This window comes from Coregonus clupeaformis, unplaced genomic scaffold (assembly GCF_020615455.1).
Source record: "Coregonus clupeaformis isolate EN_2021a unplaced genomic scaffold, ASM2061545v1 scaf0002, whole genome shotgun sequence".
NCBI lineage: Eukaryota > Metazoa > Chordata > Actinopteri > Salmoniformes > Salmonidae > Coregonus > Coregonus clupeaformis.
This window is the reverse complement of record NW_025533457.1, coordinates 675879-820057: the sequence shown is the minus strand read 5'-3', so window position 1 is coordinate 820057 and position 144179 is coordinate 675879. Positions and strand designations below refer to the sequence as shown.

General features: G+C 44.3%; 1 protein-coding gene across 2 annotated transcripts; it reads left to right on the top strand.

Moving 5' to 3' along the window:
- The first annotated feature begins 25142 nt into the window (after positions 1-25142).
- LOC121587288 (atrial natriuretic peptide receptor 3-like) lies at positions 25143-99322 on the top strand. 2 transcript variants are annotated; one of them, XM_041904201.2, is made up of 8 exons: positions 25143-26113; positions 55134-55256; positions 61380-61555; positions 89808-89943; positions 94653-94747; positions 95224-95344; positions 96329-96413; positions 98969-99322. In XM_041904201.2, the coding sequence occupies exons 1-8, from the start codon at positions 25444-25446 to the stop codon at positions 99078-99080; spliced, it is 1518 nt and encodes a 505-aa protein (XP_041760135.1). In that variant the 5' UTR covers positions 25143-25443; the 3' UTR covers positions 99081-99322. The 2 variants fall into 2 exon arrangements, with proteins under 2 accessions (XP_041760135.1, XP_041760134.1); XM_041904200.2 differs by having other exon boundaries at positions 96326-96413.
- Positions 99323-144179: the final 44857 nt, after the last annotated feature.

The following is a 144179-nucleotide window of genomic DNA, read 5'->3' as shown; positions in this document are numbered from 1 at the left end:
GTGTCTAGAAGATCCGAAAAAGGGGTGCATTGCTGAGAGCCTCGATTAGAGGAGAAGAGAAAATAGCTAACAGTTGAAACAACCGGCCATTAGAAGTGATAGTGAATAGGGGAAAAACTTATTTGGGTTTAGGCCTAAAGAGGTTAAACATCTCACTATGTAAAATTAATTAGGGTAGGATAGGGGGTTTGATGTAGTAAAACAGTTTAATTACTCTTAGGGAATCAATTGAGCTCTGCTATAAAAGTCAAAGAGGAAGTAAAAGAGACATACTAATATTAGGACAATATACCTATGGCATTGTTGGGAAAGAGATGCATGGTGTAAATTGAAGCGTACAATAAGATGTACACTAGACGACTGACTGTCTGGTAGAATATTTTAAAAGTAGGGTTTTTGGGAATCATTTGCTTAAAAAGATAATATCATAGGAAGGATGATAATCTATTAGATTGCCTATTAGACAATCTGTCTGGGAAAATAAACTTAATAGGGTGACTGTTATTCTGGGTTACATTCTTACATTAAGGGATTTCAGGCTAGGCTAAAAGGTGGTTAGTCGTTTTGCCAAGTCTGTGTGTAATGAGTCAGAAGCAGGTGGGGAACTTTCCCAATCACATATTCCAAAAAATTTGGTGGTAAGAGATTTTGTCAATAAATCAGGGGAAAAGGTTTTAAATGTTATGAGAGAAAAGATTAGATTAAAATAAGTTAGGGGTAGGTTAGGTTGAAGGGACTCTAAGACAGTAAGCTAAGTTTCAAAGTTAGTAGTAAGACAGAGAGAGAACAGTGAGGAAGGACATTTTAAAGTTTAGTGGGAAGATAGGGTAGGAGTTTAGATCGGTTAGGAGCAGATGCATTGAGAAAGTATGTGTTGCTGAATGATTTGAGGGTGATGGAGTATCTATATTTACAGTTTCCAGCAGGGAGATCAAGGTCATTATAGGTGTATTTTGTGTAATCAAAAGGTTTAAAGTTTAGAGGTAGAACTGAAAGGGGGAAAAAGTGACACTAGTGGTGATGGATGGAAGTACAAGTAAAGAGTTCAGAGCTTTGGGAAAACTAGGTTGTTTATAGGAGTCCAGCATCAATTATAGGGGGAAAATACTGTTATTAGGGTTAGGAGAATAATAATTATAATATGCCATTTAGGATGATGACGTTTCTTTCACAGAGAGAGAGAGAGAGATAATTAGGGAGAATATGTGTACTTATCTAGTGAAAGCATAGAAATTTGTTCCGGTTAAGAATTATTGGTTAAAGGGCTATGTAATTCGTAAAGTGACGCTTATAATGGAAGATTTGAAGTCTGTAGAACTTTCCACAGTCACAGAGGGAGTTAAAGATAAGTTTATTACAATAGTCACTCAAACAGTAAATAATACACAGAGTATATTGGTAGCTTTTCCACTAGAAGGAATTAAGGGTTTTAATTCATCAACTAAGTCAACAACGTTAATGGTAACTTTGGGAAGGGATTAATGATACGATGGTAATAGCAAATGTAGGAAGGATGACAACAACTTTTCTGAAATTAGAGGTAGCAAGAGGGATTCAGGAGGTTATGGTACGAATGGGGTTAAAATAAGAGAACAGATAGAAACAATATAGATTAATCTGAAATGGAGAATATAGATTCATCATGGAAGCTGCAGGATGGGGTCTTTTGATTTTGATGACAGAGGGGGGGTATCTGATCAGTACTGCTCGTTCCTCTGTTGTGAAAATTAGAGATAGATTAACTCATTCTGTAAGAATCAGTGAGGAATCTTGAGGGTTGATGTCTGTTGGGGATGCCAGCCCAAGACGTGTTAGACGGTCGCGCGGCCTCTGTCAGGTATGGGTTAGAGTTATGCTTTGTCATGACTGTGGTATCGGCAACAGTCATTGACCGATAAAATAATGTCGTTGTCAGAACAGTGGTTTAAGCCTAGGGTTTAAGTGTTCTTGGGTAAATGGATTACCCTATGGGAATTGTTAGATGGAAAGTAAAGTCAGGTAACAGTGGAAACCTGAAGTATTCAGGTGAACCAGTGAGGATAAAAGTTGTTGTTGTTCTAATAAAACATATGAGGTAAGGGGTATGTTTATGGGAATATCAGAGGGTGATGAGTATAGGATAACCTTGGATAAGTATGACCTTAAGGGTAGTAATGACAAATAATAGGTTACTTTTTATATATCAGGTAGTAAGAAGAGCAGGACTTTGATGGTTAAAAGATTAGCTTTTGACTGACAATGTGACTATGGGAATTTTAGAGATATTTGGTGGGTTTGTGATGATAGAGTATATTCTTACCCTATGGGGGATAGGATGTTGTTACAGGTCAACGTTGAAGCTTCCATATGAGGTTTTACCATTAAAAGAGGAGTGGTACCAACACAGAAATCTGAAGCTAGGGTTGAAAATGGGGTGAAAAGAGACATGGCTACATGTCATAGTCTTCAAGCCTATCATTGAAGGGGTAAGTCTAAGGGAGAAGGGGGGACTACATTCATGGTATGGTGTAACATTTGGGAAGATAATATTGATAAATATTAGTTATACTTTGAGTCCAGATAGTTCAGATAATATCACTGGGGTTATAGATGCATTATAAGGGATGTGTTTGGGAGATCTGAGAGGATGCAAGATCAATTAGGCCAGTAGGGGCAGTGATGGGTCAGATTTTAGTTTCAGCTTTGATAACACTGTGATGTTTGTAATTTGTTACTGACCTTGGAGAGAGCTATGAGATTGAGATAGGTTGGAGAGTGATGCCTGGAGACAACACTCAGATGCCGGTGTTGACTGTTCCTGATCTGGATAAAGATGGACAAGTGGAACTGATGGATAAATATCATTTTGGATTATTTGATGATTTTTCAAAGTGTTTTTCAATATTAGTATGATTTTAGTATGATTTATGAATCAAAGGGGGAATGGATAATGTGATTCATGCATCATTTATGTATCATTTTTAAATTCTTAGGTGAAATTGAGGTTTAATTTGAAAGTGGTTGTTTTGCAAAGGATACTGTTTGGTCGTTTCTTTTCTTTTCATTCCAGAAGCATTTGGGGAACATGTGACTCAAAGACAATATGAAGGGACAATATGACTGGAGGAGATGAAACAAGGAGGGTGTGGCTGATTCCATCATTAACAAGTCCATTGGAAGTCGAGACTACGGAGGAGATGAAGTGTAGTGGACTACATTCCAGTGTCTGCAATGAAATATAGACATATTTGATGTGTAATACATAATGGTGTCATATTCTTAGGTATTGATTTTAGTAGAATGATGTTTGATGTTATTGAATGCAGATGAGGATCTTAGATGCTTTTGTTTATTTCGATGGGGTTTAGGGAAAGGACGTTTAGGCAGGGAGAGATTCCCTTTCAGGTCCTATGGGTTGACCAGCCGTACAATGGATGTTTATGGATAGGATTTTGTTTGCAGGGCCTTACATGTGTATTTAGTTGCATCATAGTTTCAAATGTATTTACATGGTTTGTGAGTTTATCTGGAGTACCGCGGTGGTTGCCTGGGGCAGAGGGACCGTGAGAGAATTTTACTGTCTTGATTGATGGATGGATGGATTTGGAACAAAGGTTGCCGGACAGGTTTTTCGCTCTCACACTCCATAAAGATTTATTCATAATTCATAGTAATGTGTTCACACTTCATAAACAGTTATTCATATGTCATAGAAAGGTATGTACATTCTAGAGGAGAATGTTTTTGGGTTTAAGGTTAAGGATACTCAATAAGATAAATTGTTACTGGTCATAATCCTATTCTGTTTGTTTTCGAGACTTAGTTTAGTCTCGAAAGGGGGGAATATCGTATCTGAAGATTATGCCTTTGTTAAATGTTTTGGAGGAACAAAGAATGTTGTTTTATGATCTTAGTTCAAATGTAGCGTTGGGAGGGTGATGCCCCAGGGGAGACTGGTGATTGGCCAGAAGAGGGGAGTCACTCCTCTTTTTGCATTGTTTATAAATAGGGGGTAAACGATGAGACGGCAGAACGGCCATGGCAATCGGGAGCCGTTCCTCCGGACACCGCGGGTCTGTACCTATGCTGTAAATCTCGTGGTATGAATAAAAACTTCTGACACGATGCAGCATAGATGGACTCTTTTGTTGACAGCAATGATGACCACCATTCATCATATACTACACTACCCTGGGATATGTGTCAACAGCAACCTTGGGAAAATCCTCTGCATTATCATTAACAGCAGACTCGTACATTTCCTCAGTGACAAAAATACACTGAGCAAATGTCAAATTGGCATTTTACCAAATTACCGAATGACAGACCACGTATTCACCCTGCACATCATAATTGACAAACAAACAAACCAAAACAAAGGCAAAGTCTTCTCATGCTTTGTTGATTTCAAAAAAGCTTTTGACTCAATTTGGCATGAGGGTCTGCTATACAAATTGATGCAAAGTGGTGTTGGGGGAAAAACATCCGACATTATAAAATCCATGTACACAAACAACAAGTGTGCGGTTAAAATTGGCAACAAAAACACACACATTTCTTTCCACAGGGCTGTGGGGTGAGACAGGGATGCAGCTTATGCCCCACCCTCTTCAACATATATATCAACGAATTGGCGAGGGCACTAGAACAATCTGCAGCACCCGGCCTCACCATACTGAAGTCAAATGTCTACTGTTTGCTGATGATCTGGTGCTTCTGTCCCCAACCAAGGAGGGCCTACAGCAGCACCTAGATCTTCTGTACAGATTCTATCAGACCTGGGCCCTGACAGTACATCTCAGTAAGACAACAATAACGGTGTTACAAAAAACGTCCAGTTGCCAGGAACACAAATACAAATTCCATCAAGTCATTGTTGCCCTAGAGCACACAAAAAATTGTACATACCTCGGCCTAAACATCAGCGCAACAGGTAACTTCCACAAAGCTGTGAACAATCTGAGAGACAAGGCAAGAAGGGCCTTCTATGCCATCAAAAGGAACATCAAATTTGACATACCAATTAGGATCTGGCAAAAAAATACTTCAATCAGTTATAGAACCCTTTGCCCTATATGGTTGTGAGGTCTGGGGTCCGCTAACCAACCAAGAATTCACAAAATGGGACAAACACCAAACTGAGACTCTGCATGCAGAATTCTGCAAAAATATCCTCAGTGTACAACGTAAAACACCAAATAATACATGCAGAGCAGAATTAAGCCGATACCCGCTAATTATCAAAATCCAGAAAAGAACCGTTAAATTCTACAACCACCTAAAAGGAAGCGATTCCCAAACCTTCCATAACAAAGCCATCACCTACAAAGAGATGAACATGGAGAAGAGTCCCATTAGCAAGCTGGTCCTGGGGCTCTGTTCACAAACACAAACAGACCCCACAGAGCCCCAGGACAGCAACACAATTTGACCCAACCAAATCATGAGAAAACAAAAAGATAATTACTTGACACATTGGCAGAATTCCTGACCACTGTGACTGACCCAAAATTAAGGAAATCTTTGACTATGTACAGACTCAGTGAGCATAGCCTTGCTATTGAGAAAGGCTGCCGTAGGCAGACCTGGCTCTCAAGAGAAGAAAGGCAATGTGCACACTGCCCACAAAATTTACATTTTTACATTTTAGTCATTTAGCAGACACTCTTATCCAGAGTGACTTACAGTTAGTGAGTGCATACATTTTCATACTGGCCCCCCGTGGGAAACAAACCCACAACGCTGGTGTTGCAAGTGCCATGCTCTACCAACTGAGCTACAGGGGACTATGAGGTGGAAACTGAGCTGCACTTCCTAACCTCCTGCCAAATGAATGACCATTAGAGACACACATTTCCCTCAGATTACATAGACATAATGACATTTGAAATGTCTTTATTCTTTTGGAACTTTTGTGAGTGTAATGTTTACTGTTAATTTTATATTGTTTATTTCACTTTTGTTTATTTTCTATTTCACTTGCTTTGGCAATGTTAACATATGTTTCCCATGCAAATAAAGCCCTTAAATTGAAATTGAATTGAGAGCGAGTGAGAGAGAGAGAGTGTCACGATCGTTGGAGGAAGTGGACCAATGCGCAGCGTGATGAGTGAACATACTTTTATTTGATTCACCACACGAAACAAAACAACAAAACGATACGTGAAGTCCTAGGTAACAGACACAAACCATACACGGAACAAGATCCCACAAAACACTGTGGAAAACAGGCTGCCTAAGTATGGTTTCCAATCAGAGACAACAAGCAACAGCTGATACTCGTTGCCTCTGATTGAGAACCACCCCGGCCAACACAGAAACACATGAGCTAGAATATGAACCTAGAACACAAAACACATAGAAACGACACACCCTGGCTCAACATAACAGAGTCCCAGAGCCAGGGCGTGACAGTACCCCCCCCCCCCAAAGGCGTGGACTGCGACCGCGCCAAACATAACCCGAACAGGGGAGGGCCGGGTGGGCATTCCGCCTCGGAGGCGGTTCTGGCTCCGGGCTTGACCACCACTCTCCAACAATCCCCCCGTAGCGCCCCTGGTCCGGTCTGGCCCCGCTAGCTGGAGCTGGACTGGACATCGGTGGAGCGGATTGCTTAGGCTCCGGTGTGGAGCAGCTGACCGGTACCTGACTAGGCACCGGTGACCCAGGCACGGACTGTGCCGGACTGACGACGCGCACCACAGGCTTGGTGCGGGGAGCAGGAACGGGCCGGACCGGGCTGACGAAGCACACCACAGGCTTGGTGCGGGGAGCAGGGACGGGCCGAACCGGGCTGACGAAGCGCAGCACAGGCTTGGTGCGGGGAGCAGGAACGGGCCGGACCAGGCTGACGTCATGCGTGCATACAGTCATGCGTGCATACATTTATTTTGTGTATGGGTGGTCCCGGGGATCGAACCCACTACCTTGGCGTTATAAGCGCCGTGCTCTACCAGCTGAGCTACAGAGGACCAGAGGACCTACTGTTACTTTACAAACACAAAACACTTTCGGAAAAGCCTTGTGCTTTATACTACTCACCTAGGCTGCTCCCACTTTAGGCTACTCACCTGGGCTCCTCCCACTTTAGGCTACTGACCTGGGCTCCTCCCACTTTAGGCTACTCACCTGGGCTCCTCCCACTTTAGGCTACTGACCTGGGCTCCTCCCACTTTAGGCTACTCACCTAGGCTCCTCCCACTTTAGGCTACTCAGCTAGGCTCCTCCCACTTTAGGCTACTCAGCTAGGCTCTTCCCACTTTAGGCTACTCACCTTTTTAAAACCTTAGTCTACATTTCGGAACAACTGAAATAAAAAACCTGTGGTGATTTAAACTAACAATACAATAAATATATTTGACATGTCTGCTTTTGGATATTTCCTGCATGTATTTTACAAACTCACTGGTGTGGAATCAGTGTACCGGTAGCCTGTGTGGAATCTATATAAGACATCATTTGTGTAAATCTTTCTTGGTTTTATGCTGTCTGTAACTCAAGACTGCTAATGTTTTTAATACTGCAATATCCTTATAGAAAAATAAGGGAGAATTAATGTGAAGGGAGGGGAGAGAGATCTGAGGTAAGGGAGAATTCATGTGAAGGGAGGGGGAGAGAGATCTGAGGTAAGGGAGAATTAATGTGAAGGGAGGGGGAGAGAGATCTGAGGTAAGGGAGAATTAATGTGAAGGGAGGGGGAGAGAGATCTGAGGTAAGGGAGAATTAATGTGAAGGGAGGGGAGAGAGATCTGAGGTAAGCAATAATTAATGTGAAGGGAGGAGAGAGATCTGAGGTAAGGGATAATTAATATGAAGGGAGGGGGAGAGAGATCTGAGGTAAGGGAGAATTAATATGAAGGGAGGGGGAGAGAGATCTGAGGAGCAGCAGCTGAGTTTTTTTTTTTCTTGTAAAATATCACGTGCAGAACGCAAGGTTGTTTAGTGCATGGGAAAAGGTGCAATTCATCCAATTATGACAGGGCTTGTAACCCGAACAGGAGAGGAGCTAGGATGCTGAGTGCTAATATCGAAGACCTACTACAAAAAATCCCCATCAAAAATCTGTCAATCCACCACATCAGCCGAAAGGTGGCTGAGCTACAGCTGTGTTTGTCAGACCGTGAGACATCCCGAAAATCGGTCTTCTCATGAAAACGTCTGTAGCATCCGAACGGTTTGACCTATAAAACTATTATGACCACTCGATGGGAGACTCTCACGAACACGATAGTGGTCTCTGCTTTGCTCACAAGTGTCAGGGGACTCGTCTGAAGTCGGTACCGTCGATGTGCCAACTTCTGTTTGTAGCGTCCGAACCGTTTGGGCTACACACTGATGTGACCCCCACTGTGGAAAGGGGAGATTCGCACAAATTCTCAGTTTACAACCCCCACAGGACTGGTCTGGAGGTAACCGGTACCGGTTTAAAAGATGAAAGGAAGTATGAATGTAGTTTTGTGCCTACCCTTAAAAGGGGTTAAATATGTGTTTTAAAAAATGTAGAAAAATACTTATATCTCTTAGATATAGGACAAACACTTGAAAACCTTGTTTCTTATGATTTATTTTTTTGACTGTCTTTTTTGCCATTTATGAATGTGTTATTCAATGCGTCTTTCTGGGTTATAGTAGTAAAGGCCAAATTCTATATGAAATATCTAAATGATCCATAGTATAACCATCTTAAAACAATTCCATATGTCCGTTTAGCCCCCCCCCATATATATATAAAGATCAACTTACTGTAAATGTTTCTGTATCCATTACCACCTCTGTCCCTAAGCAATTTGAATGTCTAGTCCTAAATGCGGGACTTGTATATCTGACACTAATATCTCGCCCTCCCTCTGCCTCCATATGTGCTTTTAGCAAATCCAAATTATTAATAGAGGGGGATCTATAATCTACATTGGTTGATGCCTGTATATGGGCTGAAAGATATTTGTACTGAGCTAAATCTAACTCAGCTGATAACTAAACCAACTCGCCCCAACTTTAAAAATCCTGAAAAATCTACCCTTTTAGATATTATTCTAACAAATACCCTTCATAAGTTTACAAGCAATGGGATATTTGCTAATGAGTTCAGTGATAATTGTCCCGTTGCTCAGAGCACATAAGAGATGTTAAACTACCTAAATCTCACTCTTGCATTATTTCGAAAAATACATTTTGCTTGGGTTTAAGACTGACTGGCGGTAATCCAGCCAACTTCCAGAAAGTGATCAAATATTTTAAACAAAACTTCACCCCCTTCGTTTCCCCAGAAGGTTTTGACAGCCTCTGGTCCCATACTAGACTAAATGGAAATTGATGATGCTTTTAACAACCATTTTGCTTCAGCTGGCCACCTGTTTAAAAGGATAGTCTCTGAAAACTCATCTAGTCCCACTAGAGGGAGTCCTTTAATCACCTCAGAACAGATCGTAGAGAATGATGCACTAACAGACTCACATACTTTATTTTCATTTATAACCCCTTGATATCTATGATGTACTAAGTGCTGATTCACTTGATCCCTTCTCACTGCAGCTCTCTGCACCACTGACCCTTATCTTTAACTTGAAAATTGTTTCTGGTGTTATCCCTAAGATCTTGAAAGCGGCACACGTCCTCCCCCCTACATTAAGGAGGAGATCCTTCTGACTTAGATAACTAACGTCCAATTGCCCCAACTGTAGACCGGGCTATGTTAGAGCTGCAATCTGACCTTGTTACCTTACAGAAAGTACTTCATGTGGGCAAGACTAAATACATTCTAATTCTGACTAAATACATTCTAATTCTGACTAAATAGATTCTAATTCTGACTAAATAGATTCTAATTCTGACTAAATAGATTCTAATTCTGACTAAATACATTCTAATTCTGACTAAATACATTCTAATTCTGACTAAATACATTCTAATTCTGACTAAATACATTCTAATTCTGACTAAATACATTCTAATTCTGAATAAATACATTCTAATTCTGACTAAATACATTCTAATTCTGACTAAATACATTCTAATTCTGACTAAATACATTCTAATTCTGACTAAATACATTCTAATTCTGGCAAAAATGTTTCAGATGGACTAACATATTTATTCATTATTTATTCGTATCTCAGAATGACCTCTAGAATCTACAAATGAATCATTTGACAGCAGCAGTCTCAGAATAACCTCTAGAATCTACAAATGAATCATTTGTGGTCCTCTGTAGCTCAATTGGTAGAGCATGGCGCTTGTAACGCCAGGGTAGTGGGTTTGATCCCCGGGACCACCCATACGTAAAAATGTATGCGCACATGACTGTAAGTCGCTTTGGATAAAAGCGCCGTGCTCTACCAATTCTCAGAATGGGTGTTTTGTCATGCAGATTAATGTATAGTGTGTGTGTGTACAGTTAAATAGTGAAGTTGATTAAAAGTAACATTTCAGAATCATTGTATCCACTACCCTGTCACACCATCCATCAACACAGTGAGTCATAAGGCTTTATCCTCCACTGTTCCAGTCTCTAATGAAAACTCCGCTCTTAATTCATGCTGTGTGTGAGTGGACATGTGAACGTGTGCGTGTGTGTGTGTGTGTGCGTGTGTGTGTGTGTGTGCGTGTGTGTGTGTGTGTGTGTGTGTATGTGCGTGTGTGTGCGTGTGTGTGTGTGTACGTGTGTGTGTGTGTGTGTGCGTGTGCGTGTGTGTGTGTGTACGTGTGTGTGTGCGTGTGTGTGTGTGTACGTGTGTGTGTGTGTGTGTGTGTGTACGTGTGTGCGTGTGTGTGTGTGTACGTGTGTGCGTGTGTGTGTGTGTGTGTGTCTATGAACTCAGCTCTCATACTCTGTCATTCACTCCTTCTAATGAACTCAGCAGTGTTACTCACACTGTCCCTGATACGACATCCATCATGACCTCAGTACTGTTATTCACACTGTCCCTGATACGACATTCATCATGACCTCAGTAGTGTTATTCACACTGTCCCTGATACGACATCCATCATGAACTCAGTAGTGTTATTCACACTGTCCCTGATACGACATCCATCATGAACTCAGTAGTGTTATTCACACTGTCCCTGATACGACATTCATCATGAACTCAGTAGTGTTATTCACACTGTCCCGGATACGACATCCGTCATGACCTCAGTAGTGTTATTCACACTGTCCCGGATACGACATCCGTCATGACCTCAGTAGTGTTATTCATACTGTCCCTGATACGACATCCATCATGAACTTCAACAAATGCTGTATGTATCCGTCCTTGTTGATTCAATGAAAGGTGGGGAAGTGTTTGTTTTTTATTGATGTTTGTTGAGGGTTAATGAGCGTCAGGCTCTCTTTGTCTAGGGGGGGGCTGACATATGGCCTTGATTATGTCGTTGATTACTATGGCCTTGATTACATGACCACTTTAATAGATTTAAAAGAGCTGCTGTCATAAACCAGACCCCTTAAAGAGCTGCTGTCATAAATCAGACCCCTTAAAGAGCTGCTGTCATAAACCAGACCCCTTAAAGAGCTGCTGTCATAAACCAGACCCCTTAAAGAGCTGTTGTCATAAACCAGACCCCTTAAAGAGCTGTTGTCATAAACCAGACCCCTTAAAGAGCTGCTGTCATAAACCAGACCCCTTAAAGAGCTGCTGTCATAAACCAGACCCCTTAAAGAGCTGCTGTCATAAACCAGACCCCTTAAAGAGCTGCGGTCATAAACCAGACCCCTTAAAGAGCTGCTGTCATAAACCAGACCCCTTAAAGAGCTGCTGTCATAAACCAGACCCCTTAAAGAGCTGCTGTCATAAACCAGACCCCTTAAAGAGCTGCTGTCATAAACCAGACCCCTTAAAGAGCTGCTGTCATAAACCAGACCCCTTAAAGAGCTGCTGTCATAAACCAGACCCCTTAAAGAGCTGCTGTCATAAACCCCTTATTACATTAACTAACACACAACCAACAACTTCGCCCCGCCTGTACAGGTCGTCTTCCTGGACAATTATACAACACACACACACACACACACCACAACCCAACACAACACAACACACACACACATCTAAAACTATCTGCAGTGGGCACCAACCAGACCCGAGCCAAGCAGGTAGAATATAATGTGTCTGCAGGATGAAGTGACCTCTGTCTCCAAGTATCTGTGAAAGTTACCTAAGAAGGGGTCAGTTGTTCAGTGACTGTCCCCATAGAGACCTACACCTAACTACACAACCCTAGCTACAGCACAGGATTCCGTATAATTAAACAACAAGGTGTCTAGTTAAGCAGAATGACTCTTAATTGCCAAGTGCCTCCAAATAGCAGCTCCAAATTGCACCCCATTGGTGTAATCAGGATAGAGGGTAGTACAAACTAGAGAACATTACATTACCTCAAAAACCGCTGTCATTATTATAATGAGAGTTCTGGAGAATGTAGGCTCTATACGTCAACAAGCCACAAACCAAGTGGTCCATAATGGCCGCACATTTAAAGGTGATGTGAATGTGTGGGTTGTTACACGTACGTCAAGGGAACTTGTTATGTGACTCATTTGCAAGCTGACGTCTTAATGGGGCATGAAAAAATAAAACCAGGTCCTCCTCCCCTGCTAGTTCTACATCTAACATTCGGTACTCAGCTGTTTGAATATCCATCCAATACAACACTGGAGTTAGGATTGATTACATCCATGGTTTCCCAATAGACCAACGCAGGTGCACTCTATTCTAACTAAAAAATACACTGCTTTGGTTCAAATGGTCTGGACAGTAAAGGCATATCAATATACAGTAGCAGTCGAAAGTTTGGACACACCTACTCATTCAAGGGATTTTCTTTATTGTTACTATTTTCTACATTGTAGAAGAATAGTGAAGACATCAAAACTATGAAATAACACATATGGAATCATGTAGCAACCAAAAAAAGTGTTAAACAAATCAAAATATATTTTATATTTGAGATTCTTCAAAGTAGCCACCCTTTTGCCTTGATGACAGCTTTGCACACTCTTGGCATTCTCTCAACCAGCTTCATGAGGTAGTCACCTGGAATGCTTTTCCAACCGTCTTGAAGGAGTTCCTGTAAGGGTTGTTGTGAAGTGTGACCCAGGTGCGGTGCAGGATTACAGTAGTGTCACGGATTCTGCCGAGGCTGCCCCTCCTCCTTGCTCGGGCAGGCTTCGGCGTTCGTCGTCGCCGTAATACTAGCTGCTGCCGATCTATGTTCTATGTTTCTATGTTGCACCTGTTGTCTAATGTCACACACCTGTTTCCCATTATTATAATCACGCCTTCCCTATTTAACCCAGTGGCTCCCAATGTGTTTTGTGCGTGGTTGTTTTCATTTCGTGTGTTGTTGGTGAGCGGGTTAGTTCCTCCCTGTGTGGAGATATTTTCTGTATTGTATTATTTACTCATTTTCAGTAAAGTACGTTTCTTCGAGTTCTGTGTCCTGCGCCTGACTTCGATCCACCGCATTACACTGACACTCGTGACAGAACCACACACCATTTATGGAGTCAGCAGGTACAGCCAGTCAATCCGAATCGATGGAGGAACGATTTCAACGACAGGAGAGTATCATCCAGGCTCTCGGCACCGCCATGGAGAGGGTGATGAATACTATGGACCGATGGGAGAGAGGTGGCCTTCCTACACGTCCTCCAACCACTCAACCACCCACACCACTGTCCACCCCTTCGCCACCTGGATCCAGTGGGATTCGGCTCTCGCTCCCGAGGGCATTTGACGGTACACCAGCCGGGTGTCAGGTTTTCCTTCTCCAGGTAGAGCTCTACCTGGCAACCATTCACCCGGCGCCCTCGGGATACGAGAGCGTGTCCGCCCTCATCTCCTGTCTGTCGGGGAAGGCGCTCGAGTGGGCCAACGCCGAGTGGGGAGGAATTGACGCGGCATCGGTCCGCTACGAGGATTTCACCCACTGCTTCCGGGCGGTATTTGATCATCCACCGGAGGGGAGAGCGGCGGGCGAGCGTCTGTTCCACCTACGACAGGAGAGGAGGAGCGCCCAGGATTTTGCACTGGAGTTCAGGACGTTGGCAGCCAGCGCCGGATGGAATGAGAGGGCCCTGATCGACCACTATCGGTGCTGTAACGATCCCGGCAGTCTGAGTCGGGTCCTGTCTGGTGACTAGTTTTTCCTGTTCGTGATCTCCAGTTTCCCGAGGGTTCGGGAACGCTCCGGGGAGCTCTCTTGTTTTCCGCACCTGCATCCCATCAGCAATCTGCACACCTGGTCCTGATCATCACCCTTCTTAGGCTCTGGCCAAACATCCAGTTCCTGCCGGATCGTTAGCCATGAACAGTAGGTTTATCAGAGTATCAGTCCTAGAGCTTCTAGCGTTAGTTTTGTTGTTTTGTACCTTGTTGGTTTATTGTTGACTTACCTCCGTTTTTGTTCCATCTCCAGTCACTCGTCCGGAACCCTCACCCTACCTCTGCCTGATGGTCGGCGGCTGCCGAGCCATCATTGGACCAACAACTGCACCCTCAACAACTCATCCACGCCGCCCGCTCTGTTCCCTGGATTATCCTGCACCTTTGTTGAATCTGTAATAAACCCTCACCTTCGTTCAACTCTCCTTGTCCTGGTCTGCTTCTGGGTTCTGTCTGAGGGAACCGTGACAGAACGATCCGGCCAGTAATGAACCCAGCGGACCTGGACTCTGTTCGCCATGCCATTACCCATCAGGAGAAGATGTTGGGCCATCATAGCACGGTACTACAGGAGATCGCGTTGTCAGTTCGGAACCTTTCTACCGGTCTGACGGAGGTCCAGAACCAACGCAAGTTTCCGGTGGAGGATCCACTACCGGTTTCACCCATCTCGCCTGCCGCTTCTGGAGCTGTGTCCTTCCGTGAGCCCGAGGTTCCGACGCCGGATAGATATGAGGGGGAGCTGGGAAGATGCCGTTCCTTCCTTATGCAGTGTGGATTAGTGTTCGATCTACAGCCCTACTCTTATGCCACAGACAAGGCTAGAATAGCCTTTGTGATTGCGTTGCTGCGTGGTCGAGCGCTGGAGTGGGCTTCAGCCGTTTGGGAACGACAAGACCCCTGCATGGCTTCATACCAGGGGTTCACGGCCGAGATGAGGAAGCTCTTCGACCATTCCGTCCGAGGAAGGGACGCAGCTAGGCGCCTGTTTTCGCTTCACCAAGGAACTCGCAGCGTGGCCGACTTCGTGATCGAGTTCAAGACGTTGGCGGTGGAGAGTGGGTGGAACGAGGAGTCTCTGCAAGCGGCCTTTTACCAGGGTCTGTCGGAGCAGCTCAAGGATGAGTTGATCTCCTATCCGGAGCCTAGTGACCTGGACAGCTTGGTAGCCTTGTCTATTCGGGTGGATAATCGAGTCCGAGAGCCGAAGGAGGGAGAAGCAATGGGGTCCGTCCAATCGATCAGCTTCTCAGTTCCCAGTCGGGTCGGGTGGTGGACCAGAACACGTCGATCATTCTCCACCACAATGGATTAGTGGAGAGGTCCTCTCTCCCGATTCTGAACCCATGCAAGTGGGGCGGCACGGGTTAACCAAGGAGGAGCGTCAACATAGACGTAAGACCAACTGCTGCCTCTACTGTGGTAGCTCGGGACATTACATCTCCACTTGTTCCCGGCGGTCGTCAAACTGCCCGGCTCGCTAAAGTTGGGAGGACTTTTAGCGAGCCAGTTTCAACCTCTCAGTACCTCTGTCAGACCCGTTTCCGGCTACCCTTGTGAACAGGAATCAGAGCTTAGCGCTTAACGCTTTTATCGATTCAGGTGCCGGTGGAAGCTTTCTTGATGCCGAGTTGGTGGAACAGCTGGGGCTTTCCAAGGAGCAATTGCCGGAAGCCATTGAAGCGACCACTCTGAACGGCAGTAGTCTGGCACGTATCACGATGAGGACTGAACCGGTTAAGATGCGGTTGTCGGGGAATCATTCTGAGATGATTTCATTCTTCATTCTGCCGTCTTCCCATGTTCCTCTGGTCCTTGGATACCCCTGGCTGAAGGAACACAATCCCACGTTCGATTGGGTGACGGGCAAGGTAACGAAGTTGGAGCCTTGATTGTCATGCTAACTGTCTCAAGACTGCCTGCCCCCCATTCGGTTCCCAGTCAGGTGATTGAGGCTAAACCCCCCAGATTTGTCCCTGGTTCCCGAGACATATCACGATTTGGGGAAGTTTTCAGTAAGCAGAAGGCTCTGTCACTCCCCTCCCCACCGACCATATGATTGTGCCATCAACCTGGTTCCTGGAGCTGTCTACCCCAAGGGAAGGTTATACAGTATCTCCCGACCTGAACGTGAGGCGTTGGAGACCTACATCAAGGAGTCCCTAGCTGCTGGTCTCGTTCGTCCCTCGTCATCACCCCTGGGGGCAGGATTCTTCTTTGTGGGTAAGAAGGATGGCTCTCTTCGACCGTGTATTGATTATCGGGGGTTGAATGACATCACGGTCAAGAACAAGTATCCCCTGCCCTTGATGAGTTCTGCCTTCGACTCCTTACAGGGTGCTACGGTGTTCACCAAGCTAGACCTCACGCAATGCGTATCACCTGGTCCGGATCAGAGAGGGGGACGAGTGGTTGACGGGTTTCAATACACCGATGGGTCACTTCGAGTATCAGGTGATGCCGTTTGGACTGACCAATGCTCCAGCGGTATTCCAGAGTATGGTGAACGACGTCCTGAGAGATATGATCGGTCTCTTTGTGTTTGTTTACCTGGATGACATTCTGATCTTCTCGAAGGAACCTTCCGACCACGTCCAGCATGTCCGGCAGGTTCTGCAGCGATTGTTGGAGAATCGCCTGTTCGTGAAGGCCGAGAAGTGCGAGTTTCACGCCCACACGACATCCTTTCTCGGGTACATCATCTCCAGGGGAGAGATTAGGATGGACCAGGAGAAGGTTAGAGCGGTTCTGGAATGGGCCCAGCCCGGTACGAGATTGCAGCTCCAGAGATTTTTGGGGTTTGCGAATTTCTACCGCAGATTCATCCGGGATTACAGCCGTGTGGCCGCTCCATTAACTGCCTTGACTTCCAGTATCAGGACCTTCAAGTGGAATCCCGGAGGCGGATCGAGCGTTTCTGGATTTGAAGAGGCGATTCACCAACGCACCGATTCTCTCTCAACCGGACACGGCCCGTCAGTTCGTCGTTGAAGTGGGACGCGTCTGATGTGGGAGTTGGCGCCATCCTGTCGCAGCGATGCTCCACGGACAGTAAACTCCATCCCTGCGCCTACTACTCTCGTCGCCTTTCGCCTGCGGAGAGGAATTACGATGTGGGTAACCGGGAGCTTCTCGCGGTGAAACTTGCCTTGGAGGAGTGGCGCCACTGGTTGGAGGGGGCGGAGCAACCGTTTATTGTCTGGACTGACCACAAGAATCTTGCTTACGTGCAATCGGCTAAACGTCTCAACTCCCGTCAGGCCAGGTGGGCGTTGTTTTTCGGACGATTCAAGTTTGTCCTGACGTTCCGACCTGGATCTAAGAACGGCAAGGCGGACGCCTTGTCCCGGATGTTCTCCAAGACGGAGGAGAGTGGGTCCAAGACCGAGACAATTCTCCCCCGGAACTGCGTCGTGGGAGCAGTTATGTGGAAGATTGAGGAGGAGGTGCTGGCGGCCCTTCGGACTCAGCCCGGTCCCGGTAACGGTCCACCCGGTCGGTTGTTTGTGCCTGAGTCGGTTCGTCCTGCTGTCCTCAAATGGTCCCACGCCAGTAAGATGGCTTGTCACCCTGGCGTGGCTCGGACAATGGCGTTTCTTCGCAGACGTTTTTGGTGGCCTGCCATGGCCGAGGATACTCGGGGTTTTGTTGCTGCCTGTCCAGTGTGTGCGCAGAATAAGAGTACCAATCGGCCCAGCTCTGGACTACTTCACCCCCTTCCTATTCCCCGCGACCATGGTCGCATCTGGCCCTGGACTTCGTCACTGGGTTGCCCGCTTCTGAGGGGAACACGGTCGTTCTGACTATCGTGGACAGATTCAGCAAGTTCGCCCACTTTGTGCCTATTGCCAAGCTTCCCTCTGCCTCGGAGACGTCCGAGATCCTGGTGAGGGAGGTTTTCAGGGTCCACGGTTTGCCCAGTGATATCGTTTCCGACCGTGGCCCTCAGTTTACCTCTGCTGTCTGGAAGTCCTTCTGTTTGGCCATTGGAGCTACAGTCAGTCTCACATCTGGTTTTCACCCCCAATCCAATGGTCAGGCGGAGAGAGCCAACCAGAAGATGGAATCCACGCTACGCTGTCTGGTCTCTTCCAACCCCACCTCCTGGGTCTCTCAGTTGCCTTGGGTTGAGTATGCCCACAATACTCTCCCTACATCTGCCACTGGGATGTCTCCCTTCCAGTGCCTGTATGGCTACCAACCTCCCTTGTTCCCTTCTCAGGAGAAGGAGCTCTCAGTGCCTTCTGTTCAGGCCCATATTCGCTGCTGCCACCGGACCTGGCATCGGGCCAGAAAGGCACTCCTTAGAGTTTCGGACCGGTATCAGCTCCAGGCGAATCGTCGCCGGATCCCCGCTCCCACCTACACCATCGGAGATAGGGTCTGGTTGGCCACACGGGATCTTCCTTTACGGACTGAGTCTAGGAAGTTGTTACCGAAGTTCATTGGTCCGTTTGTGGTGGAGAAGGTGATCAATCCAGTGGCAGTTCGACTCAAACTACCGAGGACGCTCAGAGTCCATCCCACCTTTCATGTCTCCTGCCTCAAGCCTGTCTTCCTCAGTCCTCTGTTGCCTCCTCCGCCTCCTCCTCCTCCTCCTCGGATGATCGGAGGTGGTCCTGCCTACACGGTGCGTCGCATCATGGATTCCAGACGGCGGGGCCGGGGTTTCCAGTATCTCGTGGACTGGGAGGGGTATGGTCCTGAAGAGAGGAGTTGGATTCCGCGGCGACAGGTCCTAGATGCTGACCTCATCAGTGATTTCTACCGCCTCCATCCTGGCGCTCCGGGAGGTCCGCCCGGTGGCGTTCTGGCCGGAGGGGGGGTACTGTAACGATCCCGGCAGTCTGAGTCGGGTCCTGTCTGGTGACTAGTTTTTCCTGTTCGTGATCTCCAGTTTCCCGAGGGTTCGGGAACGCTCCGGGGAGCTCTCTTGTTTTCCGCACCTGCATCCCATCAGCAATCTGCACACCTGGTCCTGATCATCACCCTTCTTAGGCTCTGGCCAAACATCCAGTTCCTGCCGGATCGTTAGCCATGAACAGTAGGTTTATCAGAGTATCAGTCCTAGAGCTTCTAGCGTTAGTTTTGTTGTTTTGTACCTTGTTGGTTTATTGTTGACTTACCTCCGTTTTTGTTCCATCTCCAGTCACTCGTCCGAACCCTCACCCTACCTCTGCCTGATGGTCGGCGGCTGCCGAGCCATCATTGGACCAACAACTGCACCCTCAACAACTCATCCACGCCGCCCGCTCTGTTCCCTGGATTATCCTGCACCTTTGTTGAATCTGTAATAAACCCTCACCTTCGTTCAACTCTCCTTGTCCTGGTCTGCTTCTGGGTTCTGTCTGAGGGAACCGTGACAGGTGCAGCCTAAGGGAGGACGTTTGGCAGGAACTGGCCTGCAGGGATACCAATCTCAACCTGGACCAACTGGTGGAGATGTCCATCAGGCTGGATAACCTGTTGGAGACCCGCGGACGTTCTGATCGGGGCCCATTCATTCCATCCCCCAGCACCTCCGACTCTACCCCCATGGAGCACGGAGGTGCTGCACTTAGGGAGACCAGGAGAGGGGCCGTCCCCTGCACCAACTGTGGCCGCAGATGACACACTGCGGGCTGGTGCTGGGGAGGGTCCCCAGGGAGTCGAGGCAGTAGGCAGAGCACTGGTCGACCATCTCAGGTGAGTAGGCACCCGACTCAACCAGAGCTCCCTGTTGGTCAATTGTGTATAGAGGTTGTGTTTCCGGAGATTTCTCCTCATTCCCAGCATAAGGCGCTAGTAGATTCAGGCGCAGCTGGGAATTTTATTGATCAACAATATTCTCATAGGTTAGGGATTCCTACTGTTCGTGTTAAGGTGCCCTTCCCTGTCCACACATTAGATAGTCGCCCGCTAGGGTCAGGTCTACTCAGGGAGGTTACCGCACCACTCTCTATGAGGACGCAGGAGGGTCATGAGGAGAGGATTAGTCTCTATCTGATTGATTCTCCTGCGTTTTCTGTGGTGTTGGGACATCCCTGGTTATCCACTCATGATCCCACTATTTCCTGGCAACAGAGGGCTCTCAATGGATGGTCCAGTCAGTGCTCAGGGAGGTGTGTAGGGGTTTCCTTGGGGGCTACTACGGTGGAGAGTCCAAACCAGGTCTCCACTATGCACATTCCTTCTGAGTATGCTGATTTGGCTCTCGCCTTCAGTAAGAAGAGGGCGACTAAATTACCACCCCATCGTCCGTGGGATTGTGCGATAAATCTCCAGGTAGGTGCTGCACTTCCCCGGAGTCACGTGTATCCTCTGTCACAGGAGGAGAAGGCGGCTATGGAAACATATGTCTCCGAATCTCTGAGACAGGGATACATTCGGCCTTCCACTTCACCTGTTTCCTCAAGTTTATTTTTCGTGAAGAAGAAGGATGGTGGGTTACGCCCGTGCATTGATTACCGTGGGCTAAATCAGATCACTGTCAAGTACAGCTATCCCTTACCTCGAACGCCACCGGGGTCGAACGCCACTGAACTTTCACCCTGCCGACAGGCCGTGAGCCGCCTCGCGGCCTCGTGCCCGACACCACCCAAGAGGTGTCGAACACCTTGCGTAGCTCCCAGGTTAATTGGTAGGAGTCTGAGGAGAGTTGTAGGCTGAATACTGGGTGAGGAATTCCCTGCAGCCCTCTGGACATCCGTCATACCTCTCCGGAGGTGGTAGGCGGGGTTCCCGCGATGTCGCAGGCGAGACTGGAGACGCCGCTGCTGTGGCTTCTGCTCCGCCGGCTGCCGAGGGCTGGTCGGGTGTCCACCCGTCTCTGCACGGTGATTGTCAGCTGGCAGAGATTCTCGGTGATCTGCTGCAGGCTGCGATCGTGCTGGTTCAGCATGGCTCCCTGCGTTGCCAATGAGCTCTGATACTGTGCTGCCTCCGCTGGGTCCATATTGGCTCTGTTTTCTGTAAGGGTTGGTGTGAGGTGTGACCCAGGTGCAGTGAAACAAGGATCTTTACTGGTGGTCCCAAAACCAGGATACAAAACAACGGACTTAACACGATAAAAGAAAGGTGGAGCAAATAAGTCTCCAAAAACAGGCTGACAGCCAAAATACAAAATAGTAACTACGACTGAAATAATAAAGAAACAGGGAGAACACTTCTCAAGTACCTGTACATAGATCTCCGATCAGACACTGAGTAGTACTGCTGGACATAGAGAAACTAGCAGAGAAAACTGAGCAAGGGAACACAGGGACGTGAGGGTATAAATACACAGGTGAACAGGTAGACACAGGTGACACCAATAGGATACTGATTAGTCCAGACTGTGAGTGAGGAGGTGCCTAAGGTTGTCGGAGGATGACACCTAGTGGGTAGCTCCAGAACAACGACCCCCTCCTGTAACAAGTTCCCACATATGCTGAGCACTTGTTGGCTGCTTTTCCTTCACTCTGCAGTCCAACTCATCCCAAACCATCTCAATTGGGTTGAGGTCGGGTGATTGTGGAGGCCAGGTCATCTGATGCAGCACTCCATCACTCTCCTTCTTGGTCAAATAGCCCTTACACAGCCTGGAGGTGTATTTTGGGTCATTGTCCTGTTGAAAAACAAATGATAGTCCCACTAAGCGCAAACCAGATGGGATGGCGTTTCGCTGCAGAATGCTATGGTAGCCATGCTGGTTAAGTGTGCCTTGAATTCTAAATATATCACAGACAGTGTCACCAGCAAAGCACCCCCACACCATAACACCTCCTCCATGCTTCATGGTGGGAACCACACATGCAGAGATCATCCGTTCACCTACTCTGCTTCTCACAAAGACAGCGGTTGGAACCAAAAATCTCAAATATGGACACATCAGATCAAAGGACAGATTTCCACTGGTCTAATGTCCATTGCTCGTGTTTCTTGGCCCAAGCAAGTATATTTTTCTTATTGGTGTCCTTCAGTAGTGGTTTCTTTGCAGCAATTCGACCATGAAGGCCTGATTCACGCAGTCTTCTCTGAACAGTTGATGTTGAAATGTGTCTGTTACTTGAAGAAACTTTCAAAGATCTTCAAATTTTCTGGATTGACTGACCTTCATTTTTTATTTTTTTATTTTATTTATTTCACCTTTATTTAACCAGGTAAACCAGTTGAGAACAAGTTCTCATTTACAACTGCGACCTGGCCAAGATAAAGCAAAGCAGTGCGATAAAAACAACAACACAGAGTTACATATGGGGTAAAACAAAACAAAGTCAAAAATACAACAGAAATACATATATATACAGTGTGTGCAAATGTAGCAAGTTATGGAGGTAAGGCAATAAATAGGCTATAGTGCAAAATAATTACAATTAGTATTAACACTGGAATGATAGATGTGCAAGAGATGATGTGCAAATAGAGATACTGGGGTACAAATGAGCAAAATAAATAACAATATAGGGATGAGGTAGTTGGGCGGGCTAATTTCAGATGGGCTGTGTACAGGTGCAGTGATCGGTAAGGTGCTCTGACAACTGATGCTTAAAGTTAGTGAGGGAGATAAGTGTCTCCAGCTTCAGAGATTTTTGCAATTTGTTCCAGTCATTGGCAGCAGAGAACTGGAAGGAATTGCGGCCAAAGGAGGTGTTGGCTTTGGGGATGACCAGTGAGATATACCTGCTGGAGCGCAGACTACGGGTGGGTGTTGCTATGGTGACCAATGAGCTAAGATAAGGCGGGGATTTGCCTAGCAGTGATTTATAGATGGCCTGGAGCCAGTGGGTTTGGCGACGAATATGTAGTGAGGACCAGCCAACAAGAGCGTACAGGTCACAGTGGTGGGTATTATATGGGGCTTTGGAGACAAAACGGATGGCACTGTGATAGACTACATCCAATTTGCTGAGTAGAGTGTTGGAGGCTATTTTGTAAATGACATCGCCGAAGTCAAGGATCGGTAGGATAGTCAGTTTTACGAGGGCATGTTTGGCAGCATGAGTGAAGGAGGCTTTGTTGCGAAATAGGGAAACCGATTCTAGATTTAACTTTGGATTGGAGATTCTTAATGTGAGTCTGGATGGAGAGTTTACAGTCTAACCAGACACCTAGATATTTGTAGTTGTCCACATACTCTAGGTCAGACCCGTCGAGAGTAGTGATTCTAGTCGGGTGGGCGGGTGCAAGCAGCGTTCGGTTGAAGAGCATGCATTTAGTTTTACTAGTGTTTAAGAGCAGTTGGAGGCTACTGAAGGAGTGTTGTAAGGCATTGAAGCTCGTTTGGAGGTTTGTTAACACAGTGTCCAATGAAGGGCCAGATGTTTACAAAATGGTGTCGTCTGCGTAGAGGTGGATCTGAGAGTCACCAGCAGCAAGAGCGACGTCATTGATATAAACAGAGAAAAGAGTCGGCCCAAGAATTGAAACCTGTGGCACCCCCATAGAGACTGCCATAGGTCCAGACAACAGGCCCTCCGATTTGACACATTGAACTCTATCTGAGAAGTAGTTGGTGAACCAGGCGAGGCAGTCATTTGAGAAACCAAGGCTATTCATGCCTTAAAGTAATGACGGACTGTCATTTCTCTTTGCTTATTTGAGCTGTTCTTAACATTACATTTACATTTACATTTTAGTCATTTAGCAGACGCTCTTATCCAGAGCGACTTACAGTTAGTGAAGTCATACAATTTTTTATTTTATTTTTATTATTATTATTTTTTTCATACTGGCCCCCCGTGGGAATCGAATCCACAACCCTGGCGTTGCAAATGCCATGCTCCAACTGAGCTACATCCCTGCCGGCCATTCCCTCCCCTACCCTGGACGACGCTGGGCCAATTGTGCACCGCCCCATGGGACATAATATGGACTTGGTCTTTTACCAAATAGGGCTATCTTCTGTATACCACCCCTACCTTGTCACAACACAACTGATTGTCTCAAACGCATTAAGAAGGAAAGAAATTCCACCAATTCACTTTTAAGAAGGCACACCTGTTAATTGAAATGCATTCCAGGTGAAGCTGGTTGAGAGTATGCCAAGAGTGTGCAAAGCTATCATCAAGGCAAAGGGTGGCCATTTGAAGAATCTCAAATATAAAATATATTTAGATTTGTTTAAACATTTTTTGGTTACATTTACATTTACATTTTAATCATTTAGCAGACGCTCTTATCCAGAGCGACATACAAATTGGTGCATTCACCTTATAGCACAACCAATTTACAATATGTATGATTTTGTAAAATAAAATCAATTTTTTATTTTATTTTTTATTTTTTACATGATTCCATATGTGTTTTGATATTTTGATGTCTTCACTATTATTCTACAATGTAGAAAATAGTAAAAAATTAAGAAAAACCCTTGAATAAGTAGGTGTGTCCAAACCTTTGACTGGTACTGTTTATCTAAACCCGTGATCAATAGTCCTACAGTCCAGCTTTAATGTAGAATAGTCCATATCGGCTGTAGACCACTAGGTGTCAGTCTAGAGCAGTGTTTCTCTGTCTCCCATGCAGGGGATTCTCACGCAGCCCTAGAGGGTGATCATTCACGGAGTCGTTCACTTTGGAACACTCCCTGGATATGTTTAGTGGGGTTTCTATAAGCAAAATGAATTAGACGAACAGTAGCCCTATGATTGTGCAGTATGCATCGATAGCAAAGAAAACCTTCTCTTGAAACCTTTTCTTGAAACCTTTTCTTGAAACCTTGCCTACAATTATTTAAATGTCTCTGTTTAGACCACACCATTGTTTGTATGAGGCAATGCATCCCAGTGCATTCGGTGTATGTAAATCCAAGTACAGCCTAAGTACAGTGGAACGCAGAAAAACTCTACTTTCTCTGTAAAAAAAAAATTATATATTAAATGGAGACAAAAATAGGGACCTGTAGCTTTAAGAAAGAGGTGTATCGTACAGGGCTGACGCAGGAATAATAATGAAAAGATTCTTCAAAATTCCTCCCCTCGGCCAGCATGTGTGGTAGCTGTCTGGGCAGTTACCATATTTAAACAAGAGGATTGACCAGGGAAACGGGAGAATTAGTTAGGGAAACTGAGGTGATTCTTCCATCAGTTGAGAAGGTTGCAGGAGACTCTCTGTGCAGGATCATACACTTCATACATTTAGACATTTTATTTCATTAATTCAAAGAAAAAGGCTATTCAATTTAGATTTTTTATGGTTGGAGAACTCCACATTTGCAATTTACCTGCGCGCTCCGCGTCTCCGGGGACGCAGTTGACTTGGAGAGAGTTATAGAGAGGATAGAATCTATCCAATATTGCATTATTACTGATTACAGGCAAAGCAGAACTTTTAAAGTTGCATCATGCAATATTTTATTTCATTGTGTTTGTACCTTTGGCTGGGGTTGTTACCTGGCCGGACAAGTGCAGCCGTGAATGAAGACATCGAAGTATTGGTGATGTTGCCCAAAAATAACTCGTATATGTTCTCAATAGCAAGAGTGGCACCGGCCATCGAGTATGCAAAGCAAGGGTTGAAAATCGGCGGCGGTCTGTATTCGGGACTTAATTTCAACGTGCGCTATGAGGATTCCGACTGTGGCAATGATGCGCTCTTCTCTCTGGTGGACCGCTCCTGCGAGAAGAAACCGGACTTGGTGCTCGGTCCCGTGTGTGAATACGCCGCTGCACCGGTGGTGAGGATGGCTTCTCACTGGAACATCCCGGTCATCTCGGCAGGTGCTCTGGCCAGCGGGTTCAGTGACAAGGAGAAAGAATACTCTCACCTGACCCGAATCTCCCCGTCTTACCTGAAAATGGCAGAGACGTTCTTGGCGATGTTCCGTCACTTCAACTGGAAAGACGCGCTGCTGATCTTCGACGAGGATAAACAGGAGAGGAATTGTTACTTCACCATGGAAGGGGTGCACGTCAAACTCATGGACGAATATCAGACCGTCACCTATGCCATTAACTCTAAAGAAGAGCGCCTGAACACAGACGACATCATCAAATATATCTACGAGAGTGAAGGTATTGTACTGAAACGTCTCTGCTCTGTCCCAGGGTATTAGCTGTAACGTCAGAACAGTTGGTCCAGTAGTCCCATCTGCTAATGCTGCTACTTAATCCCACTTATTCCATTTAATATGCCGTCTCCAGCTTTATTGAATAAACACTTATGTGAATGGCATTGCTTTTCAGCTGCCAAGATATGCCCGGTATGTGAGGAACCAATTCCCGAAATATGACAAATATTTACAGCTATGTGAAGAATCCATCGGATGTCAAATGTAGCCTTAACAACAGGCATCGAGAATACATATTTGCAGTATTTTGCATATTCACACCAATGAAAATGAAATGGTTCCAATCTTGTTAATTGAATAACCAATATGGTGTATCTTCCCTCCCTGTACTGTGGTGCTGTATGTGTATAAGTGCACTACACACTAATGCCAAGAGGTATTGACCTTTATGGCACACTGTAAGGTTGCTGGTTCAAGCATTTGCTCTGACTGAATCCCTCTCAATCGCTACAACAGTATACCATCACTCAGGGAGAATTTTGTGTTGTCAATGTGCCAGGTGCTTATAAAGTGTGAATAATCACAATGGCGTGTTTACCACAGTGGAGAACAGGTGCAACAGGTCAGTTGCCATAGTTACTAACACAGCCAACAACTGGAATCGTGTTATATTTAAGCAATAAGGCACTAGAACCTGGGGATTATCGAGTTATACCACATCATTGTTCAATACTCGTTTCTGAATGGCTAGAAGGGCATTCTAGAATGGGCATTAAAACCAGATAGTGGGACAGTTGGCGAAGATATCGGGATGCCTTGCAATCATGACGCAATATGAGGCCTATGCATGCAGGCCGTATTCGCTACAAAGTTACATAAAGCTAAACCAACAACCACACAAACTGAAATTGGATACATTGTAAACGCAGGTCCGTCAAGGAAAAAAACGTAGCTAGCTAGCAATGATTTGTTTTTTTGCAGAGACATATTTTTTTTGGGGGGGCATCTGATGAGCTAACATGGTGAGTGATGAACATGAATTTCTCTGGTCCCTTCTGTTGCAATCATGACACAAGTGTCGCTCCGCCTCGTCCCGCTGCATCCAAAGTAATGTAAACATAAAGTTGACAAACATAAAGCGTTTATCCCTTATATAACTCCAGACTATGGGCTGTTCTTAGACCAAAGGGTCTTATCGATTTTATGAAACGGTTGCCAATGTTAAAAATAAGATTAACGGCATGTTTTCATTAAAAACGTAATTTTAATGAGTAAATTGTTTTATTTCATCCTTCCACCAGACGATATACAGTCGTGGTCAAAAGTTTTGAGAATGACACAAATACTAATATTCACAAAGTCTGCTGCCTCAGTTTTGATGATGGCAATTTGCATATACTCCAGAATGTCATGAAGAGTGATCAGATGAATTGCAATTAATTGCAAAGTCCCTCTTTGCCATGAAAATGAACTTAATCCCCCCCCAAAAAACATTTCCACTGCATTTCAGCCCTGCCACAAAAGGACCAGCTGACATCATGTCAGTGATTCTCTCGTTAACACAGGTGAGAGTGTTGACGAGGACAAGGCTGGAGATCACTCTGTCATGCTGATTGAGTTAGAATAACAGACTGGAAGCTTTAAAAGTAGGGTGGTGCTTGAAATCATTGTTCTTCCTCTGTTAACCATGGTTACCTGCAAGGAAACACGTGCCGTCATCATTGCTTTGCACAAAAATGCTTCACAGGCAAGGATATTGCTGTTAGTAAGATTGCACCTAAATCACCCATTTATCAGATCATCAAGAACTTCAAGGAGAGAGGTTCAATTGTTGTGAAGAAGGCGTCAGGGCGCCCAAGAAAGTCCAGCAAGTTCCAGGACCGTCTACTAAAGTTGATTCAGCTGCGGGATCTGGGCACCACCAGTGCAGAGCTTGCTAAGGAATGGCAGCAGGCAGGTGTGAGTGCATCTGCACGCACAGTGAGGCGAAGACTTTTGGAGGATGGCCTGGTGTCAAGAAGGGCAGCAAAGAAGCCACTTTTCTCCAGGAAAAACATCAGGGACAGACTGATATTCTGCAAAAGGTACAGGGATTGGACTGCTGAAGACTGGGGTAAAGTCATTTTCTCTGATGAATCACCTTTCCGATTGTTTGGGGCATCCGGAAAACACCTTGTCCGGAGAAGACAAGGTGAGTCCTACCATCAGTCCTGTGTCATGCCAACAGTAAAACATCCTGAGACCATTCATGTGTGGGGTTGCTTCTCAGCCAAGGGAGTGGGCTCACTCACAATTTTGCCTAAGAAAACAGCCATGAATAAAGAATGGTACCAACACATCCTCCGAGAGCAACTTCTCCCAACCATCCAAGAACAGTTTGGTGCATGATCGAGCACCTTGCCATAAGGCAAAAGTGATAACTAAGTGGCTCAGGGAACAAAACATCGACATTTTGGGTCCATGGCCAGGAAACTTCCCAGACCTTAATCCCATTGAGAACTTGTGGTCGATCCTCAAGAGGCAGGTGGACAAACAAAAACCCACAAATTTGGACAAACTCCAAGCATTGATTATGCAAGAATGGGCTGCCATCAGTCAGGATGTGGCCCAGAAGTTAATTGACAGCATGCCAGGGCGGATTGCAGAGGTCTTGAAAAATATGGGTCAACACTGCAAATATTGACTCTTTGCATAAACTTAATGTAATTGTCAATAAAAGCCTTTGACACTTATGGAATGCTTGTAATTATACTTCAGTATACCATAGTAACATCTGACAAAAATATCTCATAACACTGAAGCAGCGAACTTTGTGAAGACCAATACTTGTGTCATTCTCAAAACTTTTGACCACAACTGTATAGAACATTTTGGCTATTGCAAATAGGGACTGGGCCGTTTGGCATGTCGCCCTGACCACGACTGTAGTCCAGGCAAAAGCCGGTTGTTAGTTCTGAGGTTCTGAAGTTGCTAACCAAACAGCCTGCTCGTTAATTCTTATGTTTTTGGGATGTTTTGACCCAGTCGTTCATTCCAGTCATTCCACGTCGCTATGCTAAACAAATCATTGACATGTAGTTACCCACCCGGCACACACTGGTTGAATCAACCTGTCATTACACTTATTTCAATGTTTACAACGCTTGTTGAAATTAGATGAAAACGAGATGTTTTTTCAAAACCACTGTATTTTCCACTAATTATTTCACGTCATAATATGTTGTCAAATTACATTGAAACAACGTTGAATCAGCCAGTGGTCCTAGTGGGTCTAGCTAACAGAGGTTCAATGATGATGATAGACAAGAAATTCAATAAATAATGATTTATACCCCCTAAGGTCGATGTCTGCTGGAAATCAAATCAAATAATCCATGAGTTTAAACTACTCCGGGTTTTTTTACGTCTCAATCCACTACATCCGCTGATGTCGCACTTCCGCATCTGATGTGAAAGGTGGCGGAGCTTGAGCGGTGTTTGTCAGACCATGAGACATCCCGAAAAATCGGTCTTCTCACAAAATCGTCTGTAGCGTTCCGAACAGTTAATATGACCCCTCTGTGGAAAGGTGAGACTCTGTTTTGCTCTAGACGCCCACAGGACTCGTCTGAACTCGTCGTACCCCCGGTACCAGTTGAAAAAAAAATGAATGGAAGTATATATGGAGACTGTTTAGTGGCAAAAATATGGGGTTAAATACATGTAAAAAAATAATAATAATAATAATGTTTCCTGATCGTTCTTATACAGATATAGGACAGACACTTCAGAACAAACATCCTTTTTATATTTTTTTGGGGGGGGGATTATCTGTTGTTCCATGTAGTGAATCTGTTATTCAATACGTTTGTATGGGCTAATAGCAGTAAGGGCAACAATTATTTTTCATAAAATATATATGGACACACCTACTCATTCAAGGGTTTTTCTTTATTTTTACTATTTTCTACATTGTAGAATAATAGTGTAGACATCAAAACTATGAAATAACACATGGAATCATGTAGGAACCAAAAAAGTGTTAAACAAATCAAAATACATTTTATTTACTTCAAATAGCCACCCTTTGCTTTGATGACAGCTTTGCACACTCTTGGCATTTTCTCAACCAGCTTCACCTGGAATGCTTTTCCAACAGTCTTGAAGGAGTTCCCATATATGATGAGCCCTTGTTGGCTGCTTTTCCTTCACTCTGCCGTCCAACTCATCCCAAACCATCTCAATTGGGTTGAGGTCGGGGGATTGTGGAGGCCAGGTCATCTGATGCAGCACTCCATCACTCTCCTTCTTGGTAAAATAGCCCTTACACAGCCTGGAGGTGTGTTGGGTCATTGTCCTGTTGAAAAACAAATGATAGTCCCACTAAGCCCAAACCAGATGGGATGGCGTATCACTGCAGAATGCTGTGGAAGCCATGCTGGTTAAGTGTGTCTTGAATTCTAAATAAATCACAGACAGTGTCACCAGCAAAGCACCCCCACACCATAACACCTCCTCCTCCATGCTTTACGGTGGGAACTACACCACGTCTCACAAAGACACAGCGGTTTGAACCAAAAATATCAAATTTGGACTCCAGACCAAAGGACAGATTCCCACCGGTCTAATGTCCATTGCTCGTGTTTCTTGGCCCAAGCAAGTCTCTTCTTCTTATTGGTGTCCTTTAGTAGTGGTTTCTTTGCAGCAATTCAACCATGAAGGCCTGATTCACACAGTCTCCTCTGAACAGTTGATGGTGAGATGTGTCTTTCACTTGAACTCTGTGAAGCATTTATTTGGGCTGCAATTTCTGAGGCTAGTAACTCTAATGAACCTATCTTCTGTAGCAGAGGTAACTCTGGGTCTTCCATTCCTGTGGCGGTCCTCATGAGAGCCAGTTTCATCATAGAGCTTGATGGTTTTTGCGACTGCACTTGAAGAAACTGACCTTCATGCCTTAAAGTAATGATGGACTGTCGTTTCTCTTTGGTTATTTGAGCTGTTCTTGCCATAATATGGACTTGGTCTTTTACCAAATAGGGCTATGTTCTGTATACCCCCCCTACCTTGTCACAACACAACTGATTGTCTCAAACGCATTAAGAAGGAAAGAAATTACACTAATTAACTTTTAAGAAGGCACACTTGTTAATTGAAATGCATTCCAGGTGAAGCTGGTTGAGAGTATGCCAAGAGTGTGCAAAGCTATCATCAAGGCAAAGGGTGGCCATTTGAAGAATCTCAAATATAAATTTATTTTGATTTATTTAACACTTTTTTGGCTACTACATGATTCCATATGTGTTATTTCATAGTTTTGATGTCTTCACTATTATTCTACAATGTAAAATGTTTTACAAATAAAGAAAAACCCTTGAATGAGTAGGTGTGTCCAAACTTTTGACAGGTAGTGTATATATATTATTTTATTTGATACTTCAGGGGGGTCTTAAAATTCAAAATCAAATGGCTCAATTATCCTTGGTATGACCTTCTTAAAACAATTCCATATGGGCGGCAGGTAGCTTAGTGGTTAAGAGCGTTGTGCCAGTACCCGAAAGGTCGCTGGTTCTAATCCCCGAGCCGACTAGGTGAAAAATCTGTCGATGTGCCCTTGAGCAAGGCACTTAACCCTAATTGCTCCTGTAAGTCACTCTGGATAAGAGCGTCTGCTGAATAACTAACCTGTAAATGTAGTAGAACCTTCTTAAAACAATTCCATATAGCTTAGTAGAACCCCCCCTCCTCAGGCTTAGACTCTTATGGGTTTATATATAATTTAGAAATAGGCAACAAGAACTTCAGCATATAATGATTTGATAAGCCTCCAAGTAAGTCTCCAAAGCCCCATACACTACCCACCACTGTGACCTGTACGCTCTTGTTGGCTGGTCCTCACTACATGTTTGTCGTCAAACCCACTGGCTCCAGGCCATCTATAAATCACTGCTAGGCAAATCCCCGCCTTATCTTAGCTCATTGGTCACCATAGCAGCACCCACCCGTAGTCTGCGCTCCAGCAGGTATATCTCACTGGTCATTCCCAAAGCCAACACCTCCTTTGGCCGCCATTCCTTCCAGTTCTCTGCTGCCAATGACTGGAACGAATTGCAAAAATCTCTGAAGCTGGAGACTCTTATCTCCCTCAATAACTTTAAGCATCAGTTGTCAGAGCACCTTACCGATCACTGCACCTGTACACAGCCCATCTGAAATTAGCCCACCCAACTACCTCATCCCTATATTGTTATTTATTTTGCTCATTTGCACCCCAGTATCTCTATTTGCACATAATCTCTTGCACATCTAGCATTCCAGTGTTAATACTATTGTAATTATTCTGCACTATAGCCTATTTATTGCCTTACCTCCATAACTTGCTACATTTGCACACACTGTATATATATTTTCTGTTGTATTTCTGACTTTATGTTTTTTACCCCATATGTAACTCTGTGTTGTTGTTTTATTGCACTACTATGCTTTATCTTGGCCAGGTCGCAGTTGTAAATGAGAACCTGTTCTCAACTGGCTTACCTGGTTAAATAAAGGTGAAATAAAAAAAAATAAAAAAAATAAAAAAATAATAATGTATAAATAGGCAACAACAAGCTTATTGTTGAATCAATAATATAGTTATGGAGGATAGCTAGGCTAACGTTACTTCTCCTTTGCTAGCTAGCTAGCCAACTAAAGGCAAGCTAACGCACAATCACATCAAGCGGCTGAAATGACAGCAAACTATGTGAATTTTTGTTTGTTTTACCTTCATATCTATGTAGCCATTTTGTTGGATATATCCATTATAGCTAACGATCCTGATAAATGAATTTGCCTGGCTCAGAGAAGCTGTCAGTCTTGTCACGATCATATACATGACACAGTGAAAAAATAAAAATGAAAAAATAAACTGCAACAGGTCAGATAGGCGGAGGCTTATATTAACCACCGCTGTACCAAATCAAATGCTAGGCAAGAAGCATGGGGAAATCATGTCTTGATGCTTTTTTCCGGGGAAGATGCAGTTTATGAATGCTTGGAATCACTACTACAGAATCACTAGTCACTACCGAATCACTAGTCACTCACAACTCCAAGAAGAACTGGCATCTACCTGTAACTGGTCCTCCCATTCTCCCTCAGTCTCTCCCTCTTCCTCAGTAAGACCATCTCTGTCCCATATGCTCTCAGTGTGTTGTCAGAGGGGTGTGAGATGTGTCTTCCCTCTTTTCAGATGTCCCTTTCTCCCTCCCTCCCTCTTCCCTCCTCCCTCCCTCCCTCCATCCCTCCCTCCTCTTTCCCTCCCTAGTCCCTTTAAAGACATGCTCCTTAAAATGTGTCTAACTGTCTGTCTGTCTGACTGTCTCTCTGTCTGACTATCTGTCTGTCTGTCTCTCTGTCTGACTATCTGTCTAACTGTTCTCTGTCTGACTGTCTCTCTGTCTGACTATCTGTCTGTCTGTCTCTCTGTCTGACTATCTGTCTAACTGTTCTCTGTCTGACTGTCTCTCTGTCTGACTATCTGTCTGTCTGTCTCTCTGTCTGACTATCTGTCTAACTGTTCTCTGTCTGACTGTCTGTCTGTCTGACTATCTGTCTGTCTGTCTAACTGTTCTCTGTCTGACTGTCTGTCTGTCTGACTATCTGTCTGTCTGTCTAACTGTTCTCTGTCTGCCTGTCTGACTGTCTGTCTGTCTGTCTGTCTGTCTGTTTACCTGTCTGTCTGTCTGTCTGTCTGTCTGTCTGTCTGTCTGTCTGTCTGTCTGTCTGTCTGTCTGACTGTCTGTCTGACTGACTGTCTGTCTGTCTGACTGTCTGACTGTCTGTCTGTCTGTCTGTCTGTCTCTCTGTCTGTCTGTCTGTCTGTCTGTCTGTCTGTCTGTCTGTCTGTCTGTCTGTCTGTCTGTCTGTCTGTCTGTCTGTCTGTCTATCTGTCTGACTGTCTCTCTGTCTGACTGTCTGACTGTCTGACTGTCTTACCTAAATTAGCCACGAAATCCCTTGTTTGAAAGCGACTGTTTTTCTGGAAGCTGTGCTGCTCCATGTCCCCCTCCAAAACATCCAACGTGGGCCAGCCTCCTAACATTTTGAGTTCTAGCCAATTAGCTTCAGCCCCTTGTCATTTGAGTGACAGCTAGCAAGATGCACACACAGAAGAGCGAGAGAGAGAGAGAGAGAGCGTAGTGCACATATCTATTGCATATGTGACGTAGTGCACAATTTTTGGGGACCACTTTTGGCTCTTGAATGCTACTTTCAGAACTACTGGCTAAAAAGTATACGAAAGGCTCTTTAAAGCTGGAACACACACACACACACACACACACACACACACACACACACACACACACACACACACACACACACACACACACACACACTTGTATTTCTCCTCTGCCAATCCCATTATGCTGTACCTGCCCACCCGCTTTACGGCAGACAGATTTGACGGCAGACAGATCTTTTTACACCTGGGATGTTGCAAAGGAAACAAGGGTCACACCCGCCCACCCGCTTGCCCCTCTCTCCCCTCCGCTCCCTCTCTCCCCTCCGCTCCCTCTCTCCCCTCCGCTCCCTCTCTCCCCTCCGCTCCCTCTCTCCCCTCCGCTCCGTCTCTCCCCTCCGCTCCCTCTCTCCCCTCCGCTCCCTCTCTCCCCTCCGCTCCCTCTCTCCCCTCCGCTCCCTCTCTCCCCTCCGCTCCCTCTCTCCCCTCCGCTCCCTCTCTCCCCTCCGCTCCCTCTCTCCCCTCCGCTCCCTCTCTCCCCTCCGCTCCCTCTCTTCCCTCCGCTCCCTCTCTCCCCTCCGCTCCCTCTCTCCCCTCCGCTCCGTCTCTGGCTGTGCCCCCTGTTTACTTTGGAACACCCCAGGTGTAAAGGTTCTGTCTGCCGTCAAATCAACCCATTGTCTCTCCGCTCCGGGGCTCCGGGAGATGGACATCCATTCCACCATCCTCTGCTCTGAAAAATAACCAAACCCTATTCAGTCAGACCTAATGTTGTTGGCACTTGGTCAGTGGACGGGTGGGTGGGTGGGTGGGTGGGTGGGTGGGTGGAATGATGGGTGGATAGATGGACGGGTGGATGGGTGGGCGGCATGGTTTCAAGGGGAAACTGTGATGGTATGGAGCATCCTTTTCCGAAATGCCCTCTCTGTCTCTCTTCATTCAGACTGGTTATGCAACTAGGCCTATGTCTAATGTTTGCACAGAGGCATCCTCTGTTCATGCATGGCTCTCCTTTAGCAGACAAAAAGAGAGAGATGGAGGGAGAGAGAGAGAGAGAGGGCGAGAGGCAGACAGACAGACAGACAGACAGACAGACAGACAGACAGTGCTGCTCGGCAGACAGACAGACAGACAGACAGACAGACAGACAGACAGACAGACAGACAGACAGACAGACAGGCAGGCAGGCAGGCAGGCAGGCAGGCAGGCAGGCAGGCAGGCAGGCAGACATATAGACAGACAGACAGACAGATGGACAGACGGACAGACAGACAGACAGGCAGACAGACAGGCAGACAGTGCTGCTTGACAGACAGGCAGACGGACAGACAGTCAGACAGACGCCTTGAGACATGACCTACTAGGACAAGTAAGTGAGTGGTTCATTTGGGGACAATTCACACAGACTCATAAAGTAGTTCAATTAATATGCTGTAAATATTCTCATATGTCCATTAACAGGAAAGGGGGGGTAGCTGGAGGGGGCAGTGTCTAAAGCAAGGTTACATTATCTTCACCATTGGATTGTTCATCATGAAATGTAGAGAATCACTACATTAAATCATTTTATTTTCATTTATTCTGTTATCTGGTGACTCACATTGTGGACTCATTGACTTGGGGTATGTCTCGGTTTTCTAAACACATGGAGATGCAGTAAATACTGCCATATTTACCCACTGTTCTCTTCTTGACATGTGGAACAAGCTATTCAACCTAAAAGAAGCTGCCATGTACTGTGTTATTAACTAGTAACAGTCATACTGTGTTGTTAACTAGTAACAGTCATACTGTGTTGTTAACTAGTAACAGTCATACTGTGTTGTTAACTAGTAACAGTCATACTGTGTTGTTAACTAGTAACAGTCATACTGTGTTGTTAACTAGTAACCGATAAAACTGCTCTTGGCTCCAACCTGCTGTGTTTCTGTACATGATGGCTTTTGAATTCCTTGCTATTTTTCTCCTCTCCGTTCTAGGCCCGTCTGCTCCTCCCCTATCTTCTCCGGGCAGAGCAGGCAGGCCCGTTGCCCTAGTGACTCCAAGCAGAGCAGGCAGGCCCGTTGCCCTAGTGACTCCGAGCAGTGCAGGCAGGCCCGTTGCCCTAGTGACTCCAAGCAGAGCAGGCAGGCCCGTTGCCCTAGTGACTCCGAGCAGTGCAGGCAGGCCCGTTGCCCTAGTGACTCCAAGCAGTGCAGGCAGGCCCGTTGCCCCTAGCGACTCCAAGCAGAGCAGGCAGGCCCGTTGCCCTAGCGACTCCGAGCAGAGCAGGCAGGCCTGTTGCCCTAGCGACTCCAGACTCCACACAGACACAGCGTGTATACATGCTGCTCCAGAGCCAGTACTTTTCATTTGCACATTGTCTCTCTCATATTCGCTTGTAAATATCGAAACTCACCAAAAATGACATTAGGTAGCTCTTACCTGCAGTGCATTTGGAAAGTATTAAGACTTTTTCCACATTATACAGTGGGGAAAAAAAGTATTTAGTCAGCCACCAATTGTGCATGTTCTCCCACTTAAAAAGATGAGAGAGGCCTGCAATTTTCATCATAGGTACACGTCAACAATGACAGACAAATTGAGGAAAAAAATTCCAGAAAATCACATTGTAGGATTTTTAATGAATTTATTTGCAAATTATGGTGGAAAATAAGTATTTGGTCACCTACAAACAAGCAAGATTTCTGGCTCTCACAGACCTGTAACTTCTTATTTAAGAGGCTCCTCTGTCCTCCACTCGTTACCTGTATTAATGGCACCTGTTTGAACTTGTTATCAGTATAAAAGACACCTGTCCACAACCTCAAACAGTCACACTCCAAACTCCACTATGGCCAAGACCAAAGAGCTGTCAAAGGACACCAGAAACAAAATTGTAGACCTGCACCAGGCTGGGAAGACTGAATCTGCAATAGGTAAGCAGCTTGGTTTGAAGAAATCAACTGTGGGAGCAATTATTAGGAAATGGAAGACATACAAGTCCACTGATAATCTCCCTCGATCTGGGGCTCCACGCAAGATCTCACCCCGTGGGGTCAAAATGATCACAAGAACGGTGAGCAAAAATCCCAGAACCACACGGGGGACCTAGTGAATGACCTGCAGAGAGCTGGGACCAAAGTAACAAAGCCTACCATCAGTAACACACTACGCCGCCAGGGACTCAAATCCTGCAGTGTCAGACGTGTCCCCCTGCTTAAGCCAGTACATGTCCAGGCCCGTCTGAAGTTTGCTAGAGTGCATTTGGATGATCCAGAAGAGGATTGGGAGAATGTCATATGGTCAGATGAAACCAAAATAGAACTTTTTGGTAAAAACTCAACTCGTCGTGTTTGGAGGACAAAGAATGCTGAGTTGCATCCAAAGAACACCATACCTACTGTGAAGCATGGGGGTGGAAACATCATGCTTTGGGGCTGTTTTTCTGCAAAGGGACCAGGACGACTGATCCGTGTAAAGGAAAGAATGAATGGGGCCATGTATCGTGAGATTTTGGTGAAAACCTCCTTCCATCAGCAAGGGCATTGAAGATGAAACGTGGCTGGGTCTTTCAGCATGACAATGATCCCAAACACACCGCCCGGGCAACGAAGGAGTGGCTTCGTAAGAAGCATTTCAAGGTCCCAGAGTGGCCTAGCCAGTCTCCAGATCTCAACCCCATAGAAAATCTTTGGAGGGAGTTGAAAGTCCGTGTTGCCCAGCGACAGCCCCAAAACATCACTGCTCTAGAGGAGATCTGCATGGAGGAATGGGCCAAAATACCAGCAACAGTGTGTGAAAACCTTGTGAAGACTTACAGAAAACGTTTGACCTGTGTCATTGCCAACAAAGGGTATATAACAAAGTATTGAGAAACTTTTGTTATTGACCAAATACTTATTTTCCACCATCATTTGCAAATAAATTAATTAAAAATCCTACAATGTGATTTTCTGGATTTTTTTTTCTCCTTTTGTCTGTCATAGTTGACATGTACCTATGATGAAAATTACAGGCTTCTCTCATCTTTTTAAGTGGGAGAACTTGCACAATTGGTGGCTGACTAAATACTTTTTTCCCCCACTGTATTACGTTACAGCCTTATTCTTTAAATCTACACACAATACCCCATAACGAGAAAGTGAAAACAGGTTTTTAGAAATGTTTGCACATTTATAAGAAATTTAAAACAGAAATACCTTATTTACATAACTATTCAGACCCTTTGGAATCCACCTGTGGTAAATTAAATTGATTGGACATGATTTGGAAAGGCACACCTGTCTATATAAGGTCCCACAGTTGACAGTCATTGTCAAAGCAAAAAGCAGACAGAATTGTGTCGAGGCACAGATCTGGGGAAGGGTATCAAAATATTTCTGCAGCTTTAAAGGTCCCCAAGAACACGGTGGCCTCCATCATTCGAAAAATGGAAGAAGTTTGGAACCACCAAGACTCGGGGGAGAAGGGCCTTGGTCAGGGAGGTGACCAAGAACCCGATGGTCACTCTGACAGAGCTCCAGAGTTCCTCTGTGGAGATGGGAGAATCTTCCAGAAGGACAACCATCTCTGCAGCGCTCCACCAATCAGGCCTTTATGGTAGAGTGGCCAGACGGAAGCCACTCCTCAGTAAAAGGCACATGACAGCTCGCTTGGAGTTGAATGCCGAGCGTCACGTCTGGAAGAAACCTGGCACCATACCTACTGTGAAGCATGGTGGTGGCAGCATCATGCTGTGGGGATGTTTTTCAGCAGCAGTGACTGGGAGACTAGTCAGGATTGAGAGAAAGATGAACGGAGCAAAGTACAGAGAGATCCTTGATGAAAACCTGCTCCAGAGCACTCAGGACCTCAGACTAGGGTGAAGGTTCACCTTCCAACAGGAAAACAACCCTGAGCACACAGCTAAGACAACACAGGAGTGGCTTCGCGACCCGTCTCTGAAAGTCCTTGAGTTGCCCAGCCAGAGCCCGGACTTGAACCCGATCTAAAATCTCTGGAGAGACCTGAAAATACCTATGCAGCGACACTCCCCATCCAACCTGACAGCGCTTGAGAGGATCTGCAGAGAAGAATGGGAGAAACTCCCCAAATACAGGTGTGCCAAGCTTGTAGTGTCATACCCAAGAAGACTCAAGGCTGTAATCGCTGCCAACGGTGCTTTAACAAAGTACTGCGTAAAGGGTCTGAATACTTATGTAAATGTTATTTCAGTTTTTTATTTTTAATAAATTAGCAAAATGTTCTAAAAACATGTTTTTGCTTTGTCATTATGGGGTATTGTGTGTTGATTGATGAGGGGGAAAAAAAACAATTTAGTAAATTTTAGAATAAGACTGTAATGTAACAGAATGTGGAAAAAGTCAAGGGGTCTGAATACTTTCCTAATGCACTCTATGTATAACTTTATAAGCTGGACTGGCTCTCTTTGCAAAAAAAAATGTTTCATTTGCTCTCGTTAGCATATTTACCTAGCAGCCTCCATGGAAATTCACTTTTACTTGTGCTAATTTTGTTAGGTTTCTTGTAATAGATGCCCAAAGTTTACTTCTTTGTGTTCTTTGGCGCCCCCTTGTGTACTAAGCCGGTAATACCGTAAATCCCGGGATGCGAGAAGAACCCTAGCGTGCACATACACACACACACACACACGCACACACGCACGCACGCACACACACACACACACACACACACACACACACACACACACACACACACACACACACACACACACACACACACACACACACACACACACACACACACACACACACACACACACACAGCCTCAATACTTAGGTGTATAACCCTCTATAGGATATTGATACATGCCTCAATACTTAGGTGTATAACCCTCTATAGGATATTGATAAATGCCTCAATAATTAGGTGTATAACCCTCTATAGGATATTGATACATGCCTCAATAATTAGGTGTATAACCCTCTATAGGATATTGATACATGCCTCAATAATTAGGTGTATAACCCTCTATAGGATATTGATACATGCCTCAATAATTAGGTGTATAACCCTCTATAGGATATTGATACATGCCTCAATAATTAGGTGTATAACCCTCTATAGGATATTGATACATGCCTCAATAATTAGGTGTATAACCCTCTATAGGATATTGATACATGCCTCAATAATTAGGTGTATAACCCTCTATAGGATATTGATACATGCCTCAATAATTAGGTGTATAACCCTCTATAGGATATTGATACATGCCTCAATACTTAGGTGTATAACCCTCTATAGGATATTGATACATGCCTCAATAATTAGGTGTATAACCCTCTATAGGATATTGATACATGCCTCAATAATTAGGTGTATAACCCTCTATAGGATATTGATACATGCCTCAATACTTAGGTGTATAACCCTCTATAGGATATTGATACATGCCTCAATAATTAGGTGTATAACCCTCTATAGGATATTGATACATGCCTCAATAATTAGGTGTATAACCCTCTATAGGATATTGATACATGCCTCAATAATTAGGTGTATAACCCTCTATAGGATATTGATACATGCCTCAATAATTAGGTGTATAACCCTCTATAGGATATTGATACATGCCTCAATAATTAGGTGTATAACCCTCTATAGGATATTGATACATGCCTCAATACTTAGGTGTATAACCCTCTATAGGATATTGATACATGCCTCAATAATTAGGTGTATAACCCTCTATAGGATATTGATACATGCCTCAATAATTAGGTGTATAACCCTCTATAGGATATTGATACATGCCTCAATAATTAGGTGTATAACCCTCTATAGGATATTGATACATGCCTCAATAATTAGGTGTATAACCCTCTATAGGATATTGATACATGCCTCAATAATTAGGTGTATAACCCTCTATAGGATATTGATACATGCCTCAATACTTAGGTGTATAACCCTCTATAGGATATTGATACATGCCTCAATAATTAGGTGTATAACCCTCTATAGGATATTGATACATGCCTCAATACTTGGGTGTATAACCCTCTATAGGATATTGATACATGCCTCAATAATTAGGTGTATAACCCTCTATAGGATATTGATACATGCCTCAATAATTAGGTGTATAACCCTCTATAGGATATTGATACATGCCTCAATAATTAGGTGTATAACCCTCTATAGGATATTGATACATGCCTCAATAATTAGGTGTATAACCCTCTATAGGATATTGATACATGCCTCAATAATTAGGTGTATAACCCTCTATAGGATATTGATACATGCCTCAATAATTAGGTGTATAACCCTCTATAGGATAATGATACATGCCTCAATACTTAGGTGTATAACCCTCTATAGGATATTGATACATGCCTCAATAATTAGGTGTATAACCCTCTATAGGATATTGATACATGCCTCAATAATTAGGTGTATAACCCTCTATAGGATAATGATACATGCCTCAATAATTAGGTGTATAACCCTCAAGTGCCCTCAAACTCAACTCTGGACCTCGAAGCCAGTTCCACTGCATTGTTTCATTGTTTCCCTCTAATCAGGGACTGATTGAGACCTGGGACACCAGGTGGGTGCAATTAATTATCAGGTAGAACAGAAAACCAGCAGGCTCCTGCTCTATAGGATAATGATACACAAATGTGCACCAACATGCAAGAATAGTTGCTTCACAATGTGTACATTGTCAGTTCTCATAGCATGGTTTGGCATGTTGTAGGGGTTTGGACCATGTTTGAGAAACCCAGGCACTGTACATCAATAACCCAAGTTTAGTGACATTAAAGGGACAATCCTTAATTCATTTTTTTTTTACCAGATGGCAGCCCCACCACTTTTTATTTGCTATAAAGCTGAGGGAGGGGATGGGGCTGGAGATATTTAACTACTCTCAAATTCATTGATGGAACCGCCATAAATATTGCATATTTTACCTTTATGAACATGAGAACCTCAAGCTTGTTTTTGAAAAAGCAAAGCAGAGACATTTTTACAGTTCAGGTGTTGTCATCAAAGAGACAGTGGAATCTGTTACACATCCATGTGTTGTCATCCGAGAGCCAAAGGTTGAGGCTGCGCTGCCAATGTAGTTATATAGGACTCACACAGTACACAGTACACAGCACACAGTACACAGTACACAGTACACAGTACACAGTACACAGTACACAGTACACAGCACACAGTACACAGTACACAGTACACAGTACACAGTACACAGCACACAGCACACAGCACACAGCACACAGCACACAGTACACAGCACACAGCACACAGCACACAGCACACAGCACACAGCACACAGCACACAGCACACAGCACACAGCACACAGTACACAGCACACAGGACACAGTACACAGCACACAGCACACAGTACACAGGACACAGTACACAGCACACAGTACACAGTACACAGCACACAGGACACAGTACACAGTACACAGGACACAGTACACAGCACACAGTACACAGCACACAGGACACAGTACACAGCACACAGCACACAGCACACAGGACACAGCACACAGTACACAGCACACAGCACACAGCACACAGCACACAGCACACAGTACACAGTACACAGCCCCGAGTCAGCCTAGCTTGTTAAGGATTCTACCCTGCTCCGGCATCAATGTCAGGAGACGTCATTGGAATGGTTTCCAGCAACGCTGACGTCTTGTTTGATTCATAACCTGCCTGTTATTATCACAGCATGCTGTTATTTTTCGATTCCCAACATGTTGCGGCGGCTGGCATGGCATGGCCTACATCACCAGCACAGATGAGCTTTATGGAATGAAAACACAAAGAAGACTACTGACGTGGTTACTTGCCTTGTGGGCACGCCATCAACGCATCCCTTCAATAACGACCCCGAGATTTGAGATGTATTATTACACTGTTCTAATGATCTACTTTAAATCCTATTAATGTTGGGGAAATATAAAACATGACCCACCAAATGTCCTTTTTTGAATAGATGCCCACTAGTTGGTGAGGTTTAAAGAATCAGATGTCCAAATGCTAGGGGACATTTCATCTGGTAGTGTGTGTCGTTAACAGCTTTACCTCTAAAACCCACATCAAGTTGCAGAATTCCACAACGACAACCACGTTACAGGGGAAGAGGGAGGAGGGAGTCCCTCTCTCGTGATTGGTCTGTTCCTGCAGTGAAGCCGCCTGGGACGTCCTGAACTTGTATAAACTCTTTGTGTTGAGCTACTGCAGTGCAGAGCCTGTTCCCCTGGGGGTCCTGCAGAGCGTTGAGCGGTCAATGACCTGCCTTTATCAATCTGTCAGCCCTAGGCTGCTGGCAAGCCTTGAGTCTGTAGTCTGTAGTCTGTAGTCTGATTAGGATATACAGCTGGCACTATCAATCCTGTGGCCTGGAGCCTGAGGACGAGGAATACACTGCTAATAACACTGTCAGTAGCCTGAATCAGTAGCTTCACTGTATTACATCATCTGGTATTGGACTGGTAAGAAAAGTTGTTGCACAGGGTTTAGGTTTTCCTGAGTAGAGAGAGAGAGAGAGAGAATGCATTATTTGATACCCAGTTGCATTGATAAGGAGCTTTTCACTGTCCTCCCTCCACCTCCTCCACTCCTCATCTCTTCCACTCATCCTCTCCTCCAATCACTTCTCCTCCACTCCCTCCACTCCTCTCCTCTTCTCCTCCTCTCCTGTACTCCCTCCACTTCTCCCCTCCTCTCCTCCACTCACTCCCCTTCTGCTCCCCTAACTCCTCCAGTCCACTCTCTCCTCTTCTCCTCCTCCCTCCTCTCCTCCACTCACTCCCCTTCTGCTCCCCTAACTCCTCCAGTCCACTCTCTCCTCTTCTCCTCCTCTCCTCTTCTCCTCCTCTCCTCCTCCCCTCCTCTCTCTGCTCCACAGTAACCTATAACAGAATAAAGGTCCATACATTCTCAACATCTCAGTAGCAGGAGACAGGCAGACAGCGTTACAGCATTGTGCTCCCATATTTGCATAATACACTGACATTAAACCATGTTTATAATGAGCCAAGGGGACCAATAGAATGCCCTGTGAGCCACGATAAGTAGCATCCGTGTGTTGCCAAGGGGACCAATAGAATGCCCTGTGAGCCACGATAAGTAGCACCCGTGTGTTGCCAAGGGGACCAATAGAATGCCCTGTGAGCCACGATAAGTAGCACCTGTGTGTTGCCAAGGGGACCAATAGAATGCCCTGTGAGCCACGATAAGTAGCACCTGTGTGTTGCCAAGGGGACCAATAGAATGCCCTGTGAGCCACGATAAGTAGCACCCGTGTGTTGCCAAGGGGACCAATAGAATGCCCTGTGAGCCACGATAAGTAGCACCCGTGTGTTGCCCCCTTCTATGTATTCCACACACAGGGAGACACACACAGAGACACACACAGGGAGACACACAGGGAGACACACACAGGGAGACACACTGGGAGACACAGAGAGAGACACACAGGGAGACACACAGGGAGACAAACACAGAGACACACAGGGAGACACACAGGGAGACACACAGGGAGACAAACAAAGGGAGACACATAGAGAGACACACAGGGAGACAAACACAGGGAGACACACAGGGAGACACAGAGAGACACACAGGGAGGCACACGGGGAGACACATACACAGAGACGCACAGGGAGACACACACAGGGAGACAGAGAGACACACAGAGAGACACACTGGGAGCAGGAGGATATTTCAGGAGGCACGTGGCGCTGGGCGCTAGCCACCCGACCAGCCCCCGACCCCCGACCAGCCCCCCGACCCGCCACCCAACCAGCCCCCCGACCCACCACCCGACCCACCACCCGACCCACCACCCGACCCCACCACCCGACCCCCGCCACCCGACCCACCACCCTACCCCGCCACCCGACCCGCCGCTACAGTGACAGAGCTGTGTGAATGTTCCAGCAGACTTTGGGTGTGTCACAAATGGCACCCTATTCCCTATATAGTGCACTACTTTTGACCAGAGCCATATGGACCCAGATCAAAAGTAGTGCACTATATAGGGGATAGGGTGCCATTTGGGATGCATTATCTGATTCTGCCCTATTAACCACGGCTGGTCGACGCTGGGACAGTCGGAGGGTTGTTTCCAAACCCTCCGACTCTCCTTGTTGTATGTTTGTTGGGCTTGTTTATTTTAAAACGCCTTGCTCCATGGGTAAACATTTCATGGTTACCAGACAGGTTTTCTGTTGATATTTGGGTCTGGATCTACTGTAAGGTCTGGATCTACTGTAAGGTCTGGATCTACTGTAAGGTCTGGATCTACTGTAAAGCTACTTAGCCAGCAATACTCTCCAGGGGAAGAGTTCAATTGAAAGAGATTGTAGGTATACAATGGGGTATTGTGTGTAGATTGACGAGGATTTTTTTTTATTTAATCCATTTTAGAATAAGGCTGTAACGTAACAAAATGTGGAAAAAGTCAAGGGGTCTGAATACTTTTATGTTGGGCAGGAGAGAAGAGATTGTAAAGGTTTCATTAATTGCACAAGAAGAAAGATGTTCATTTTTTTTTAAAAGATGGTTGGTTTACCAGAAACAGCTAGTTATGATTTCAAGTCATTGTACCAGTGATGATGTGTTGTGTTATGGGCACAAACTGTTTGAATCAATTTATTTTATAAATTTTTTATTTCACCTTTATTTAACCAGGTAAGCCAGTTGAGAACAAGTTCTCATTTACAACTGCGACCTGGCCAAGATAAAGCAAAGCAGTGCGATAAAAACAACAACACAGAGTTACATATGGGGTAAAAAAAAAAGTACAGTCAATAACACAATAGAACATCTATATACAGTGTGTTCAAATGTAGCAAGTTATGGAGGTAAGGCAATAAATAGGCCATAGTGCAAAATAATTACAATTTAGTATTAACACTGGAGTGATAGATGTGCAGAAGATGATGTGCAAATAGAGATACTGGGGTGCAAATGAACAAAATAAATAACATTGTAAATAACAATATGGGGATGAGGTAGTTGGGTGGGCTAATTACAGATGGGCTGTGTACAGGTGCAGTGATCGGTAAGCTGCTCTGACAACTGATGCTTAAAGACAGTGAGGGAGATAAGTGTCTCCAGCTTCAGAGATTTTTGCAGTTCGTTCCAGTCATTTGCAGCAGAGAACTGGAAGGAATGGTGGCCAAAGGAGGTGTTGGCTTTGGGGATGACCAGTGAGATATACCTGCTGGAGAGCATACAATGGGTGGGTGTTGCTATGGTGACCAATGAGCTAAGATAAGGCGGGGATTTGCCTAGCAGTGATTTATAGATGAACTGGAGCCAGTGGTTTTGGCGACGAATATGTAGTGAGGGCCAGCCAACAGGAGCGTACAGGTCACAGTGGTGGGTAGTGTATGGGGCTTTGGAGACAAAACGGATGGCACTGTGATAGACTACATCCAATTTGCTGATTAGAGTGTTGGAGGCTATTTTGTAGATGACTTCGCCGAAGTCAAGGATCGGTAGGATAGTCAGTTTACGAGGGCATGTTTGGCAGCATGAGTGAAGGAGGCTTTGTTGCGAAATAGGAAGCTGATTCTAGATTTAACTTTGGATTGGAGATGCTTAATGTGAGTCTGGAAGGAGAGTTTACGGTCTAACCAGACACCTAGGTATTTGTAGTTGTCCACATATTCTAAGTCAGACCCGCCGAGAGTAGTGATTCTAGTCGGGCGGGCGGGTGCAAGCAGTGTTCGATTGAAGAGCATGCATTTAGTTTTACTAGCGTTTAAGAGCAGTTGGAGGCTACAGAAGGAGTGTTGTATGGTGTTGAAGCTCGTTTGGAGGTTTGTTAAAACAGTGTCCAATAAAGGGCCAGATGTATACAAAATGGTGTCGTCTGCATAGAGGTAAATCTGAGAGTCACCAGCAGCAAGAGCGACATCATTGATATACACAGAGAATAGAGTCGGCCCGAGAATTGAACCCAATGTTGTTTCAACATCATTTGTCAACGTATGGTGACGTGAAATCTACGTGGAAAATACATTTGATTTAAAAATGTAATCAACTGTTGTTTTGACGGTTAAATTTCAACCACAGGGTTATGTCATCATGGTAACCAATTTTCAACATAGTCAAACCTTAAAATATGTTGAATTTGTACCTGTGAAACAACATCATATCCTCTATCAGAAAAAAAGAAACTAAGCTGAGCAGCACCTCCTACTGGAGAGTCAATCTACCTACAACTATTCTTTGGTCTCCCATCCAAGGTTTTAACCAATCCCAGCCCTCCTTTGCTTTATTTATTTTATTTTTAGGGGGTAGATCAGCTTTAATATTGCAGATAGATTGTAACTTCCATCAATGTAATTGTCTGCATCACTTCCAATCCCCCATATGTACAGTGAGGGGAAAAAAGTATTTGATCCCCTGCTGATTTTGTACGTTTGCCCACTGACAAAGACATGATCAGTCTATAATTTTAATGGTAGGTTTATTTGAACAGTGAGAGACAGAATAACAACAACAAAAATCCAGAAAAACGCATGTCAAAAATGTTATAAATTGATTTGCATTTTAATGAGGGAAATAAGTAGTTGACCCCTCTGCAAAACATGACTTAGTACTTGGTGGCAAAACCCTTGTTGGCAATCACAGAGGTCAGACGTTTCTCAGGAGGGATTTTGTCCCACTCCTCTTTGCAGATCTTCTCCAAGTCATTAAGGTTTCAAGGCTGACGTTTGGCAACTCGAACATTCAGCTCCCTCCACATATTTTCTATGGGATTAAGGTCTGGAGACTGGCTAGGCCACTCCAGGACCTTAATGTGCTTCTTCTTGAGCCACTCTTTTGTTGCCTTGGCCGTGTGTTTTGGGTCATTGTCATGCTGGAATACCCATCCACAACCAATTTTCAATGCCCTGGCTGAGGGAAGGAGGTTCTCACACAAGATTTGACGGTACATGGCCCCGTCCATCGTCGCTTTGATGCGGTGAAGTTGTCCTGTCCCCTTAGCAGAAAAACACCCCCAAAGCATAATGTTTCCACCTCCATGTTTGACAGTGGGGATGGTGTTCTTGGGGTCATAGGCAGCATTCCTCCTCCTCCAAACACGGCGAGTTGAGTTTATGCCAAAGAGCTCGATTCTGGTCTCATCTGACCACAACACTTTCACCCTGTTCTCCTCTGAATCATTCAGATGTTCATTGGCAAACTTCAGACGGGCCTGTATATGTGCTTTCTTGAGCAGGGGGACCTTGCGGACGGAGCAGGATTTCAGTCCTTCACGGCGTAGTGTGTTACCAATTGTTTTCTTGGTGACTATGGGCCCAAGATCATTGACAAGATCCTCCCGTGTAGTTCTGGGCTGATTCCTCACCGTTCTCATGATCATTGCAACTCCACGAGTTGAGATCTTGCATGGAGCCCCAGGCTGAGGCAGATTGACAGTTATTTTGTGTTTCTTCCATTCCATTCTTCAATCTTTCTGATTGAGAGGGGGTCAAATACTTTGTGACGTCACGAGAGGCTACACAGCTTTCAGCGGGGTTGCTCAAGTAGTGCAAGGAGACAAGGTTCAAACAAACCAAGGATTTTATTATAGGTCTTGGGAAATTAACGAAAATATAACAAAAGTCTGTTCTCTTGTGGCTCTTTAAGGTTAACAGTTCAGGGATGTCTCTTCCACATCCAACATCATAATTCTCACTCGCTCAGATAACTTTTCCCCAGCCTTACTGTAGTCCACGTTGCAGCTAGTGGCCAACCCAGCAAAAAGTCCTTCCAAATGTCTCTCACGTATTTCCACAGGTGCAGATATCCAAAGGTGAGTATTTCCCAAAGGTAAGTATCTCCAAATCCTTATATTCCTCATGGAAGTGGACGTGCAGCACTCTTGTCCTCCAGAGAGCCCAGGTTGGAGACTGTGTCTCTTCACCCCCACACACTCCCTCAGTGTGTCTCTTCCCCTTCCCAAACCTTCAGCTCATCAGCCCCTCATTTGTTTCAGCTGCGTGGGAAGATTGGCCATAGAGGGGTGGAGTTCCCGACCATACCAGCAGATGGAGCCATAGCTGTCTGGGTTTGCAGCCACCTCAGGGGATGTAACGTCCCTCCAGGACACAGCCTCTCGTGACATCACACATCCCCCTCCTGGGACCGACGTCCTCGCCGGGGTAAAGGCAGCGAAGAAGGCATCACGCCGAGAGGGCGTCCGCATTGCCGTGGTGCTTGCCAGCCTGCTCTCTCTTCAACTCCTCCACCTCTAGGACCAGGGACTCAGCCTCCTGTTGTCTCTCCTTGAGTTTCTTACTGAACGCATCAGCCTTGGTTTTAGCAGAGTTTAGCTTCTGTTGAGCAGCTTTCAGTTCCTTCTCTCTCTCTGCCTCCGCATTCTTCATCTTGTTCTCCAACACCTTGTACTTCTCCTCTGCCTTCTTCTGGACCTCCTTACTACTGCGCAGGGTCTCCTCACACTCCTCGATGGTCCTGCGCAGCCTCTCCAGCTCCTCCTGTTGCTTAGGGAAGGAGCTCTGTTGGAGTTTAGCCTGGAGGATATCTAACTCTTCTGTCTTCATGTCTAACTGTTGCTTTAACAAACGATACCTCTCAGCGGTCCCCTTCAGACCAGACAGTTCTTTGTCCAGATTCTGTAGCTCCGTCTCTGTGCCGGTCTGGGCACCTGCCATCCCTATCAGAGCCCGGGCGGGAGTGAGTAACTCGGAGGATTGCACCGGAGCCTTCCCAGGATGAGTCTTGCCTCTCCGTTTCCGAGGTACTCGGGTTATCCTCTCCTGAGACTCTCTCCAGAGTGGGTAAAAGGCTGGGCAGTCTCGGTCCAATTAGGACAGGGACGGGGAGGGAATCAACCACCCCCGCCGTCGTGTGTATGGTTCCCCGTGTGCTGGTCATTGTAAGTTCAGTAATGGGGTATTCTCTGGTGTCCCCATGGACACAGGAAACTGGGAGGACTTTCCCCGGGGTCAGACACGTTGGGCCCACTCAAATCCTTACGCACCAGGGTGGCCCGGCTACCAGAATCCAGTAAGGCCTCCACATCATGGTGATTCACAGTTACCGGGCAGGTGGGGGTCGATCTGGGCCGCCATCTACGACTCCCAAGAGCGAGGCAAAACGGTGTGTGGGTGCTGAGCTGGAGGACTCCGCAGTGGCATAGGTTCATCGGCTGGTTTCCCACACTGCCAGGAGATATGTCCCATCTCCCCACACCGGTAACACTGTCGAGTTTCCCCTCCTGGTGTACTCTTCTTGGACCCGCCTGGTTTCTGGCTCCCCCTGGAGCCGGGATAAGTCCTGACGTGGCTGGGTTCGAGACCTTGGGGTCCTTTGGACGGGTTCTTCCCATTTGTGGTGGGGCCGCCCCCTCCTGGGGTCTTTTTCGGGAAGCATTCAGCATCTCCGCTGTGGCCTGGTACTTTTCCACCGCTTCCACGGTCAGATCAGCCGTGGTCAAGGCCTGTTGACTGATGAACCGCTTTTGCCTCATAAGGCAGGGCGCGTGAGGTAACGATCCACCACAACGGCCTCCACCACCGCCGCTGCTGTATTCCTCTGCGGATCCAGCCATTTCCTTGCGATTCGGACAAGTTCATGCATCTGCGCCCGAGGAGGTTGGTCTGGTTGGAAGGTCCAGCTGTGAAAGCGCTGGGCCATACCAAACTTTGTGAGTCCATATCTGCTGAGGATCTCAGACTTCAGGGCATCATAGTCAGTAACCTGGTCAGGGCCCAGGTCCCGGACAGCATTCAGCGATTCCCCGGTTAGAAAGGGGGCTAACAGACCAACCCACTGTTGCTTGGGCCAGGCTTCCCTAGTGGCCGTGGCCTCAAATGCATGTCAGGTATGCCTCAATGTCATCGGTAGCTCCCATCTTAGATATAAAGTCACTTGCCTTTATTGGGCGGGTATTTTGGACAACCCTCTGTCTCTGCAACTGCAATTTCCTCTGCCTTCAGAAGGTTGGCTTTCTTTTGCTCCTCCAAGAGAGCCACGTTTGCTTGCATCTGGGCGTGCTGGCCAGCAACAAGGGCTTTCAACATGTCCTCCATTTCAGTCGGGCGGGGAGCCTACGGCCAACTTGGAAAACTGGGTGATCAAACCTTCGGTATCCTCCTCTGACATGCACTATTAACGCTTGAGCGTGCCCGTATTCTCCACCATCTGTGACGTCACGAGAGGCTACACAGCTTTCAGCGGGGTTGCTCAAGTAGTGCAAGGAGACAAGGTTCAAACAAACCAAGGATTTTATTATAGGTCTTGGGAAATTAACGAAAATATAACAAAAGTCTGTTCTCTTGTGGCTCTTTAAGGGTTAACAGTTCAGGATGTCTCTTCCACATCCAACATCATAATTCTCACTCGCTCAGATAACTTTTCCCCAGCCTTACTGTAGTCCACGTTGCAGCTAGTGGCCAACCCAGCAAAAAGTCCTTCCAAATGTCTCTCACGTATTTCCACAGGTGCAGATATCCAAAGGTGAGTATTTCCCAAAGGTAAGTATCTCCAAATCCTTATATTCCTCATGGAAGTGGACGTGCAGCACTCTTGTCCTCCAGAGAGCCCAGGTTGGAGACTGTGTCTCTTCACCCCCACACACTCCCTCAGTGTGTCTCTTCCCCTTCCCAAACCTTCAGCTCATCAGCCCTCATTTGTTTCAGCTGCGTGGGAAGATTGGCCATAGAGGGGTGGAGTTCCCGACCATACCAGCAGATGGAGCCATAGCTGTCTGGGTTTGCAGCCACCTCAGGGGGATGTAACGTCCCTCCAGGACACAGCCTCTCGTGACATCACAACTTATTTCCCTCATTAAAATGCAAATCAATTTATAACATTTTTGACATGCTTTTTTCTGGATTTTTTTATTTATATTCTGTCTCTCACTGTTCAAATAAACCTACCATTAAAATTATAGACTGATCATTTCTTTGTCAGTCGGCAAACGTACAAAATCAGCAGGGGATCAAATAATTTTTTCCCTCACTGTATATACATACATACACATACATACATATAAATACACACACACATATATATATATATATATATATATATATATATATATATATATATATATATATATACATATGCTTTAAAAATATTTATTTTCCTTTATTACTTTCCAACCCCACCACCCCTTCCCCTAATTGGAGTAAACTAGTGAACAACAACGTTTAGGCCTCTTCTTCCAGCTTATACATACTATATACATTTTATGGACACAGTCAATTTTACAATAATTCTATTTTGTTTGTTTTTACTCCTGAACTTCTTCTACTCTCAACCTCTCAGATCATTTTCATGATGTCCATCCGGTTTGCTTCTATATGCCATATCCCCCAAACTGTGCTCTTTTTCACAAAAGTTTTCAACAAAAATACTTATTATGGACACAGTATGTTTTACATTAGTTATCTTGTTGTTATTAGTTGTTGATATTGGTCCCAACCTTCAGCTCCATTCAACACCTCCCATCTATCTCTTAACACCATCCATATTGGATTTCTATTTGCCATATATTTCTCAACTGTGTTGTGATGTTTCACAAAAGTTCTGAACCTTTCGATTCTCATTGTTTCTACAGATTGTAAATTGAAAATAAACATTTTTGCTAAAAGTATTATTATATTATTGATCTATATGGGCCGGCTGTCAATCCTTTGGTCCTTAAATGAAACTGGTATACTTTTTTATTTATCACAATTTTCTTTTTTGCTTAGCTTTGATATTTGTCGCTGACTACTACCGACCTATGTGCTATCATGACAATGATTATTGAAAGATCTTAATAATTGGAGATCCTAATAAATACTAAACGAAATAGATTCACTGCTGTGGCTGTTGAAGCCATTCCAAAGGGGTAGGTCTATTTAACCATACTTTATAAGTCATATATCATCAACGATACTATTTAGGTCTTTTTTTACACAGTAGCATTTGTAAAATCATCAACAGCCATTATTTAAATTCAACCCAGGGTTATAAACTGGGTGGGTTGAGCCCTGAATGCTGATTGGCTGAAAGCTGTGGCATATCAGACCGTATACCACGGGTACGACAAAAATAATACTTTTTACTGCTCTAATTACATCGGTAACCTGTTTATAATAGCAATAAGGCAACTTGGGGGGTTTGTGGTATATGGCCAATATACCACGGCTAATGGCTGTACAATCAGGTGAGGTATACCATACCTCCTCGGGCCTTATTGCTTAAATAGACAATGGGCGGCAGGTAGCTTATTGGTTAAGAGCATTGGGCCAGTAACCGAAAGGTAGCTGGTTCTAATCCCCAAGCCGACTAGGTGAAACATCTGTCAATGTGCCCTTGAGCAAGGCACTTAACACTAGTTGCTCTGGATAAGAGCGTCTGCTAAATGACAAAACATTTATATAGGCCTAGGTTTTCAAGCTTTGGTTGATTTCAAATGTAATCATCAATATGTTGGATTCATGTCTCCAAAAATCTAAATTAAAGAATAGCACTAAATCAAATCAAACTTTAAATTGATTTGATTTAGTCCTATTCTTTAACATATATTTTTGGTTGAGATGGAGACATGAATCCAGCTTATCAAATATTAATTTGTAGACAAACTGGAATTAAAGCCAGACTAAGTCAGTGAATAAAATATACATCTCCTTCAAATGTTAATATTTGGTTGCGTTGACAACCAAACACAATTCAATTTCACTTTTGCAATGCAGTAAATAGCCTATTAACTTGTCGACAAGTTAAGGAATTCTATGTTGGATTCACGTCTCCAACTAAATCAAAAATACAAGTTAAAGAATAGGATTAAGCCAGTAGATCAAAATGAAACTATCCAAGCATTAGATACATCTATTTAAAATGTTGACATGTGGTTCCGTTGTCAACCAAACAATTCAATATTACTTTTGTAATCCAGTAAATAGCCAAAAGTTAATGCTATTTTACAAACTAATGTAACAGTATTTCTTCATGGACACATTTTGAGGTTACTGTAACTGTACGTTTCTTCCTATGTTATCATAGAACGTGTGCATGTTCAACATAGCATGCAAAGGTCGCAGGTCTGTGGAAATCTTCACAATTGCAATAATGAGCATCGATCACTTACTTGCACTATGTACTTTTAATGTAATCTCAACTGCAATCCAGGTCATTTGGTTGTGCTATTAGATGAAGACCAGTGATAACACATTCATCTGTTGTATAGATTAACAACATATCTGACGTTGTGTTCCCATTTGAACTTTGCTGTGCTTTTAATGGTTGAAAGTGCAGAGATACATTTAGATGACAACTAAACCAAAAATCAGACATTGTTTTTCCATTGGAATTTGATTGTGCTTTTAGATGGTTGAAAAGCATAGTGAACCCCACCTCTTTAAGGAATACCTGGGATAGGATAAAGTAATCCTTCTAAAAATAAAAAGACTAAAAACTAGAAACAATAAATAATACAATTTAAAAATACAAAGAAAATATAAAAAATATAAAAATTGTAAAGTGGTTATCCCACTGGCTATAAGGTGAATGCACCAATTTGTAAGTCGCTCTGGATAAGAGCGTCTGCTAAATGACGTAAATGTAAATGTAACACACTGGGAATTCAACAACATTCTGGCTGTCTTTTTGAGTGGGTGAATTAAAGTTGAAATCTCATTGATCAATGTCTCAACCAAATATTACCCACATTTCCACGTTGAAATGACGTGATGTGCCCAGTGGGATGCATCCTTTCCACTCCGGCTTTAAGAAAAGTCATTTGTCAGTTGTTGTATTAAAGTTCCTAGTCTTGTTGAAACGGGGTTGAGGTCTAACACTGGTTCTTTTCACGTCGATCTCTTGCAGTTGTTATCATGTGTGCGGGAGCAGACGTTGTCCGAGAGATCATGCTAGCTGCTCATCGACGGAGGCTCACCAATGGGAGCTACATCTTCTTCAACATCGAACTCTTCAACTCCACGTCTTATGGTAACACTACTCATCAACACAACGTTCCCAGCCCTACATATACAAAAACATATATATATATATATATATATATATATATATAAACAACATGTAAAGTGTTAGTCCCGTGTTTCATGAGCTGAAATAAAAGATCCCAGAAATGTTCCATACGCACAAAAACCTAATTTGTTTACATCGCTGTCAGTGAGCATTTCTCATCAGCACAACGGTCCCAGTGATATATACAGGGATGGCATGGTAACACTACCCTACATATATACAGTGATGGCATGGTAACACTACCCTACATATATACAGTGATGGCATGGTAACACTACCCTACATATATACAGTGATGGCATGGTAACACTACCCTACATATATACAGGGATGGCATGGTAACACTACCCTACATATATACAGTGATGGCATGGTAACACTACCCTACATATATACAGGGATGGCATGGTAACACTACCCTACATATATACAGTGATGGCATGGTAACACTACCCTGCATATATACAGTGATGGCATGGTAACACTACCCTACTATATACAGTGATGGCATGGTAACACTACCCTACATATATACAGTGATGGCATGGTAACACTACCCTACATATATACAGTGATGGCATGGTAACACTACCCTACATATATACAGTGATGGCATGGTAACACTACCCTGCATATATACAGTGATGGCATGGTAACACTACCCTACATATATACAGTGATGGCATGGTAACACTACCCTACATATATACAGTGATGGCATGGTTACACTACCCTACATATATACAGTGATGGCATGGTAACACTACCCTACATATATACAGTGATGGCATGGTAACACTACCCTACATATATACAGTGATGGCATGGTAACACTACCCTACATATATACAGTGATGGCATGGTAACACTACCCTACATATATACAGTGATGGCATGGTAACACTACCCTACATATTGTGATGTCACGAGAGGCTGTGTCCTGGAGGGACGTTACATCCCCCTGAGGTGGCTGCAAACCCAGACAGCTATGGCTCCATCTGCTGGTATGGTCGGGAACTCCACCCCTCTATGGCCAATCTTCCCACGCAGCTGAAACAAATGAGGAGCTGATGAGCTGAAGGTGTGGGGGGTGAAGAGACACAGTCTCCAACCTGGGCTCTCTGGAGGACAAGAGTGCTGCACGTCCACTTCCATGAGGAATAGAAGGATTTGGAGATACTTACCTTTGGGAAATACTCACCTTTGGATATATGCACCTGTGGAAATACGTGAGAGACATTTGGAAGGACTTTTTGCTGGGTTGGCCACTAGCTGCAACGTGGACTACAGTAAGGCTGGGGAAAAGTTATCTGAGCGAGTGAGAATTATGATTTTGGATGTGGAAGAGACATCCCTGAACTGTTAACCCTTAAAGAGCCACAAGAGAACAGAATTTTGTTATATTTTCGTTAATTTCCCAAGACCTATAATAAAATCCTTGTTTTGTTTGAACCTTGTCTCCTTGCACTACTTGAGCAATCCCGCTGAAAGCTGTGTAGCCTCTCGTGACGTCACAGATGGTGGAGAATACGGGCACGCTCAAGCGTTAATAGTGCATGTCAGAGGAGGATACCGAAGGTTTGATCACCCAGTTTTCCAAGTTGGCCGTAGGCTCCCCGCCGACTGAAATGGAGGACATATTGAAAGCCCTTGTTGCTGGCCAGCAAGCCCAGATGCAAGCAAACGTGGCTCTCTTGGAGGAGCAAAAGAAAGCCAACCTTCTGAAGGCAGAGGAATTGCAGTTGCAGAGACAGAGGGTGGTCCAAAATACCCGCCCAATAAAGGCAAGTGACTTTATATCTAAGATGGGAGCTACCGATGACATTGAGGCATACCTGCATGCATTTGAGGCCACGGCCACTAGGGGAAGCCTGGCCCAAGCTAACAGTGGGTTGGTCTGTTAGCCCCCTTTCTAACCGGGGAATCGCTGAATGCTGTCCGGGACCTGGGCCCTGACCAGGTTACTGACTATGATGCCCTGAAGTCTGAGATCCTCAGCAGATATGGACTCACAAAGTTTGTATGGCCCAGCGCTTTCACAGCTGGACCTTCCAACCAGACCAACCTCCTCGGGCGCAGATGCATGAACTTGTCCGAATCGCAAGGAAATGGCTGGATCCGCAGAGGAATACAGCAGCGGCGTGGTGGAGGCCGTTGTGGTGGATCGTTACCTACGCGCCCTGCCTTATGAGGCAAAACGGTTCATCAGTCAACAGGCCTTGACCACGGCTGATCTGACCGTGGAAGCTGTGGAAAAGTACCAGGCCACAGCGGAGATGCTGAATGCTTCCCCGAAAAGACCCCAGGAGTGCGGCCCCACCACAAATGGGAAGAACCCGTCCAAAGGACCCCAAGGTCTCGAACCCAGCCACGTCAGGACTTATCCCGGCTCCAGGGGGAGCCAGAAACCAGGCGGGTCCAAGAAGAGTACACCAGGAGGGGGAAACTCGACAGTGTTACCGGTGTGGGGAGATGGGACATATCTCTGGCAGTGTGGGAAACCAGCCGATGAACCTATGCCCACTGCGGAGTCCTCCAGCTCAGCACCCACACACCGCTTTTGCCTCGCTCTTGGGAGTCGTAGATGGCGGCCCAGATCGACCCCCCACCTGCCCGGTAACTGTGAATCACCATGATGTGGAGGCCTTACTGGATTCTGGTAGCCGGGCCACCCTGGTGCGTAAGGATTTGGTGGGCCCAACGTGTCTGACCCCGGGGAAAGTCCTCCCAGTTTCCTGTGTCCATGGGGACACCAGAGAATACCCCATTACTGAACTTACAATGACCAGCACACGGGGAACCATACACACGACGGCGGGGGGTGGTTGATTCCCTCCCGTCCCTGTCCTAATTGGACGAGACTGCCCAGCCTTTTACCCACTCTGGAGAGAGTCTCAGGAGAGGATAACCCGAGTACCTCGGAAACGGAGAGGCAAGACTCATCCTGGGAAGGCTCCGTGCAATCCTCTGAATTACTCACTCCCGCCCCGGGCTCTGATAGGGATGGCAGGTGCCCAGACCGACACAGAGACGGAGCTACAGAATCTGGACAAAGAACTGTCTGGTCTGAAGGGGACCGCTGAGAGGTATCGTTTGTTAAAGCAACAGTTAGACATGAAGACAGAAGAGTTAGATATCCTCCAGGCTAAACTCCAACAGAGCTCCTTCCCTAAGCAACAGGAGGAGCTGGAGAGGCTGCGCAGGACCATCGAGGAGTGTGAGGAGACCCTGCGCAGTAGTAAGGAGGTCCAGAAGAAGGCAGAGGAGAAGTACAAGGTGTTGGAGAACAAGATGAAGAATGCGGAGGCAGAGAGAGAGAAGGAACTGAAAGCTGCTCAACAGAAGCTAAACTCTGCTAAAACCAAGGCTGATGCTTCAGTAAGAAACTCAAGGAGAGACAACAGGAGGCTGAGTCCCTGGTCCTAGAGTTGGAGGAGTTGAAGAGAGAGCAGTCTGGCAAGCACCACGGCAATGCGGACGCCCTCTCCCGGCGTGATGCCTTCTTCGCTGCCTTTACCCGACGAGGACGTCGGTCCCGAGGAGGGGGATGTGTGATGTCACGAGAGGCTGTGTCCTGAGGGACGTTACATCCCCTGAGGTGGCTGCAAACCCAGACAGCTATGGCTCCATCTGCTGGTATGGTCGGGAACTCCACCCCTCTATGGCCAATCTTCCCACGCAGCTGAAACAAATGAGGAGCTGATGAGCTGAAGGTGTGGGGGTGAAGAGACACAGTCTCCAACCTGGGCTCTCTGGAGGACAAGAGTGCTGCACGTCCACTTCCATGAGGAATAGAAGGATTTGGAGATACTTACCTTTGGGAAATACTCACCTTTGGATATATGCACCTGTGGAAATACGTGAGAGACATTTGGAAGGACTTTTTGCTGGGTTGGCCACTAGCTGCAACGTGGACTACAGTAAGGCTGGGGAAAAGTTATCTGAGCGAGTGAGAATTATGATTTTGGATGTGGAAGAGACATCCCTGAACTGTTAACCCTTAAAGAGCCACAAGAGAACAGAATTTTGTTATATTTTCGTTAATTTCCCAAGACCTATAATAAAATCCTTGTTTTGTTTGAACCTTGTCTCCTTGCACTACTTGAGCAATCCCGCTGAAAGCTGTGTAGCCTCTCGTGACGTCACAATATATACAGGGATGGCATGGTAACACTACCCTACATATATACAGTGATGGCATGGTAACACTACCCTACATATATACAGTGATGGCATGGTAACACTACCCTACATATATACAGTGATGGCATGGTAACACTACCCTACATATATACAGTGATGGCATGGTAACACTACCCTACATATATACAGTGATGGCATGGTAACACTACCCTACTATATACAGTGATGGCATGGTAACACTACCCTACATATATACAGGGATGGCATGGTAACACTACCCTACATATATACAGGGATGGCATGGTAACACTACCCTACATATATACAGGGATGGCATGGTAACACTACCCTACATATATACAGTGATGGCATGGTAACACTACCCTACATATATACAGTGATGGCATGGTAACACTACCCTACATATATACAGTGATGGCATGGTAACACTACCCTACATATATACAGTGATGGCATGGTAACACTACCCTACATATATACAGTGATGGCATGGTAACACTACCCTACATATATACAGTGATGGCATGGTAACACTACCCTACATATATACAGTGATGGCATGGTAACACTACCCTGCATATATACAGTGATGGCATGGTAACACTACCCTACATATATACAGTGATGGCATGGTAACACTACCCTACATATATACAGTGATGGCATGGTAACACTACCCTACATATATACAGGGATGGCATGGTAACACTACCCTACATATATACAGTGATGGCATGGTAACACTACCCTACATATATACAGGGATGGCATGGTAACACTACCCTACATATATACAGTGATGGCATGGTAACACTACCCTACATATATACAGTGATGGCATGGTAACACTACCCTACATATACAGGGATGGCATGGTAACACTACCCTACTATATACAGTGATGGCATGGTAACACTACTCCTACATATATACAGTGATGGCATGGTAACACTACCCTACATATATACAGTGATGGCATGGTAACACTACCCTGCATATATACAGTGATGGCATGGTAACACTACCCTACATATATGCAGTGATGGCATGGTAACACTACCCTACATATATACAGTGATGGCATGGTAACACTACCCTACATATATACAGTGATGGCATGGTAACACTACCCTGCATATATACAGTGATGGCATGGTAACACTACCCTACATATATGCAGTGATGGCATGGTAACACTACCCTACATATATACAGTGATGGCATGGTAACACTACCCTACATATATACAGTGATGGCATGGTAACACTACCCTACATATATACAGTGATGGCATGGTAACACTACCCTACATATATACAGTGATGGCATGGTTACACTACCCTACATATATACAGTGATGGCAGGTAGCCTAGCGGTTCGAGCGTTGGGCCAGTAACCAAAAGGTTGCTGCTTCAAATACCTGAGCCGACAAGGTGAAAAATATGTCGACGTGCCATTATGCAAGGCACTTAACCCTGATTTCCTCCAGGGGTGCTGTGCTACCATGGCTGACCCTGTAAAACAACACATTTCCCTAGACCTATCTGGTGTACGTGAGAATAAAACATATACTTTTTTTCTAATCAGTCTTACACATATATACTGTATAGATACATGATGATGACTTCGGCTAATATACTCACTGTTGTCTCTCTGTTTCTGATCAGACGACACACTCCCAAACATTAAAGCAGAACTGCTATGTTACTCCAACCCAGCACTAAAACAGCTGATTCAACTAATCAATAAGTCATCAAGAGATGACCCATGAGGTTTTAATACTAGGCTGGATCAAAGGCCTGCACACCATATTAATCTCCAGGTCCAGGGCTGCACTGCATGGTGACAGACAGAAACATTTCAACGTGTCAACAATTTCACCACTTTTTTTTCTCTCTCTCTCCTCGTATGGTTTCCCAGGCAACGGCTCGTGGAAGCGAGGGGATAAGTACGACAGTGAGGCGCGGCAGGCGTACTCTGCCCTCAACATGGTCACGCTGCTCCGGACGGTCAAACCAGAGTTTGAGAACTTCTCCCTAGAGGTCAAGAGGTCCATCCAGAAGGCTGGCATACCGGACTGTGACGACTGTGACAATGTACGTAAGTCCACCCCGTCCCCTGTGGCTCAGTTGGTAGAGCATGGTGCTTGCAACGCCAGGGTTGTGGGTTCGATTCCCACGGGGGACCAGTATGAAAACGTATGCGCTCACTAACTGTGTGTCGCTCTGGATTAGAGTGTCTACTAAAAGAAACTGTAGCTGAACCCTCAGTAAAGACTATGTCTGGCGAACAGTATTAGTGACTGGCAGGCCACAACAGTTAGCCAAGGGTCTTGATCAACTAAACTGATTGATGTTGTTGAGGACAGTTCTAATGTGTTGTCTTGTTGAGGACTGTCCTAATGGGTTGTCTTGTTGAGGACAGTCCTAATGGGTTGTCTTGTTGAGGACAGTCCTAATGGGTTGTCTTGTTGAGGACAGTCCTAATGGGTTGTCTTGTTGAGGACAGTCCTAATGGGTTGTCTTGTTGAGGACAGTCCTAATGGGTTGTCTTGTTGAGGACAGTCCTAATGGGTTGTCTTGTTGAGGACAGTCCTAATGGGTTGTCTTGTTCAAGACAGTCCGAATGTCCTAGAAATCTTGTTACTGTAACTTTCACTTTCTCCACATCCTCGAAAGCGTGCAGATTTATATTGACGTTCTTAGGTGTATATTTAAGTATGAAATACATGGCTGTCTATGCTAAGCCAAGTGATGTGTGTGTGTGTGTGTGTGTGTGTGTGTGTGTGTGTGTGTGTGTGTGTGTGTGTGTGTGGTGGTTAGTTTATGAACATGGCCCTATTTCTATTACAGCATATTGGATGACTGTCATTCATATTCCATTCACCCAGCTCAATGTAACATCGATAGGTTTAGGCTACTACATGATACTCTATTGTTCCCTGTACCCATCATGAGGTTGCTACAACCTAACCTACGAATTAAAGTTCACAACGAAGGTGCACACAGGTCGAGAGAAGAATGTGAGTAATCAAGGTGAGAGACAGTGACACGTTCAATACCGCCTTGTACATAATCCAAACGCGTGTAGTCATTAGTCCATGTTAATCCAAACGCGTGTAGTCATTAGTCCATGTTAATCCAAACGCGTGTAGTCATTAGTCCATGTTAATCCAAACGGGTGTAGTCATTAGTCCACGTTAACTGTTGGACTAATGATTACACCCTAGATCAGCTAGACACTGTCTTCATTACTATCATTTCTCTCTCGACCTGTTACATTATAAACTTTCAACAAGAGTCTCTATTGGACAAATTCAACTAGGTCCCTCCCCGTTTCGTTGAACTCGCTTCCATTTAAGAAACGTTTTCAACAGAGTCGGTGGAATGAATACACCCCTGATCACCCGCACACACAGTTCACTTTCATAGCAGCCACATACAAACAGCATCATCACTTTGCTCATTCTATAATTCCTTCTCACATCTAACATCCTCCTCTCACCTTGTGCACAACACAACAGCTGTCTGTGACCAGGCGCCAAAAACTCTCCAAGCCAAACCTTCATGTCTTAACCGCTTACCACTACACAGACTACATTGTTGTCACCATATTAACGTTATACTAGTCAACAAACTAGAACCAAAGCGTTAGTAAACTCACAATCCAATCCATGTGTACAATCGATTTTATGACTGCATCGTCTATCAACGATGATGACATCGGGATGTCACAAATAATGGTTTAGCATATTTGAACTTGACTGCACCACCAGAGTGTGGCAGCACACACAGCAGGGCGACATGCCAAACGGCCCAGTCCCTATTTGCAATAGCCAAAATGTTCTATACAGTTGTGGTCAAAAGTTTTGAGAATGACACAAGTATTGGTCTTCACAAAGTTCGCTGCTTCAGTGTTATGAGATATTTTTGTCAGATGTTACTATGGTATACTGAAGTATAATTACAAGCATTCCATAAGTGTCAAAGGCTTTTATTGACAATTACATTAAGTTTATGCAAAGAGTCAATATTTGCAGTGTTGACCCTTCTTTTTCAAGACCTCTGCAATCCGCTCTGGCATGCTGTCAATTAACTTCTGGGCCACATCCTGACTGATGGCAGCCCATTCTTGCAAAATGTGTGGGTTTTTGTTTGTCCACCCGCCTCTTGAGGATCGACCACAAGTTCTCAATGGGATTAAGGTCTGGGGAGTTTCCTGGCCATGGACCCAAAATGTAGATGTTTTGTTCCCCGAGCCACTTAGTTATCAATGTTGCCTTATGGCAAGGTGCTCCATCATGCTGGAAAAGGCATTGGTCGTCACCAAACTTTTCTTGGATGCTTGGGAGAAGTTGCTCTCGGAGGATGTGTTGGTACCATTCTTTACTCATGGCTGTGTTCTTAGGCGAAATTGTGAGTGAGCCCACTCCCTTGGCTGAGAAGCAACCCCACACATGAATGGTCTCAGGATGCTTTACTGTTGGCATGACACAGGACTGATGGTAGCGCTCACCTTGTCTTCTCCGGACAAGGTGTTTTCCGGATGCCCCAAACAATCGGAAAGGGGATTCATCAGAGAAAATGACTTTAGCCCAGTCCTCAGCAGTCCAATCCATGTACCTTTTGCAGAATATCAGTCTGTCCCTGATGTTTTTCCTGGAGAGAAGTGGCTTCTTTGCTGCCCTTCTTGACACCAGGCCATCCTCCAAAAGTCTTCACCTCACTGTGCGTGCAGATGCACTCACACCTACCTGCTGCCATTCCTGAGCAAGCTCTGCACTGGTGGTGCCCCGATCCCGCAGCTGAATCAACTTTAGGAGACGATCCTGGCTCTTGCTGGACTTTCTTGGGCGCCCTGGCGCCTTCTTCACAACAATTGAACCTCTCTCCTTGAAGTTCTTAATGATCCGATAAATGGTTGATTTAGGTGCAATCTTACTAGCAGCAATATCCTTGCCTGTGAAGCATTTATGACGGCATGCGTTTCCTTGCAGGTAACCATGGTTAACAGAGGAAGAACAATGATTTCAAGCACCACCCTCCTATTAAAGCTTCCAGTCTGTTATTCTAACTCTATCAGCATGACAGAGTGATCTCCAGCCTTGTCCTCGTCAACACTCTCACCTGTGTTAACGAGAGAATCACTGACATGATGTCAGCTGGTCCTTTTGTGGCAGGGATTAAGTTCATTTTCATGGCAAAGAGGGACTTTGCAATTAATTGCAATTCATCTGATCACTCTTCATGACATTCTGGAGTATATGCAAATTGCCATCATCAAAACTGAGGCAGCAGACTTAGTGAAAATTAGTATTTGTGTCATTCTCAAAACTTTTGACCCAGACTGTACATGCACTACATGACCAAAAGTATGTGGACACCTTTTCATCCCAAAGGTGTTCGATGGGGTTGAGGTCAGGGCTCTGTGCAGGCCAGTCAAGTTCTTCCACACCGATTTCGACTAACTATTTCTGAATGGACCTCGCTTTGTGCACGGGGGCATTGTCATGCTGAAACAGGAAAGGGCCTGCCCCAAACTGTTACCACAAAGTTGGAAGCACAGAATCGTCTAGAATGTCATTGTATGCTGTAGTGTTAAGATTTCCCTTCACTGGAACTAAGGGGCCTAGCCCGAACCATGAAAAACAGCCCCAGACCATTATTCTTCCTCCACCAAACTTGACAGTTGGCACTATGAAATCGGGCAGGTAACGTTCTCCTGGCATCCGCCAAACCCAGATTTGTCCGTCTGACTGGCATTGCGCATGGTGATCTTAGGCTTGTGTGCGGCTGCTCGGCCATGGAAACCAATTTCATGAAGCTCCCGACGAACAGTTCTTGTGCTGACGTTCCTTCCAGAGGCAGTTTGGAACTCGGTAGTGAGTGTTGCAACCGAGGACAGACTATTTTTACACGCTACGCGCTTCAGCACTCGGCGGTCCCGTTCCCTGAGCTTGTGTGGCCTACCACTTCGCGGCTGAGCCGTTGTTGCTCCTAGACGTTTCCACTTCACAATAACAGCACTTACAGTTGACCGGGGAAATTTTACGAAATGACTTGTTGGTGGCATCCTATGACTGAGCCTCCACTGGTTTGTGTGTGTCTGCGTGTGTGTCTGTGTGTGTCTGTGTGTGTGTGTGTGTGTGTGTGTGTGTGTGTGTGTGTGTGTGTGTGTGTGTCTGTGTAATAGCATCATTAGAACATCATCTCTGCTAGTTCTAGTGACAGGGAGACTTTGTGTAGGGTTGCATAATTCCGGAAACTTTACCTTTTCTAAAAACCAGGGAAAAGTTTCTGGAATTTAGCAACCCTAACCTTGTCTTCTCATGCTACAAACCCCATCGACCTGCGACCTGAGGAGCCAACAGAATACCTCTCCTCTCCTAGACCTACAACTCTCCTAGAACTGACGAGCCAACAGAATACCTCTCCTCTCCTAGAACATAAATGAGAAAAAAATATAAAAACCAAACAAAGATAAAAGACATAAAACACAATGAAAAAATACTTTGGAGTGGCTTAAATAATATAATGGGCAGAAAACCCAATTATTCTCCATTGTTCATTGAAGTTAATGGGTCATTTATTACAAAACCTTTTAATATTGCCAATCATTTCAATTACTATTTCACTAGTACAGTGGAAAAACTCAGACATGAAATGACAACAGTGAACCATCATATTTTTGAATGAAAGATCTAATATTGAAAGAGAAGGATTGCCGTTTTGAATTTGGTCAAGTTAGTGTGGAAGAGGTGGAAAAACTATTGTTAACAATCAGTAATGATAAGTCACCAGGTATAGACAACCTTCATGGGAAACTATTGAGAATGGTAGAAGACTGTATTGCCACCAAAGCCATAGACTGTTCTCTCTGCTACCATCCGGCAAACGGTACTGGAGCAACGGATCTCGGACCAACAGGCTCTGAGACAGCTTCTACCCCCAAGCCATAAGACTGCTAAATAGCCAGACTGCTAAATAGCCAGACTGCTAAATAACCAGACTGCTAAATAGCCAGACTGCTAAATAGCCAGACTGCTAAATAGTCAATGAATGGTACCCAAACTATCTGCACTGACTCGATCTTGAACTGACCCTTCGCACACTCACTAGACTATATATACACACTATATACACACTCACTAGACTATATATACACACTATATACACACTATATACACACTCACTAGACTGTATATACACACTATCTAGACAAACTACGCTGTCACTCCCACACACTACATACACCACTCATCATTTTCTGCTGCTACTCTGTTCTTTATTTTACTCTTATTATTATCTATCCTGATGCCTGGTCACTTTACCCTGCCTTCATGTACATATCTACCTCAAATACCTTATTATTATCTATCCTGATGCCTAGTCACTTTACCCTGCCTTCATGTACATATCTACCTCAAATACCTTATTATTATCTATCCTGATGCCTGGTAACTTTACCCTGCCTTCATGTACATATCTACCTCAAATACCTTATTATTATCTATCCTGATGCCTAGTCACTTTACCCTGCCTTCATGTACATATCTACCTCAAATACCTTATTATTATCTATCCTGATGCCTAGTCACTTTACCCTGCCTTCATGTCCATATCTACCTCAAATACCTTATTATTATCTATACTGATGCCTAGTCACTTTACCCTGCCTTCATGTACATATCTACCTCAAATACCTTATTATTATCTATCCTGATGCCTGGTCACTTTACCCTGCCTTCATGTACATATCTACCTCAAATACCTTATTATTATCTATCCTGATGCCTGGTCACTTTACCCTGCCTTCATGAACATATATACCTCAAATACCTTATTATTATATATCCTGATGCCTAGTCACTTTACCCTGCCTTCATGTACATATCTACCTCAAATAGCTTATTATTATCTATCCTGATGCCTAGTCACTTTACCCTGCCTTCATGTATATATCTACCTCAAATACCTTATTAGTATATATCCTGATGCCTAGTCACTTTACCCTGCCTTCATGTACATATCTACCTCAAATACCTTATTATTATCTATCCTGATGCCTAGTCACTTTACCCTGCCTTTATGTACATATCTACCTCAAATACCTTATTATTATCTATCCTGATGCCTAGTCACTTTACCCTGCCTTCATGTCCATATCTACCTCAAATACCTTATTATTATCTATCCTGATGCCTAGTAACTTTACCCTGCCTTCATGTACATATCTACCTCCAATACCTTATTATTATCTATCCTGATGCCTAGTCACTTTACCCTGCCTTTATGTACATATCTACCTCAAATACCTTATTATTATCTATCCTGATGCCTAGTCACTTCACCCTGCCTTCATGTACATATCTACCTCAAATACCTTATTATTATCTATCCTGATGCCGAGTCACTTTACCCTGCCTTCATGTCCATATCTACCTCAAATACCTTATTATTATCTATCCTGATGCCTAGTCACTTTACCCTGCCTTCATGTACATATCTACCTCAAATACCTTATTATTATCTATCCTGATGCCTAGTCACTTTACCCTGCCTTCATGTACATATCTACCACAAATACCTTTTTATTATATATCCTGATGCCTAGTCACTTTACCCTGCCTTCATGTACATATCTACCTCAAATACCTTATTATTATCTATCCTGATGCCTATTCACTTTACCCTGCCTTCATGTACATATCTACCTCAAATACCTTATTATTATATATCCTGATGCCTAGTCACTTTACCCTGCCTTCATGTACATATCTACCTCTAATACCTTATTATTATCTATCCTGATGCCTAGTCACTTTACCCTGCCTTCATGTACATATCTACCTCCAATACCTTATTATTATCTATCCTGATGCCTAGTCACTTTACCCTGCCTTTATGTACATATCTACCTCAAATACCTTATTATTATCTATCCTGATGCCTAGTCACTTCACCCTGCCTTCATGTACATATCTACCTCAAATACCTTATTATTATCTATCCTGATGCCGAGTCACTTTACCCTGCCTTCATGTCCATATCTACCTCAAATACCTTATTATTATCTATCCTGATGCCTAGTCACTTTACCCTGCCTTCATGTACATATCTACCTCAAATACCTTATTATTATCTATCCTGATGCCTAGTCACTTTACCCTGCTTTCATGTACATATCTACCTAAAATACCTTATTATTATCTATCCTGATGCCTAGTCACTTTACCCTGCCTTCATGTACATATCTACCTCAAATACCTTATTATTATCTATCCTGATGCCTAGTCACTTTATCCTGCCTTCATGTACATATCTACCTCAAATACCTTATTATTATCTATCCTGATGCCTAGTCACTTCACCCTGCCTTCATGGACATATCTACCTCAAATACCTTATTATTATCTATCCTGATGCCTAGTCACTTTATCCTGCCTTCATGTACATATCTACCTCAAATACCTTATTATTATCTATCCTGATGCCTAGTCACTTTACCCTGCCTACATTTACATATATACCTCAAATTGACCACCTTGATCTGGTACTGGTACTCCCTGTATATAGCTCCACATTAATCTGGTACTGGTACTCCCTGTATATAGCTCCACATTGATCTGGTACTGGTACTCCCTGTATATAGCTCCACATTGATCTGGTACTGGTACTCCCTGTATATAGCTCCACATTGATCTGGTACTGGTACTCCCTGTATATAGCTCCACATTGATCTGGTACTGGTACTCCCTGTATATAGCTCCACATTGATCTGGTACTGGTACTCCCTGTATATAGCTACACATTGTTTGCTGCCTTTTCATAGTAAACCGATGGAGAGGATTGTGTTTGACCACATACAATGCCATTTTTCAGAGAACAAGTTCACTTTCAGCATGCATATACATGCATTTCAGCAAGCATATATATAAGCCAAGCTTGTAGTGTCATACCCAAGAAGACTTGAGGCTGTAATCTCTGCCAAAGGTGCTTCAACAGAGTACTGAGTAAAGGGTCGTAATTCTTATGTAAATGTTTCAGTTTTCTATTTTTAATAAATGATCAACAATTTCTAAAAACCAGTTTTTGCTTTGTCATTATGGGGTATTGTTTATAGCTTGATGAGGGGGGGAAAAAACAATTTAATCGATTTTAGAATAAGGCTGTAACAAAATGTGGAAAAAGGGAAGGGGTCTGAATACTTTCCGAATGCACTGTAGAAACGGGACCTCAACTAGTACTGCAGTGACTAGGGCTGTTGCGGTGACCTTATTACCGTCACACCGGCGGTCACGAGTCATCAGTGTTGCCAACTCATTTTCAGGGGAAGTTGCTAGAGGCATGTTTGATTTGTTGCTAAAGGTTGCTAAATGACGTTGTGATGTCAACAAATATGATTTGACATTTGTTAGTTTAGATTTGTTTGTTTATTATGACATATTTTTATTTGTAAAAGTAATATAAACACAACACATTTTATATGATCAGATATTTTTATTTTTAAACACAACACAATTAATTATTGAACAATTACATTTAATTTATGTTCTTATTAACTAGTAAACCTACACATTCTGAACAATTCTAGTTTTAAGCAGTGTATTGGTAGTTAGTTAACATGCTACCTAACTGATCAACAATTATAGGTACAAGCTAATAACAAGGTATATATGCTATCTTATTGAACAAGCAACTTAATTCAAATAATGATGTGTGGGCTAGGCATCTCTCTCCAGCTCTCTCCAGGTTGTTGTGCTGCTTGGCTGGCCTGCTGATTGGCTGGCCTGCTGCTGCCTGTGCACGAGCTGAGCGCCTGCTGCTGACGTCACTCACAATGCACTTTTGCAGCCAGGCACGTGTGTTGTGACTGAGTGTGTGACAGAGAAAATCGTTTCAAAAGTTGCTAAAAGTTCCAAATAAATGTTTAAAAGTAGCTACATTTGTTGCTAGGTGCTGTTTGAAAAATAAGTTGCCAGGGTAGTCTGAAAAGTTGCTAAATCTAGCAACAAAATTGCTAAGTTGGCATCACTGCGAGTCATGAAGGCAGTCAAATTCCACGTGACCGTTTAGTCACGGTAATTAGGCTTCTCCCAACTCTGATGTTACTGATGGTCATTAGTAGCCTACCAAACTTGCTAACTGGTACTCAGCACTCGATTGTCCCTCTAATCACTCTGACATCAATGCAAATGTAATGGAAAATCTAATCAAACACTTCATGAGAGCCCATGAGCTGATGTTGCGTAACATTTCTATAGGCTACGCAATTGCGCGAGAAAACAGAGTGATGGCCTCTATTAAAAAGAGGAGGATCCCATCAGCTTTCTATAGGAGAGGCCTACTGTGATGAGGCACAGGAGGGTAAATCACAGAAAAACAGGCTTTATTCCACAAATACAGAGTTACGCAGAAATGCGACAAACACTCTACTGCGTAAAACAGGCACACGGGGAAATACAAGGCACACGGGGAAATACAAGGCACACAGGGAAATACAAGGCACACGGGGAAATACAAGGCACACGGGGAAATACAAGGCACACGGGGAAATACAAGGCACACGGGGAAATACAAGGAACACTGGAAAATACAAGGCACACTGGAAAATACAAGGCACACGGGGAAATACAAGGCACACTGGAAAATACAAGGCACACAGGGAAATACAAGGCACACGGGGAAATACAAGGCACACTGGAAAATACAAGGCACATGGGGAAATAAAAGGCACACAGGGGAAATATCCCGGCGATACAAAATACACGGAGCTCCACCGAGCTTCACTATCCTCCACAATAAACAATCACACACAAAGACAAGGGGGCAGAGCGAACACTTATACAGGTACTGATGAGGGGATATGAACCAGGTGTGTGTAATGAACAAGACAAAACAAATGGAATGATGAGATGAGGAGCGGCAGTGGCTAGAAGGCCAGTGACGACAAACGCCGAAGCCTGCCCGAACAAGGAGGGGAGGCAGCTTCGGAGTTTCTCAACTTTCTCAACTTTCCTAATATTATGCACATTGCTTATCTTTACAACAGGAGTATAGCCTTCCTGGCTAGCATGAAAATGATCCACGGGAAAAGCGTCCTCCATTCGCTATTTAAGTGCATAGATGGCATATATTTTTTTCCCGCTGCCCCTGTTTCGAGACAGGTGCATGATAATGGTCCATTCTAAATCAAAACAAATGTCACACATATATTATTTAGTTTATGTAAAGACAAGATTAAATCAAGAATACGAACTTGTTATGGGTTTACATAACCTGCCATCACATGGTTGGAGAGTTACTCATCCAAAGAACCCAGAGAGCGTTCTTCAATGGAAGCTTCTCTAACATCAGATATGTACAGTGTGGTGTCCCTCAGGGCAGTTGCCTTGGGCCGTTACTCTTCTCTATTTTTACAAAAGATTTGCCTTACAAATTGGTCTTACAGGAAGCTAGAATGACTTTGTATGGCGATGTGTCCACACCCTACATGTCAGCACCCAAAGCCAGTTAAAATTTATTTTTTTATTAACTGAAATTATAAATAAGGAGTTACAGTCAGTATCAGAATGGGTGATTAATTAATAAAAAAACTGGTTTTAAATATACTGAACAAAAATATAAACTCAACATGCAACAATTTCTAAGATTTTACTTAGTTACAGTTCATATAAGGAAATCAGTCAATTGAAATACATTAATTATCTAATCTATGGATTTCAACATGACTGGGAATGCAGATATGCATCTGTCGGTCACAGATACCTTCAAAAAAGGAAGTGGCATGGATCAGAAAACCAGTCAGTATCTGGTGTGACCACCATTTGCCTCATGCAGCGTGACACATCTCCTTCTCATAGAGTTGATCAGGCTGTTGATTGTGGCCTGTGGAATGTTGTCCCACTCCTCTTCAATGGCTGTGTGAAGTTGCTGGATATTGGCAGGAACTGGAACACGCTGTCATACACGTTTATCCAGAGCATCTCAAACATGCTCAATGGGTGACATGTCTGGTGAGTATGAAGGCCATGGAAGAACTGGGACATTTTCAGCTTCCAGGAATTGTGTACAGATCCTTTCGACATGGGGCTGTGCATTATCATTCTGAAACATGTGGTGATGGCGGCAGATGAATGGCACGACAGTAGGCCTCAGGATCTCGTCACGGTATCTCTGTTCATTCAAATTGCCATCGATAAAATGCAATTGTGTTTGTTGTCCGTAGCTTTTGCCTGCCCATACCATAACCCCACCGCCACCATGGGGCACTCTGTTCACAACGTTGATAATCAGCAAACCGCTCGCTCACACAATGCTATACACGTGGTCTGCGGTTGTGAGGCCGGTTGGACAGACTGCCAATTTCTCTAAAACGACGTTGGTAGAGAAATGAACATTACATTCTCTGGCAACAGCTTTGGTGGACATTCCTGCAGTCAGCATGCCAATTGCGCTCTCCCTCAACATTTGAGACATCTGTGGCATTTTAGAGTGGCCTTTTATTGTCCCCAGCACAAGGTGCACCTGTGTAATGATCGTGCCATTTAATCAGCTTCTTTATATGCCACAACTGTCAGGTGGATGGATTATCTTGGCAAAAGGAGAAATGCTCACTAACAGGGATGTAACCAAATTTGTGCACAAAATTTGAGAGAAATAAGCTTTTTGTGCGTATTGAAAACTTCTGGGATCTTTTATATCAGCTCATGGAACATGGAACCAACACTTTAAATGTTGCGTTTATATTTTTTGTTCAGTGCACATCTAAAACTAAAAGCATTGTATTTAGTTCAAAACATTCTCGAAGACCTAAAACCTCAACTGGAGTTGTGCATAAAGAGTGTGACCATAGATTAAGTTGAGGAAGCTAAACTCCTGGTATAACATTGGATGGTCAATTATCAGCTGTTCAGGCTTTGGTCTTGTCTTGATTTCTGTCCAGTAATATGGTCAGGTGCTGCAAAGAAAGACCTAGCAAAGCTGCAGCTGGTTCAAAACAGAGCAGCACGCCTTGCCCTTAACTGCACGCACAGAACTAACATAAACTACAGTCTTTCCTGGTTGAGATGAACTGCTTCTCTTCTAGTTTTTATGAGAAAAATCAGTGTTATTAAAATTCCAGATTGCAATCAAATAACATACACCTCAGACATCCATACATACAGTGTCTTCAGAAAGTTTTCGCACCCCTTGACTTTTTCCTAATTTTGTTGCGTTACAGCCTGAATTTAAAATATATTACATTGAGATTTTGTGTTACTGGCCTACACACAATACCCCATAATGTGAAAGTGTAATTATGTTTTTCAAAAAAGAAAAATATTAATCAAAAATAAAAAGGTGAAATGTCTTGAGTCAATAAGTATTCAACTCCTTTGTTATGGCAACCCTAAATAGGTTCAGGAGTAAAAACATGCTTAACAAGTCACATAATAAGTTGCATGGACTCATTCCGTGTGCAATAATAGTGTTTAACATGATTTAGAATTACTACCTCATCTCCGTACTCCACACATACAATAATCTGTAAGATCTCTCAGTTGAGGAGTGAATTTCAAACACAGATTCAACCACAAAGACCAGGGAGATGTTCTAATGCCTCGCAAAGAAGGACACCTATTGGAAGATGGGTAAAAATATACAGTGGGGGAAAAAAGTATTTAGTCAGCCACCAATTGTGCAAGTTCTCCCACTTAAAAAGATGAGAGAGGCCTGTAATTTTCATCATAGGTACACGTCAAGTATGACAGACAAATTGAGGAAAAAAAAATCCAGAGAATCACATTGTAGGATTTTTTATGAATTTATTCGCAAATTATGGTGGAAAATAAGTATTTGGTCACCTACAAACAAGCAAGATTTCTGGCTCTCACAGACCTGTAACTTCTCCTTTAAGAGGCTCCTCTGTCCTCCACTCGTTACCTGTATTAATGGCACCTGTTTGAACTTGTTATCAGTATAAAAGACACCTGTCCACAACCTCAAACAGTCACACTCCAAACTCCACTATAGCCAAGACCAAAGAGCTGTCAAAGGACACCAGAAACAAAATTGTAGACCTGCACCAGGCAGGGAAGACTGCATCTGCAATAGGTAAGCAGCTTGGTTTGAAGAAATCAACTGTGGGAGCAATTATTAGGAAATGGAAGACATACAAGACCACTGATAATCTCCCTCGATCTGGGGCTCCACGCAAGATCTCACCCCGTGGGGTCAAAATGATCACAAGAACGGTGAGCAAAAATCCCAGAACCACACAGGGGGACCTAGTGAATGACCTGCAGAGAGCTGGGACCAAAGTAACAAAGCCTACCATCAGTAACATATTACGCCGCCAGGGACTCAAATCCTGCAGTGCCAGACGTTTCCCCTGCTTAAGCCAGTACATGTCCAGGCCCGTCTGAAGTTTGCTAGAGTGCATTTGGATGATCCAGAAGAGGATTGGGAGAATGTCATATGGTCAGATAAAGCCAAAAGATAACTTTTTGGTAAAAACTCAACTCGTCGTGTTTGGAGGACAAAGAATGCTGAGTTGCATCCAAAGAACACCATACCTACTGTGAAGCATGGGGGTGGAAACATCATGCTTTGGGGCTGTTTTTTCTGCAAAGGGACCAGGACGACTGATCCGTGAAAGGAAAGAATGAATGGGGCCATGTATCGTGAGATTTTGAGTGAAAACCTGGCTGGGTCTTTCAGCATGACAATGATCCCAAACACACCACCCGGGCAACGACGGAGTGGCTTCGTAAGAAGCATTTCAAGGTCCTGGAGTGGCCTAGCCAGTCTCCAGATCTCAACCCCATAGAAAATCTTTGGAGGGAGTTGAAAGTCTGTGTTGCCCAGCGACAGCCCCAAAACATCACTGCTCTAGAGGAGATCTGCATGAAGGAATGGGCCAAAATACCAGCAACAGTGTGTGAAAACCTTGTGAAGACTTACAGAAAACGTTTGACATGTGTCATTGCCAACAAAGGGTATATAACAAAGTATTGAGAAACTTTTGTTATTGACCAAATACTTATTTTCCACTATCATTTGCAAATAAATTCATTAAAAATCCTACAATGTGATTTTCTGGATTTTTTTTTCTCATTTTGTCTGTCATAGTTGACGTGTACCTATGATGAAAATTACAGGCCTCTCTCATCTTTTCAAGTGGGAGAACTTGCACAATTGGTGGCTGACTAAATACTTTTTTCCCCACTGTAAAATAAAGCAGACATTGAATATCCCTTTGAGCATGATGAAGTTATTAATTACACTTTGGATGGTGTATCAATACACCCAGTCACTACAAAATTACAGGCGTCCTTCCTAACTCAGTTGCCGGAGAGGAAGGAAACCGCTCAGTGATTTCACCATGAGGCCAATGGTGACTTTAAAACAGTTACAGAGTTTAAAGGGCACCTATTGGTAGATGGGTAAAAAAAAAAGCAGACATTGAATATTCCTTTGAGCATGGTGAAGTTATTAATTACACTTTGGATGGTGTATCAATGCTAGTGATGCACGGGTTGAATCATAACCTGCAGTCCCCACGGTTATATCCAGGGGGCTATGGGTTTAGGATAATTAAATAATTTTGGATGAAGGGCGGTTGGGTGGCGGGCTGATTGAATAAAGAGACAACAATACTTTAAAATCCATAAATGTATAATTCTTGTGCAATTTATATCTATAGGCTACGTTTAGGTTTTTCTTTCATTATTTTAAGCTATCTGCCATTAGTGCTTAAGCCTTAGTGGCTAACTGTACCAAATAGCCTACACACCCATTTCCAAATGCTTTTGGGAACGGGCAGAAAAAATGTCAGAGTTTAATTCAATAAGAGAAAAACTGCGAAAGGAGAGCTGAAAATAGGGCCAGCAAAGTAATGTCTGGGAAAGATTTGGTGAAGTGGTAAAAGAGGAAGATACTATGTTATGCGTGTTGATTGTGAGGCGCTATACAGATTCGACAGTCACAAGACGGGGACTTCAAATAGGCCTATGGAAAATCAAGGGAACATTAGCCTACTGTTCAGATGGGTTAAATGGAAACTGAAATCTGGACACAGACTGTAGGTCTATAGCCTCTCACTTAGCCTTAATATTAACTCCTGTAGAATTAAGCATTACTTGCAGTAAATTATACACCAAATGTAGGCAACAACAGAAAAGAATCGAACTTGAGTGGAGAAATAAGGTGCTATCTTTATCAGCATAATAAAAGCTGATAGTATTTCAACCACATAAACTACGCATCCAAACCAAAACTGAAATCTTATCTGAAACATGTTGGGTCGTTTTCACAGCTTTCTATTTCCCTGCTACCGGTCAAACTGATGTAATTTGGAAATTTTGCATGGAAAATCTTTCCAGTTTTTATTTTTATTTTTAATGAATTTTCTCCCCGGTCCCTAAACGTCTTTGCTCCACTAAAGAAAATGACAGGAAAAACTTTACTGATTTCAACTAGATTGAAGCATTCATTCTATCGATTTATGACATTATTCTACAGAGCAAGGGTTTGTTTAGTATTCTAGGGCAACATATAATGACAGAAGAGAAGCTGCATGTATCTAATTATAGACAAATTGACTTACAAATAGCCTACAAAATGTTGAACATTATAAGCAGAAACGTATATCTAAATCCATTTTTTAAAATCCTGCACCCCCGTCAAAAAATCGTTAAGGCTTCTCTGACTGTACAGCACATTTGATATATTAGCGGCTTAGGGTCGGGTCTCAGATTGTTCAGTGTTTATCACATATAGTTGGGCGGTTGTGGATGGGTTATTTGCAATTGCAGGCGGGGCGGGTGAACAAACAGCTGACCCGCACACCACTAATCAATACACCCAGCCACTACAAAGATACAGTCATTCTTCCTAACTCAGTTGCCAGAGAGGAAGGAAACCGATCGGGGATTTCACCATGAGGCCAATGGTGACATTAAAACAGTTAGAGTTTAATGGCTGTGATAGGAGAAAACTGAGGATGGATCAACAACATTGTAGTTTCTCCACAATACTAACCTAATTGACAGAGTAAAAAGAAGGAAGCCTTTACAGAATAAAAATATTCCAAAACATGCATCCTGTTTCCAATAAGGCACTAAAGTAAAACAGCAACAACAAAAAAACTGCAAGAAATTAACTTTTTGTCCTGAATACAAAGTGTTATGTTTGGGGCAAATCCAACACAACACATCAATGAGTACCACTCAATAACTTCAAGCATGGTGGTGGCTGCATCATGTTATGGGTATGCTTGTCATCGGCAAGGACTAGGGAGTTTTCTAGGATAAAAAGAAACGGAATAGAGCTAAGCACAGGCAAAATCCTAGAGGAAAACCTGGTTCAGTCTGTTTTCCAACGTACACTGGGAGACAAATTCACCTTTCAGCAGGACAATAACCTACAACACAAGGCCAAATATACACTGGAGTTGATTACCAAGACAACAGTGAATGTTCCTGAGTGGCCTAGTTACAGTTTTGACTTTAATCAGCATGACAATCTAGGGCAAGACTTGAAAATGGCTGTCTAGCAATGATCAACAACCAACTGGACAGAGCTTGAAGAATTTAAAAAAGAATAATGTGCAAATATTGTACAATCCAGGTGTGGAAAGCTCTTAGAGACTTACCCAGAAAGACTCACAGCTGCAATCGCTGTCAAAGGTGATTCTAACATGTATTGACACAGGGGTGTGACTACTTACTGTATGTAAATGAGATATTTCTACATTTCATTTTCAATACATTTGCAAACATTTCTAAATTCAAGTTTACACTTTGTCATTATGAGGTATTGTGTGTAGATGAGTGAGAAGAAAAAATATTTAATCTATTTTGAATTGACACAACAAAATGTGGAATAAGTCAAGGTATATGAATACATACATATAGACAGGCAGACAGACAGGCAGACAGACAGACAGACAGACAGACAGACAGGCAGGCAGACAGGCAGACAGACAGACAGACAGGCAGGCAGGCAGGCAGGCAGGCAGGCAGGCAGGCAGGCAGGCAGACAGACAGACAGGCAGGCAGGCAGGCAGGCAGGCAGGCAGGCAGGCAGGCAGGCAGGCAGGCAGACAGACAGACAGATTGAGTGTCGACATTCAGGGCTCTGCTTCTGACTAGACAACTTAGTGGGTATAATGAAATGACTCCCCTCAGAGGGAGAAAGTTATCCTATTGAAATCTCTGCAGTTGAAAGTCAGAGACTCTCTCCAGACAGCCTAATCTAAGTGGATTGCCATATCTCCAATATTTCTATGCAATGACAACCAGTAGGTGGGTGTGTTGCGTTAGAGCTCTGTTATTACATTCACTAACATGACATACGGTACGTTATGCAAAGGAGCAGGGCTGAATTATTTGATTTGTGTCAGGAATGAAAACACGAATGGGGCTTGCCCTAAACGTCCAGAAGAGAATGATGGATTTCCATACACATCAGCCTGATTCAATGGGTATGGAGCGTTACTTCACTGTCTAGGCGTTGTTCTGAGTTGTCCTGAGAGCGCAAATAAAATATTACAAGAGGGCACTCTCACTGACCTTGTCGTGCGAGAATCGCTCAAAGCAAATCCTGTTCCAATGCATGAAACCATCAACTAATATATTAGAAATACAGACCCATCTATGCCATAAAACAGGATATTGAAAAGGAATGTGTGATGTAGGCCTACAGAATGGAATAAAGAGGAGGATTCTAGAGGCCATTCTGAGCCTGCTGCTGTCAAATGATTCATCTGTAGATTCTAGAGGCCATTCTGAGACTGCTGCCTGTATATTAATTGGAGACAATATTTGTGGTTTTATTCTCCTGTTTTGTTCTTCATACAGGTGGCAGGCAGACAGACAGGCAGGCAGGCAGACAGACAGACAGACAGACAGACAGGCAGGCAGGCAGGCAGGCAGGCAGGCAGGCAGACAGACAGACAGGCAGACAGTTCTGTCTTGTTCATTAGTCTCTTGGTTTTTCTGATGCTTCAGCAGTGTGTGTGCACGCATGTGTGCATGTCTGTGCACGTGCATATGTTTGTGTGTTCTTGCACGTATGTGTGTGTCTGACATCTACCGCGCGTCATGAAGAGGCAAGTCGTCAGGTCTGTGCTTGAAGCAAACCCCCCCCCCCCCCACCCAGAGGCTACATTAGTCTGAGGTAATTAATTTTATTAACAGAAACTTTGTCATTCCTGACAGCCAGATTGCTAGAGCAGATTATAATCATAGCTCCAAACTGTTGACTTGCGTAAAAGGAGTGAATAGCATTCGTCCATTCCGACCAAGCCCTCCCTTCAAACGATTTCACAGTGTTATAGCTGGCTTGCATGTGCATGTCGCAAAGGGCTAGGGCACCAACTGGGATACAGTCAGAAAAAAACGTTATTTCTCTATTTTTATTTCACCTTTATTTAAACCAGGAAGTACCCATTAAGAAGCAAGACATGGTCAAGCAGGCAATAGAAGACAATACATAAAACATTAATAAATGCACTGTCTTGTCTTGAGACCCAACTGAGTGGAACCCCCTGCAATCCCAGTACACTTAATTAGTCTGCAGATAAATGGAAAGGTTAGGGTTAGGCCACCCGGGACTCTCCTTTTGTCTCTGCATGCATAGAGAGCCTGGCAACCGTGGCCTGTCTGCTGGGGGTAATAACGCAATGAGCACAGACAACACAACCTCTTAAACGGACAGGCTACAGATCACAACCTCTTTAACGGACAGGCTACACATTACAACCTCTTAAACGGACAGGCTACAGATCACAACCTCTTAAACGGACAGGATACAGATCACAACCTCTTAAACAGACAGGATACAGATCACAACCTCTTAAACGGACAGGCTACAGATCACAACCTCTTTAACGGACAGGCTACACAACACAACCTCTTTAACGGACAGGCTACACATTACAACCTCTTAAACGGACAGGCTACAGATCACAACCTCTTAAACGGACAGGATACAGATCACAACCTCTTAAACAGACAGGATACAGATCACAACCTCTTAAACGGACAGGCTACAGATCACAACCTCTTTAACGGACAGGCTACACAACACAACCTCTTTAACGGACAGGCTACACATTACAACCTCTTAAACGGACAGGCTACAGATCACAACCTCTTAAACGGACAGGCTACACAACACAACCTCTTAAACGGACAGGCTACACAACACAACCTCTTTAACGGACAGGCTACACATTACAACCTCTTAAACGGACAGGCTACAGATCACAACCTCTTAAACGGACAGGCTACAGATCACAACCTCTTAAACGGACAGGCTACACAACACAACCTCTTTAACGGACAGGCTACACATTACAACCTCTTAAACGGACAGGCTACAGATCACAACCTCTTAAACGGACAGGCTACAGATCACAACCTCTTTAACGGACAGGCTACAGATCACAACCTCTTAAACGGACAGGCTACAGATCACAACCTCTTTAACGGACAGGCTACACAACACAACCTCTTTAACGGACAGGCTACACAACACAACCTCTTTAACGGACAGGCTACACAACACAACCTCTTTAACGGACAGGCTACACAACACAACCTCTTTAACGGACAGGCTACACAACACAACCTCTTTAACGGACAGGCTACACAACACAACCTCTTTAACGGACAGGCTACACAACACAACCTCTTTAACGGACAGGCTACACAACACAACCTCTTAAACGGACAGGCTACACAACACAACCTCTTTAACGGACAGGCTACAGATCACAACCTCTTTAACGGACAGGCTACAGATCACAACCTCTTTAACGGACAGGCTACACAACACAACCTCTTAAACGGACAGGCTACACAACACAACCTCTTAAACGGACAGGCTACACAACACAACCTCTTGCAGTACCACAGGACAAAGGCCCCAGTCTATCCGCCTTGGATTGGGCTGTGCAGCACCCAGACTCCAGGGTTACGTCCCAAATGGCACCCTATTCCCTAAATATGATTGATTGATGATTCATTAACGTATTTTATTAGTATCTTCATGATGCCCAGCCCACATGGTCTTATAAGACTCTGTATTTGCTGTATCCAAATAAAGTTATCATACTTACTGAATGCCTTCGGCAAATATTTACACCCCTTGACTTTTTTCCACATTTTGTTACAAAGTGGGATCAAAATTAATTGAATTGTCTTTTTTTTTTGTCAACGATCTACACAAAAATACACTGTAATCTCAAAGTGGAAGTAACTCCCAGTGTATATTTGGCCTTGCGTGAGTGTTACTCAGTGATGTGTTGTGTTGGATTTGCCCCAAACATAATGCTTTGTATTCAGGACAAAATGTGAATTTCTTTGCCACTTTCTTTGCAGTATTACTTTAGTAGTATTTGGTATTTTATTAGTGATCCCCATTAGCTCTTGCGAAAGCAGCAGCTACTCTTCCTGGGGTCCACACAAAACATGAAACATTACAAAATACAGAACATTAATAGACAAGAACAGCTCAAGGACAGAACTACATACATTTTTTAAAAGGCACACGTAGCCTACATATCAATACATAAACACAAACTATCTAGGTCAAATAGGGGAGAGGCGTTGTGCCGTGAGGTGTTGCTTCATCTGTTTTTTTAAACCAGATTTGCTGTTCATTTGAGCAATATGAGATGGAACGGAGTTCCATGCAATAATGGCTCTATATAATACTGTACGCTTTCTTGATTTTGTTCTGGATTTGGGGACTATGAAAAGACCCCTGGTGGCATGTCTGGTGGGGTAAGTGTGTGTGTGTGTCAGAGCTGTGTGTAAGTTGACTATGCAAACAATTTTGAATTTTCAACACATTAATGTTTCTTATAAAAAGAAGAAGTGATGCAGTCAGTCTCTCCTCAACTCTTAGCCAAGAGAGACTGGCATGCAGAGTTTTTATATCAGCCCTCTGATTACAATGAAGAGCAAGACGTGCCGCTCCAGAATAGTTCTGGTTTCTGTTGTTGCATTTTTTCAAACAAGGTTACATCATCATCTAAAGTACAGTCAAATAAAAAGTTAATTTCATTCTCCATCTCCCCTAAATCGCAGACTGTACAGGTTAGGGCCCAATGGGCTCTATATAGGGATTAGGTTGCCATTTGGGACTCCAGGCTGGAGGTCGGGGGGGAGGAGATAGCTTTTTCCTTTGTCTCTTCAGCTCCCTGCTCCCAGTAGATTTCACCATCCACAATGTCCTGTTGGGAGACAATGGTCGGTAGAGGTTGCCACCAACAGGCCTTAATGGCATATAAATCACCTTATTGTCCTATTCTTCTAACCCAGATCTATTTGTGTTGTCTTGCCAACTCCTATGGTCATTGACGGCACAACATATCTAGGATCCATTGTCTCTCACCTGGTTGAAGTGGCTGCAGAATCAGGATGCCCTTAAGACAAGGCAAGACTATGCTAGGCTGGTGTTGTGTGACTTTTCACCAGTGTGAAGAAGTTAACATGTGGTTGCTCCTTTTAGCGGCAGTACTCAAAGCTGGCCCCTGTGGGCTGAAGTAGACAGGGCTGGGACGCTGGCAGCATTGAGCCAAGAGGACGAGAGGACACTTTCACAATCACAGCTCCTGCCTAGTCATATAACGTTGCCCTGATGAGTCTTTCTAATTGTGCTAGTGAGGAGGCAGTATGAGCATCCTCTCTGTTCAGCCTCCCCACCCATTGGTTTCCCCACTTCTGACACTTCAGCTACCAACGTTCAGCCACTTGAGAATGTCACAGCACTCTACGCACACAAACACACCTTCCTCCGCCCTCTTCCTCCCAGCCTCCTCTGGCAACATTTGTGTCTGTTTGTGTGTGTATACTGTAACCTCAAGAACATTAACCTTAACAGTTCCTACAACAGTACTATGAACTTTTGTATGTAACAATGTAGCCTTACGATCAGCAGTACCTACTTATGTAACATGCATAGGATTTAAGGTCTATCATACGGGAGCAGCCCTCTGTATGTTAACCAGTGGAGGCTCCTCAGAGGAGGAAGGGGAGGACCATCCTCCTCAGTGAATTTCATAAAAATGGTGAAACATTAAAAAAAGTTATCATTTTTTAGATAAAACTGTACTAAGTATATTCACGTCACCAAATAATTGATTAAAACACACTGTCAAGGTCTACAACAGCGCTCTGTAAGGTAGCACCATGGTGTAGCCGGAGGACAGCTAGCTTCCGTCCTCCTCTGGGTACGTTGACTTCAATGCAAAACCTAGGAGGCTCATGGTTCTCACCCACTTCCATAGACCTACACAGTAATTATGACAACTTCCGGAGGACGCCCTCCAACCTTTCAGATCTCTTGCAGCATGAGGAAGTTAAGGTAATATTTAGTTTTTATTCATTTATTGCCACCGGTGTAACTACTAAACTGCTTGCTGATTGTACTGCATGATTGTAGCGTGTTTACTAACGCGTTAGTTCTAGTAGCTATGTTGACTATGACTTCATCTAATATGGTGACAACGATGTAGGCTGTATGTAGCGGTTATGTTAGTTCAACTGTAGGTTGTGTGTAGCGGTTAGCGGTTATGATATGAAGGTTTGGCTTGAAAAGGTTTTTTCGCCTGGGCACAGATACCTGATGTGTTGTGCACTGAAGTCCACAAGCGAAGGGAAGATGCGAGAAGGAATTATACAGTGAGCAAAGTGATGATGCTGTTTTTTATGTGGCTGCTATGAAAGTGAACTGTGTTTGCGTGTGATCAGGGGTGCATTTATTCTTCCGATTCTGTTGGAAAATGTTTTTTAAACGGAAGCAAATTAATTGAATTTGTCCAATAGAAACTCTTGTTTACAACTGTTTGGATTAATTGATTACACAATAGATCAGCTAGATGCAGGCAAGAGTGTGCAAGGTGGTATTGAATGTGTCACTGTCTGTCACCTTCTCTCTCGACCTGTGCACCTACGTTGTAAACTTTTATTCGTAGGCTATGTTGAAGCAACCTCATGATGGGTGTAGGGAAAATTTGAGTATCATGTAGTGGGTTCAAGTCTGGGCTCTGGCTGGGCCACTCAAGGACATTCAGAGACTTGTCCTGAAGTCACACCTGCGTTGTCTTGGTTGTGTACTTAGGGTCATTGTCCTGTTGGAAGGTGAACCTTCGCCCCAGTCTGAGGTCCTGAGCGCTCTGGAGCAGGTTTTCATCAAGGATCTCTCTGTACTTTGCTCCATTCATCTTTCCCTCGATCCTGACGAGTCTCCCAGTCTCTGCCGCAGCATGATGCTGCCACCACCGTGCTTCACCGTAGGAATGGTATTGGCCAGGTGATGAGCGGTGTCTGGTTTCTTCCAGACGTGACACTTGGCATTCAGGCCAAATAATTCAATCTTGGTTTCATCAGACAAGATAATCTTGTTTCTCATGGTCTGAGAGTCCTTCAGGTGCCTTTTGGCAAACTCCAAGCGAGCTGTCATGTGCCTTTTACTGAGGAGTGGCTTCCATCTGGCCATTCTACCATAAAGGCCTGATTGGTGGAGTGCTGCAGAGATGGTTGTCCTTCTGGAAGGTTCTCCCATCTCCAAAGAGGAACTCTGGAGCTCTGTCAGAGTGACCATCGGGTTCTTGGTCACCTCCCTGACCAAGGCCCTTCTCCCCAGATTGCTTAGTTTTCCCGGGCGGCCAGCTCTAGGTAGAGTCTTGGTTGTTCCAAACTTCTTCAATTTAAGAATGATGGAGGGCAATGTGTTCTTGGGGATCTTCAATGCTGCAGAAATGTTTTGGTACCCTTCCCCAGATCTGTGCCTCGAGTCTCATAGCTAAAAGGTCTGAATACTTATGTAAATAAGGTATTTCTGTTTTGTTTTGTTTTATAAATTTGCTAACATTTCTAAAAACCTGTGCTGCAGAGATGGTTGTCCTTCTGGAAGGTTCTCTGGAGCTTCTGTCAGACCTTCTGGAAGGTTCTAGAGGACCTCTGAGTGTATTTTATACAGTCATTTCTGCTCATCTTTATCAAGGGGTCCAATAATTCCAGATCCCAGATGTATATGGGACCACTTGACCCTGTTTTGTCCTGGTGTAAACAAACCTCTATCTGTTTACCATAACAATCATAATACCACACAGAAAATCATCTGTTCACCGGCAATTTACAGCCTAAACTACCAGATACTGTAAATAATGAGTCGGTCCACACTCAGTCTCTTGCTAAACAAACAATTTGGCCCATATTTGTTTTCACAGGAAACCATGAAACCAACAGAAATCTTGAAATGTTTTCCCTTCCACTTAGACACAGTGAGTCATTGAGTAATCCTGATATCCTGTAGAAGACCTGTTCTAATGGGGCACATCAACAAGCACCGCTCCATGTGGTCCAGATCTGTGCCTCGACCCAATCCTGTCTCGGAGCTCTACGGACAATTCCTTCGACCTCATGGTTTGGTTTTTTTGCTCTGACATGTACTGTCAACTGTGGGACCTTATATAGACAGGTGTGTGCCTTTCCAAATCATGTCCAATCAATTGAATTTACCACAGGTGGACTCCAATCAAGTTGTAGAAACATCTCAAGGATGATCAATGGAAACAGGATGCACCTGAGCTCAATTTCGAGTCTCATAGCAAAGGGTCTGAATACTTATGTAAATAAGGTATTTCTGTTTTTTGTTTTTAATACATTTGCAAACATTTCAAAAAACCTGTTTTTTCGCTTTGTCATTATGGGGTATTGTGTGTAAAATCAATTTTAGAATAAGGCTGTAACGTAACAAAATGTGTAAAAGGTCAAGGGGTCTGAATACTTTCCGAAGGCACTGTAACAATCAGTTTTCCATAGCAGTGATCAGGGTTCCACTCAGTCTCTAAACAAAACAACACTCATTTACTGTAGGCCACAATAGGTGTCTTAGCTTCCTCACAAGAAACAAATGATCATCAACCACTAACTGAACGCATCTTGGTCCGAACGTTTTCTCAGTCTGACTGATTTCCATTGGACGGATGGGCTGCACAATTACAACACCTATTTACTCTTACCTGTCGTCGCTTTCCTCATTCCAAAAAAAACTTAACAATCAACCATCACTGAACTGAACTCTTCTCGGTAGGAACGTTCTCCACAATGATCTCTGCTCGGCCGACTAGCCAATCACCTGCGTGCTGCCTGTGGTGCCCTGAGCGCTGTGGAATAATGTTAAGACTAACACTAATTGGTTGATAATGTTCTGATTGGGATCATTGTTCCATTCCATGTCTTCTCTAATCTATCTATCCACTGCCCAATCTAAACAGGAAGTAATCTGTGCGCTGCAGAGGACTGCTGCTCAGGGGGAACTCAGTACCAGCCAAGATGATGTCACCTTCAGCAGCCTATCATCAGCCCCACAGCGGCAGGGAACTGGCTGATATAGTTAACAACCAGCTTTTTTAAAAACAATATATGATTTATTATTTGGAACTCGAGCTGCAGCCCTGGCGGGGGAGGAAGGAGAGAAAAAATAAATAAAAATTTTTGGGGGGGAGGCTGATACCGAGGCTGGTACTACGTACAGAGGGCTTTCATATCTCAGAGACCGCTTTTCTTTCTCAATGCTGACAACACAAGCCTTAAAACGTACTTTCCTCCTTCCAAATATATGGTCAAATCGTTTCAATAAAGGAATTGCACATTTCCCCAAAAAATACCCAAGTATAGAGCTAAGATTATTATAGAATATTTTTTGCAGAAACAAAATGCTGACGTGATCCATTCTGAAGCAAAATATATGAGCCTAGGTTTCAGTGGCGGTCGGTGCCGTTTAAGATGAGGGAGGACGATATAATTATTTAGGAACATGGCCTTATTTCTATTACAGCATATTGGATGACTGTCATTCATATTCCATTCACACAGCTCTGGAGAGACCTGAAAATAGCTGTGCAGCGACGCTCCCCATCCAACCTGACAGAGCTTGAGAGGATCTGCAGAGAAGAATGGGAGAAGCTCCCCAAATCAAATCTAATCAAATCTAATTTTATTTGTCACATGCGCCGAATACAACAGTTGTAGACCTTAGAGTGAAATGCTTACTTTCAAGCCCTTAACCAACAATGCAGTTCAAGAAATAGAGTTAAGATGTATTAATTTGTTTTAACACAAAAAAATAACACAATAAAATAACAATAACGAGGCTATATACAGGGGGTACCGGTACCGAGTCAATGTGCGGGGGTACAGGTTAGTCCAGGTAATTTGTGCATGTAGGTAGGGGTGAAGTGACTATGCATAGATAATAATATGTGGACACACCTTCAAATTAGTGGATTCGGCTATTTCAGCCACACCCGTTGCTGACAGGTGTATAAAATCGAGCACACAGCCATGCAATCTCCATAGACAAACATTGGCAGTAGAATGGCCTTACTGAAGAGCTCAGTGACTTTCAACGTGGCACCGTCATAGGATGCCACCTTTCCAACAGGTCAGTTCGTCAAATTCCTGCCCTGCTAGAGCTGCCCCGGTCAACTGTTACTGTGAAGTGAAAACGTCTGCGGAGTTGCAGGCCACACAAGCACAGAAGAACGGGACCGCTGAGTGCTGAACCGAGTAGCGCGTAAAAACTGTCTGTCCTCGGTTGCAACACTCACTACACTCAACACTCACTACACTCAACACTCACTACACTCAACACTCACTACACTCAACACCCACTACACTCAACACTCACTACACTCAACACTCACTACACTCAACACTCACTACACTCAACACTCACTACACTCAGCACTCACTACACTCAACACTCACTACACTCAACACTCACTACACTCAGCACTCACTACACTCAACACACTACACTCAACACTCACTACACTCAGCACTCACTACACTCAACACTCACTACACTCAACACTCAGCACAAGAACTGTTCATTGGGAGCTTCTGTACAGCCCCGCACAAGCCTAAGATCACCATGCGCAATGCCAAGAGTCGGCAGGAGGGATGTAAAGCTCGCGAATCCCGCTTCACCATCTGGCAGTCCGACGGACTAATCTGGGTTTGGCGGACGCCAGGAGAACGTTACCTGCCCCAATGCACAGTGGCAACTGTAAAGTTTGGTTGAGGAGGAATAATGGTCTGGGGCTGTTTTTCATGGTTCGGGCTAGGCCCCCTTAGTTCCGGTGAAGGGAAATCTTAACGCTACAGCATACAATGACATTCTAGACGATTCTGTGCTTCCAACTTTGTGGCAACAGTTTGGGGAAGGCCCTTTCCTGTTTCAGCATGACAATGCCCCCGTGCACAAAGCGAGGTCCATACAGAAATGGTTTGTCGAGATCGATGTGGAAGAACTTGACTGGCCTGCACAGAGCCCTGACCTCAACCCCATAGAACACCTTTGGGATGAATTGGAACGCCGACTGCGAGCCTGGCCTAATTGCCCAACATCAGTGCCTGACCTCACTAATGCTCTTGTGGCTGAATAGAAGCAAGTCCCCGCAGCAATAATCCAGCATCTAGTGGAAAGCCTTCCCAGAAGAGTGGAGGCTGTTATAGCAGCAAAGGGGGGACCAACTCTATATTAATGCCCATGATTTTGGAATGAAATGTTCGACGAGCAGGTGTCCACGTACTTTTGGTCATGAAGTGTTTTATTTTGGTCAATAAAAATAAACATCTTAAAAGATAGGGGTCAAAATCACTGGATCCCATGTTATCAATACTCCAGCACTCTCCCCTTGCGAGGATAACGACACTGAGCCTTTTTCTAGAATGTTTTATGAGATTGTAGATTGTAGATCTTATTCCATACAGAATCCTTTCCAGATCCTTGGTATCCTTCATCAGCGCTTATGGACTGCCCTCTTCAATTTAAATCACAGGTTTTAGTCCAGAGACTGAGGGCCATTGCAAAATGTTGATATTGTGGTCAATGAACCATTTCTTTGTGGATTTTGATTTGTGCTTGGGGTTATTGTCTTGCTGGCAGAGGCAACCAAGGTTTTTGGCTGAAATGTAAATGTAAAGTTCATGATGCCGTTGACCTTAACAAGGCCCCAGGACCAGTGGAAGCAAAATAGCCCCATAACGTCAAAGATCCACCACTAGATTTTACAGTAGGGATGAGGTATTTTCTGCAAATGCATTGTTATTTTCGAAGGCGCACCAGTGGAATGTCATATGAACATAGAAATTGTCCATTTTTTTTGTTGTCAGTGGCCTTCACAGAGGGAAGCATCTAAGATAATTTTTTGTCCTCGTTCACCATTTTAAAGGTTTTCAAGGCCAGAGATCCCAACGACTAACTGCAGGAGGGCCTGTGATACAGTATGCCAGGAGGAGATCAGGTGATGAATCCCTGTTTTCCTGTTGTTTTCTTCCAGATCAACATGTTCATGGAGGGATTCCATGATGCATTGCTGCTGTACGCTCTGGCGCTGCACGAAGCCATCAGGAACGGCCTCACCAAGAAGGACGGAGCAGAGATCACCTACCGCATGTGGAACAGAACATTTCAAGGTAAAAAAACTAAACCCTCTGGTCATTATTAAACCCTCTGGTTAAACATCTTCCTTATCTTCCTCTCTAGTCATTATTAAACCCTCTGGTCATTATTAAACCCTCTGGTCATTATTAAACCCTCTGGTCATTATTAAACATCTTCCTTATCTCTTTCCCTCTCGATCTCTCAATTCAGTTTCAATTTCAATTCAATTTTAGGGCTTTATTGGCATAGGAATGTTTACATTGCCAAATCAAGTGAAATAGATAATAAACAAAAGTGAAATAAACAATACAAAAAATAACAGTAACAATTACAAAAGTTCCTAAATAATGACATCCCTTACTATGTCCTCCACTCTCTCTCCTCTCGCTGTTTCATCATATGTATGTCCTCTGAGGACATTTCTACTGAGGTGTGGATCGTTTGACAAAGACTGTAAGACTGTTGGAGCATGATCTGAAGCTTAGATCTAAGACTGGAGCTCAGCATAGATTCTGTCTGAACGTCTCCTTGAGTTGTTCTGGCTCCCAGCTGGACCATTCATCACCCTTAATTAGGCCAATGTTGTCAACCGAGTTGAGCTGCTGGCATTCTCCACTCCTTTTTAATGGCTGTAGAAGGAAATTGATAGCATTATTGATATCACTATCAATTACAAAAGGCTATGGCGTTCAGCACAGCTAGCGCAGTGCAGTGCAGTGTAGCTTTGTCCTGAGCTGTTAACCAGAAAGGCCAAGTGCCAGACCAACAGGTCACCATCTACACCCCACAAAGCCCTAGAGCCAGACCTCCAACAGCTGTTAACCAGAAAGGCCAAGTGCAAGTGCTTTTTAATGGGGGGGATTATTTAAGATACTATTGGAAGAGGTAGGGTTTCAGGTGCTTTCGGGAAGATGGGCAGGGATTCTGCTGTCCTAGCTTCAGGGGGAAGCTGGTTCCACCATTGGGGTGCCAGGACAGAGAAGAGCTTATGGGTGGGAGGGCCAAGAGACCTGAGGTGGCAGAACGGAGTGCTCGGGTTGGGGTGTAGGGTTTGAGCGTAGCCTGAAGGTTAGGGAGGGGCAGTTCCTCTTGCTGCTCTGTAGGCAAGCACCATGGTCTTGTAGTGGATGTGAGCTTCGACTGGAAGCCAGTGGAGTGTGCGGAGGAGCAGTGTGACATGAGAGAACTTGGGAAATGTTGAAAACCAGGCGGGCTGCAGCGTTTTGGATAAGTTGCAGGGGTTTGATGGCACAAGCGAGGAGCCCAGCCAACAGAGAGTTGCAGTAATCCAGCCGGGAGATGACAAGTGCCTGGATTAGGACCTGCGCTGCTTCCTGTGTGAGGTAGGGTCGTACTCTACGGATGTTGTAGAGAATGAACCTGCAGGAGCGAGTCACTGCTTTGATATTTGCAGAGAACGACAGGGTGTTGTCCAGGGTCACGCCAAGGTTCTTTGCACTCTGGGAGGGCGACACTGCGGAGTTGTCAGCCGTGATGGAGAGGTATTTGAGCGGGCAGGCCTTCCCCGGGAGGAAGAACAGCTCTGTCTTGTCGAGGTTGAGCTTGAGATGGTGGGCCGACATCCAAATTGAGATATCTGCCAGGCATACAGAGATGCGTGTCGCCACCTGAGTGTCAGAAGGGGTGAAGGATAAAAGTTGTTGAGTGTCATCCGCATAGCAATGATAGGAGAGACCATGTGAGGATATGAGAAGAGGAGAGGGCCTAGAACCGAGCCCTGGGGGACACCAGTAGGGAGAGTACGTGGTGCAGACACAGATCCTCTCCACGTCACCTGGTAGGAGCGGCCTGCCAGGTAGGATGCTATCCAAGAGTGTGCAGAGCCTGAGACGCACAGCCCTGAGAGGGTGGAGAGGAGGATCTGATGGTTCACGGTGTCAAAGGCAGCGAATAGATCTAGGAGGATGAGAACAGAGGAGAGAGAGTCAGCTTTGGCAGTGCGGACAGCCTCTGTGACACAGAGAAGAGCAGTCTCGGTTGAGTGATCTGTCTTGAAGCCTGAATGGTTAGGGTCAAGAAGATCATTCTGAGAGAGATAGCGAGAAAGTTGATCACAGACAGCACGCTCAAGTGTTTTGGAAAGAAAATAAAGAAGGGATACAGGTCTATAGTTTTTGACGTCAGATTAGTCGAGTGTTGGTTTATTGAGGAGGGGAGCAACTTAGCCATTTTTACGTCAGAGGGGACGCAGCCAGTGGTCAGAGATGAGTTGATGAGGGAAGTGAGGAATGGGAGAAGGTCTCCAGAGATGGTCTGGAGAAGGGTGGAGGGGATGGGGTCGAGTGGGCAGGTTGTCAGGCGGCCAGACCTCACTAGTCACAGGATGTCATCTGGAGAGAGAGGGGAGAAAGAGGTCAAGGTGTATGGTAGTTCTGTGTGAGTGAGACCAGTGGACTCAATAGGCTGAGTGAATGAGGAGCGGATGTCGTCAACCTTTTTTCCAAAGTGGTTGACAAAGTTGTTCGCAGAGAGGGAGGAGGGGGGGAGGATTAAGGAGGGAGGAGAAGTTGGAAAAGAGTTTCCTAGGTTTAGAGGCAGAAGCTTGACATTTAGAGTGGTAGAAAGTGGCTTTAGCAGCGGATACAGAGGAAGAGAAGGTAGAGAGGAGGGAGTGAAACGATGATAGGTCCCCCGGAAGTTTAGTTTAACTCCATTTCCGCTCAGCTGCCTGCAATGAGTCACTCAGCCACGGAGCAGGAGGGGAGGGCCGAGTCGGCCGGGGGGAAAGGGGACAGTGCGAGGATGTGGAAAGGGAGGATAGGAGGGTCGAAGAGGCAGAATCAAGAGACAGGAGGGAGAAGGATTTAGCAGAAGGGAGAGATGATAGGATAGAAGAGGAGAGAGTAGAAGGTGAGAGCAAGTGAAGATTGTGACGGCGCATGACCATCTGGGTAGGAGCTGAGTGGTTAGGGTTGGAGGAGAGATCGAGAGAAAAGGAAACGAAGTAGTGATCAGAGACATGGAGGGGGGTTGCAGTGAAATTAGTAGGTGAACAGCCTCTAGTAAAGATGAGGTCAAGCGTATTGCCTTGTGAGCTGGAGGGGGACCGGGAAAAGGTGAGGTCAAAAGAGGCAAGGATGGGAAAGTGAGAGTTCGGAAAGAAATGAATCGAAGGCAGACCACAGATCGGCAGTTCCAAACGCTGCCAGAGACCAGGAATTCCACATGGGGTTGTGCGCGCTGGGTACACTAAATTAGAAGGGTCGTAGCCAAGGGGAGAGGAGACAACAGGTATAGAAAACACATACAAAGCTACAAAAGATCAAAATGAGATCATCTGTAAATAACTAGGTAAGATAGTCAAGTCAGAGAGCCTTCCTCTCTTTCCTTTGTCGAACAACTCGCCAGGACCGTCTTTGTTTTGACTACGGTCTGGGTTTTGTGCCACTGACACGACCGCCGCTTACAGCTGCCGCTGAGAAACCATGGAAACTGAAGAACTAACACTAATTGCTAATTGCTAATTGCTAATTCCACCTAGCAGAGGTGGAGAGCACACGTCCCTGTACTAATTGCTGAAACCACTCCCCCTCCATTACAGCCACTGATTACCAAAACAAGTCATAAATTGCCCCGCCCCCTTTGATCCTGGTTGATGTGTCAACAACTATCTGCAAGGTGATGAGCAGTCAGCGGTTCACACACCAAGTAGGCCACTGGGAAGACAGGCAGCACTTAAAGTAGACGGCCCTAGCTAGCAACAAGACGGGACTAGACCACAACAGATAAAGACACAAAAAAAAGTATACTTATCACTCCTGGAGATATCAGGCTTACAGCAGTATGTAGGCTTACAGCAGTGGGGTAGGCTTACAGCAGTATGTAGGCTTACAGCAGTATGTAGGCTTACAACAGTATGTAGGCTTACAGCAGTATGTAGGCTTACAGCAGTATGTAGGCTTACAGCAGTATGTAGGCTTACAGCAGTATGTAGGCTTACAGCAGTATGTAGGCTTACAGCAGTGTGTAGGCTTACAGCAGTATGTAGGCTTACAGCAGTATGTAGGCTTACAGCAGTGTGTAGGCTTACAGCAGTATGTAGGCTTACAGCTGTGGGGTAGGCTTACAGCTGTGGGGTAGGCTTACAGCAGTATGTAGGCTTACAGCAGTATGTAGGCTTACAGCTGTGGGGTAGGCTTACAGCAGTATGTAGGCTTACAGCAGTATGTAGGCTTACAGCAGTATGTAGGCTTACAGCAGTATGTAGGCTTACATCCAACAGACAGAATGGCGACAGACCAATCCAGTTCCACAATATCTCCTCCAGATAACTCAGTTAAAGTCTTAATAGGAGTGGGATGAGTCAGAGTGCAAAACCTTTCATCTGCAATGATTAGAGTCCAGTTACAGAACGGATGTCCCCTCGCCAAACTGGTTAAAAATCCAAGCCAACACATTGCCAGCTCTCAACGTGAAGTAACAATGTTTTGTTCAGCAGGAATCGTCAAGAACAGGGTCATATTTTCTTGTTAAAATAAAGAAAATGTTAAAAAATGCCAACAATTTGGGAACACAGCCGTGGGGATGAAATTACAATTCGTGGATGGCCTGCCAACACAAGCGGTGGGAGGAGAGATGGGATTTCCTGTTATATTGGCCGGGGGACGGAATTCCTCTACTCTGCTCTCCGCTCTCTGTTTTCCTTGGAATGTTGGGCTCTTGTAGCTAATTATTTCTGCCATTCTTTGCATGCCGCTGGTCCTCTGGTTGCTGGGGCTAGGCATCGCAGGCCAGGTGTCTATGGACTTCAACGGAGACAGATACGGAGACTTCTCTGTGATGAGCATGACCAACACCAAGGCAGGCACCTATGAGGTAAGAACAGGACCCTAACACCAACCCTCCTTTATCAGGGTCCTTATTCATAAAGCATCTCAGAGTAGGAGTGATATTAACTAGGATCGGGTCCCCCCCGTCTGTGTGATCTTATTCATTATAATCTAAAAAGCAAACTGACCCTGTGTCAGCACTCGTACTCTACACCTATGATGTATGAAGAAAGCCATCAGATAACATCCAACCTAATCCTGTAACCTCTAGCATCATTAGTGATCAGATGTTTTTTTTTCGATGGCAAAAATCTTTCTCAATGGGACTGTATAAGTCATATAGAATGCCAGTCGGCTTTTCAAATGGCCCCTTATAAATTATGTTCATAACGGACTGTACAACTTCCATGTAATGCTATTTGGCTTGTCAAAAATCCCCCTTCTCCTCCTAGTTGACCTTTTTTTTTGCACAACTTCTCAATCTGTGGGTCCTATTTGAGATTGACAGCTGTTTGTTCCCAGACGGTGTGTAACTATCACGGTGTGAAGGAGAGTTTCCAGATGCTTCCGGGGTTCAATCCTGACCATTTCACCCTGAGAGGACTACATAGAGCCTCCCACACAGACCTGCCAGACAAATCATGTAAATTATCTCTAATGATCTCTAATATTGTCTGTTCTATCTGTCTCCACCAACAAACACACACCAACAAACACAGACCTGATCTCTACTGCTCCTCTTCTCCATCTTTGTCGCTCCTGTTTATACCTGCCCCTTAAATGCACCCTTTGTTCTGATCTTGTTTTCTGATCGTGCCCACATTATTAGACGGGTGTAGACGATTAAAAGACACATTGTGATCAGATTTAAATCATCATTATACCGACCTCTAAAATCATTGACAGGTACCATCATTAAAATAAATGTATTCATATCATATTTTGAAAGAATATATGAAGAATTCATTTCCAAAAAGCTATATATCAATTTTCAGAAATGTTGGTAAATTTGCTTTTATTGTTTGAAAGTTTTCAAATAAATTGTTTTGTTTTTTTACTCTCTAGTCATGGCATGGGGTTGTTCAACGACAGACATGTATTTGTTTGAAATCTTTCATTTCAGAGAGACAAATAATCATGTTTTTCTTGCAAACTGCTATATATCCACCTCACTCTCAGAGAAATAAGTAGTACTGCTAGGTACACAGTCAAACACAGTCAAACGTACCAAATAACTACATTTTTAATAAGGGACAGTACAAATGATACATTTGTGACATCAATATTTAAAGAATGAAAAAAATTAATCTATACAGTAATATGAGATCTGTATGTAAAACATTTACATTTTACATTAATCATTTAGCAGATGCTCGTATCTAGACTTACAGTTAGCGCATTCATCTTAAGATAGCTAGGTGAGACAACCACATATCACAGTCAAATATACAGGACAGGAACATTCCATTCATCTAAACAATGGACATATAGCGTCTGATTTTGATACAGACCTAAAATCTATTAACATAAATATTGAACACATTGGTTGATATACTGTTGTAACACAGGTGTATAGCAGAGGTGCAGTTAGCCCTTACTAATAGCCTCCCTCTGCCTCTCCAAGCAGGTGGACTAGGAGTATCTGCTGTTACTGGGATCATAGTGGGAGCCCTGCTGGGGACAGCACTGCTCATGGCCTTCTACTTCATCAGGTAAAACAGCACTTTGCTGAAAAAATACAGATAATGTTCAGTACTGTCTGTGTGGCTCAGTTGGTAGGAGTGGATGTTGGTTTCCTAATACAGGGCTGATCTAGTGGTTTCCTAATACAGGGCTGATCTAGTGGTTTCCGACTACAGGGCTGATCTAGTGGTTTCCGACTACAGGGCTGATCTAGTGGTTTCCTAATACAGGGCTGATCTAGTGGTTTCCTAATACAGGGCTGATCTAGTGGTTTCCGACTACAGGGCTGATCTAGTGGTTTCCGACTACAGGGCTGATCTAGTGGTTTCCGACTACAGGGCTGATCTAGTGGTTTCCGACTACAGGGCTGATCTAGTGGTTTCCGACTACAGGGCTGATCTAGTGGTTTCCTAATACAGGGCTGATCTAGTGGTTTCCGACTACAGGGCTGATCTAGTGGTTTCCGACTACAGGGCTGATCTAGTGGTTTCCTAATACAGGGCTGATCTAGTGGTTTCCTAATACAGGGCTGATCTAGTGGTTTCCGACTACAGGGCTGATCTAGTGGTTTCCGACTACAGGGCTGATCTAGTGGTTTCCGACTACAGGGCTGATCTAGTGGTTTCCGACTACAGGGCTGATCTAGTGGTTTCCGACTACAGGGCTGATCTAGTGGTTTCCTACTACAGGGCTGATCTAGTGGTTTCCGACTACAGGGCTGATCTAGTGGTTTCCTAATACAGGGCTGATCTAGTGGTTTCCTAATACAGGGCTGATCTAGTGGTTTCCGACTACAGGGCTGATCTAGTGGTTTCCTAATACAGGGCTGATCTAGTAAGAGTGGATGTTGGTTTCCTAATACAGGGCTGATCTAGTGGTTTCCTACTACAGGGCTGATCTAGTGGTTTCCTAATACAGGGCTGATCTAGTGGTTTCCTAATACAGGGCTGATCTAGTGGTTTCCTAATACAGGGCTGATCTAGTAAGAGTGGATGTTGGTTTCCTAATACAGGGCTGATCTAGTAAGAGTGGATGTTGGTTTCCGACTACAGGGCTGATCTAGTGGTTTCCAAATTCAGGGCTGATCTAGTAAGAGTGGATGTTGGTTTCCGACTACAGGGCTGATCTAGTGGTTTCCTAATACAGGGCTGATCTAGTAAGAGTGGATGTTGGTTTCCGACTACAGGGCTGATCTAGTGGTTTCCTAATACAGGGCTGATCTAGTGGTTTCCGACTACAGGGCTGATCTAGTGGTTTCCGACTACAGGGCTGATCTAGTAAGAGTGGATGTTGGTTTCCGACTACAGGGCTGATCTAGTGGTTTCCTACTACAGGGCTGATCTAGTAAGAGTGGATGTTGGTTTCCGACTACAGGGCTGATCTAGTGGTTTCCTAATACAGGGCTGATCTAGTAAGAGTGGATGTTGGTTTCCGACTACAGGGCTGATCTAGTGGTTTCCTACTACAGGGCTGATCTAGTAAGAGTGGATGTTGGTTTCCTACTACAGGGCTGATCTAGTGGTTTCCTAATACAGGGCTGATCTAGTGGTTTCCGACTACAGGGCTGATCTAGTGGTTTCCGACTACAGGGCTGATCTAGTGGTTTCCTACTACAGGGCTGATCTAGTGGTTTCCGACTACAGGGCTGATCTAGTGGTTTCCTAATACAGGGCTGATCTAGTAAGAGTGGATGTTGGTTTCCTAATACAGGGCTGATCTAGTGGTTTCCTACTACAGGGCTGATCTAGTGGTTTCCGACTACAGGGCTGATCTAGTGGTTTCCTAATACAGGGCTGATCTAGTGGTTTCCTAATACAGGGCTGATCTAGTGGTTTCCTACTACAGGGCTGATCTAGTAAGAGTGGATGTTGGTTTCCTAATACAGGGCTGATCTAGTAAGAGTGGATGTTGGTTTCCGACTACAGGGCTGATCTAGTGGTTTCCGATTTCAGGGCTGATCTAGTAAGAGTGGATGTTGGTTTCCGACTACAGGGCTGATCTAGTGGTTTCCTAATACAGGGCTGATCTAGTAAGAGTGGATGTTGGTTTCCGACTACAGGGCTGATCTAGTGGTTTCCTAATACAGGGCTGATCTAGTAAGAGTGGATGTTGGTTTCCTACTACAGGGCTGATCTAGTGGTTTCCTAATACAGGGCTGATCTAGTGGTTTCCTAATACAGGGCTGATCTAGTGGTTTCCTACTACAGGGCTGATCTAGTGGTTTCCTACTACAGGGCTGATCTAGTGGTTTCCTAATACAGGGCTGATCTAGTAAGAGTGGATGTTGGTTTCCGACTACAGGGCTGATCTAGTGGTTTCCTACTACAGGGCTGATCTAGTAAGAGTGGATGTTGGTTTCCGACTACAGGGCTGATCTAGTGGTTTCCGACTACAGGGCTGATCTAGTGGTTTCCTACTACAGGGCTGATCTAGTAGGAAAAGCGTAAGCCCCAGACTATAGGAGGCCCCTCTGCCATTTCACTGTAAACAAGAATCTGTGCACAATTACTGACCTGGTCTAAAGGAGAAGACAGACAATTCAAACCCTTCTCAAAGTATTTTTGTCTTGTTTGGTTCCTAACAGGAAGAACTACAGGATAACCATTCAGAGGCGCACGGCGAGGGAGGAATGTGACATCGGGAAGCATCGTCAGTTACGAGAAGATTCTATCAGATCGAACTTCTCGGCCGCGTAGAGCATCACCATGGTTACCATCCGTTGCTCCTGACGTTCCCGTTCCAGGGAAGCAGCGTAGCGCGGAAGGAAGCATCATGGGAATGATGACCAGAGACTCTACACACTGTCCACGGCTGTCAGAGCAGTCATGCTATTTCAAGAAAGACATACTGTCATTTATTTGCGTTTTACATTTTCTCTTTTAAAGTTTTTGACTTTCATAAACTCAGGAAAGTTCCAATCACACAGCTGCACCACTTTCATCTCTGTTCAAATATATATATATATATATATATATATATATATATATATATATATATATATATATATAGGTGTCTTCTCCCCTTAAGAGGGCCAGTACAGAAGACGTTAATAGTATAACATTTTGTTTTCACCTGTTTTTATAACAAACAGTGCGAGCAGTTTTTAACCGTGTAAAAAGCATTTGCACTCCAGTACAGGGCTACAGTAACACCAGAGATAACAGGGATCCATAAGCCTGTAACAGGTCAGATCAGAGATAACAGGTCAGATCAGCGATAACATGTCAGATCAGAGATAACAGGTCAGATCAGAGATAACAGGTCAGATCATAGATAACAGGTCAGATCAGAGATAACAGGTCAGATCAGAGATAACAGGTCAGATCAGAGATAACATGTCAGATCAGAGATAACAGGGGTTGATAAACAGGTCAGATCAGAGATAACAGGTCAGATCAGAGATAACAGGTCAGATCAGAGATAACATGTCAGATCAGAGATAACATGTCAGATCAGAGATAACAGGGGTTGATAAACAGGTCAGATCAGAGATAACATGTCAGATCAGAGATAACATGTCAGATCAGATTTGATGAGCTATTTAGCAGTTTTGTTTGGCAGTCTTATGGCTTGGGGGTAGAAGCTGTTCAGGGTCCTGTTGGTTCCAGACTTGGTGCATCGGTACCACTTGCCGTGCGGTAGCAGAGAGAGCAGTCTATGGCAGTTCTCTCCAACCCTCTTCCCCGAGAGCTGCCGTTTTCGCTCCAACCCTAATCTAGCACACCTGATTCTAATAATTAGCTGGTTGATGAGATGAACCCGGGTTAGTTCCAACTGCGGTTGGAGCAGAAACCAGGGGAATGGCCCGCAGAAACCAGGGGAATGGCCCGCAGAAACCAGGGGAATGGCCCGCAGAAACCAGGGAATGGCCCGCAGAAACCAGGGGAATGGCCCGCAGAAACCAGGGGAATGGCCCGCGCTAAAGGGACCAGCCCCAAGCTACTTCAGGAGATTTCAGTCTTTGAACTCTGGATTACACAACTTTGGTATCTCTGCTGTGATTCGATCCTGAATCAACCAATCAAGTAATTTATAAAGTATTACACTTTGCAAAGTCAAATTCTCTGGAAAAAACCTCCCATCTACTTTGCTTATTTTCTAAAGTAAGAGTTTTCTAAAGGATTTTTTTTTTTTTTTGAGTAAATATAGTAATTCTGTAATATGCCCTCCCCCCAGTATACTGTATATTGCAGTATATGATGATTCTGAAACAACTACAAAGAACAGACTAAACTGGTTTCTTCTGAGATGAAAAGTAACATCTATTTCTCCTCTACAGTTCTGAGACCTGTTATTTGACTATATATATATATATATGTGGGGAAACTATAGAATCATCAAAATGACATGTGTAAATTAGAGTTATATTGATGTATTTTAGTACACTAATAGAAACCTGAGATGAAAGATACAGACTCACTTATTTAGTACACGTCTGATATGAATGCATTATTAATAATATCAGATGCATTATTAGGGTTAGATGGTGTTAAACTGTCATTATTGCTCCTGGTTTCATGCACCCTTATATTATCCTCTTCCTGGGCAGTAGGAGCATCTCATTGGCAATATGTTGTAGATATATATATATATATATATATATATATATATATATATATATATATATATATATATAGAATTGTTTTGAATCTGCTCTGCAGTAAATCATGTCCAATAATGAATTACGCTCGTAGCTAGTTTCTAAGCAACAGTTTGGTGAAAATGAAAAGCGTGGAAAACGATTTCTGAAATGAAAACCTCCGGCTTCACTCTTTTCAATGATCAGCCGTGAATGCAGTCGATTATAAAATCCATGCCTGTGTTGACACAAAAATAAATCTGTCAAGGGCATTTGAATATAAAGCTTCATGTGATCCTATAATAACTGCTGTATGTCAGCTAGGTGTCTGGAAGAGAAATAATGAAATGGAAATGTTCATTTGAATGATTTGATATAAATCTCCAATCTTTAATTCCTCTTCCACCTCGTGAATGATCTAAAAGGTTTTGTTTTTAAAGCTAGTTTCAGACATTGAAAATCCACCCTCATTCCCTCTAAACATTTAATTTTGGGCGCCATTTGGGAGTTGAATGTTCTAGGGACATTTTAATGGCAAAATATGTAGTGTCAGTTGGAAAAATCCTAATTTGAAAAATGAGTCTGGCAAGGCTGGGGTTGGGGGAACACAGAGGCCAGTCACTGCAGGCCTTGCAGAAGGTAAATACATCCACCCGGCTTATTGGCAGCCTGCTGTTGAACCAGGGCCAATACTGGGTGATTCAAATGATATAATGCTGATTGGAACCTTTTAGACTACAGTAGTTAAATGAAAAGCCTATTGGATTGGGAGATGCATCATCCAATCCAATCCCACTCATTGCAACAACATCACATACAGGAGCTACGGCTTGAGTTATTTTTTTTTCCCAACTCTAAAACGTTTTTTTTGTCATACACCCAATGTTAAGCACCATGCGTAGTGCATAGCAATTTTTTCACTACAATGACTAGCAGTAACAGCACATCCGTCTGTAAATGAACAAACATCAACTCCATGTTTAGGGAGCCATTGACACAACGCATCTCAGGCAGATCTAGGATCAGGTTACCCCTCTTGTTCATTATGGTCTGAAAGCAAAAAAACGGATCCTGGATCAGCACTGTTTCTGAATACTGGCCCAGTAGCGGTGTTCTGTGTCAGGAAACTCCCATCTGTCATTGGTTACCCCACCAGGATACAGACCAACATATCTGACCCTAACCCACCAGGATACAGGTCAACAGATCTGACCCTAACCCACCAGGATACAGGTCAACATATCTGACCCTAACCCACCAGGATACAGGTCAACATATCTGACCCTAACCCACCAGGATACAGGTCAACATATCTGACCCTGACCCACCAGGATACAGGTCAACATATCTGACCCTGACCCACCAGGATACAGGTCAACATATCTGACCCTAACCCTAATGCTCCAGGATACAGGTCAACATATCTGACCCTAACCCACCAGGATACAGACCAACATATCTGACCCTAACCCACCAGGATACAGGTCAACAGATCTGACCCTAACCCACCAGGATACAGGTCAACATATCTGACCCTAACCCACCAGGATACAGGTCAACATATCTGACCCTAACCCACCAGGATTCAGGTCAACATATCTGACCCTAACCCACCAGGATATAACCCTAATGCTCCAGGATACAGGTCAACATATCTGACCCTAACCCACCAGGATACAGGTCAACATATCTGACCCTAACCCACCAGGATACAGACCAACATATCTGACCCTAACCCACCAGGATACAGGTCAACAGATCTGACCCTAACCCACCAGGATACAGGTCAACATATCTGACCCTAACCCACCAGGATACAGGTCAACATATCTGACCCTGACCCACCAGGATACAGGTCAACATATCTGACCCTAACCCACCAGGATATAACCCTAATGCTCCAGGATACAGGTCAACATATCTGACCCTAACACTAATGCTCCAGGATACAGGTCATCAGATCTGACCCTAACCCACCAGGAAACAGGTCAACATATCTGACCTTAACCCACCAGGATACAGGTCAACATATCTGACCCTAACCCACCAGGATACAGGTCAACATATCTGACCCTAACCCACCAGGATATAACCCTAATGCTCCAGGATACAGGTCAACATATCTGACCCTAACACTAATGCTCCAGGATACAGGTCATCAGATCTGACCCTAACCCACCAGGAAACAGGTCAACATATCTGACCCTGACCCACCAGGATACAGGTCAACAGATCTGACCCTAACCCTAATGCTCCAGGATACAGGTCAACAGATCTGACCCTGACCCACCAGGATACAGGTCAACAGATCTGACCCTAACCCACCAGGATACAGGTCAACAGATCTGACCCTAACCAACCAGGAAACAGGTCAACATATCTGACCCTAACCCACCAGGATTGGGGTCAACATATCTGACCCTAACCCACCAGGATACAGGTCAACAGATCTGACCCTAACACTAACCCACCAGGATACAGGTCAACATATCTGACCCTAACCCTAATGCTCCAGGGTACAGGTCAACATATCTGACCTTAACCCACCAGGATACAGGTCAACATATCTGACCCTAACCCACCAGGATACAGGTCAACATATCTGACCCTAACCCTAATGCTCCAGGGTACAGGTCAACATATCTGACCTTAACCCACCAGGATACAGGTCAACATATCTGACCCTAACCCACCAGGATACAGGTCAACATATCTGACCCTAACCCACCAGGATACAGGTCAACATCTCTGACATCATCAAAGTGTTCCAGAGAAAACGTTTCCATTTTACTTCGTCACTTGTTACAAACCATAGTCTTCCTCCTACAGAGACAGACAGACAGACAGACAGACAGACAAAACTGTGATCTAAACGTCTCCATCTTGGAAAGTATCAAATAGCTTTCAAGTTGTAATATGTCATCAGGGGACAATCATTAGAAGGACTTCCTGAAACGATGCCAGTACACATTACTTTAGTTCACTCTTATCTTCTCACTGCTCATTGAGGTGAAAATAAATGGTCTTATATTTTCTAAAGGGACCCATTTATGTAAGCCTCCACTACCCTACACCAAATACATGTACAAGCTTCGGTAGCAGTCTTTGGGTTTAACTTCCTCAAAAATTGGGCCATTACGTCTAAGATACCGCTCTGACACCCCTCTCAAAGTCGACACTTCACAGTTGATTAAAATCAGTTTGTATGATAATGAATTATCTATAAAAGCTACATGAAGCTAGTGATGAGGACATGTACTGATGTAAGTAAAGTATCTGCATATAATGTGATAATGTTATTTATGGTTACCTTTTTGTAGAAATGTAATATTTCAGTGTTTATTTAACCACCTGTTTTGTGTAATATACTGTATTATTTTTGAGATGACACACTATTAAGAAAATCTGCCTTTTACAGACTATGTCTATATCTTGATAAATATGTTGACATGGCTTTTTAAGACATATATGGCAGAAATGTAAGTTAATTACATTACCAACATACAGTGTATATATATATATATATATATATATATATATACATTGACAAATAAAATGTCAAAAGTATCTTGTCCTGGTGTTCCTTATTGTAATAGATTTCCTTGGTGTCACTATTCTCTTCATAAAGGACTGTACAACTTCGATATAATGCTATTTGGCTTGTCAAATGCCCCCTTCTCCACTTACTTGACCTTCTATAGCACAGCTGAACAACCTTCGGGAACTTTAGACTGTACTGCAAGGTGACAAGCCTGTACTGCAAGGGGACTAGACTGAACTGCAAGGGGACTAGACTGTACTGCAAGGGGACTAGACTGTACTGCAAGGGGACTAGACTGTACTGCAAGGGGACTAGACTGTACTGCAAGGGGACTAGACTGTACAGCAAGGGGACTAGACTGTACTGCAAGGGGACTAGACTGTACTGCAAGGGGACTAGACTGTACTGCAAGGGGACTAGACTGTACTGCAAGGGGACTAGACTGCAAGGGGACTAGACTGTACTGCAAGGGGACTAGACTGTACTGCAAGGGGACTGTACTGCAAGGGGACTAGACTGTACAGCAAGGGGACTAGACTGTACTGCAAGGAGACTAGACTGTACAGCAAGGGGACTAGACTGTACTGCAAGGGGACTAGACTGTACTGCAAGGGGACTAGACTGTACAGCAAGGGGACTAGACTGTACTGCAAGGAGACTAGACTGTACAGCAAGGGGACTAGACTGTACTGCAAGGAGACTAGACTGTACAGCAAGGGGACTAGACTGTACTGCAAGGGGACTAGACTGTACTGCAAGGAGACTAGACTGTACTGCAAGGGGACTAGACTGTACAGCAAGGAGACTAGACTGTACTGCAAGGGGACTAGACTGTACTGCAAGGGGACTAGACTGTACTGCAAGGAGACTAGACTGTACTGCAGGGAGACTAGACTGTACTGCAAGGGGACTAGACTGTACTGCAAGGGGAATAGACTGTATTGCATGGGGACTAGACTGTACTGCAAGGGGACTAGCTCTGTCAAGTAAGCTCTCAACCTTGCCTGCATCTATTCCCATGTCAAGCTGGTTAACATTAAATTGTTGCACCTTTCAAACAAGCAAGTAAAAAATATGCTCAGCAGCAAGTACCGTACTTTATCCTTACATTTTAGTCATTTAGCAGACACCCTTATCCAGAGCAACTTACAGTTAGCAATTAGGGTTAAGTGCCTTGCTCAAGGGCACATCGACAGATTTTTCACCTAGTCGGCTTGGGGATTAGAACCAGCGACCTTTGCGGTTAGTGGCACAACGCTCTTAACCACTAAGCTACCTGCCGCCCCGGCCTTAACATGCAGACATGACAGAAGCATTCTAAACTGATATAACCTGTCAGGGAAGATGGACAACAGAGGGAATGCTTGAGTCCGTTCTTGGTGTTGCAGCAGTAATGGGATTAGGGTTCAGGCATACATTCCTCATGGACTCCAGACTAGCAGTGTGAACACTGTGGATGGAGAGGTCGCCGTGTGAACACAGTTCATCCTGCCAATGCAAACTAACACTGACTCACCTTACCCGAGCTGATCTGTCCCACCACCAGAAACAGAGTGATCAACAACGTCCTACTGTCCCACTACACTAAAACAGAGTGGTCAACAACGTCCTACTGTCCCACTACCAGAAACAGAGTGGTCAACAGAATATGTCCTACTTCAGAAATGAAGGATGCCGTACAGGAATGAGATTCTTTGGTAGATTGTACTGGCATCAGCAGACAGTGAATGATTGTTCCTTTTAACGGCAGCGAAAAGAAATGGAGGTTTCTAAAATGTGTCATGACATCGTCATGATATAAGGTAGGCTACTTATTGTAAAGTAGTGCAGGTTTCATAAACAATAACAGTTATGTTGTACATATTGTACCTTAATGCTCTTTATGAGGGCCAGAGAACATTCACGTATTTGTAACACCTATCGGAATGTCCACGTTGTCATGGTAGTGCTTCCAGGGGTGTCCTGATATGCCATCCCGGCATCCGTGTAATATGAACCTTGCAACGGACTTGGGGGCTCAATTGCAAAGTAGGAAAACAAGCATAAAATGAACTGTGCTTTCTCTGTACATGCAGCCCACTGAGCCTTGTTTTCAATCACAACAATTCGGAAAATTCTTATCCTTGTGTCTTTTTTTTTTCTCCAAATACCCCCCTTTGGTCTCACACACCGACACGAGTATTAAATATTTCACTGCAGGTGAAAGTGGACATTCTTTTATCCCGTTGAGTCACTGCATGGAGGCTTGATAAACACACACACACACACAATGCATTCTCCTGTGAAGAATTCCCATTGAATTCCCACAGTAGCGTCTACAGCTAACTGGGGATAGTAGTGCTTTATGTTGCTGCAAGATAGTATACTGTAAGTGTAGGTTCTGCAAGACTGTAAGTGTAGGTTCTGAAATATGGTATACTGTAAGTGTAGGTTCTGAAAGATAGTAAACTGTAAGTGTAGGTTCTGAAATATAGTATACTGTAAGTGTAGTTTCTGAAAGATAGTATACTGTAAGTGTAGGTTCTGAAAGATGGTATACTGTAAGTGTAGGTTCTGAAAGATAGTATACTGTAAGTGTAGGTTCTGAAAGATAGTATACTGTAAGTGTAGGTTCTGAAAGATAGTATACTGTAAGTGTAGGTTCTGAAAGATAGTATACTGTAAGTGTAGGTTCTGAAAGATAGTATACTGTAAGTGTAGGTTCTGAAAGATAGTATACTGTAAGTGTAGGTTCTGAAAGATAGTATATTGTAAGTGTAGGTTCTGAAAGATAGTATACTGTAAGTGTAGGTTCTGAAAGATAGTATACTGTAAGTGTAGGTTCTGAAGTGTATGTTCTGAAAGATAGTATACTGTAAGTGTAGGTTCTGAAAGATAGTATACTGTAAGTGTAGGTTCTGCAAGACAGTATACTGTAAGTGTAGGTTCTGAAATATAGTATACTGTAAGTGTAGGTTCTGAAAGATAGTATACTGTAAGTGTAGGTTCTGAAAGATAGTTACTGTAAGTGTAGGTTTTGCAAGATAGTATACTGTAAGTGTAGGTTCTGAAAGATAGTATACTGTAAGTGTAGGTTCTGAAAGATATTATATTGTAAGTGTAGGTTCTGCAAGATAGTATACTGTAAGTGTAGGTTCTGCAAGATAGTATACTGTAAGTGTAGGTTCTGCAAGACTGTATACTGTAAGTGTAGGTTCTGCAAGATAGTATACTGTAAGTGTAGATTCTGAAAGATAGTATACTGTAAGTGTAGGTTCTGAAAGACAGTATACTGTAAGTGTAGTTTCTGAAAGACAGTATACCGTAAGTGTAGGTTCTGAAAGATGGTATACTGTAAGTGTAGGTTCTGAAAGATAGTATACTGTAAGTGTAGGTTCTGAAAGATAGTATACTGTAAGTGTAGGTTCTGAAAGATAATATACTGTAAGTGTAGGTTCTGAAAGATAGTATACTGTAAGTGTAGGTTCTGAAAGATAGTATACTGTAAGTGTAGGTTCTGAAAGATAGTATACTGTAAGTGTAGGTTCTGAAAGATAGTATATTGTAAGTGTAGGTTCTGAAAGATAGTATACTGTAAGTGTAGGTTCTGAAAGATAGTATACTGTAAGTGTAGGTTCTGAAGTGTATGTTCTGAAAGATAGTATACTGTAAGTGTAGGTTCTGAAAGATAGTATACTGTAAGTGTAGGTTCTGCAAGACAGTATACTGTAAGTGTAGGTTCTGAAAGATAGTATACTGTAAGTGTAGGTTCTGAAAGATAGTATACTGTAAGTGTAGGTTCTGCAAGATAGTATACTGTAAGTGTAGGTTCTGCAAGATAGTATACTGTAAGTGTAGGTTCTGCAAGACTGTATACTGTAAGTGTAGGTTCTGCAAGATAGTATACTGTAAGTGTAGATTCTGAAAGATAGTATACTGTAAGTGTAGGTTCTGAAAGACAGTATACTGTAAGTGTAGTTTCTGAAAGACAGTATACCGTAAGTGTAGGTTCTGAAAGATGGTATACTGTAAGTCTAGGTTCTGAAAGATAGTATACTGTAAGTGTAGGTTCTGAAAGATAGTATACTGTAAGTGTAGGTTCTGAAAGATAATATACTGTAAGTGTAGGTTCTGAAAGATAGTATACTGTAAGTGTAGGTTCTGAAAGATAGTATACTGTAAGTGTAGGTTCTGAAAGATAGTATACTGTAAGTGTAGGTTCTGAAGTGTAGGTTCTGCAAGATAGTATACTGTAAGTGTAGGTTCTGAAAGATAGTATACTGTAAGTGTAGGTTCTGAAAGATAGTATACTGTAAGTGTAGGTTCTGCAAGATAGTATACTGTAAGTGTAGGTTCTGAAAGATAGTATACTGTAAGTGTAGGTTCTGCAAGATAGTATTCTGTAAGTGTATGTTCTGCAAGACTGTATACTGTAAGTGTAGGTTCTGCAAGACAGTATACTGTAAGTGTAGGTTCTGAAAGATAGTATACTGTAAGTGTAGGTTCTGAAAGATAGTATACTGTACAGTGCATTCGGAAAGTATTCAGACACCTTGACTTTCTCCAAATGTTGTTACGTTACTGCCTTATTCTAAAATGGATTATATAACACATTTTCCTCTTCAATCTACACACAATACCCCATAATGACAAAGCGAAAACAGGTTTTTATAAATTTTTGCAAATGTGTAACAAATTAAAAACAGAAATACATTATTTACATAAGTATTCACATCCTTTGTTATGAGACTCGCAGTTGAGGTCAGGTGTATCCTGTTCCCATTGATCATCCTTGAGATGTTTCTACAACTTGGAGTCCACCTGTGGTAAATTCAATTGATTGGACATGATTGGAGGCACACACCTGTCTATATAAGGTCCCACAGTTGACAGTGCATGTCAGAGCAAAAACCAAGCCATGAGGTTGAAGGAATTGTCAGTAGAGCTCCGAGACAGGATTGTGTCGAGGCACAGATCTGGGGAAGGGTACCAAAAAATGTCTGCAGCATTGAAGGTCCCCAAGAACACAGTGGCCTCCATCATTCTTAAATGGAAGAAGTTTAGAACCACCAAGACTCTCCCTAGAACTGTCCTCCCAGCCAAACTGAGCAATCGGGGGAGAAGGGCCTTGGTCAGGGAGGTGACCAAGAACCCGATGGTCACTCTGACAGAGCTCCTGAGTTCCTCTGTGGAGATAGGAGAACCTTCCAGAAGGACAACCATCTCTGCAGCACGCAACCAATCACGCCTTTATGTTAGAGTGGCCAGACGGAAGCCACTCCTCAGAAAAAGGCACATGACAGCCTGCTTGGAGTTTGCCAAAAGGCACCTAAAGGACTCTCAGACCATGAGAAACAAGATTCTCTGTTCTGATGAAACCAAGATTGAATTCCTTGGCCTGAATGCCAAGCGTCACGTCTGGAGGAAACCTGGCACCATCCCTACGGTGAAGCATGGTGGTGGCAGCATCATGCTGTGGGGATGTTTTTCAGCGGCAGGGACTGGGAGACTAGTCAGGATCGAGCGAAAGATGAATGAAGCAAAGTACAGAGAGATCCTTGATGAAAACATACTCCAGAGCGTTCAGGATCTCAGACTGGGGCGAAGGTTCACCTTCCAACAGGACAATGACCCTAAGCAAACAGCCAAGACAACGCAGGAGTCTGAATGTCATTCAGTGGCCCAGCCAGAGCCCGGACTTGAACCCGATCGAACATCTCTGGAGAGACCTGAAAATAGCTGTGCAGCGATGCTCACCATCCAACCTGACAGAGCTTGAGAGGATCTGCAGAGAAGAATGGAAGAAACTCCCCAAATACGGGTGTGCCAAGCTTGTAGCGTCATACCCAAGAAGACTAGAGGCAGTAATCGCTGCCAAAGGTGCTTCAATAAAGTACTGAGTAAAGGGTCTGAATACTTATGTAAATGTGATATTTCCGTTTCTTATTTTTAATAAATGTGCAAAAATGTCTTAAAACCTGTTTTCACTTTGTTATTATGGGGTATTATGTGTAGATTGATGAGGGGGGAAAAAACGATTTAATCCATTTTAGAATAAGGCTGTAATGTAACAAAATGCACTGTATATATTTAGAAGTCATCGTTACATCAATTCAGATAGTATTGGAAATCAAATTCTTTAGCTAAGGACTGGTTCACTGGAAAACTGTAATGCATTAAAACAGAGTTTCTACTTATCGTAAGTGCACTTCTCAGTAGTCGACTGTACAGTACACCGTCTGCTGGAAAGGCTGGCTACATCTGGGCTGACATGTTCCCAGTTGGCTCTGAAGCAGCATCTATGCATAGTTTTGCAAAGTGTGCAGTACATCTTGTCTCCAGAATCTACAGGATCATACCTTGTTTCTGCTGCCATTGGTCCAAAACCTATTATTTTTTCCATGGTTTTGGGTTTAGTATATGTAGCCTGGGTGCTTTGACTACACTGTCTACATTACCCTCTCTGCCTCTGCATCAGATTTCCTCTGCGCTGTGTCTTCCACATCATCAAGGCATATCAGCCAAATTCATCTTCTGTTGATCTCTCTTATCTGAGGAGGAAACCTCCCCAGGCACTCGTTGGGGCCAGATCTTACCCCCCAAGAGCTCTCCTGATACCCTTTGGAAAATAAACGCAGGGCTGAAATTGCTGGGCAAGCAGGACGCATTAGTTAAACAAACGGGGGGCTTACAGAGGGCTAACTCTCATGATACTATCTGTCAGGATTCCTTATAATCGAAACAGTCCATCAGTCAATCCACAATGGAGCTGTGGGATCACCTTGGTGTTGTAGTGAAAGGAGACTGTACATTATTTAATGTTAAATGCTCCCTTATGTAATTTTCAGCCAGTTAACTATTCAGCACTGACTATATAAACTGTTTAGCCAGCCGACTATTCAGTCACTGACTGTTTAGACTGTTTAGCCAGCCGACTATTCAGTCACTGACTGTTTAAACTGTTTAGCCAGCCGACTATTCAGTCACTGACTGTTTAGACTGTTTAGCCAGCCGACTATTCAGTCACTGACTGTTTAGACTGTTTAGCCAGCCGACTATTCTGTAACTGACTGTTTAGACTGTTTAGCCAGCCGACTATTCAGTCACTGACTGTTTAGACTGTTTAGCCAGCCGACTATTCAGTCACTGACTGTTTAGACTGTTTAGCCAGCCGACTATTCAGTCACTGACTGTTTAGACTGTTTAGCCAGCCGACTATTCAGTCACTGACTGTTTAGACTGTTTAGCCAGCCGACTATTCAGTCACTGACTATATAAACTGTTTAGCCAGCCGACTATTCTGTAACTGACTGTTTAGACTGTTTAGCCAGCCGACTATTCAGTCACTGACTGTTTAGACTGTTTAGCCAGCCGACTATTCAGTCACTGACTGTTTAGACTGTTTAGCCAGCCGACTATTCAGTCACTGACTGTTTAGACTGTTTAGCCAGCCGACTATTCAGTCACTGAGTGTTTAGACTATTTAGCCAGCTGACTATTCAGTCACTGACTGTTTAGACTGTTTAGCCAGCCGACTATTCAGTCACTGACTGTTTATAATTTTTAGGCAGTTGGCTATTGAGCCACAGCCCCGATATACTGTACAGGAGCAGACTTTTGAGTCTGATCATTGGAAATGGAGCATGGAAAATGTCTAGGACTGGAATGACTGTATGTGCTGTATAGTGTATGTGCTGTATTGTATCAAATCAAATCAAATCGAATCAAATTTTATTTGCCACATGCGCCGAATACAACAGGTGTAGACATTACCGAAGAAATGCTTACATACTTTAACCAACAATGCATTTATTTCTTAATAAAAAGTTAAATAAAACAACAACAACAAAAAAGTGTTGAGAAAAAAAGAGCAGAAGTAAAATAAAATAACAGTAGGGAGGCTATCTATACAGGGGGTTACCGGTGCAGAGTCAATGTGCCGGGGCAACGGCTAGTTGAGGTAGTTGAGGTAATATGTACATGTGGGTAGAGTTAAAGTGACTATGCATAAATAATTAACAGAGTAGCAGCAGCGTAAAAGAGGGGGATGAGGGGGCAGTGCAAATAGTCCGGGTAGCCATGATTAGCTGTTCAGGAGTCTTATGGCTTGGGGGTAGAAGCTGTTGAGAAGCCTTTTGGACCTAGACTTGGCGCTCCGGTACCGCTTGCCGTGCAGTAGCAGAGAGAACAGTCTATGACTAGGGTGGCTGGAGCCTTTGACAATTTTGAGGGCCTTCCTGGATGGCAGGAAGCTTGGCCCCAGTGATGTACTGGGCCGTACGCACTACCCTCTGTAGTGCCTTGCGGTCGGAGGCCGAGCAGTTGCCATACCAGGCGGTGATGCAACCAGTCAGGATGCTCTCGATGGTGCAGCTGTATAACTTTTTGAGGATCTGAGGACCCATGCCAAATATTTTCAGTCTCCTGAGGGGGAATAGGCTTTGTCGTGCCCTCTTCACGACTGTCTTGGTGTGTTTGGACCATGATAGTTCGTTGGTGATGTGGACACCAAGGAACTTGAAGCTCTCAACCTGTTCCACTACAGCCCCGTCGATGAGAATGGGGGCGTGCTCAGTTCTCTTTTTTTCCCCCTGTAGTCCACAATCATCTGTATGTACAGTGGTGTACTGCACAGCTTTAGTGTATGTGCTGTATTGTACTGTACACGTATTGTGCAGAATGTGCTATGTGCTACAGTGAGGGAAAAAAGTATTTGATCCCCTGCTGATTTTGTATGTCTGCCCACTGACAAAGACATGATCAGTCTATAATTTTAATGGTAGGTTTATTTGAACAGTGAGAGACAGAATAACAACAACAAAATCCAGAAAAACGCATGTAAAAAACGTTATAAATTGATTTGCATTTTAATGAGGGAAATAAGTATTTGACCCCCTCTTAATCAGAAAAAAAATCAGGGGATCAAATACTTTTTTCCCTCACTGTATTTGTTTGACTACATGTTGAGTGATCTTCTCCTGTCGGTCTTTCTATAGGGGACGACAACATGCATTCCCAAAGCCAACACCTCCTTTGGCCGCCATTCCTTCCAGTTCTCTGCTGCCAATGACTGAAACAAATTGCAAAAATCTCTGAAGCTGGAGACACTTACCTCCCTCACTAACTTTAAGCATCAGTTGTCAGAGCACCTTACCGATCACTGCACCTGTACACAGCCCATCTGAAATTAGCCCACCCAACTACCTCATCCCTATATTGTTATTTATTTTGCTCTTTTGCACCCCAGTATCTCTATTTGCACATCGTATTTTGCACATCTAGCATTCCAGTGTTAATACTAATTGTAATTATTTTGCACTATGCCCTATTTATTGCCTTACCTCCATAACTTGCTACATTTGCACACACTGTATATATATTTTCTGTTGTATTTTTTGACTTTATTTACATTTACATTTACATTTTAGTCATTTAGCAGACTTTTATGTTTTGTTTTACCCCATATGTAACTCTGTGTTGTTGTTTTTATCGTACTGCTTTGCTTTATCTTGGCCAGGTCGCAGTTGTAAATGAGAACTTGTTCTCAACTGGCTTACCTATATATAGGCTCTAAACGATCCGACTATCTATGTGAACGCCTACTGCAGGGTTCCCCAACTGGTGGCTTTTCTATTTTTGTATTTTTTATTGTTAGACATAAAAGACTGTAAAAACACCTGGAAATCAGCTCTAAGTGACTTTAATTTAAAATCTATTCCCAAGTATTCCCATGCATAATAGAGAGACACGTGATCGTATACAAATGTAAGCAATGTTTGAAAATGTTATCTTTTAGTCTAACATTAGATATGTTTTGGCTTCTTGCGGTCAATTTGCAGTCTACAAATTATTTTGTAATTATGTTCTGGCCCCAAGACATCCACTCGGCCCGTGGCTGAATCTAGTTGATGATCCCTCGTCTATCTTTCAATGCCTGTTGCTCAGTAGGCTTTCCTTCCAAGTCCTGTAAAAGCCCAGCCCCATTCAAAGTCACCCTTTTCATTTCACATCTGGCAATGGTAACCAACCTCGGTGGAAAAATTCCTTGGGTTCTTTTTAATCAAAGGAAACTTTGAGGTTGAACCTGTTCGCTGTGTTCAGCCTCCAAGCAGCTATGCTTCAGGGGAAAGGGAGAGGAGCGCGGCTGGCCTGGCCGAGTAGTGACCTGCGCTGTTAGACTTCTTTGGCCCTAAACTGCAGAGTACGTCTTTAACATGGACATTCCTGTACCTTATAGTAGACATTTTACGACGTTGTAAGTGAACGTTCACTTTATGACTCTGGCATTTCTCTTTTAACACATTGTTATAGAAACTTAAGATACTAAAGGCCATGATAATCGATTGTCAATTTTATACAGCTGTCAAAGGGGTGGTTGAGTGCTTGTCATTGTTCAATTTGTACATGTCAGATAAAATAAAGATATGTCTTACTGTCTCTAGTGTCTGTAGACTGTAGTCTGTAGACTTAGGGTGCTATTTTTTGGCTGGCGTCAAACCAGCGCAATTGTCAAACGCACGCTCATTTTGCAATTTCAAGCTGTTAAAACCGGCACTCTCCTATTTTCAAACCCTAGCCCCTGGATTGGAAATTCACCTGTCTTATATGAGCTTGCTTGCGCTGAGGTGGGAGATCTGGCAATATCTGAGGTGTGTCCTTAAAAACGTGAGCCAAAGTGCCAATTTCAGTATGCACTGGAGGGAACATTTTTAGAGCAACTGAAAGCTAGTCTTAGCGGTGAGGCAGCTGGTTATGGATTTTGACAACGGAAGCCATGGAACAAGAGATATGTGCTTTTTGTGCCCGTAAACCTCATATTTAGAAACACAAAAAAAAAACTCATGTTTTTTCCCAATTTCGTTTTCATTTGATTAAAAATCAAGCATAGCCTCTCCTCCTCTCAATGACAGCAGTTTTTTTGTCCTGCATTCGCCAAGACGATCTATAAAGGATTTGGCTCATGTGTCACGGAATCAGCCGAGGCTGCCCCTCCTCCTTGCTCGGGCAGGCTTCGGCGTTCGTCGCGTCCGGAGTACTAGCTGCCACCGATCTATGTTTCGGTGTTTGTCTAGTTTGTCCTGATTGTTTTCACCCGTTTCCCATTATGTTATATTGTATTCCCTTTATAACCCCCTGTCTCTCATTGGTTATTGTGTGTGATTGTTTTCCGTGAGGTCGGCAGTGTTCGGGTGTATGCGTATTTTGTTTCCTCCCTGTTTGGAGGTTTTGTTTGTATTTTGATTACTGTGCTAGTAAAGTTTGTAAAGTTTGTCTGCCAATAGCTCTGTGTCCTGCGCTTGACTTCGCTCATGAGAAAATCAAAATAAATCAGCCACTTTGAAATAAATCTTGAGCGGACATCCCTTTTTATCTAGTAGGCTATTGTAAAAAAAAAAAAAAGATTATTTGTCTCTCTGAAATGAAACCATAGAGTGATACAGTTGAATTCTGAAGTTTACATACACTTTGGTTGGAGACATTAAAACTCATTTTTCAACCACTCCACAAATGTCTTGTTAACAAACTATAGTTTTTGCAAGTCGGTTAGGACATCTACTTTGTGCATGACACAAGTAATTTTTCCAACAATTGTTTACAGACAGATTATTTCACTTATAATTAACTGTATCACAATTCCAGTTGACTGTGCCTTTAAACAGCTTGGAAAATTCCAGAAAATGATGTAATGGCTTTAGAAGCTTCTGATAGGCTAATTGACATCATTTCAGTCAATTGGGGGTGTACCTGTGGATGTATTTCAAGGCCTACCTTCAAACTCAGTGCCTCTTTGCTTGACATCATGGGAAAATCAAAAGAAATCAGCCAAGACCTCTGAAAAAAAATTGTAGACCTCCACAAGTCTGGTTCATCCTTGGGAGCAATTTCCAAACGCCTGAAGGTACCACGTTCATCTGTACAAACAATAGTACGCAAGTATAAACACCATTAGACCACGCAGCTGTCATACCGCTCAGGAAGGAGATGCGTTCTGTCTCCTAGAGATGAACGTACTTTGGTGCGAAAAGTGCAAATCAATCCCAGAACAACAGCAAAGGACCTTGTGAAGATGCTGGAGGAAACAGGTTCAACAGTATCTATATCCACTGTAAAACGAGTCCTATATTGACATAACCTGAAAGGCCGCTCAACAAGGAAGAAGCAACTGCTCCAAAACAGCCATAAAAAAGCCAGACTACTGTTTGCAACTGCACATGGGGACAAAGATTGTACTTTTTGGAGAAATGTCCTCTGGTCTGATGAAACAAAAATAGAACTGTTTGGCCATAATGACCATCGTTATGTTTGGAGGAAAAGGGGGGACTTGCAAGCCGAAGAACACCATCCCAACCGTGAAGCACGGGGGTGGCAGCATCATGCTGTGGGGGTGCTTTGCTGCAGGAGTGACTGGTGCACTTCACAAAATAGATGGCATCATGAGGAAGGAAAATTATGTGGATATATTGAAGCAACATCTCAAGACATCAGTCAGGAAGTTAAAGATTGGTTGCAAATTGGTCTTCCAAATGGACAATGACCCCAAGCATACTTCCAAAGTTGTGGCAAAATGGCTTAAGAACAAAAAAGTCAAGGTATTGGAGTGGCCAATACAAAGCCCTGACCTCAATCCTATAGAAAATGTGCGGGCAGAACTGAAAAAGCGTGTGCGAGCAAGGAGGCCTACAAACCTGACTCAGTTACACCAGCTCTGTCAGGAGGAATGGGCCAAAATTCACCCAACTTATTGTGGGAAGCTTGTGGAAGGCTACCCGAAATGTTTGACTCAAGTTAAACAATTTAAAGGCTATGCTACCAAATACTAATTGAGTGTATGTAAACTTCTGACCCATTGGGAATGTGATGAAAGAAATAAAAGCTGAAATAAATCATTCTCTCTACTATTATTCTGACATTTCACATTCTTAAAATAAAGTGGTGATCCTAACTGACCTAAGACAGGGAATGTTTACTAGAATGAAATGTCAGGAATTGTGAAAAACTTAGTTTAAATGTATTTGGCTAAGGTGTAGTTAAACTTCCGACTTCAGCTGTAGATTTTAAACAAATCTTTTATTGAACAACCCCATGCCCTGATTAGATGGTGAAAAAACTACAGTCTTTAAAAATGTCTTCAAACAATAAAAGCTAATTCACCAACATTTCTGAAAATGGATAAATAGTGTTTTGGAAATAAACTTTCATGTGAAAAACAATCATGTGAAAATCTAATTTGCAGTTTCACATGTAAGAAAACTCCAACTGTGAAAATCTCACTTTCACATGTGGAATTGCAGATTCACATGTGTGGCTGAAATAATGTTATTCTCCTCACATGTGAAAAGCTGGCGTCAACATGTTGCAGTAGCAATGTTTCCACCAGTGGAATTAAGGTGACCACATCTAAAAACCCAAATTCGGGACAATGGAACACTTTTTGCGTGACATTCGCAGAACAGTGAACAGACATTTTTTGGCAGATAAAAATCCGGTGTGTCATTGTCAGACCAGGAGACATCACGAAAATGTCCGAACGGTTTGGCTTACTAACTTTGGTGATGTCTGTAGCGTCCGAATGGTGCCTGAGGTTAGAAGAACGAGACTCTCATGAACACGATGGCGTTCTCCGGTTTTGCTCTACGACCCCCACAACTGTCACGGGACTCGTCTGAAGCTAACCCGGTACTGGTTTAAAATATTTTCTGAGCTTTATATTTCCTAGATATAGGACAGACACTTCAGAACCTTACTCCTTATGATTTATTTTGACTGTCTGTTGTTCCATTTATGTTATTCAATGTGTCTCTTTGGGCTATAGTAGCAAAATTCAAAAATTCAATATTTTATCAAATAATTTGTTCTATATTTTTTTAATACCTACAGGAGTCCTAGAATAAAAAATTAAATAGCTAAATGATCCATGGTATGACCATCTTAAAACAATTCCATATGTTAGCCTAGTAGAAGCCATTTTTTTTTCTGATATTTGACCCAACTGGCAGCTAGCTAATCTAGTTCCCAGAGAAATGCAATGTGCGCAATATAGCATAGGACGAGGTTACTAGCTAACTAACATTTTGCGAGGTAACCCAAAAGTTTTGTGAGGGAACGCGAAATAATTAGCTTTTTTTCCCCTTTTCTACGTGTCCCTTCACTGGTTCTGTAAATGTTTTATGATAACGTGATTACATAAAACGCCTCCCTCTTTCCTGCAATTTTTTTGTTATGTTACCCTGAGCTTTGCTTTCACTGCCTTTTTTCCAGTTGCAAGTTTTGGCACATTCATTCCAGCAACATAACACCCTGCACCCCACTGCTGGTTTGCCTCTGAAGATAAGCAAGGTTGGTCCTGGTCAGTCCCTGGATGGGAGACCAGATGTAGATGGAAGTGGTGGGAAAAAATCACATGTGGGGAGGGGAAAGAATCACAAGGGAAAAACACTATAATAATAATTATAATAATAATAATAATAATAATAATAATAATAATAATGATAATGATAATAATGATAATAGATCAAATCCAGACAGGAACTATTATCTTAGCAGGATACTTAAATCATACATTCTATAAGATTGACAGACGTAGCAATAAAAAAGGCAAATTCAAGGAACCTCCAAAGAGGCTGAACATTTTCATATCTACAAATAATTTACAGGACACCTGGAGATTACTATTTCCTTTTTTTCTCAAAGTAAGAAAAGCTATTCAAGAATTTACTACATTTCTATTTCCAAAAAATGCTCTGAACAATTTTACTTGGTTAAAAAATCTATGACATTGTAATATAATTACACCAACAGGAAATACACTTAGCGACAGAATATGGAGAATGAACAGAGCACATCTTTAAGACCCGAAATGTATTAAATATGTAAGGTTAAACTCAAATAAAGCATACTATTTAATGGCAAATAAACCTGGTAAATATCTCGCAGCCCTCACAGAACGAATACATGCCAAACCAGTTATCATTTAAAAGATAAAGATATAAATGCGTTAATTGGAAAAAACAACGTGATTAATTACAATTTTAAAAATCTATATGAATCAGAATTAAACAGTTGGACGGATGCTACAGCCTTCTTAGATTCAACAACTCTGAAGCAATTATCAGCAGACAGAAAATAAACACTAAAAACATCCAAAATATAAATATCAGAGACTGTTAAAACATTCACACGGAGAAAAGCACCAGGAATGGATGGATTTCACCCTAGAATTATATTTACCATTTTGGGACAAAGTAGCGTATGTACTGTATTGCATGTGCTGTAGTGTACGTGCCCTATTTACACAAATGACAACACATGTCACTCAATTCAGTGCTTCCTAGTTCCAAGAAAATCTGGAGAGTCCCCTTGCTGATTATAGACCCCATTAGTTTAATAAATTGTGACAATAAAATAATAACAAAGCAATAAGCAATAGAATGGCAAAAGCCTTACCAGGCTTGATACATATCAATCAAACAGGGTTTATTTAAAAATACACTTAACAAATATAATATGTTTCAGTTTAATACACAAAAAAATAAGATATAGATTTATCAATAATGGCTGATGTTGAATAGAAATTAAAATAATGGCAATAGGACAAAGAATAACTCATGATCTACAGCAATCCTTTAAAGTGGAACACACAAAAAAAATCAAATACTTAGGATGCTTAATAAGTGACAACAAACAACCAATATAAATACAACTTTATCTCATTACTCAACAATATGGAAGCAGATCTAATTAAATGGAACAATCTTCCATAAATCTTTCCGGTAGAATACACCTCTTCAGAATGGCATGGCTCCAAATGGTTTTTACATTTATTCTTGGTAATACCAATTCCAATGAAGACATTCTTATTTATTTTTTAAACGACACTTGATCAAAACAGACTTTATTTGGGCAAATAAAACTCATGGAATAAAAAGGAACGTTTTACATCTTCCTGAGTCTGACGGGGGTTTCAACCTCCCAGACTTGGAATTGTATCAACTCGCCACCCAGGGCTTCTCCTTGCGACATATACTGTAGTTAAATGCACTAAAGAGGAACGATGGGTCCATATTGAAGATGCGCATGCTGATCCCCAGAATATTTTTGTAAATATTGAAGATGCGCATGCTGATCCCCAGAATATTTTTGTAAATATTGAAGATGCGCATGCTGATCCCCAGAATATTTTTGTAAATATTGAAGATGCGCATGCTGATCCCCAGAATATTTTTGTAAATATTGAAGATGCGCATGCTGATCCCCAGAATATTTTTGTAAATATTGAAGATGCGCATGCTGATCCCCAGAATATTTTTGTAAATATTGAAGATGCGCATGCTGATCCCCAGAATATTTTTGTAAATATTGAAGATGCGCATGCTGATCCCCAGAATATTTTTGTAAATATTGAAGATGCGCATGCTGATCCCCAGAATATTTTTGTAAATATTGAAGATGCGCATGCTGATCCCCAGAATATTTTTGTAAATATTGAAGATGCGCATGCTGATCCCCAGAATATTTTTGTAAATATTGAAGATGCGCATGCTGATCCCCAGAATATTTTTGCGTGTCTATTTTCTAAGGATAAAGCTAAGAACATTAACAACTTCATAGTTAAGAACAATACAACAATATGGAAGACAAAAGGAAAAGCAATATCAATACCAGGTGGACTGGGGACAGCCAGGAGTCATTTTTTTACATCAGCAGATAGAAGAAGAAGAAGAAGAAGAAGAATAGAAGAAGAAGAGTTGTATATAGAAGAAGAAGAGTTGAAACTGGAGCAGCAGCACGGCCAGGTGGACTGGGGACAGCCAGGAGTCATCAGGCCAGGTAGTCCTGAGGCATGGTCCTAGGGCTCAGGTCCTCCGGGAGGGGAGGGAGAGAGGGAGAGAGGGAGAGGACTGGGGACAGCCAGGAGTCATCAGGCCAGGTAGTCCTGAGGCCAGGTCCTACGGCTCAGGTCCTCCCGGGAGGGGAGGGAGAGAGGGAGAGAGGGAGAGGACTGGGGACAGCCAGGAGTCATCAGGCCAGGTAGTCCTGAGGCCAGGTCCTACGGCTCAGGTCCTCCGGGAGGGGAGGGAGAGAGGGAGAGGACTGGGGACAGCCAGGAGTCATCAGGCCAGGTAGTCCTGAGGCCAGGTCCTACGGCTCAGGTCCTCCGGGAGGGGAGGGAGAGAGGGAGAGAGGGAGAGGACTGGGGACAGCCAGGAGTCATCAGGCCAGGTAGTCCTGAGGCATGGTCCTACGACTCAGGTCCTACAGGAGGGGAGAGAGAGAGGGAGAGAGAGAGGGAGAGGACTGGGGACAGCCAGGAGTCATCAGGCCAGGTAGTCCTGAGGCATGGTCCTACGGCTCAGGTCCTCTGGGAGGGGAGGGAGAGAGAGAGGGAGAGAGAGAGAATTAGAGTCAAGTCAAGTATAGCGTAAAAAAAGCCTGCCACTCCTCCTAGGAACGGCATGGAAGAGCACCAGTGACTCAGCCCCCGTAATAGGGTCAGAGGTAGAGAATCCCAGTGGAGAGACGGGAACCGGCCAGGCAGAGACAGCAAGGGAAGGTTTGTCATTCCAGTGCCTTTCCGTTCACCTTCGCACCCCTGGGCCAGACTACACTCAATCATAGGACCTACTGAAGAGATGAGTCTTCAGTAAAGACTTAAAGGTCGAGACCGAGTCTGCGTCTCACACATGGATAGACAGACCATTCCATTAAAATTGAGCTCTATAGGAGAAAGCCCTGCCTCCAGCTGTTTGCTTAGAAATTCTAGGGACAATTAGGAGGCCTGCGTCTTGTGACTGTAGCGTACGTGTAGGTATGTATGGCAGGACCAAATCGGAGAGATAGGTAGGAGCAAGCCCATGTAATGCTTTGTATGTTAGCAGTAAAACCTTGAAATCAGCCCTAGCCTCAACAGGAAGCCAGTGTAGAGAGGCTAGCACTGGAGTAATATGATCGAATTGTTTGGTTCTAGTCAAGATTCTAGCAGCCGTATTTAGCAATAACTTAAGTTTATTTAGTGCTTTATCTGGGTAGCCGGAGAGTAGAGCATTGCAGTAGTCTAATCTAGAAGTGACAAAAGCATGGATTAGCTTTTCTGCATAATTTTTGACAAAATGTTTGTGATTTTTGCAAAGTTATGAAGATGGAAAAAAGCTGCCCTTGAAATATTCTTGATATGTTCGTCAAAAGCGAGATCAGGGTCCAGAGTAACGCCGAGGTCCTTCACAGTTTTATTTGAGACGACTGTACAACCATCAAGATTAATTGTCAGATCCAACAGCAGACCTCTTTATATCTTGGGACCTAGAACTAGCATCTCTGTTTTGTCCGAGTTTTAAAGTAAAACATTTGCCACCATCCACTTCCTTATGTCTGAAACACAGGCTTCCAGGGTAGGACATTTTGGGGCTTCACCATGTTTCATCCAAATGTAGAGCTGTGTGTCGTCCGCATAGCAGTGAAAGTTGACATTGTGTTTACGAATGACATCACCAAGAGGTAGAACATATATTTTTTATTTATTTTATTTCACCTTTATTTAACCAGGTAAGCCAGTTGAGAACAAGTTCTCATTTACAACTGCGACCTGGCCAAGATAAAGCAAAGCAGTGCGATAAAAACAACAACACAGAGTTACATATGGGGTAAAACAAAACATAAAGTTAAAAAATACAAAATAAAATATATATACAGTGTGTGCAAATGTAGCAAGTTATGGAGGTAAGGCAATAAATAGGGCATAGTGCAAAATAATTACAATTAGTATTAACACTGGAATGCTAGATGTGCAAGATATTATGTGCAAATAGAGATACTGGGGTGCAAATGAGCAAGATAAATAACAATATGGGGATGAGGTAGTTGGGTGGGCTAATTTCAGAAGGGCTGTGTACAGGTGCAGTGATCGGTAAGCTGCTCTGACAACTGATGCTTAAAGTTAGTGAGGGAGATAAGAGTCTCCAGCTTCAGAGATTTTTGCAATTCGTTCCAGTCATTGGCAGCAGAGAACTGGAAGGAATGGCGGCCAAAGGAGGTGTTGGCTTTGGGGATGACCAGTGAGATATACCTGCTGGAGCGCAGACTACGGGTGGGTGCTGCTATGGTGACCAATGAGCTAAGATAAGGCGGGATTTGCCTAGCAGTGATTTATAGATGGCCTGGAGCCAGTGGGTTTGACGACGAACATGTAGTGAGGACCAGCCAACAAGAGCGTACAGGTCACAGTGGTGGGTAGTGTATGGGGCTTTGGAGACAAAACGGATGGCACTGTGATAGACTACATCCAATTTGCTGAGTAGAGTGTTGGAGGCTATTTTGTAAATGACATCGCCGAAGTCAAGGATCGGTAGGATAGTCAGTTTTACGAGGGCATGTTTGGCAGCATGAGTGAAGGAGGCTTTGTTGCAAAATAGGAAGCCGATTCTAGATTTAACTTTGGATTGGAGATGCTTAATGTGAGTCTGGAAGGAGAGTTTACAGTCTAACCAGACACCTAGGTATTTGTAGTTGTCCACATACTCTAGGTCAGACCCGTCGAGAGTAGTGATTCTAGTCGGGTGGGCGGGTGCCAGCAGCGTTCGATTGAAGAGCATGCATTTAGTTTTACTACTGTTTAAGAGCAGTTGGAGGCTACTGAAGGAGTGTTGTATGGCATTGAAGCTCGTTTGGAGGTTTGTTAACACAGTGTCCAATGAAGGACCAGATGTATAAAAAATGGTGTCGTCTGCGTAGAGGTGGATCTGAGAGTCACCAGCAGCAAGAGCGACATCATTGATATACACAGAGAAAAGAGTCGGCCCAAGAATTGAACCCTGTGGCACCCCCATAGAGACTGCCAGAGGTCCAGACAACAGGCCCTCCGATTTGACACATTGAACTCTATCTGAGAAGTAGTTGGTGAACCAGGCGAGGCAGTCATTTGAGAAACCAAGGCTATTTAGTCTGCCAATAAGAATGTGGTGGTTGACAGAGTCGAAAGCCTTGGCCAGGTCGATGAAGACGGCTGCACAGTACTGTCTATTATCGATCGCGGTTATAATATCGTTTAGGACCTTGAGCGTGGCTGAAGTGCACCCATGACCAGCTCGGAAACCGGATTGCATAGCGGAGAAGGTACCGTGGGATTTGAAATGGTCGGTGATCTGTTTGTTAACTTGGCTTTCAAATACTTTTCGAAAGGCAGGGCAGGATGGATATAGGTCTGTAACAGTTTGGATCTAGAGTGTCACCCCCTTTGAAGAGGGGGATGACCGTGGCAGCTTTCCAATCTCTGGGGATCTCAGACGTTACGAAAGAGAGGTTGAACAGGCTAGTAATGGGGGTTGCGACAATTTCGGCGGCTAGTTTTAGAAAGAAAGGGTCCAGATTGTCTAGCCCAGCTAGAATATTTTTGTAAATATTGAAGATGCGCATGCTGATCCCCAGAATATTTTTGTAAATATTGAAGATGCGCATGCTGATCCCCAGAATATTTTTGTAAATATTGAAGATGCGCATGCTGATCCCCAGAATATTTTTGTAAATATTGAAGATGCGCATGCTGATCCCCAGAATATTTTTGTAAATATTGAAGATGCGCATGCTGATCACCAGAATATTTTTGTAAATATTGAAGATGCGCATGCTGATCCCCAGAATATTTTTGTAAATATTGAAGATGTGCATGCTGATCCCCAGAATATTTTTGTAAATATTGAAGATGCGCATGCTGATCCCCAGAATATTTTTGTAAATATTGAAGATGCGCATGCTGATCCCCAGAATATTTTTGTAAATATTGAAGATGCGCATGCTGATCCCCAGAATATTTTTGTAAATATTGAAGATGCGCATGCTGATCCCCAGAATATTTTTGCGTGTCTATTTTCTAAGGATAAAGCTAAGAACATTAACAACTTCATAGTTAAGAACAATACAACAATATGGAAGACAAAAGGAAAAGCAATATCAATACCAGGTGGACTGGGGACAGCCAGGAGTCATTTTTTTACATCAGCAGATAGAAGAAGAAGAAGAAGAAGAATAGAAGAAGAAGAGTTGTATATAGAAGAAGAAGAGTTGAAACTGGAGCAGCAGCACGGCCAGGTGGACTGGGGACAGCCAGGAGTCATCAGGCCAGGTAGTCCTGAGGCATGGTCCTAGGGCTCAGGTCCTCCGGGAGGGGAGGGAGAGAGGGAGAGAGGGAGAGGACTGGGGACAGCCAGGAGTCATCAGGCCAGGTAGTCCTGAGGCCAGGTCCTACGGCTCAGGTCCTCCGGGAGGGGAGGGAGAGAGGGAGAGAGGGAGAGGACTGGGGACAGCCAGGAGTCATCAGGCCAGGTAGTCCTGAGGCCAGGTCCTACGGCTCAGGTCCTCCGGGAGGGGAGGGAGAGAGGGAGAGGACTGGGGACAGCCAGGAGTCATCAGGCCAGGTAGTCCTGAGGCCAGGTCCTACGGCTCAGGTCCTCCGGGAGGGGAGGGAGAGAGGGAGAGAGGGAGAGGACTGGGGACAGCCAGGAGTCATCAGGCCAGGTAGTCCTGAGGCATGGTCCTACGACTCAGGTCCTACAGGAGGGGAGAGAGAGGGAGAGAGAGAGGGAGAGGACTGGGGACAGCCAGGAGTCATCAGGCCAGGTAGTCCTGAGGCATGGTCCTACGGCTCAGGTCCTCTGGGAGGGGAGGGAGAGAGAGAGGGAGAGAGAGAGAATTAGAGTCAAGTCAAGTATAGCGTAAAAAAAGCCTGCCACTCCTCCTAGGAACGGCATGGAAGAGCACCAGTGACTCAGCCCCCGTAATAGGGTCAGAGGTAGAGAATCCCAGCGGAGAGACGGGAACCGGCCAGGCAGAGACAGCAAGGGAAGGTTTGTCATTCCAGTGCCTTTCCGTTCACCTTCGCACCCCTGGGCCAGACTACACTCAATCATAGGACCTACTGAAGAGATGAGTCTTCAGTAAAGACTTAAAGGTCGAGACCGAGTCTGCGTCTCACACATGGATAGACAGACCATTCCATTAAAATTGAGCTCTATAGGAGAAAGCCCTGCCTCCAGCTGTTTGCTTAGAAATTCTAGGGACAATTAGGAGGCCTGCGTCTTGTGACTGTAGCGTACGTGTAGGTATGTATGGCAGGACCAAATCGGAGAGATAGGTAGGAGCAAGCCCATGTAATGCTTTGTATGTTAGCAGTAAAACCTTGAAATCAGCCCTAGCCTCAACAGGAAGCCAGTGTAGAGAGGCTAGCACTGGAGTAATATGATCGAATTGTTTGGTTCTAGTCAAGATTCTAGCAGCCGTATTTAGCAATAACTTAAGTTTATTTAGTGCTTTATCTGGGTAGCCGGAGAGTAGAGCATTGCAGTAGTCTAATCTAGAAGTGACAAAAGCATGGATTAGCTTTTCTGCATAATTTTTTGACAAAATGTTTGTGATTTTTGCAAAGTTATGAAGATGGAAAAAAGCTGCCCTTGAAATATTCTTGATATGTTCGTCAAAAGCGAGATCAGGGTCCAGAGTAACGCCGAGGTCCTTCACAGTTTTATTTGAGACGACTGTACAACCATCAAGATTAATTGTCAGATCCAACAGCAGACCTCTTTATATCTTGGGACCTAGAACTAGCATCTCTGTTTTGTCCGAGTTTTAAAGTAAAACATTTGCCACCATCCACTTCCTTATGTCTGAAACACAGGCTTCCAGGGTAGGACATTTTGGGGCTTCACCATGTTTCATCCAAATGTAGAGCTGTGTGTCGTCCGCATAGCAGTGAAAGTTGACATTGTGTTTACGAATGACATCACCAAGAGGTAGAACATATATTTTTTATTTATTTTATTTCACCTTTATTTAACCAGGTAAGCCAGTTGAGAACAAGTTCTCATTTACAACTGCGACCTGGCCAAGATAAAGCAAAGCAGTGCGATAAAAACAACAACACAGAGTTACATATGGGGTAAAACAAAACATAAAGTTAAAAAATACAAAATAAAATATATATACAGTGTGTGCAAATGTAGCAAGTTATGGAGGTAAGGCAATAAATAGGGCATAGTGCAAAATAATTACAATTAGTATTAACACTGGAATGCTAGATGTGCAAGATATTATGTGCAAATAGAGATACTGGGGTGCAAATGAGCAAGATAAATAACAATATGGGGATGAGGTAGTTGGGTGGGCTAATTTCAGAAGGGCTGTGTACAGGTGCAGTGATCGGTAAGCTGCTCTGACAACTGATGCTTAAAGTTAGTGAGGGAGATAAGAGTCTCCAGCTTCAGAGATTTTTGCAATTCGTTCCAGTCATTGGCAGCAGAGATCTGGAAGGAATGGCGGCCAAAGGAGGTGTTGGCTTTGGGGATGACCAGTGAGATATACCTGCTGGAGCGCAGACTACGGGTGGGTGCTGCTATGGTGACCAATGAGCTAAGATAAGGCGGGGATTTGCCTAGCAGTGATTTATAGATGGCCTGGAGCCAGTGGGTTTGACGACGAACATGTAGTGAGGACCAGCCAACAAGAGCGTACAGGTCACAGTGGTGGGTAGTGTATGGGGCTTTGGAGACAAAACGGATGGCACTGTGATAGACTACATCCAATTTGCTGAGTAGAGTGTTGGAGGCTATTTTGTAAATGACATCGCCGAAGTCAAGGATCGGTAGGATAGTCAGTTTTACGAGGGCATGTTTGGCAGCATGAGTGAAGGAGGCTTTGTTGCAAAATAGGAAGCCGATTCTAGATTTAACTTTGGATTGGAGATGCTTAATGTGAGTCTGGAAGGAGAGTTTACAGTCTAACCAGACACCTAGGTATTTTTAGTTGTCCACATACTCTAGGTCAGACCCGTCGAGAGTAGTGATTCTAGTCGGGTGGGCGGGTGCCAGCAGCGTTCGATTGAAGAGCATGCATTTAGTTTTACTACTGTTTAAGAGCAGTTGGAGGCTACTGAAGGTGTGTTGTATGGCATTGAAGCTCGTTTGGAGGTTTGTTAACACAGTGTCCAATGAAGGACCAGATGTATAAAAAATGGTGTCGTCTGCGTAGAGGTGGATCTGAGAGTCACCAGCAGCAAGAGCGACATCATTGATATACACAGAGAAAAGAGTCGGCCCAAGAATTGAACCCTGTGGCACCCCCATAGAGACTGCCAGAGGTCCAGACAACAGGCCCTCCGATTTGACACATTGAACTCTATCTGAGAAGTAGTTGGTGAACCAGGCGAGGCAGTCATTTGAGAAACCAAGGCTATTTAGTCTGCCAATAAGAATGTGGTGGTTGACAGAGTCGAAAGCCTTGGCCAGGTCGATGAAGACGGCTGCACAGTACTGTCTATTATCGATCGCGGTTATAATATCGTTTAGGACCTTGAGCGTGGCTGAAGTGCACCCATGACCAGCTCGGAAACCGGATTGCATAGCGGAGAAGGTACCGTGGGATTTGAAATGGTCGGTGATCTGTTTGTTAACTTGGCTTTCAAATACTTTTCGAAAGGCAGGGCAGGATGGATATAGGTCTGTAACAGTTTGGATCTAGAGTGTCACCCCCTTTGAAGAGGGGGATGACCGTGGCAGCTTTCCAATCTCTGGGGATCTCAGACGTTACGAAAGAGAGGTTGAACAGGCTAGTAATGGGGGTTGCGACAATTTCGGCGGCTAGTTTTAGAAAGAAAGGGTCCAGATTGTCTAGCCCAGCTGATTTGTAGGGGTCCAGATTTTGCAGCTCTTTCAGAACATCAGCTGTCTGAATTGGTGTGAAGGAGAAGCGGGGGGGCATGGGCAAGTTGCAGCGGAGGATGCAGAGTTGGTGGCCGGGGTAGTGGTAGCCAGGTGGAAAGCATGGCCAGTCGTAGCAAAATGCTTGTTGAAATTCTCGATTATTGTAGATTTATCGGTGGTGATAGTGTTTCCTAGCCTCAGTGCAGTGGGCAGCTGGGAGGAAGTGCTCTTATTCTCCATGGACTTTACAGTGTCCCAAAACTTTTTGGAGTTAGTGCTACAGGATGCAAATTTCTGTTTGAAAAAGTTAGTCTTTGCTTTCCTGACTGCTTGTGTATATTGGTTCCTAACTTCCCTGAAAAGTTGCATATCGCGGGGGCTATTTGATGCTAATGCAGTACGCCACCATATTGAAAACAATAGTGGTCCTAAAGCGGAACCTTGAGGAACACCGAAACGTACAACTGATTTGTCCGAGGACAAACCATCCACAGAGACGAACTGATACCTTTCAGACAGATAAGATCTAAACCAGGCAAGAACTTGTCCGTGAAGACCAATTAGGGTTTCCAATCTCGCCAAAAGAATGTGGTAATCGATGGTGTCAAAGGTGGCACAATGACAGATGCAGAGCCATGGTCTGACGCCATTAAAAGGTAATTTACCACCTTCACGAGTGCAGTCTCAGTACTATGATGGGGTCTGTAAAATAGCCTTGTATCTGGTCAAACATCATTTTCCCCAATAGTTCACTAAGGGTTGGTAACAGGCTAATTGGTTGGCTATTTGAGACAATAAAGGGGGCCTTACTATTCTTAGGTAGCGGAATGACTTTTGCTTTCATCCAGGATTGAGGGCACACACTTTCAAGTAGGCTTAAATAGAAAATATGGCAAATAGGAGTGGCAATATCGTCTGCTATTATTCTCAGTAATTTTCCATCCAAGTTATCAGACCCCGGTGGCTTGTCATTGTTGATAGACAACAATCATTTTGTCACCTCTTCCACACTCACTTTATGGAATTCAAAATTACAATTCTTGTCTTTCATTATTTGGTCAGATATACTTGCATGTGTAGTGTTAGCATTTGTTGCTGGCATGTTATGCCTAAGTTTGCTAATCTTGCCAATGAAAAAATTATTGTAGTAGTTGGCAATATCAATTGGTTTTGTGATGAATGAGTCATCTGATTCAATGAATGATGGCGCTGAGTTTGCCCTTTTCCCCAAAATTTAATTGAAGGTGCTCCAAAGCTTTTTACTATAATTATTTAAGTTATTTATCTTTGTTTCATAGTTTAATTTCTTCTTCTTTTTTTTCAGTTCAGTCACATGATTTCTCAATTTGCAGTACGTTTGCCAACCATACCATTTTTAAATTCCTCATCAATCCACGGGGATTTAACCGTTTTTACAGCAATTTTTTTTTTTAATGGGTGAATGCTTATTAGTAACTGGGATAAGCAATTTCATAAATAAGTCAAGTGCAACGTCTGTTTGCTCCTCATTACACACCACGGACCAACAAATATTATTTACATCAACAACATAGGAATCACTACAAAACTTATTGTATGACCTCTTATAAACTATATTAGGCCTAGCTTTTGGTACTTTGGTTTTCCTAGATATGTCTAATATATTGTGATCACTACATCCGATGGATCTGGATAATGCTTTCAAGAACATTTCTGCAGCATTAGTAAAGATGTGATCAATACATGTTGATGATTTCATTCCTGTGCTGTTTGTAATAATAATAATAATAATATGCCATTTAGCAGACACTTTTATCCAAAGCGACTTACAGTCATGCGTGCATACATTTTCCTTTTTCTTTTTTTGTAACTACCCTGGTAGGTTAACTGATTACCTGAACCAGTTGGCAGGCACTGGTTACAGTTTGAAGCGTTTTCTTGAGTGGGCAGCTTGATGAAAGCCAGTCAATATTAAGGTCACCCAGAAAAAATACCTCTCTGTTGATTTCACATACATTATCAAGCATTTCACACATATTATCCAGATACTGACTGTTAGCACTTGGTGGTCTTTAGCTGCTTCCCACCAGAATGGGCTTTAGATGAGGCATGTGAACCTGTAACCATATTACTTCAACAGTATTTAACATGAGATCTTCTCTAAGATTTACAGGAATGTGGTTCTGAATATAAACAGCAACACCTCCACCACTGGCATGTCTGTTTTTTCTGTAAATGTTATAACTTTGTATTGCTACCACTTTATCATCAAAGGTATTGTCTAAGTTCGTTTCAGAGATAGTCAGAATATGAATGTAATCTGTTACTAGCAAGTTATGAATTTCATAAACCTTGTTTCTTGAGCTACATATGTTAACGTGGGCTATTTTTAGCACTTTTCTGGGATGCTTGCTTGTTTTCATTGCTTTACTGGGAAGCTTAGCAGAAGTAGACATTCTCATGTTATTTATGTTAGTGCAGGGTGAGCTGCACACAGTGGACTTCCTACTAGGTCACATCGCCTCAGTGCTAACAACATAAATATGGTTCATAGGCACATGATTACTGCATACAACAGCTGTAGGATCAGCAGAGGCATTCAGGGCAGTTAGAGGGACATAAATTAGGTTACTTACAGTGGGGGGAAAAAGTATTTAGTCAGCCACCAATTGTGCAAGTTCTCCCACTTAAAAAGATGAGAGAGGCCTGTAATTTTCATCATAGGTACACGTCAACTATGACAGACAAATTGAGAAAAAAAATTCCAGAAATTCACATTGTAGGATTTTTAATGAATTTATTTGCAAATTATGGTGGAAAATAAGTATTTGGTCACCTACAAACAAGCAAGATTTCTGGCTCTCACAGACCTATAACTTCTTCTTTAAGAGGCTCCTCTGTCCTCCACTCGTTACCTGTATTAATGGCACCTGTTTGAACTTGTTATCAGTATAAAAGACACCTGTCCACAACCTCAAACAGTCACACTCCAAACTCCACTATGGCCAAGACCAAAGAGCTGTCAAAGGACACCAGAAACAAAATTGTAGACCTGCACCAGGCTGGGAAGACTGAATCTGCAATATGTAAGCAGCTTGGTTTGAAGAAATCAACTGTGGGAGCAATTATTAGGAAATGGAAGACATACAAGACCACTGATAATCTCCCTCGATCTGGGGCTCCACGCAAGATCTCACCCCGTGGGGTCAAAATGATCACAAGAACGGTGAGCAAAAATCCCAGAACCACACGGGGGACCTAGTGAATGACCTGCAGAGAGCTGGGACCAAAGTAACAAAGCCTACCATCAGTAACACACTACGCCGCCAGGGACTCAAATCCTGCAGTGCCAGACGTGTCCCCCCTGCTTAAGCCAGTACATGTCCAGGCCCGTCTGAAGTTTGCTAGAGTGCATTTGGATGATCCAGAAGAGGATTGGGAGAATGTCATATGGTCAGATGAAACCAAAATATAACTTTTTTGGTAAAAACTCAACTCGTCATGTTTGGAGGACAAAGAATGCTGAGTTGCATCCAAAGAACACCATACCTACTGTGAAGCATGGGGGTGGAAACATCATGCTTTGGGGCTGTTTTTTCTGCAAAGGGACCAGGACGACTGATCCGTGTAAAGGAAAGAATGAATGGGGCCATGTATCGTGAGATTTTGAGTGAAAACCTCCTTCCATCAGCAAGGGCATTGAAGATGAAACGTGGCTGGGTCTTTCAGCATCACAATGATCCCAAACACACCGCCCGGGCAACGAAGGAGTGGCTTCGTAAGAAGCATTTCAAGGTCCTGTAGTGGCCTAGCCAGTCTCCAGATCTCAACCCCATAGAAAATCTTTGGAGGGAGTTGAAAGTCCGTGTTGCCCAGCGACAGCCCCAAAACATCACTGCTCTAGAGGAGATCTGCATGGAGGAATGGGCCAAAATACCAGCAACAGTGTGTGAAAACCTTGTGAAGACTTACAGAAAAAGTTTGACCTGTGTCATTGCCAACAAAGGGTATTTAACAAAGTATTGAGAAACTTTTGTTATTGACCAAATACATATTTTCCACCATAATTTGCAAATAAATTCATTAAAAATCCTACAATGTGATTTTCTAGAAAAATAATTCTCATTTTGTCTGTCATTTTTACATTTACATTTTAGTCATTTAGCAGACGCTCTTATCCAGAGCGACTTACAGGAGCAATTAGGGTTAAGTGCCTTGCTCAAGGGCACATTAACGTCATTTAGCAGACGCTCTTAGCCAGAGCTGTCACGGCCGTCTATGGAAGGAGTGGACCAAAGCGCAGCGTTTGTAGCGAACATGACTTTATTAAAGTTAAAGTGCACGAACGAGAAAACAATAAACAATGACGGATAGTGAAGTCCTCAGTACACAGACTGAAACATGGAACAAAAACCCACAACCCTAAGGTGAACACTGACAGTTTAAATATGGCTCCCAATCAGAGATAACGAGCCGACAGCTGACACTCGTTACCTCCGATTGGGAGTCACATGACGAGACAAGACACTACAACCAAAACCAAACACAACCAAATGAACACACCCTATACCCAACACAACCAAATGAATACACCCTGGCTCAAACTACACAGTCCCGGCGCCAGAGCGTGACAGTACCCCCTAAAGGCGCGGACTCCGACCGCGCCTACACCCCCAAAATAGGGGAGGGCTGGGTGGGTGTTGCTCCTCGGAGGCGGCTCCGGCTCGGGCTTGACCACCACCCCACTTCACTCCCCCGTAGTGCCCCGGTCCGATCTGACCCCGCTTGCTGGATCAGGACCTCCGACGCGCACCCCTGGCTTGGCGCGTGAGGTAGGAAATGGACCGACCTGGCAGACGATACGCACCCTAGGCTTGATGCGTGGAGCCAGAACGGGCCTCACCAGGCTGACGACTCGCATCCCTGGCTTGGTGCGAGTAGCAGAATGGGCTGGATCAGGCTGACGGCTCGCACCCTTGGCTCAGTGCGAGTAGCAGGGACGAGCTGAACCAGGCTGGACGACTCGCACCCTTGGCTTGGTGCGAGTAGCAGGAACGGGCTGGACCAGGCTGACGACTCGCACCCTTGGCTTGGTGCGAGTAGCAGGGACGAGCTGAACCAGGCTGACGACTCGCACCCTTTGGCTTGGTGCGAGTAGCAGGAACGGGCTGGACCAGGCCGACGACTCGTACCCCTGGCTTGGTGCGAGTAGCAGGAACGGGCTGGACCAGGCTGACGACTCGCACCCTTGGCTTGGTGCGAGTAGCAGGGACGAGCTGAACCAGGCTGACGACTCGCACCCTTGGCTTGGTGCGAGTGGCAGGAACAGGCCGGGTCGGGCTGGCGACGCACACCGTAGGTTCTGTGCGTGGAGCAGGAACAGGCCGGGCTGGGCTGGCGACGCACACCGTAGGCTTTGTGCGTAGAGCAGGGACAGGCCGGGCTGGGCTGGCAACGCACCCCGTAGGCTTGGTGCGTGGAGCAGGGACAGGCCGGGCTGGGCTGGCGACGCACACCGTAGGTTTTGTGCGTGGAGCAGGAACAGGCCGGGCTGGGCTGGCGACGCACACCGTAGGCTTTGTGCGTTGAGCAGGAACAGGCCGGGCTGGGCTGGCGACGCACACCATAGGTTTTGTGCGTGGAGCAGGAACAGGCCGGGCTGGGCTGGCGACGCACACCGTGGCTTTGTGCGTTGAGCAGGAACAGGCCGGGCTGGGCTGGCGACGCACACCGTGGTTTTGTGCGTGGAGCAGGAACAGGCCGGGCTGGGCTGGCGACGCACCCCGTAGGCTTTGTGCGTAGAGCAGGAACAGGCCGGGCTGGGCTGGCGACGCACCCCGTGGGTTTTGTGCGTGGAGCAGGAACAGGCCGGGCTGGGCTGGCGACGCACCCCGTAGGCTTTGTGCGTAGAGCAGGAACAGGCCGGGCTGGGCTGGCGACGCACACCGTAGGCTCTGTGCGTGGAGCAGGAACAGGCCGGGCTGGGCTGACGACGCACACCGTAGGTTCTGTGCGTGGAGCAGGAACAGGCCGGGCTGGGCTGGCGACGCACACCGTAGGCCCGATGCGAGAAGCAGGAACAGGCCGGGCTGGGCTGGCGACGTACACCGTAGGCCTAGTACGTGGAGCAGGAACCGGCCGGGCTGGACTGGCGACGCACACCGTGGGCTTGGTGCGTGGAGTAGAACAGGCCGGTCCGTACTGGGAACACACACCACTGGCCTTAACCGGGGATCAGGAACGGGCCGGACCGGACTGGTAACACACCTCAGTCTCTCACGTCGTGCCTCAACTACTTCCTCCCTCTACTCGCCAATGGCTCCCGTAATCCGGTAGCCTTCTCTCCACGTCTCCCTGTGGCAGCCTCCTGCTGCCCAGCCGCCTAAGCCATGTGCCCCCCAAAAAGCGTTTTGGGGTTGCCTCTCGTCCCTCCGACGATGGCCCTGCTGACGCCCGTTGCTCCTCTCTCGCCAGGGCCTTGATCCTCCCCCAAGGTCCCTTGCCCCCGAGCATGTCCTCCCAGGACCACGATTTGCCCACCTGGGCCATCGCCAGCCTCTCGATCTCCTTACCCGGTGCTTCCTCCCATGTCCAGTCTCCTTGCTCCTGGACACGCTGCTTGGTCCTTTTTTGGTGGGTTTTTCTGTCACGGCCGTCTACGGAAGGAGTGGACCAAAGCGCAGCGTTTAGTAGCAACATGACTTTATTAAAGTTAAAGTGCACGAACGAGAAAACAATAAACAATGACGGATAGTGAAGTCCTCAGTACACAGACTGAAACATGGAACAAAAACCCACAACCCTAAGGTGAACACTGACAGTTTAAATATGGCTCCCAATCAGAGATAACGAGCCGACAGCTGACACTCGTTACCTCCGATTGGGAGTCACATGACAAGACAAGACACTACAACCAAAACCAAACACAACCAAATGAACACACCCTATACCCAACACAACCAAATGAATACACCCTGGCTCAAACTACACAGTCCCGGAGCCAGAGCGTGAGAAGAGCGATTCACAAATTGGTGCGTTCACCCTATAGCCAGTGGGATAACCACTTACAATTTGGGGGGTCATAGTTGACGTGTACCTATGATGAAAATTACAGGCCTCTCTCATCTTTTTAAGTGGGAGAACTTGCACAATTGGTGGCTGACTAAATACTTTTTTTCCCCACTGTACATTGTGTCTACCAATGCCCCTGGTATAATGTACTTTTGCTAAAGCATTATAATGACTCATTGACGCAATGGTAGGGATTAACTGAGCTGGGCTTGGGTCATTGATATGCCCTATAATGCTGTGAAAGGATCCAGGAAACCAAATGATTTGGGTGGATCCCATCCTCCTTATAAAAAGTGTTTTGTTTCCAAAAGGTATCGAAATTGTCAACAAAAGTTACACCTATTGAGCTGCAATAATCACGTAGCCAGTTGTGAAGAGAAAGAATACTGCTAAAGCGTTCAATGCCACGATTCAGTGAGGGCACAGGGCCAGATATGATGGGTAGTTTATTAGTGTCTAGCAGAGAGTCAATCAGCTCTTTGAAATCCAGTTTCAACTGTTCAGAGCTGCCCTTCATAATGTCATTAAAACCCACATGGACTACGACGGAATCGATGTCCATGTCCTGGCACAATGGAAAGCTCAAATGCTTTACTATCTAAATGTTGAAAGTGCGTGGGCGACCGAGAGAAACAAAATTGTGCAGTTTGAGGCCATGTGGCGGAAAGTGATACGGGCGCTGGAGATGGGGGTGTGAGCAGGTGGGTGTGGGCAGTGGTGGTGATGTGGATGGGGGGTGTGAGCAGGTGGGTGTGGGCAGGGGTGGTGATGTGGATGGGGGGTGAGCAGGTGGGTGTGGGCAGGGGTGGTGATGTGGATGTTTGTGTGTCTATATGTTGTCGTTTGTATGTGGATGTTTTGCATTGTAAAAAAAAAAAACTTAAACATAAATAAAACCTTAACTTGTGAAAAATGTACATGTGAAACAGCACTTGTGTCCCCAAAAAACATTTGTCTGACTATATATATTTCTTTTCACATTAAATTTTTTTAGCGTGATTTTTTTCATGTGTTTTTTTGTAAGGGGTACAGTGCTTTGAATTATCATTGTGTGAGGTTTGTTCAAATAGGGTCTTTTAAAGCGTTAAAGTAACCCACACCTTGTATCACACTTCTATGTATCCCCATCATATGAAAGAGGTGGTTGGATAGACCCTTGGACAGAACTATGTGAGCCAATCACAACACCTCGTTGGTTCCTGTTGTGAACATCACGTACTTTAATCCATCTGGGAGGAGGAAACACTATGATTCATTGTCCATTTATTATGGTTATATTCCACTTCAGTCTGACCTTCCTCGGACACATGTAGAAACACGTTCTCCAATGGGTTTCTCTTATTAAAACATTGAACAGCAGAACAGAACAGTGTTAAAGCTCCGTGTGAGGAAATATAACGTCACATTTGACAGCAGTGAGTGACACTTCAGGGGAAGCTAACATAGAAGACTCATTATGTACTGAAAAGCGATATAAGAGGTATCGTTGGAAATCCCATCTCTTGTAATGCTAATCATTATCTTTGTGTTACATTCCCTGAAATCCCATCTCTTGTAATGCTAATCATTATCTTTGTGTTACATTCCCTGAAATCCCATCTCTTGTAATGCTAATCATTATCTTTGTGTTACATTCCCTAAAATCCCATCTCTTGTAACGCTAATCATTATCTTTGTGTTACATTCCCTGAAATCCCATATATTGTCATGCTAATCATTACCTTTGTGTTACATTCCCTGAAAAATACCAACGGAGGTTGCATTGTTACTTTGTCCGTCTCTGAAAATAAATGACAGAGAAGGAATATAAAACATAGTGTGAATGTAGCTTGTCTGAAAGAGCTATCTTGATGAGGGCAGCACTGTGATATTCCTACAGCACTCTGATGAACAATACCTTTCCCTGTGTTACTGTTCCATTAGTCATCAGTTCACTCTAATGAGAGGGTTTATTTTATTGAACACCTCTACACCCTCTATACCCTCTATACCCTCTACCCCCTCTATACCCTCTATACCCTCTATACCCTCTACACCCTCTACACCCTCTATACCCTCTATAACCTCTACACCCTCTATACCCTCTACACCCTCTATACCCTCTATAACCTCTATACCCTCTACACCCTCTACACCCTCTATACCCTCTATAACCTCTACACCCTCTATACCCTCTACACCCTCTATACCCTCTATAACCTCTATACCCTCTACACCCTCTACACCCTCTATACCCTCTATAACCTCTACACCCTCTATACCCTCTACACCCTCTATACCCTCTACACCCTCTATACCCTCTATACCCTCTACACCCTCTATACCCTCTACACCCTCTATACCCTCTATAACCTCTATACCCTCTACACCCTCTATACCCTCTACACCCTCTACACCCTCTATACCCTCTATACCCTCTATACCCTCTATACCCTCTATACCCTCTACACCCTCTATACCCTCTATACCCTCTACACCCTCTATACCCTCTATACCCTCTACACCCTCTACACCCTCTATACCCTCTATACCCTCTACACCCTCTATACCCTCTATACCCTCTATACCCTCTACACACTCTATACCCTCTATACCCTCTATACCCTCTACACCCTCTATACCCTCTACACCCTCTACACCCTCTATACCCTCTACACCCTCTATACCCTCTATACCCTCTACACCCTCTACACCCTCTATACCCTCTATACCCTCTATACCCTCTACACCCTCTACACCCTCTATACCCTCTACACCCTCTACACCCTCTACACCCTCTATACCCTCTATACCCTCTACACCCTCTATACCCTCTACACCCTCTACACCCTCTATACCCTCTATACCCTCTATACCCTCTATACCCTCTACACCCTCTACACCCTCTATACCCTCTATACCCTCTACACCCTCTATACCCTCTACACCCCTCTACAACCTCTATACCCTCTACACCCTCTACACCCTCTATACCCTCTATACCCTCTATACCCTCTACACCCTCTATACCCTCTACACCCTCTACATCCTCTACACCCTCTACACCCTCTACACCCTCTATACCCTCTACACCCTCTACACCCTCTACACCCTCTATACCCTCTACACCCTCTATACCATCTATACCCTCTATACCCTCTATACCCTCTACACCCTCTACACCCTCTACACCCTCTACACCCTCTATACCCTCTATACCCTCTATACCCTCTACACCCTCTACACCCTCTACACCCTCTATACCCTCTACACCCTCTAAACCCTCTATACCCTCTACACCCTATACACCCTCTATACCCTCTACACCCTCTATACCCTCTACACCATCTACACCCTCTATACCCTCTATACCCTCTATACCCTCTACACCCTCTATACCCTCTATACCCTCTATACCCTCTACACCCTCTACACCCTCTACACCCTCTATACCCTCTACACCCTCTAAACCCTCTATACCCTCTACACCCTATACACCCTCTATACCCTCTACACCCTCTATACCCTCTACACCATCTACACCCTCTATACCCTCTATACCCTCTATACCCTCTACACCCTCTATACCCTCTACACCCTCTACATCCTCTACACCCTCTACACCCTCTACACCCTCTATACCCTCTACACCCTCTACACCCTCTACACCCTCTATACCCTCTACACCCTCTATACCCTCTATACCCTCTACACCCTCTACACCCTCTACACCCTCTATACCCTCTATACCCTCTACACCCTCTATACCCTCTACACCCTCTACACCCTCTATACCCTCTATACCCTCTACACCCTCTACACCCTCTATACCCTCTACACCCTCTACACCCTCTATACCCTCTATACCCTCTATACCCTCTACACCCTCTACACCCTCTACACCCTCTACACCCTCTACACCCTCTACACCCTCTATACCCTCTACAACCTCTACACCCTCTATACCCTCTACACCCTCTACACCCTCTACACCCTCTACACCCTCTATACCCTCTACACACTCTACACCCTCTACACCCTCTATACCCTCTATACCCTCTATACCCTCTATACCCTCTACACCCTCTACACCCTCTATACCCTCTACACCCTCTATACCCTCTATAACCTCTACACCCTCTATACCCTCTATACCCTCTACACCCTCTATACCCTCTATAACCTCTACACCCTCTATAACCTCTACACCCTCTATACCCTCTATACCCTCTATACCCTCTACACCCTCTACACCCTCTACACCCTCTACACCCTCTACACCCTCTATACCCTCTATACCCTCTACACCCTCTATACCCTCTATAACCTCTACACCCTCTATAACCTCTACACCCTCTATACCCTCTACACCCTCTATACCCTCTATACCCTCTACACCCTCTACACCCTCTACACCCTCTATACCCTCTACACCCTCTACACCCTCTACACCCTCTACACCCTCTACACCCTCTATACCCTCTACACCCTCTATACCCTCTACACCCTCTATACCCTCTATACCCTCTACACCCTCTACACCCTCTATATCCTCTATACCCTCTACACCCTCTATACCCTCTATAACCTCTACACCCTCTATAACCTCTACACCCTCTATACCCTCTATACCCTCTACACCCTCTACACCCTCTACACCCTCTACACCCTCTACACCCTCTATACCCTCTACACCCTCTATACCCTCTACACCCTCTACACCCTCTACACCCTCTACACCCTCTATACCCTCTACACCCTCTATACCCTCTATACCCTCTACACCCTCTACACCCTCTACACCCTCTACACCCTCTACACCCTCTATACCCTCTACACCCTCTATACCCTCTACACCCTCTATACCCTCTACACCCTCTACACCCTCTACACCCTCTACACCCTCTATACCCTCTATACCCTCTATAACCTCTATACCCTCTACACCCTCTATAACCTCTACACCCTCTACACCCTCTATACCCTCTATACCCTCTACACCCTCTACACCCTCTATACCCTCTATACCCTCTACACCCTCTATACCCTCTACACCCTCTAAACCCTCTACACCCTCTACACCCTCTACACCCTCTATACCCTCTATACCCTCTACACCCTCTATACCCTCTACAACCTCTATACCCTCTATACCCTCTACACCCTCTACACCCTCTATACCCTCTATACCCTCTATACCCTCTACACCCTCTACACCCTCTACACCCTCTATACCCTCTACACCCTCTATACCCTCTACACCCTCTACACCCTCTACACCCTCTACACCCTCTATACCCTCTACACCCTCTATACCCTCTATAACCTCTATACCCTCTACACCCTCTATACCCTCTACACCCTCTACACCCTCTATACCCTCTATACCCTCTATACCCTCTATACCCTCTATACCCTCTACACCCTCTATACCCTCTATACCCTCTACACCCTCTATACCCTCTATACCCTCTACACCCTCTACACCCTCTATACCCTCTATACCCTCTACACCCTCTATACCCTCTATACCCTCTATACCCTCTACACACTCTATACCCTCTATACCCTCTATACCCTCTACACCCTCTATACCCTCTACACCCTCTACACCCTCTATACCCTCTACACCCTCTATACCCTCTATACCCTCTACACCCTCTACACCCTCTATACCCTCTATACCCTCTATACCCTCTATACCCTCTACACCCTCTATACCCTCTACACCCTCTACACCCTCTACACCCTCTATACCCTCTATACCCTCTACACCCTCTATACCCTCTACACCCTCTACACCCTCTATACCCTCTATACCCTCTATACCCTCTATACCCTCTACACCCTCTACACCCTCTATACCCTCTATACCCTCTACACCCTCTATACCCTCTACACCCTCTACAACCTCTATACCCTCTACACCCTCTACACCCTCTATACCCTCTATACCCTCTATACCCTCTACACCCTCTATACCCTCTACACCCTCTACATCCTCTACACCCTCTACACCCTCTACACCCTCTATACCCTCTACACCCTCTACACCCTCTACACCCTCTACACCCTCTATACCCTCTATACCCTCTATAACCTCTATACCCTCTACACCCTCTATAACCTCTACACCCTCTACACCCTCTATACCCTCTATACCCTCTACACCCTCTACACCCTCTATACCCTCTATACCCTCTACACCCTCTATACCCTCTACACCCTCTAAACCCTCTACACCCTCTACACCCTCTACACCCTCTATACCCTCTATACCCTCTACACCCTCTATACCCTCTACAACCTCTATACCCTCTATACCCTCTACACCCTCTACACCCTCTATACCCTCTATACCCTCTATACCCTCTACACCCTCTATACCCTCTATACCCTCTACACCCTCTACACCCTCTACACCCTCTACACCCTCTACACACTCTACACCCTCTATACCCTCTATACCCTCTATACCCTCTATACCCTCTACACCCTCTATACCCTCTACACCCTCTATACCCTCTACACCCTCTATACCCTCTATACCCTCTATAGCCTCTACACCCTCTACACCCTCTACACCCCCTATACCCTCTACACCCTCCATACCCTCTACACCCTCTATACCCTCTATACCCTCTATACCCTCTACACCCTCTACACCCTCTATACCCTCTACACCCTCTACACCCTCTACACCCTCTAAACCCTCTATACCCTCTATACCCTCTATACCCTCTATACCCTCTACACCCTCTACACCCTCTATACCCTCTACACCCTCTACACCCTCTATATCCTCTATACCATCTACACCCTCTATACCCTCTATACCCTCTACACCCTCTATAACCTCTACACCCTGTACACCCTCTATACCCTCTATACCCTCTACACCCTCTACACCCTCTATACCCTCTACACCCTCTATACCCTCTACACCCTCTACAAACTCTACACCCTTCTAAACCCTTTATACCCTCTACACCCTCTACACCCTCTATACCCTCTACACCCTCTACACCCTCTACATCCTCTATACCCTCTACACCCTCTATACCCTCTATACCCTCTACACCCTCTACACCCTCTACACCCTCTATACCCTCTATACCCTCTACACACTCTACACCCTCTACACCCTCTATGCCCTCTACGCCCTCTACACCCTCTATACCCTCTATACCCTCTACACCCTCTACACCCTCTACACCCTCTACACCCGATATACCCTCTATACCCTCTACACCCTCTATACCCTCTACACCCTCTATACCCTCTACACCCTCTACACCCTCTATACCCTCTACACCCTCTACACCCTCTACACCCTCTACACCCTCTATACCCTCTATACCCTCTTCACCCTCTATACCCTCTACACCCTCTACACCCTCTACACCCTCTACACCCGATATACCCTCTATACCCTCTACACCCTCTATACCCTCTACACCCTCTATACCCTCTACACCCTCTACACCCTCTATACCCTCTACATCCTCTACACCCTCTACACCCTCTACACCCTCTATACCCTCTATACCCTCTACACCCTCTATACCCTCTACACCCTCTATACCCTCTATACCCTCTACATCCTCTACACCCTCTACACCCTCTACACCCTCTATACCCTCTATACCCTCTACACCCTCTATACCCTCTACACCCTCTCTACCCTCTCTACCCTCTACACCCTTTATACCCTCTATACCCTCTATACCCTCTATAACCTCTACACCCTCTACACCCTATATACCCTCTACACCCTATATACCCTCTATACCCTCTACACCCTCTATACCCTCTATACCCTCTATACCCTCTACACCCTCTATACCCTCTACACCCTCTACACCCTCTACACCCGCTACACCCTCTATACCCTCTACACCCTCTACACCCTCTACACCCTCTACACCCTCTACACCCTCTACACCCTCTATACCCTCGATACCCTCTTTACCCTCTACACCCTCTA

Excerpts from the sequence above, each read along its gene's own strand:
- LOC121587288 (XM_041904200.2), top strand. The coding sequence starts at position 25,444 with ATGCAATATTTTATTTCATTGTGTTTGTACCTTTGGCTGGGGTTGTTA. Across the intron at positions 55,257-61,379 it reads CTTCAACTCCACGTCTTATG|GCAACGGCTCGTGGAAGCGA; the intron begins GTAACACTACTC and ends ATGGTTTCCCAG. Across the intron at positions 95,345-96,325 it reads AGACCTGCCAGACAAATCAT|CAGGTGGACTAGGAGTATCT; the intron begins GTAAATTATCTC and ends TGCCTCTCCAAG.